This window comes from Canis lupus, chromosome 4, assembly GCF_011100685.1.
Source record: "Canis lupus familiaris isolate Mischka breed German Shepherd chromosome 4, alternate assembly UU_Cfam_GSD_1.0, whole genome shotgun sequence".
NCBI lineage: Eukaryota > Metazoa > Chordata > Mammalia > Carnivora > Canidae > Canis > Canis lupus.
In genome coordinates this window covers 55,701,081-55,823,313 of record NC_049225.1, presented here as the reverse complement: position 1 = coordinate 55,823,313, position 122,233 = coordinate 55,701,081, and the positions used below count along the sequence as shown (strand labels likewise).

General features: G+C 39.8%; 4 protein-coding genes across 11 annotated transcripts; 3 read left to right on the top strand and 1 right to left on the bottom strand.

Annotated features, from left to right (window-relative positions):
• Positions 1-1,065: 1,065 nt before the first annotated feature.
• CNOT8 (CCR4-NOT transcription complex subunit 8) lies at positions 1,066-21,736 on the top strand. 5 transcript variants are annotated; one of them, XM_038534940.1, is made up of 7 exons: positions 1,066-1,185; positions 8,329-8,509; positions 10,313-10,506; positions 14,393-14,554; positions 15,099-15,243; positions 15,978-16,088; positions 17,886-19,400. In XM_038534940.1, the coding sequence occupies exons 2-7, from the start codon at positions 8,393-8,395 to the stop codon at positions 18,033-18,035; spliced, it is 879 nt and encodes a 292-aa protein (XP_038390868.1). In that variant the 5' UTR covers positions 1,066-1,185; positions 8,329-8,392; the 3' UTR covers positions 18,036-19,400. The 5 variants fall into 5 exon arrangements, with proteins under 5 accessions (XP_038390868.1, XP_038390870.1, XP_038390866.1 ...); XM_038534942.1 differs by lacking the exons at positions 1,066-1,185; positions 17,886-19,400 and adding exons at positions 2,460-2,751; positions 20,969-21,736; XM_038534938.1 differs by lacking the exon at positions 1,066-1,185 and adding an exon at positions 2,464-2,751.
• On the bottom strand, positions 21,522-62,256 carry GEMIN5 (gem nuclear organelle associated protein 5). Of its 2 annotated transcripts, none has more exons than XM_038534936.1 (28): positions 62,001-62,256; positions 61,046-61,206; positions 60,161-60,342; positions 57,006-57,157; positions 56,675-56,794; positions 55,168-55,300; positions 54,040-54,205; positions 52,719-52,931; positions 51,540-51,625; positions 48,651-48,733; positions 47,834-47,967; positions 45,779-45,852; positions 44,935-45,116; positions 43,293-43,432; positions 41,915-42,086; positions 40,091-40,318; positions 38,632-38,745; positions 38,068-38,190; positions 36,268-36,366; positions 35,729-35,866; positions 34,377-34,524; positions 31,496-31,615; positions 30,873-31,083; positions 29,058-29,306; positions 27,123-27,285; positions 25,847-26,351; positions 24,003-24,099; positions 21,522-23,356 (listed from the first exon to the last, which is right to left on the bottom strand). In XM_038534936.1, exons 1-28 carry the CDS (start codon positions 62,164-62,166, stop codon positions 23,189-23,191), a joined length of 4,527 nt encoding a protein of 1,508 aa, XP_038390864.1. In that variant the 5' UTR covers positions 62,167-62,256; the 3' UTR covers positions 21,522-23,188. The 2 variants fall into 2 exon arrangements, with proteins under 2 accessions (XP_038390864.1, XP_038390865.1); XM_038534937.1 differs by having other exon boundaries at positions 36,268-36,363.
• Positions 62,257-62,760: 504 nt separating this feature from the next.
• On the top strand, positions 62,761-100,953 carry MRPL22 (mitochondrial ribosomal protein L22). Of its 3 annotated transcripts, none has more exons than XM_038534934.1 (7): positions 62,761-62,834; positions 63,694-63,736; positions 81,412-81,547; positions 87,270-87,335; positions 88,152-88,229; positions 93,160-93,229; positions 100,659-100,953. In XM_038534934.1, exons 2-7 carry the CDS (start codon positions 63,705-63,707, stop codon positions 100,868-100,870), a joined length of 594 nt encoding a protein of 197 aa, XP_038390862.1. In that variant the 5' UTR covers positions 62,761-62,834; positions 63,694-63,704; the 3' UTR covers positions 100,871-100,953. The 3 variants fall into 3 exon arrangements, with proteins under 3 accessions (XP_038390862.1, XP_038390861.1, XP_038390863.1); XM_038534933.1 differs by lacking the exon at positions 62,761-62,834 and adding an exon at positions 63,502-63,611; XM_038534935.1 differs by lacking the exons at positions 62,761-62,834; positions 81,412-81,547 and adding an exon at positions 63,542-63,611.
• Positions 75,697-81,405, top strand: LOC119871417 (splicing factor, proline- and glutamine-rich-like). Its single transcript, XM_038533760.1, is given in 6 exon segments — positions 75,697-75,761; positions 76,862-77,240; positions 77,243-77,417; positions 77,420-77,560; positions 77,563-77,634; positions 77,637-81,405. Coding segments are annotated over 6 exon segments (2,166 nt in total). The 3' UTR covers positions 78,971-81,405.
• Positions 100,954-122,233: the final 21,280 nt, after the last annotated feature.

The following is a 122,233-nucleotide window of genomic DNA, read 5'->3' as shown; positions in this document are numbered from 1 at the left end:
CCCAAAAACAGTTGACCTTGAAACAACATGAGTTTGAATTGTGTGGGTCCACTTATATGTGATTTTTTTTTTCATATGGTACAGTACTACAAATGTATTTTCCTTATGATTTTCTTAACATTTTTTTCTAGCTTACTTTATTGTAAGAATACAGTATATAATACATATAATATATAAGATTATGTGTTAGTTGGTTGTTTATCTTATCATCAAGGCTCCTGGTTAACAGTGGACTATTAATTTTTTGTGGAATAAAAAGTTATACATGAATTTTCAACTGTGCAGGGAGTGGAGGCCCCTAACCCCTGCATTGTTCAAATATATATATTTTTTATATATATATATATATAATATATATATATATATATATATATCCCTGTATATATTTAAAATGTTATCTTCCTACATACTTTAAGAAATGCATCCCATTAGATTTAGTATTTAGACTTAAGAACAACAAAGGCTTGGCTGGCCAAGGATTTCACTCTGTCTGCTTCTTAAGGAGACCCATTTTACAGCCAGTGTTTCAATCTATTCAACCTGTACTCTTCTAGCTGAGATTTGTTCAAGCCTTACTTTCTATAGTTTGTAGTCCAAAAATAGGGTTTTTTTTCCCTTCAAATGGTAAATTATATTACTGAATATATTTTTATCCAACTACCCTCTCATTGGTTTGGGTTCTCCTCATTGAGAATTAGTGATTTAACATCATTGTTCTAATTTTGCAATAGCAAAATTACAAAAAAGTACAGCATAAACTCCATTATTTCCAACAAACACTCCAATGCCTCCCGAAGGACAAGCCATCTGCATGTTTTTCATTTCTCTTCAATAACCTGAGAAATGAACACTGAGTTCTGGGTGAGGGCTGGGGGTTGGGGAGATGGAGTCGGTGTGTTTCCTGTTTGATTGTTTCAGGGCTCACCAAGCCCAGCGCTGCAGGAAAAAACAAAAGTCCAAGAAAGGATTGTGGAGGCTGCTCCTCATGTGACTAGCTCCTCATTGGGCTGTCCTCTCCTGACTGTAATTACAAACGGGCCAAAGGACACTAGAAACCCACGAGATGGTGGGGTGTGGGAATGTCGTGCCTGCTTTCTCCTTGCCAGTACTGCTCAACGGACTGATTGTTAAGCCTGCACGGGAGCTGACAAACAATGAAGAGCTCAGAGATAACAACAGAGACAGGCCAGAAACAGTTGTTTATTGAATAGATCTGTTTTTTTCCTCCCTCACTGCGGGGTGGTTTTTCCATTTATTAATACAGCAGCAGCCTTATGAGACAGTTACATCCCTATGTGACAGAAACGGAGATAGACACTCATGGGGGGGCGGGGGGAGAAGGGCGGGGTTCAGAAAGTGCATTTGATGCTCTCCCCTGGGGACTAGGGGTGGGAGTTCACCTCCCCGGGAGAAGGACTTCTGGGAATCCAGTTTGAAACTGCCGCTGACGGCTGATCGGCCTGGAGCCTCGGAAATGGAAGCAGGATTTTGAAGAATCCTCTTAGGAGGAAACGGTGAAACGCAAGAAGGCCCAGTGACTTGGGAGTAAATCTGCTGCCTTCTGTGGCTAGAGCCCAGCTGTGGGCCGTCCGCACCCGCCTCAGGGGCAGACAGGGTGGAGTTGCTGCGGGAGAGGCGAGGGCGGCTCGCGGTGACGGGGGGGGGGGGGGGCGCCGGAGCCAGCGCTTTGTCTCCCCCGAGGCCGGAGGCCGCGACGACAGGCGTTTGCAGGCGGCCCTCCCCGAGCAGCATCCAGAAGATCAGGAGGCAGGTGGAGGCTCGAGCAGCTCCCGCCGGGAGAACTGCGGAGCCGGCCTCGCGTCCGCCGTCGCGGGGCTCCTCGGAGGGCGGGGGACGCCGGCCGCTCCCCCTCGCGGAGCCCAGCCTTAGTGTGACCCGAGCGGGCCCGGCTGGCCGGTTGCTATAGCGACGCGGCTCGCCGACTCGGGGCTGGGAGGGGCGAGGCGGGCCGGGCCCGACGTCACCTGGCCTCGGTCTGGGTGCCGCCCGGGAGGGAAGCCGAGAGATGGGGCTGTGAGGGGTCCAGGGGGCAGCATCGGCCCCCGCCAGCCTCCCCTCAAAGCTCGCTCGGGCCAACGATTTTAAGCGTCTATCAAAGCAGAGCGGAGGCGGCGTTGCCATTTGGAGATTTGATCCGGAGGCCACGCCCCCCGGGCGGGCGCCCGTCCTAGGCCACGCCCCTCCCCGGGCGCGCGGAAGGAGAGCCGAGACGCTGTGGTGCTCGCTAATCGAACTGAGCCGGCGCTACCGACGTTTCAGGCCCGGCACGGTCGTGTTCCGCATGCGTCCCGCGAGGCCATCCCGCCCCGCTGTCTTCGGGGCGCCCTCTTCGTCTCGCGCCTGCGCATTGCCCCCGGGCTGGGCGGACACGCACGGAGGCGCCGGGGCGCGCAGAAGGGGAGGGGCAGGCACGACCAGGCGCGCGCCCGCGCGCGTCTGCAGTGACGCTAAGGGAGCAGGCGAGTCGGGAGGATCCAGTGGGTAGAGTGGTCCGGCCTGGCGTTTTAGGTGGGCCGTGCGTAAGGCCGCTCTGGGCCCGAAGGAGCCCCTCTCATTGGCCCGCTCGGTTCCCGGAGCAGATCCGGGGCAGGAGGAGAGCGCCGGGTCAGGGGCCGCCGCCGCCGCCGCCGCCGCTCCCGGGGGACTCTGCCCGCCAGCCCGCCAGCCCGCGCTTCGCGGGCCCAGCTGCTCAGGGTAAGCGGGCTCGCGCTTACCAGAGAGGAGCGTGAGGTGAGGGAGGCCATCGAGGACCTGGGGGAGGAAGAGGGCTGGGGGCGTGAGTGAGGGGCAGGGGGTGTGAAAAGGGAACGAGGCCCATCGGATAATGGTAACAGTCCCAGCCACTGCCACGCAGTGATAATATTCTAGTGATATGTGCCAGGACGTTACAGAGCACCTCCTTTGCTTCATTCTGTTAACCTCTGCTACAGTCCTTCGAGGCGTATATTATTAAGCCCATTTTACAAGATAGGAAAACTGAGGCACCAGAGAGGTTTAGTGCCTTATGCAAAGCCACACAGCTAGCTGGTGGCCCGAGTTCGAACGTAGGTCTTTCTGGCCTGAAAGCCTGTAATTTTAATCCCTTTGCTTTGGGGCGGGGGGCGGGGGGTGGGGGGGAGGTGGGTACCAGGGAAGGGGCGGGATGAGTGTTGTTTGGGGATGGAGAGGGATCCAGACGGGGAGAGAATGCTGATGGGAGCCTGTGTAAGGAAGAGGACCTGAGTTTGGAGCCTTGCGGGCCTCCCACTTCTTGGCTCCACAACTTTTCTTTGCCGTTCTGGGTATGAACCATAGCTCGTGCTCTGGAGGCCTGGACCGCATGGCTGGTTTTAAGAACTGGTTGAACTGCGGTCCAGTCCGGGGTAGTTGTGCTCGGACACTGTTTTGGGGGCAGGGGTGATGGAGGACGGTGAGGGCCCCCGCGGCCGTGTGGAGGAGAGAGGACCCTCTTCCAGGCAGCTGCCATTTCTTCTAACTTGCTCCCACTTCCTTTTCCATCTTATCCCTGCGCGGGCAAAGCCTTTGTTCAGTTCTCTAGAACGGGGAAGTGGTGTTTATTGTCTCCTTGCACACTTGGGCTTAAACAAAACAAAACCGGTAACACCAAACGTTCTTTTCCTCAGCAAGACCTAACCCTCTGGATTGGTGGCAGGGAAAGTCTTCGGGTGGCTTTATTCGCCGTTGCTCTTTAGAGCTTTCCTGGGTAAATAGGAGCTTTGTTTTGGAGAAGTTTACACTGTAGGTCAGCAAGAATGATCTGTGCAGACTTTACTGCAGATGAGCACAAGGCAAGGACCTCAGTAATTCCTGTGTGTGACCTTTCCTTCTGGGACAATCCAGTACTGGGACACAGCAGGTATCCGTGCTGGTATTTTGCTTTCATAGAGAGTGGAGTAGCTTAGGTGGTAGTCAGATTCCCATAGAGGGTAGTAGCTCAAGTGGGAGTCAAGTTTTAAAGTCAGCCTGTGAGGGAAACTTCGCATGTGATCATAGTTATCCCTAAAAATTTCTTAGGAAGGTGCAAAGCTGTAGATGGCCATTCTGTGTCTCAGTAAATCTAGCACAGTTTTTCCTTCAGCTTTCAAAACTTGTTGCTGTCTGTCTGATTGCAACCCAGACAAAGTAATTAGCTTACCTTTGGGGCCTGTGTTGCACAAATAAACATATTTGAATGGGATAGAGTCCATCCACACTGTGAGGTGTCCTGTGCCCTGCTGGCAATGAGAGGCTTAAAAGGAGGAAGACTAACCAAACAGAACAGTGTGTGTGTGATTGCCATCTGGAGCATGTGCTCACTGAGTGGAAAGCTACAGGCAACACTGCTGGCATCATTTATTGTTATTTCCCTTCTCTTTGAGTAGCATATTCGGTAATTTATGCTAGGCTAACTGTGCATGATGCAGTTCTGTTTGGATTTTTGAGTGGCACTACATTTTGGGATTTGGAAGCTATTTCCCCAGCGTTCCTAGATAAGGGTTTGGTGTGAGGACATCTTATATATTTTTGCAAGTGGTCTGCACTTGTGTTCTGCATTTATCAGATATGTGTAACAATGGCTAGCTTTTTGAAAGTGGCTTAGCTTTAAAAAATTTTTTTTTTTGAAATCGAATTCATGATAGTGTCTTTTACAACTAATGTCTGGGGCACCTGAGTGGCTTAGTGGTTGAGTGTGTCTGCCTTTGTATCAGGTTGTGATCCCAGGGTGCTGGGATTGATTCTCCCACTGCCTACGTCTCTGTTTCTCTCTCTGTGTCTTTTATGAATAAATAAAATCTTTAAAAAAAATAAAATTAACGTCTCTGAATTTCAGTGTTGTTCTCTGTAAAATGTAGCGGATACCTGTACAAAGTTGTTAAGAGGTTTCTCCACTGTTAACTTTGAAGCAGAACCCCACATTTTTTATCATGTTACCTATATCTATTTCAAATTATCTCTAAAAGATAAGGACTCTTTTTTAAAAAACCATGACAATATAACGCCTAAAAAAAGCAAAAACAAAACAAAACAAAACAACCAAACCAAAACAAAAAAAACCCCAAACCAGCCATGTTTAGGCTTTGTCTAGTTTAAAAAAATTTTTTCTAACCATTTGTTTAAAGATCTAATTAAGGTCTATAAATTTTGATTGGTTGATATGTCTCTTGAGAGTCTTTTACTTTTATTTATTGCAATTTATTGAAGAAGCTGGGTTGTTCTGTAGTTTCCCACAGTAGTTTGTGGATTTTGCGGATTGTTTTTCTGTGGTGTCATTTAACATGTTCCTCTGTCCTCTTTATTTCCTGTAAATTGGTCTAGAGGTTTGGCCAGATTCAAGTTAGATTTTTTTTTTAATACATTTATTTTAGAGAGAGCAAGCAGGCACACACAGTGTGAAGGGGCGGGAGAGTGGACAGAGGGAGAGGCTGAGACTCCCAAGCCGACTCCCACTGAGCATGGATCCTGCTGCTGGGTTGGATCCCAGGATCCTGAGATCATGACCTAAACGGAAAGCAAGAGTGGGACGCTTAGCTGACTGAGCCATCCACTTGTCCCTCAAGTTAATTTTTTTTTTTTTTTTTTTTTGGCAAAAGTAATTATTCATAGTGGTAATGTATTCTGTCAGGAGGCACATAATACCTGATTGTCTCTTTTTGTGGTTATTACAGCCATTGTGATATTTTAACAACTTTATTTTATTTATTTTTTTTAAATTTTTTTTTCTTTTTTTAAAATTTATTTATTCATGATAGTCACACGGAGAGAGAGAGAGAGAGGCAGAGACACAGGCAGAGGGAGAAGCAGGCTCCATGCACCGGGAGCCCAACGTGGGATTCGATCCCAGGTCTCCAGGATCATGCCCTGGGCCAAAGGCAGGCGCCAAACCGCTGCGCCACCCAGGGATCCCCCATTCCAGATTTGTTAGCTTTGTAACTTCTATTAAAAGTAACTTTCCCTCAACTCTTTAGTACATTTTATATAGGAAAGACAAGATACATATTTTAAAAAATAAATTAACTAGGATTCTTTATTGGTAACCAAGAAAGTTTATTTTCTTAGGTTTAAATCAATGAGTTCATTGTGAACTGTCTTAGGAAATTTGAAGACATTGTAGTGAATATTCATAATGGTGTTTATGTTATCTTTTCTTTGACCGGAGGGAGCCTCTTCAGATTGTTTCCTGAGTTCTTTTGACACAACCTTAAAAGCTTAGCTGGGGAGCCTGGTTCTAGGGTTTAGTGTAAATACCTAATTTGTCTTCTTTATAAACCTGTTCTTTTCTGCATGCAGACCAAAGGCATGTTTTTTGCTTGGGTCCCTTTTGCTGCTGCTTTTATGGAAATGTCTTCACAGTCATAACCACTTCCCCTAAAGTAGTTTATGGTTGTGTTTGAAATGACACCAAAAAGGAAGTGTATTGTTTAAGTTAGGAAAATAAGGAAGTGAAGTGGTACTGATTTAACATTAATGGACATAGAAATGGCTTTGTGCTGTTTTTTCAGGGGAAAACCTTAAACACAGTTTAGAATCTAATCAGAGTCCTAACATTTGCTTAATTATGGTCGTATTGTGGAATTCACTCCACACTCATTTTGAACTTCTCCTTTTGGATGTTCTTTATTTGTTCATTGAATTCATGCTCGTCATGTACAAGACTGAAACAAGAAGAAATGGTTTCTGCCTTGAAGAACTGTCCACCCATAATTTGTTAGGAAGTTACCACAGTCTACTTAAATTTTAGAGTAATTATAGTCAGTCTATTATAATTTCAGAGAAATGTCTGTTGAAGTGTAGGGTACCTTGAATAAATGGAATCTTTCAGGTTTGCCGACAAACCAACAAATCAGTTTCTGAGAAGTTTCTCAGAGAAATGACATTTGAGAGCGACAATTTTGTTTTGATCTAGATTCTTATTTTTGTATCTGCCTATCTTGAAAGTAGGAAGCGAAGATTCATTTTACTGTTTCTAGGAATTTTCCTCTAAATATATATCTATATAATAGAGCCACTCTTATACTGTGTTGATCCATGTGGTAGGGTCCCCTTTTTAAATAAAGGCTATTATGATAAGCTCCTTTTGGTCTTTTTATAACTAAGCATCTCATTATTATAATAAAAACATTACTCTGCAGCTGAATCATGATGAGTTTTATCTTGAAGAATACTGTTCCCCTCCACAATTCTTCCCAGAATATGTACTATATCTCATGCTGTCTGGTTGAATTATTTATACTTGCCATTTTCTCTATTCCTATTGTTGAATTGCTTAGTTTCTTTGTATTATTATGTGTTTAAAAGTAGACATTAATAATCCCAATTCTTATTTTCATTGTGGTGGTTAAAGGTCCAAATTAGCATCACTTCATGATGTATTTGTACAAATCTAACGAGGCACTATATTAAGTTAGTTAGTTGCTTCTAGTTATATATGACTTTTGGACTATAGAGAAAAAGAATTTCCCCTTTTATAGGGGCAGAGGGAGGAGTCCCATGACTGTATTCACTCTATAGTTGTTAAAACTTAATGTGTGAAAGTTCAGATCTGCATTCTTTCAGGCTTTCAGAGATCCAGGTACATTTAAACTGGCTAAAGTGATTCCTTTAAAAATGTTTCCATGATTTAGTCTGGGGAAGGTGATGTGAAAGTCACAGATAAGGGAATATTTGTGGTTACTGGGACATATTTTAGTCTTTAGGTAGTCTGAAAAGGGCTCAAATACTGGTTTAGGGTAGTACTTTCACTTTTGTGCTAATGGGCAGCTTGGGCAAAGGTTTCTTTCTTTTTTTTTTTTTCTTTAAAGATATTATTTATTTGAGAGGGAGAGAGAACACAAATAGGAGGAGCGCAGAGGGAAAAGGAGACCCCTGCTGAGCAGGGAGCAATTGTGGGTTGTTCCTAGGACCCTGGGATCCTGACCTGAGCTGAAGGCAGACTTTTAATTGATTGAGCCACCCAGGCACTCCATTAAAGATTTTGTTTTTAAGTACTCTCTACACCCAACATGGATCTCAAACTTATAACCCTGAGATCAGGAGTCATATGTGTACCAACTGAGCCAGCCAGGAACCCCAGTTTCTTCAGATTTCTGAAGTAAAATTTTAGTTTCTTAGGGTTAACGAATTGTGTGTGTGTGTGTGTGTGTGTGTGTGTGTATCTCTGTCTTGACAAAGGCAGGTTTCCCCACTGTATAAAATGGAGAATGAATGTAAGTGTAATAGTCTTAATGTTTTAGCTTAAACTGATAAAGTAATTTTTTTGATATCTTTGTTTTGTTGACATTATGCAAGTGTGTACATTTATGTGATTTCAAAATATGTTTCTGAATCTAGATCAGATCAAGCATTGACTTGCCCTCTAACAGAGTCAGCTGAAAGAGGCTGAAGTTTCTTCAAGATGCCTGCAGCACTTGTGGAGAATAGCCAAGTTATCTGTGAAGTCTGGGCCAGCAATCTAGAAGAAGAGATGAGGAAGATCCGAGAAATTGTGCTCAGTTACAGTTATATTGCCATGGTAAAGAGCTCAACTCTGTTTGACTCAACCTTCTGCTATGGACTTAGGGAATGTTCAATGTGAGATTTTGAAAGAAAGGATAACACTAAAGCCATGGTAAATTCAACTTGGTGGAAGGTTGTAATGCTTTTATGAAACATCAAGGTAGCCAGTGTGTCTGAGAAGGATGTAACCTCTAGTGTCTTAGATTTTTTTGTAATGTTATTTTGTGTTTAATAGTGTTTAAGGCAGGAGTTATATCAGCCCATCAGGCACATCTATTCCACAGATATGGTGAATTTGACAGTGTTTATAAATGGTTTTTAAAAATTATTTATCAGCGTGTAGAAATTAAGAGGTTTATTTTTTTAATTTTTAAATTTTTAAAAAAGATTTTATTTATTCATGAGAGATACAGATAGAGAGAGAGAGAGAGGTAGAGACATAGGCAGAAGGAGAAGCAGGCTCCCCGCAGGGAGCCCGATGTGGGATGTGGGACTGGATCCTGGGACTCCAGGATCATGCCCTGGGCCTGGTCCGAAGGCAGGTGCTCAACCGCTGAGCCACCCGGGTGTCCCAAGAGATCTCTTTTAAAGATCCAGATTTCTGGCATCTCTGGAAAAAAAAAGGGAAGATCTGGCATTAAAGGATCCACATTCCTGCCTGACATTGAGTGGCCAGAGAGGCAGATATGTGTCATGGTATTAAGAGCCTCTTCTAGAGGAGGCATACACCATCTAGTTTGCTCTAGTCTCCATTATTCATAAGCATTAAGTCTTTAGCTTTGTATTTAAAACTGTCTGTGATCTTGTTCCAGGCTTTTTACCCAAGGTAAATGTAACTATTGTTTTTTTCTGAATGGCTGTTTAATTTCACTCTATTTGTATTTTAATTATGCATTGTTCTCAACCAAGACTTTTTAAATTCACTGTAGGTGCACCTAGAGCATTCTTTTTTTTTTTTTTTTAAAAGATTTTCTTTATTTATTCATGAGAGAGACAGAGAGAGAGAGAGAGAGAGGCAGAGACACAGGCAGAGGGAAAAGCAGGCTCCACGCAGGGAGCCTGATGTGGGACTCAATCCTGGGTCTCTAGGATCACACCCTGGGCCGAAGGCAGGGGCCAAACCACTGAGCCACCTGGGCTGCCCTAGAGCATTCTTTTTTTTTTTTTTTTTTTTTAAATTTTTATTTATTTATGATAGTCACAGAGAGAGAGAGAGGCGCAGAGACACAGGCAGAGGGAGAAGCAGGCTCCATGCACCGGGAGCCCGATGTGTGATTCGATCCTGGGTCTCCAGGATCGCACCCTGGGCCAAAGGCAGGCACCAAACCGCTGCGCTACCCAGGGATCCCGCCCTAGAGCATTCTTAATTGATCTGTAGTTAGCTACTCTTACTCTTAGATCCTGCCTGTGATCTCCAAGTTGCTATGCAAAACTTCATTATTGTAGTACTCCTTGTATAGACATCAATGAGATCAGTATTTGTTTTTAGAAGATTTTATTTATCAGAGAGAAAGTGCACAAGTAGGCAGAATGGCAGGTAGAGGGAGGAGGAGAGGCAAACTCTTTGTTGAGTGGGGAGCCTGATGTGGGGCTAGGTGATCCTGGGACCCTGGGATCATGACCTGAGCTGAAGGCAGACACTTAACCGACTGAACCACCCAGGTGCCCTGAGATCAGTATTTTAATAAAGATTTTTGCGCCTAAGCTTGGGTCTTGTCATGTAACTTACATAAATTAAGAAAATTTTTATTAATGAATGATCATTTCAGCATCCTCTGTTTTGTGAAACCTTATGATGAGAGACCTTTTCCTTTTCTAGGACACAGAATTTCCAGGTGTTGTGGTACGACCAATTGGTGAATTTCGTAGTTCCATAGATTACCAGTATCAGCTTTTACGGTGCAATGTTGACCTTTTAAAAATTATCCAGCTGGGCCTTACATTCACAAACGAAAAGGGAGAATATCCTTCTGGAATCAATACTTGGCAGTTCAACTTCAAATTTAACCTTACGTAAGTATCTGAGACATTTCTCAGTATTATTCTTAGATCTGCTACCTTTGTGCAGACTGATTTCTAACTGATTTTATTAATATAAAGTTTTGAAAACCAGGTAAGGGTTGGACACAGTAATAAAATAGAGAATGAAATAAGGATCTCAGATAGTAAAGTCCCTCTTAAAGAACTCTTACAGGTCAATAGTAAAAAAAAAAAAACCCAGTTGAAAATGGGCATCAGAGCTAAAGACATTTCTCCGAAGAAGATACAGATATGGCTAATAAACTTAGGGAAAGATGGTCACCATTATTAGTCATGAGGGAAATGCAAATCAAAACTACAGTGAGATGCTACTTTATACCAACTAGGTGGCTATAATAAAAAAGATACAAGAACAAATGTTGGCAAGGGTGGAGAAATTAGAACCCTCATACATTGCTATTGGAAAAGTAAAATGGTATAGCCTCTTTGGAAAACAGGCAGTTTCTCAAAAGGTTAAACGTAGAGTTACCATATGACCCAGCAATTCCACTTCTAGGCATATGCCCTAGAGAAATGAAAACATAATATCCATATAAAAACTTGTATGTGAATGTTTGTAACAGCATTATTTGTAAAGGCCCCAAAGGGGAAACAATCCAAATGTCTGTGAACTGGTGATTGGATAAAATAAATATGGTATATCCATGCAATATTATTGGAATGTTATTGGACAGTAAAAAGGAAAGGAGCACTAATATATGTTGTACATTGATGTGCTTTGAAAACATGCTAAGGGAAAGAAGCCAGACACAGAAGACCATGTACTGTAGGATTCTGTTTATATGAAATGTTCAAAATAGGCAAGTTTATAGAGTCAGAATAGCTTAGTTGTTGTTCAGGGCGCTGTTGAGATTATGGGGTATAGTGGGGAGTGATTGCATTATGGATATAGGTTTTCTTTTTGAAGTGATAAAATGGTTTGTAATTGGCTGTGGTGGTGGTTGCACAACTCTGAAAATACTAAAAGTGATTGAATTGTATATTTTTAAGAATTCAAAAAATTATTTGAGAGAGTGTGTGTGTGGTGGTGGGGGGGGGTGGAAGGTGGAGGGGCAGAGGAAGAGGGAAGGGAGAGACGCAGATTCCATGCGGAAGGTAGACAGCCAGATGCATCTCATGACCCTGAGATCATGAACCAAGTGGAAATCAAGAGTTGGTCACTTAACTGACAGCCCCCAAGGTGCTCCTGAAGTGTATACTTTAAATGAGTAAATGTTTAGTGTGTGAATTATAGTTTAGAAAGGCTGTTTAAAATGAAAAAGTAAAGTTTTTGTCCACTTAGGAGATGAATTGCAGTTCTGCCCTTTTTCATCTAGGTGATTTGGAGTAGGTAATTTTACCTTCTGTAATTCAGTTTCCTTATCTAAAAAACAGTATTTCATCATAGAAGAAATAAGGAAATAAGGAGTAGATGTTAATTAAAAGTAGTTGAAACTGAAGCCTATTTGATAGTGGGCGAATTTTGATGTTTAAAATGGTGTAGAAAACATGTAAAATTTACCATCTCAACCATTTTTAAGTCTGCAGTTCAGTTGTGCGTTTTTTTTTTTTTTTTTTTTTTTTTAAGATTTCATTTATTTATTCATGAGAGAGACACAGAGAGAGGTAGAGACACAGGCAGATGGAGAAGCAGGCTTCGTGCAGGGAGCCCGATGTGGGACTGAATCCCGGGTCTCCAGGATCACACCCTGGGCCCAAGGCAGGCGCTAAACCGCTGAGCCACCCAGGGATCCCCATGCAGTTCAGTTGTGTTAAATATAGAGTGCTGAGGTGGCTCAGTATTTAAAACTGAGCCTTTGGCTGGGGTTGTGATCCTGGGGTCCTGGGATTGAGTGCCACGTCGGGCTCCCTGATTCACGGGAAACCTGTTCTCTCTGCCTCCCCTCCAACCCCCCCCCCCATCTTTCATGAATAAATAAATAAAGTCTTAAAAGAAAAATGTTTGCATTGTTGTAAAGCAGACCTCCAGAACTTTCTCATCTTGCAAATCTGACACTCTGTACCCATTAAACAACTCTTCTTTTGCTTCTTCCCCAGATCTTAGTGAACCACCATAATACTACTTTCTATTTCTGTGAATTTGACTGTTTTAGATACCTCTTATAAATGGAATCATACAGTATTTGTTGCTTTGTGGCTGGCGTATTTCACTTAACATGATATCCTTAAAGTTCATCCATGTTGTAGCATGTTGCAGGATTCCCTTCCTTTTTAGGACTGAATAATAAATATTTCATTGTATATTTAGAGCACATTTTGTTTATCTCTTCATCCATTGATGGACATGTAAGTTGTTTCCATCTCTTGACTGTTGGGAGTAGTGTTGCTACTAACATGGATGTGCAAACATCTTCACAACCATGCTTTTAATTCTTCTGGATATATATCCAGAAGTGAGATTGCTGGATCATTTGGTAGTTCTGTTTTTAATTTTTTTGAGGATGATGTAATTGTTTTTTTATTTAAGAGAGAGAGCATGCATGCACACATACATGTGCACACAGGGGAGGGTTAGGGAGGGGCAGAGGGAGAGGGAAAGAGGGAATCTTAAGCAGTCTATTTGTCCAGTGCAGAGCCTGATGTGGGGCTCACTCACATCATGACCTGAGCCAAAATGAAGAGTTGGAGGCTTACCTGACAGCCTCCCAGGCATCCCAGAATGATGTAATTTTTTAAGGGGAAAATTTAGGGTAGACTGTCATTTTGAATTTTGTATGAGGTAGTTTTAGTGTATTTCTTATTGGGCCACAATTTGATTGTTCATGTACATTGGAAATTTCTTTGAGGTTCAGAAATAATTTGGGGAGATGATCTGGATCTTTCCTTTAACAGCATTTTTTTTTTTACTCCATTGCCAAAACCTGTTATTTATACCTTGATGGTAATTAATACACAAAAGAAAATAAAGATTGTTTTTATTGTAGAGTTATGTATGTGCTTAAGATAGTGCTTGTTTTAGGTGAAACAAAACAATGTGATTCAACACTGGTTTTAATTTAGTAAGAAAACACTTAAGATTGTGTTTGTTTTCTTTTTTTCCTACTTATCTTTCCTAAGTTTATGTGAAAAACAAATGAAGGGGAAAAAAAAAACAGTGAAATCTAGTGGAAAAGGAGTTACATAATTTATTTCTCTCCTTTTGTGATATATAGTATTATAAATATTCTTCTGTTTAAATTGATGGATGTATCTTTGCAGTAGAATATTATGCCAGAGTTGCAAAGGATGTTGTCTGTCTATGAGCATTGGTCTGGAAAGATGGGCTGTGCTGTGCTGTGTAGATGTAGGGATGAAGGTGTGTATGTATAGGTAGAGAAAACAGTCTTCAAGGATCTATAAACTGAGTTAACAGTTATTTCTATGATGTAACTATATTACTAAGAACATTTAAAAAATTTTTCTAGTATTTTACATATATTTTTTAAAGATTTTCTATATTTATTTACTCATGAGAGACAGAGAGGGGGGAGGGTGCAGACATAGGCAGAGGGAGAAGCAGGCTCCATGCAGGAAGCCTGATGTGGGACTTGATCCAGGATCACGCCCTGGTCCGAACCACTGAGCCACCCAGGAGTCACTATTTTACATATTTTTGTATTGGTTGATTCTGTTTTTTTGTAAGCAGTGGAGGAAATGTTCATCTTTTATGATTAAGAAACTTATTTTGTGAGGGCAAGTCTCACTTTTCCATCTGCCACAGAGATAAGATTATTTATTTTGAGTGCTTGCTGAATACTGGAAAAAATGAATTGGTCCCTTCATTTCAATAATACTTGTTCATTAATAAGGTGATGTTAATATTGCTACCCACTACTCTTAGATTATCCATCAGCTAAGAAGTGAATACCTTCTTTTTTAGAGAGGACATGTACTCCCAGGATTCCATAGATCTCCTTGCTAACTCAGGACTGCAATTTCAGAAGCATGAAGAGGAAGGAATTGACACATTGCACTTTGCAGAGCTGCTTATGACATCAGGGGTGGTTCTCTGTGACAACGTCAAATGGCTTTCATTTCATAGGTTAGTCCCAGAAAATGTGTATTTCTCTTGCTTTGGGAGCAGGGAATTACATTCTTCTGTTATTTCTGCAGTCCTTTTGGCTCTCTTCTTTTGGTCAATTATGAAACAGTTATGAAGTTCAAATGGTAACTTGCCCATGTTTGTTTTTCAAAAAATACTTTGGAGCTCATTCTTGTTTGTTTCACACAGTGGTAGGCTCTGTCATTTGGTTATCAGTGGGTACATTCCAAGTGGAAAGATGGAGGATGGGGTGGGGGATCAAAGCACTTGATCATCTTTTTCTTGTCCTTTAAATGTCTGGCCTGAAGTTTATGATGAATAAAACCCACATTTGTAACCCCTTGGGTTCTCTTATTTGTCTCTCTTATTAGTCTGGTTTTGTTTAAGGGAAACTTCAGATTACAGTAGGATAAACTAGTTTGGAAGACAAAGTTACTCACATGGTGTGGCATCATTAAGTTTTGAGAAGTGAAGCAGTTGAACTCTCTGGGGCCTGGTAACTGCTGCTTTTTTTTTTACCATGTTGCCTCATTCTCTCCTGTAGTGGCTATGATTTTGGCTACATGGTAAAGTTACTTACGGATTCTCGTTTGCCAGAAGAAGAACATGAATTCTTTCATATTCTGAACCTTTTTTTCCCATCCATTTATGATGTGAAATACCTGATGAAGAGTTGCAAAAATCTTAAGGTACACAATATTTTTCTTAATATTGATAACAACAACAAAAAGATCAACTTGTATTTTGCTTTATCACTATTTTTGGAAATAAAATTATTTTTTATTTGTTGCTACTTAGGCATTCTTCAATGCCTGCTAGGTGCCAACATTGTGCTGGAGAAGATGTATATAGAACTGATTGGCACAGGGATTTGTGTGGTGAATGGCTTTAATCTGGGCCTTCTGCCTTTCTTATCCTGAGGGAGGCGTTCTTCATTTTTAGGGCCCACAAAATGAGTGAAACAGTTGGCAACGTGAGGCATGTATACAGTTTGTTAGGGATGGGGTCTGTAGTGTACCAGCCTCTCAGAGGGGTTCTTTTTTTTTTTTTTTTTTTTCTTAGAGGGGTTCTTAACCCAGATCGTTTGAGAATTTAGCACCCTCATAGATTGTTGACATGAAATTTTCTGTCTAGAATTGCATTAGTAGTTTACTATTTCCTCAGTTTTGTTTTAAAACAGACTTTAAAATAGGGCAGAGGTCTGACACAATTAATGGTATATAAAAGAAAAGAGTGAAAAGTGATATATATCAGTATATTGTTTGGAGGGCTAATAAGGGGATATTGCTAGGATAAGACCTTAGTAAATGACTGGTTCCCACGTGTCTTCACTGAAAGAATTAAACTAAAAAGTGGACTTAGTTTACTCTAGTAGAGGAGTGGTGGGTCTGAAATATTATCTTTGTTTTCTTTATATCTGCAGGGTGGTCTTCAGGAAGTTGCTGATCAATTGGATTTGCAGAGAATTGGAAGGCAGCACCAGGCAGGCTCAGACTCGCTGCTGACAGGAATGGCATTCTTCAGAATGAAAGAGGTAAGGAGGGAGGTGGGTTATCTATGTGGGCTGAGATATGTTGAAAATTTATAGTTCTGATGGAAATTGGTGATCACTTTGAAAGCAGTTGTTTTGTTTGTTTTGATGTTCAGTACTTTAAATGTAGTTTGAGAGGCAAAGACACATCCTGAAATGAAGGCTCCTCAGCACACACAAGTCTAGACATGTACTTGGTGTTCTTAGCAGTTCTCATTCTTGCTTTCCTTCTGGTTTCTCTAATATGAACACATTTGTTTGAACACTCACTTATTTTATGCTTAAGATCTGTGAATTGTCAAATGTCTGGCAGCTAACATACTCAACGGTGATAAGCTGAAAAGTTTTCCTGTAAGATCAGCAACAACACAAGCATGCCCACTCTTGCCACTTTTATTCAACATAGTGTTGGAGGTCCTAGCCAGAGTAATTAGGCAAGAAAAAGGAATACAAGGGATCCAAATTGGAATGGAGGAAGTAAAACTGTCACTATTTTCAGATGACATGATAATATACATAGAAAGCTCTAAAAAGCCCACCAAAAAGCTCTTAGAACTAAGAAATGAATTCAGTAAAATTTCAGGATACAAAATCAATATATAAATACCTTGTGTTTTTGTATATTAATAATGAACTATCAGAAAGAAATTAAGAAACAATCCCATTTACAACTGCATCAAAAAAAATAAACTGCCTAGGAATAAATTTAACCAAGGAGGTAAAAGACCTATATCCTGAAAACTATAAGGTATTGATGAAAGAATTTGAAGAAAGCACAAATAAATGGAAAGATATATGGTGCTCATGGATTAGAAGAATTCATATTCTTTTTTTTTTTTAAAGATTTTATTTATTTATTCATGGAAGACACAGAGAGAGAGGCAGAGACACAGGCAGAGGGAGAAGCAGGCTCCATGCAGGGAACCTGATGTGGGCCTTGATCCCGGGTCTCCAGGATCACATCCTGGGCTGAAGGCGGCGCTAACCCGCTGAGCCACCAGGGCTGCCCAAGAATTCATATTCTTAAAACGCTCATGCTGTTCAAAGCAGTCTGCAGATTCATTGCAATCTCTGTCAAAACTTCAGTGGCATTTTTCAGAAATAGAACAAATAATCTTAAAATTTGTGTGGAACCACAAAAGACATCAAATAGCGAAAACAGTCTTGAGAAAGAACAAAGCTGGTGGCATCATGCTTCCCCGAGGTTCCTTTGGCGATGTCTGGAGACGTTTTTTGGTTGTCACAATCTGGAGCAGCAGAGGGGAGGCCCACTACTGGCCAGGGACACCGTTAAACATTCTACAGTACTACATAGTACACTGGACAGCTCCCCTACATGCCCCCCAACAAGGAATTATCCTGCCCAGTAGGGCCAGGGTTGTGATACCCTGCTGAAGTGTGTAATATCCAGTATCTCACTTGTAACAGCCTACTATTATAGCATCCGTATTATAGATAGGGAACTATGGCTGGAAGAGCAGTGAAGGTCACACAATGAGACCCAGGCTCTTAACCACTGCAGTGCTTGTTAAAGAGAAGAGAGGAGGGTGGAGGTGGCTGTTATAAACAGCTGCAGCACCACCCAGATCCTGGCAGTAAAAGAACTCATGGAGAGTAGAAGTCTGTTCAGAAAGGAGAGCTTATGTATAGGAGAGATTTGGAGCCTTTATGAAGTTAACTTTCTAGTTGGGTAGATTTTCAGGGCTTGAAGACAGCTGGGAGGTGCTGATGGACTAGTGTTGAGCCTTGGCATGACTCTTGGCATAATTCTCACCATGGGTTCTCTGTCCTATCCTGCAGTTGTTTTTTGAGGACAGTATTGATGATGCCAAGTACTGTGGGCGGCTCTATGGCCTAGGCACAGGAGTGGCCCAGAAGCAGAATGAGGATGTGGACTCTGCCCAGGAGAAGATGAGCATCCTGGCTATCATCAACAACATGCAGCAGTGATGGCGGCGAGGCTCTGCCGGGCGGGCCTGATCCCAGAGTGGTGCTTATATGCTGTCTGTGTACTTACCTTCCTCCCCAGGAGAAAATGCTTCTTTTGAGCAGACTGTACCTACCATCTCCGTTGACAGAAAGACTTTTGTTGTATTGAAGACAAAAGATGTCTTTATTTTAGATCCAGAAGAGGGGAGTTTACTCTGAATTTGTAAACAAAGTCTTCCCTATTCCTCATCCCCAAGCCTCTCTCCAGTTGCTTCCTGCCACCAGCATCCATGGCTCATTTGACACTTTTTTAAATATCCAGGACAAGTCAGAAACAAACTAGTAAAAAAAACATAACTCTTACCTGTTGTCATCTTCTTTTGAATCAGTTACTAATCTCTGAGGAGGAAGACTTTTTGATGTGATTCTCAGCTGAGCTGAGGGCTTCCAGGGAAAGTGGAACAAAATGGTGTTTTTGTGAAGTGAGTTATAGATGTCTTTTCCTTCTTTTCTGTGTTTTTTTTTTTTTTTGACTCTTTTCTAGAACATTTGTTTTTCTCACACTTTGTTACTTTTTCATTATGTGCTATCATGTGGAAATGAATTACTCTGCTGAAATTTTGAAGACCAGATAATGAAAACTTTTATTAAAGATAAAATTCGCCTGAATCTGTCTACCCTTTATTCGTGAGGAACTCCAGAATGGATATTAAGTTAACCACTTTACGCTTCTTTAAGTCTGTGTTCCATTGTGCCACTGAAATTTGGTAAATGTCTATCATTTGAAATCATTTTAAGTTTTAATATAATAAAATATCCTGGATTTGTTCCTGGATGAAAATAAGATCAGAATTTTGGACCATAAGTCTTATATTTTCAGTAATGTGATTTCAGATGGTCATCTGTGTTTTCCCACATCTCTTTGTTCTCCCTGCTTTTCCTTTCAGCAAACCTGAGGAGAAGTTAGGGAGACTTGATTATATGAGTACCAGGAATGTGAGTCTTTAAAAAGTTAATAGTGGTACATGTAAACAGGGCAGTAAGGAAATTGGTTAGTTCTCTTGGAGTAATATCCCACAACTGGGGTAGGAAGCTCAGGACTGATTTTTTTTTTAAACTAGTCATTTAAAAAGTACATTGTATTGTTTTTTGAATGACTACAATATGGACAATTTAGAAAAACCAAAAACTCCTTTGAAATGGTGGAAATGAAAACTGGTAACTCACTGAAGTGAATGATTACTCTTACATTTTAAAAGCTTATGGAAAACTCAATTTCAAATGATTCAAAAATGTCAAGTATTATAAGCTGGTATTTAAGATGCTTGTAAATATTATTTATGTTTTTAATTTTGTAAAATAAAGATTTCTTTTTAACCACTGGCATGAAGGCTTGGTCTTTCATAGCTGTTAGTTGCTGGCTGTAGAAGATGGTCATTGTGGTCAGTGACTAAAAACATCTTGTCCGGTCCCAGACTCTTGTCTCTATTTCCCACAAGTTGGCTTGCATATAAAATGTCTCACTTTGTAGGAAGTTTTTAATGACCAACTGTGTAAATGGAATTGTCTCTTCATAACCCTGATTATCCAGCCTTACTAGGAAAACTAGTTTTAATTCTGTCCTGGGGGGATGCCTGGGTGGCTCAGAGGTTGAGTGTCTGCCTTTGGCTCAGGGTGTGATCCTGGGGTTCCGGGATCGAGTCCCACATTCGGCTTCCTGCATGGAGCCTGCCTCTGCCTATGTCTCTGCCTCTCTGTGTCTCTCATGAATAAATAAAACCTTAAGAAAAGCAATTCTGTCCTGGGACCACTCCATTACATTTGGTGGATTAGCTTTTTAATTAGTGAACTTTTAAGACAAATTGATCTGGTATTGTGGTATTGGCTCCAGACCATTTCACCCTTCCTGTTGGCACAAAACAAGGAGTTTTAAGTCTGGTATAGGAGCAGATCTAGGCTTTTCACCGGGATGTTCACATATAGGAAGAGAGGTTATTTATCACTGATTTGTGGTAAAAGCAGCATAGGTCAAGGTCAGTGGTTCTCAACCAAGTTCTTTAACATACCAGTGACTGTGGGGCCTGCACAGATGTTCTAAATTTATCTATTTAAGATTTTATTTATTTCACAGAGTACAAGCACCGAGGTAGGCAGGAGAGGGCTCTGTTCATCCAGGACCCTGGGATCATGACCTGGCTGAAGGCACACACTTAACCAACTGAGCCACCCAGTCACCCCCAGATGTCCTAAATTTAGATTCAAATAGAGAATTTATCTTTGCCACAGTTGAGGACGGACTTCTGTGTCCAGGAGAAATGCTGAGATGAAGGGTTGAGGAACTCAAGTGTTGGGAGCAGGGGAGGGTCTGATCATTGCATGGGAGACAAAAAGTTTATTAAAGTGTTGCTAAAGAAAGGTTACAAGCCTAGTAGAGTTGGCAAGAACTTTGCCTTGAATATGTATATATGAGTGCATGTAGGGTGGTTTTGTTCAGTGGTTATGCTCAGAAAGGGATGGTCCCATAGAGAGTAACCAGAGAATGCTAATTATGGGTGAATTCAAGCCCCTCCACATAAACTTCCAATGTTCTTAAATTTGTGTTCTGCTAACCCGTAGGGTTAACTACCAACTACAAGCCTAATTATCAGCTAGTGCTGGTATGAATGAACTCAGAGTCTTTTAAGACTAAGCTGCTAATGAATGTTCTTTCAATTTCCTAATTTATTCAGCCCATAAGTTTCCATTGTGCACCTACTGGATACTAGACACTGTAAATAGGTGCTAGCAATGAAATAGCACATGGAAGACATCATCTCTACCCTCATTGGAATTTACAATCTGTGTTACAAGAATACATAATTCACAAAAATACAGTTTGTGAGCTGTAAAGTACGATACTGATGTCCTTTAGGTGGAGGTTCAGGGACAGTCTTTCTTTTTTTTTTTTTTTCCAGGGACAGTCTTTCAAGAAGGGACATTTCAGCTGAGATCTAAGAGATGGGTACAGATGGACCAGGCAAAAGAACAACATGGGCAAAACCACTGAAAACTTGGTAGTTCCGACAGCCGAAGAGACCAGTGTGGGTGGAATCTAGAAGCAAGGATGAGAGTCTAAAAACAGGAGGCCAAGGGGTAAAAGGTAGGATCAGGCAGGGCCTCCTGTGCCCTGCAAGATGATCTTTTTTCCACTAACAATGGGACAGTACTGAAATAATTTTTAACAGGAAATTGACAAGATTTGGTTTGTAATTTAGACTTGCATTGGTAAATGAAGAATGGAGAATCAGTAATAAGAGCAGATAGAGACAGTGGGAGGTGAGAGCAGTCATCTGGATAACAAGATGGTGGTTTGGATTGGGTAAAGGACCAACACTACTTCTTCAGTTGCTTAGTGAGAACTACTAAGCATGAGTCAACTCCTCAGTGCTTTGGCTCTCTGTGGTTCTGATAATTAGGGAGATAGAAATTATCTAGTATGGGAAAGAGAAGAGGTTGTTTGAAGTGGAATTGTGTCACCTGTTACCTTCTGGGTAGTTTTATTGATTAGCTGTCGCTGTCAAGTAGTAACGCTTGTTCTTACCAAAGCAGTAATCGAGGACTGCAGGATTCCTCTAAGCACAGATGATGGTTCTGGTAAATCACAAAGGAGTTTAGAATGTCTAGTTTAATAATACTGTTCTTTAATTAAATGATAGGGAATAAATATTTTTTTGTCTCTGCAAGTGAAGTGTGTGTTCATTTCAGCAAGGACTGTAGAACTGGTATCTAGTCCTCCACATAGTCATGTCTATGTATAATTTTTTGCAACCAAGATTCTCCATCTCTGGTAACCTGCATCTTCTTCCTCAAGCTCAAGTAACTAAAGAATTAGGAGGATCTAAATTCTACAGTATTTCCTTTTTTGGGTTTAGCATTTTTAAATCTTAAAGCTAGGTCTAATTAAACAAACAAAACTCCTGGTCAGTCAGATCTTTACATAACGGTCTCTTAAAACTTTCTCCTTCCTAGAGTTCCTGCTAGTGAATTTTATTCTTGTTGTCCACAACCATCTCAACTTAGGAAATAACTGAAAAGTAAACTGGACACTCAAGCAGAAAAGCTTTCACAATGAATTCCAAAAGAAAATAGTTACATTATTGGTAAAGAGTGCTCCCTCCGAACCCTACCCCAGACTATTTCTGATTTTTACATTCCAGCAACTGGGATATTACAGAAACATCTGTTCCTGACACTGTTCAACTATTTAACCAGAGAAAAGAAAAGACCTCAAGAGAATGCTCAATAATGGGAGGAGAGGGGGAACGAACAGGTTTTATAATTAAATAGTATGTAGGATCCCATTATGCTGAAGTTGGAGTCAAATGATCCAAAAGTTATATATGCAAAATTACCCATTTTTCTTCAAAGAACATCTGTGGTTTTAATTCTCAAAGGGTCCTGTGATCCAAAAAAGATTAAGAACCACTGAAACAGTAATTTCTTTCTGAGCTGTTCAATCACCATTACATTTTACAAAACTGAAGGGATAAGACACATCTGAATTTCAGTTATTTGTTCTTCTAACACTTTAGTAAATGATTTGTTCAAATAAGCAATTACATGAAACAATAAAACCAAGTTTTTGACCTAAAGTTCAGATGGATGGTAGAGTCAACATGATGGGTAAAGGCCTATTTCACATTCTAAGTGAAGTCTTTGAAAGAATAGAAGGGGGAGAACCCAAATTAACAAATATAAGAAAAATAATACCAAGTCATAAAATGGAGCAATTCTGTCTCCAACAAGAATGACATGTTTACCATTAGGCTAAGTATTTTTAAAGGTAGTTTGTGTTTGAGAACATAATACTTTGGGTAATTAAAAAGTTTCTCCTCTTTGGGTGAAACCTGCATAAGGCTTTAGAGATGACCAACAATCACACTGCAGGTGTTCTGAATACCTACTGCTGGCTTTTCATGATCCTTCCTCCAGTAGGAAACCACAACTGAGTCCAAAGTCCAATTTCACTATGTCTAAGGGTAGAGTCAATTCAAACTTGACCCCCATTTGTGTTATTTGGATCACTGCAAAAACACCCAGGGATCAAAGTGAATGTCTGGCATGGTGTAACTGCAGAGGTGAAAGGTGTCATATGTTCTGAATTTGGCACAGTTTTCTTAAAGTTCCTTGAAAATTCATGTGCAGAAGGTCTGGCAGTATCTTTTGTAAACTTTAGTGTTGCCATATTTCTGAAGGAGCTCTTGGGCCTGTTGCTGCATGTCCTGGGTCACGCTGCCAGGACACTGGGACCCAATGTGAAGCAGGATAAGACAGCACTCCAGCACATCTGGGAAGGGCCAGGTCTGAAAGATGACACAGGGATGAATAAGGAAGCATTTGCAAATGAGCCACATAGACCTGCATAGAGAGAGGCACCAGCGCCTTCAAGTCTCATTTAGTGATACTTCTCAGCACAACTTAGCAATTTCTCCTTCAGGGCTTTTCATCAGTTACTCTAAGGATAGGGAATACTCAGAACAGATGGATACTGGGATATCCTCTTCAAATGAAAGAATCTTTTTCTAGAGCCCCACTCAATTCAAAACATGATTCTCCTTTTACTAGCAGTGCCACATTCAAATACACTCATCCATCTGTAACTATCAAATACATGGTACCAACTTTTTTTTATTGAAGTTCGATTTGCCAACATACAGTAGGACACTCAGTGCTCATCCTGTCAAGTACCAATTTTAATTTTATTTTACCTCCCAATTCCAAAATTTGTTTCATTTCTCTGAAGAATGAGGTATAAAATTGTGTTGTCAATAATCCAGTTCTCCCATTTTAGTTAACCAAAGACCACGGGATCCTAAATTTTTAAGCATATCCAGATGTGTAGAGATTTCCGAAACAGTACAGAGAATCAGATAACCTTAAAGAATTTGGTTTAGTAAATTGATAATATAAAAAACCATGTTTTACCAAATGAACTGCTATAAATCTTACCTTAATACTCTCAGGAAATTTAGCTATTCTCTCATTTGCCTCTGTAAGCCTTTTGGTTAATTCAGGCAGAGAAAGTGGCTGATTTTTTTCTTCTTTACTAGTAATAATAAAAAAAAAAGCATAAGTCATATGCCTTGCATCACATAACTTTTAACTGTTATCCTATAAATAAAATTCTTTTGTCATCTGGGTCTTACCTCTCATCTTTAATACCAAGGTCAAGAGGAGGGGATTTAATGTGATGTGGTAAAAAGTTTTCAAAATGAAATACCATTCCTCACTATTTTCCAAATCCCCACTTCTTAGACACATAGCTCTAATGAAAAAAAAAAAAAAAAAAAGTTCTCTAACCCAGAAGCTCTTAACCTTTGGATCACAGGACTTTAGGATCTTTAGGGGATTTAATTCTGCAGCCAAGTGCAAAAAGCCTGGATTTCTTTGGGGAATAGTTAGCACAGCTGTGGCTCCTAACCATAGGTTAGGATGCACATTTTTTTGTGTCTAAAGCTTTTCAAAGGAATCCTGTGATCCAAAAGTTAAGAGCTGCTGGGTTAGAGAATTTTTACTGTTTTTCTTGTTACTAGAACAAGACCTAAAGCTGCCTAGAGTGTGGCGGCTTACTGGAGAAGTGACTCAAAACTCATTCAAGATTGCAATGGGAGGGCAGCCCTGGTGGCTAAGTGGTTTAGCGCCACCTTCACAGGGCATGATCCTGGAGACCCGGATCGAGTCCCATGTCGGGCTCCCTGTATGGAGCCTGCTTCTCCCTCTGCCTGTGTCTCTGCCTCTGTCTGTCTGTGTGTCTCTCATGAATAAATAAAATAAATCTTAAAAAAAAAAAAAGGATTGCAATGGGAGTATTTTTATAGCAATAAATATATAAAGGCTTCAAAACTTAATTTTTTTTCAGTTACTAATAATTATCAGTTTATTTTTTTTTTAATTTTTTTTAAAAGACTTTATTTATTCATAGAGACACAGAGAGAGAGAGAGAGAGAGAGAGAGAGAGGCAGAGAGAGAAGCAGGTACCATGCAAAGAGCTTGACATGGGACTCAATCCCAGGTCCCCAGGATCACGCCCTGGGCTGCAGGCGGCGCTAAACCACTGTGCCACCCGGGCTGCCCTAATTATCAGTTTATTGGCGGTACTAGTTACTATGTTTTAGGCCCTATGCTGGGAGACAATCTAGGTAAAAAGCACTCAGCATAATAGCCAAGCAGTAATTGTTAATCACTACAAGTGCCCAAAGCAGAGGGCCCTGTAATAGTGCAAATTAACTTTACAGTGATTGGTGATTGGCTCCTATCATCCACCTGGACCCTGTGGTCAACAGAAGTGATTAGCTATAGCATTCTGATCACTTGGGATTTTCTCAACTCAGCATGCAGTTTTGTACACTACCGTTTTTGTGTATTTTCTGGAAGAGCACAGAATAATTGAAAAACTGGTATTCATTAATGATGCAATAATGCAACTCCTCATTTTACAGGATTAATTTTTTTTGGGGGGGATCTACTTATTGCTCAAAAGTAGTATTTTACTGTTCTATTGTTATTAACATTATTTGTGATTTCATTTAATTCCCCAAACAAGTGAGGTAGGGGTAGATCCTCCCAATTATAGATAAGGTAACAAAAGCTCATAAACATTAAGAATCTTGCCTGAGGTCACTCAGCAAAGCCAGGATTAGAACCCCATGTTGGACTCCAAAGCCTGTGCATACAACAGTATGGTGGTGGCAGGTGATCTGATCAAGCTTATCATGTGCTGATTTTTATCTGATGATGATGTGAGAACTCAGCAGGGTATTTCCAATTCCACCTTAAACAGACTCATTACTTACCACTCCCTCTGAGGACTAGAAAGGGACTGTTCTGCTACTTGTTCAGATTCATTCTCATCAGGACCATTTGTTGTAGATTTACAGACTTGACTCTTCTGGTGTTGGCGGATCATTTCTGCCAAGGTCTCTTGGACTTCAGCAACGGTTCTCTGTGAGTTTTGGAGACTGGCGTGCTTTTCTGAAAAGAGCTCTTTACAAGTGATCAGGATTTGCTTGCTTGCTTCTGTGAGTCTCACATCTAATTCTGGAGGCCTGCTTGGCTCTGGTTCAGACACTTTAGGGTCAGTTTCTTCAGGGCTGGCACTGTTTATCTGCTCACTTTGCTCAATAGAGGTTGTCCTTCTCTGAGCAGCTCTTACCCAGACACTAGATTTAGGGCTAGGCCTGGATAAAGACCACCAGAATTCATACAGATGTCCATAAATAAAAAAGGCCTCCAAACTTTTGAAAGCTGGTATGGTGGGGGACTGATGTTCACCCAGTTTGTCTCTTAGGTGGCCACAGCCTAGAAGAAGAAGACAAGGATTTAGGGTTGTGTGTTCTTTATCTATTAGAAACCTAGCTCCTCCCCTTGTATTTCCTATCTCCCAAGGAGTGGATCTCAAGGATAGCAATAATCCATGGGACAACATGCCCTTCACCAAAAGCCAACCAGAACAAAACATTTCCTGACCTAGGATAGCATTCTTGTTGCTGTAGTCTATGTGTCAATCAAAGCATTACAGAAAAAAATATTCCATCTTCCTATGAAAACTCTCAGGTAAGATCCCACCATATCTCTGAAAAATCACAGTGATTTAGTTTAGTGACTATGCAGCTCAAAGAATGTCTTTTTGCTGTGCTTCTCTATTCCTTTTTTTTTTTTTCTTAAAGTTCACTTATTTATTTTAAATGTTTCTCTACACCCAACATGGGGCTTGAACGCACAATCCTGAGATCAGAGTTGCATGCTCTTCTAACTGAGCCAGCCAGGGGCCCCATGTGCTTCTCCATTCTTAACTAACTTGTGAGCACACTGCTATTTTTCTCAAACTATAAGAAAATTTATAGAAGGCAGTAAGGTAGATAAAGTTGGTAGGGCTAGGTAAAGGAAAACAGCTCAGCCATTCTGGCTACCTCTTAGGAGCCTGGGTAAGAGGATTCAAACTTGGTGCTAAATGACACAACTGGCCAGTCTCTATCTTTCGATATTATATATACTCCTGGTACTACACCATTGGTGGTGGTTACATCATCCATTAGTCAGCATGCTCCAACAGAGCTGGGGGGCATTTACCCTCAGGAAGAAAGGCTGAGTGCACTTCCTGCATGATGGTGAAGTTTCCTGAGTCATAGCTCCGGATCACAGCCCGAAGTAGGGCTTCCACAGCCGCGTCCCAGGAGGCCACTTGCTGGCTCAGCACTGCCAAGGTCAGGTCATGGCAAATGTGAAGCAGAAGCTAGAGGGGGAAGCCACAGTTTCAGTTAAACATTCTCCCACAGCAAGCACTGGGATGATACAGAAATATTCCTAATTCCTACTGACTGCACTAGGAAGTAGAGACAGTATACGTTCAAGAAAGGTCCTTCTGTTTCCACCACCCATTTCGGCTCCCTTATCTGAGAAACTTTCCTATTTAGCTGCACAGTAACATGCCTTGTCTGGTGTTAAAGTCTGTTCATGAGAAAGAAAAAAAAAAAAAAAAAAAAAAAAAAAGCCTTGACATTTGTATTTAATTAAAACAAAAAGGGAGGGCAGCTGGGGTGGGTCAGTGGTTTAGCGCCACCTTCAGCCCAGGGTGTGATCCTGGAGACCCGGAATCGAGTCCCACATTGGGCTCCCTGCATGGAGCCTGCTTCTCCCTCTGCCTGTGTCTCTGCCTCTCTCTCTCTCTCTGTGTCTCTCATGAATAAATAAATAAAATCTTAAAAAAAAAAAAGAAAACCCAAAAAGGGAGTTTTAGAACTAAAAGCTGTAATTCAACCAACCAACCTGCAGTATAATTAAGAAAATTTATCAATTTTAAGTGAATAATTTGATGAGTTTTGATAAAGACATATATCTGTATAGGTATATATGCTATGATCACCACCAAAATCAAGACATGGAACATTTTCATAATTGTAAAATATCTCCATGTGCTCCTTTGCATGCCCTCCCCTCTCTCCACCTGCTGACAACCATTGGCCTGGTTTTTGTAACTATAAATTTGGTCTTTTCTAGAATTTATATAAATAGAACCACAGAGTATACAGTCTTTTGTGTCTTCACTCTTTTATTTATCATAATGCTTTTAGGATTCACTGATATTATCTGGACATCACTAGTTTGTTCCTTTTTAATGTTGCATAGCATTCCACTGTATAGCTAAAACATAGTTTGCATATCCATTCACCGGCTGATGGACATTTGGGTTGTTCCTCATTTTTGGTTGTTGTGAATTAAGCTGCAATGAACATTTGTGTGCAAGTCTGTGTGGACATCTGATTTCATTTTTTAAATGAAATATCCAGGCAGTGGTACTGCTGGGTCAGTGGGTGTATCTATGTTTAACTTTATAAGAAACTGCCAAATTGTTTCCGAAAGTGCTGTATATCATTTAAGGAAGTCTTGTTCCTCAAAAATTATGTGCCCTCATTTTCAAAAGTAGATAAATTGATATATATATATAGGATGGGTGTAGTAGCTGTTACAATGAATCAACTTTTTCTCTGTGCATCAATATGGACAGATTTTACACACTGGTCATAAGCAAGGTCCTTGAAATAAGCAAGGTCCAAAATAATATATATAACCTAACCTAGGGGCTGCCTTTGATGAGCTAGGAAAGGGGAATGGAACCAAGGGAAAGGGGTACCAGGGACTTCAACCTTATTGTATTTCTTTTACTAAAATCTAGAAGAATATACAAAACAAAACCAAAAAATTATATGAAACAAAAATGACAAAATGCGAACATTTATTATTTCTGGTTTTTCTATTTTTTTCTGGTTTTTCTATTTTCTATTTTTCTCTTTGCTTTTCTGTATTTTTAGGCTTTTCTTCTTTTAAGAGAAGACTGATCTAAGACTAACTTCAAAGCCAAAGGGCTTTAATTAGTCTGAAGGGATCTTTCCAGGTTGCCTGGGCCTGCCTTTGTCTTTGCTGAAATGCAAACTGGCATTCAGCTTGTTTCCTTATCATACCAGACATAGATTAAGGAAGTCTGACTACAGAGAGCAGACAGGGTACCTGTTTGGAGGGAGTGTTATTTGTAGCGGATGGATACTTGATACTTTGCAGCTGCTGTAGTGCTGCCTGATACTGCTCTGGAGTATCCAGGCTGAAGGCGCTCTTCCATACAGCAGTCACCCTCTCCACAAAGGGGCCTTCGATGCCTGCAGCCCAAGCATTGTAGGAAGAGCTTTTGGCCTCTGAAAGCTGTCTTTCCTCCAGGTGCTTGGACAGTAGCTCAAGAAGGCAAAACACCAGTCTCTGCCCCTGGAACCAACAACAAAGCATAGAAACCGTTATGTGGCGGAAGTCCCTGATTATTGAGAGCTCTCTTCAGTTTCTGAGTGTGTTCCCTAATCCATCTACAGCAACCAAACCCCTTAGTGGGCTGCCTCTGGCCAGTGTGAGTCATGAGTGAGGTGGGAAAAGACATGATCTAACAGACATTTTTCCAGATGCTTTTGCAGAGATCCTGGAGGTAGCCTGGAACCCAAGCAGTTTCATAACAAGGAACCTCAACTGTAGTCCTGTCCACTACAGGACTACAAGACTTGTGGCCCACTTTGAGAAAAGATGGGCGGGCTTATCCAGTTCCTTCCTCTGCCCAAATTTTAGATTAAAGGATACAAAAGTAGGGGATCCCTGGGTGGCTCAGCGGTTTGGTGCCTGCCTTTGGCCCAAGGCGTGATCCTGGAGTCCCAGGATCAAGTCCCACATTGGGCTCCTTGCACGGAGCCTGCTTCTCCCTCTGCCTGTGTCTCTGCCTCTCTCTCTCTCTCTCTGTGTGACTATCATAAATAAATAAATAAATAAATAAAAAATTAAAAAAAAAAACTCTCTCTAGGTTTGGTCACTTTATAAATAATACACCAAATGACACTATCTTTGAGGGTGTACTACTTTTATCTCTGTTTTTATTTTGTAGTTCCCAGAAAGCTACAATTTTTCTTGGGCTATGAATATTTAGCTAGGAATGTTTTTAGGCCTAGTTACCCTATTAGGGAAAAAGGATTCACAAAATTCATGTTAGAAGTTAGTATGTGACTAGCAGAGTTGTCTAAAATGGACCAAATGTTTATGTGTTTTGGAAACTGAGTGTTCATGCTTTTAAAGTAATCTCAGTCTTGGTGTGTCAAATAAGGCAGTGGTACATCACTCATTTTTAATCAGAAAGGGATAAATAGGGCAGCCCCGGTGGCGCAGCGGTTTAGCGCCGCCTGCAGCCCAGGGCGTGATCCTGGAGACCCTGGATCGAGTCCCACATCAGGCTCTCTGCATGGAGCCTGCTTCTCCCTCTGCCTGTGTCTCTGCTACTCTCTCTCTCTCTGCATCTCTATGAATGAATAAATAAATAAAAAAAATCTTTAAAAAAAAAAAAGAAAAAAAGAAAGGGATAAATAAACATTTAACTAAATATTGATTTTCCCATACTTTTTTATGGCTTAAAGCTAAAGAGGGGTGCAGTGGCAGAGGACCATGATTTCTGTCAGAGGCTAATCCCTCTTCCCCTCCCTCTTCAAAGAAGACCTGATGACACCAATAAAGAAACATGAAATTGTTAGCCCCGGGGGCTGAGCTGTTATTCATATATGTTGTACACAAACTAATAAGGAAGGAGAATTATTGTGAATGACCACATTAGCTCTTACTCTGAATATGGCAATGGCAAGCCACAGTACTTCCACAGGATAGTGTGGCCAAGGCTTGCTGGACACTTCTAAGGATACCTGCTGAATACACCTTGTTCAACTGGGTTATTCATTTGGAATTCAACTAGAAAAGGACTTGGGGCCCTTCCCTCTTAAATACCAGGAGATAAAACAACAGACTGACCTTTAGACTTCCATGTAGCTTCAGGGCTTCCTGGGCTCCCACCCAGTTCCTGGCCAAAAGCAGTTCCTGGGCACACCGGAGAGCTAGGGAAGAGGACAACTCATCCTCTCCTACAATTGAAGCCAACTCTGCAGCCGTCTTAAGTGATGCTGCATCTCCCTTCTTGGCCAAAACTTTGGCTGCATCATAAGCAGAAGCAGCCCCTAAATAGCTGTAATACAAAAGAAAACCCCAAAGTCTCATAAACAGATCTCCTATTTCCTCTTCCACTGTAGCACAGAGAATGAGTGACCGCATCATACAGGGTAAGGACAGAAAGGAATCTCAACATTTGCTGAACTGAACCCAAACAGAGTTTTCATTCCCTTCCTGTTTCCTTTTCCTTATAGTGATGTTAAAGACATCACTAGAAAAAGGGGGACCTCCTGAATCTGCTAGAGGTTTCTTGAATAGTTATGGTGATTCATATAAATACCAAGGAAGTAGGTACTAATGAATCTTAGGAAGTTGGTTTAATACACATATGCCTTTTCATTTTCTAGTCACTTTACCTCCCCCTCTACACTTACAACTCTTATCCTGCTTTTCGATATTCAGATACCTACCTGTTCCCTCAGGCTTACCATTTGGCGGCTACAGCATAATGCCCATCTTTTTCCAGGATGGCTCCCCAGGTGAGGTACAGGTCCTTCAGGATTGGGTCCTCTGGGCGCAGTCGGGCCTTGGCAACTGCAATAGCTTCCCTAGAGGCAAGAACAGATAATCAGCCAATTTGAAAAGGCTAGATGATAGGACAAATTGTCCCTCTTGTATTGTTTATACTGTTCCAATTTCCTATAAGAGATCATCTTCCTGCATTACGTAGGAAGTTAAAACCACACACTGAGCTCATTTCTTCATCTAGGTCGTCAGGTTTTAACGTGTGGTCTGTGGATTCCCAGGGATCCCCAAGTCCTGTCACTTCACAGAAAACAACCAGCAGTACTGTTGCCAATAAAATTTGAGCTTTCAAATGAAAACCAGAATTTTAAAAATCTGTGCCTGCAACTTTGTGTCTGACAGCTTCCCAAAAGTTAAAGATTCTTCTGAAAAGATTGACAGTGATATTAAAGAATGTGATCTTTTTTTGAATATTTTGTAATGAAATGTGTTAACACTTGGGGGTATCTGTGTAATTCAGTGAACTAATATTTTTCAAGTGACATACAACTTCTGAGTTGTAGCCAACATAAAGTAGTAGCTGGAATAAAAGTATTTTAGATCAAGTTGATCTGTGTAGAGCAATGTTTAAGAAGATTTTGAGACATCAGTTTCTAGCCATGATGGAGTAACAGGAACCACCTGTCACAAAACTAGGTAAAACATTTATTTTTTAAAGACATTGGACACCAGGCAGCTCAGGACTGTCATCCTGAAAAGAAGAGAACTAATGACGTGAGCCCTGTTAAGGGCCCTCCTGCAGTCATCTTCCTACAGGGAACCCCCAGCAAAGCCTCAGCACTGTTACTGAGTGGAGGAGAGACAGAGCAATTGGAATTTGAGGGCCAGGATGATAGGAAGGAATAATCTATCCAGAGAAGGGTCTATAGAACTCTGGGGAATCTCATGGAATCTTTGGCTAAACACAAAGGCCATACATGTGTAGGCAACTCCTCAAGGCTGATCAAGCTGATACATAGCAACTTTAATATACACTAAAACAGAGCTTAACACTCTCTAAAGGAAGACAGACCAAAATAGAATCAAGAAGGTCTCCCCAAAGCTATCACATCAAATGGCTGAAAATCAGTGATGGAGTAAATACTAAAAACAGAGAAAAATGACATAGTTCCTATAGACCATAGACCAAAGATGAGATTAAATGCAACAGTCAAGTCAAAAACAACGTAAGAGGAAACAATGTGGGATCCCTGGGTGGCGCAGCGGTTTGGCGCCTGCCTTTGGCCCAGGGCGCGATCCTGGAGACCCGGGATCGAATCCCACTTTGGGCTCCCGGTGCATGGAGCCTGCTTCTCCCTCTGCCTATGTCTCTGCCTCTCTCTCTCTCTATGACTATCATAAATAAATAAATAAATAAATAAAAAAAAAAAAAAAAAAAGAGGAAACAATGTCATCTTTGATGCCCCGAAAGACAAAAACTGCCAGAGAAAGATCCTTTAAAATGAAGGCAAAATTAAAGGCTTTTATTAGACAAATAGAAGGTGATAGAATTGGTCACCAGAAGAATCACAGTACAAAAAAGTGAAGATCCTGTTCAGGTGTAGGAAGAGTTGATAGCAATTAGAACTTTGGACCTATATAAGAGAATGAAAAATGCTGGAAATACATATGTGGGCAAATATTAAAAAAACATTTAAAAATTAATTAATAACAAAAAAATTTAAAAAGATGACAGGTTAAGGCAAAAATTCTAATAATGTAATGTGGGGCTATAACATGTCAAATATATGACAGTAGCAGAAAGGACACACAGGGAGGGAAAAAAAAACGTTCTATATAAGAATAGGGCAGCCTGGGTGGCTCAGCGGTTTAGCGCCACCTTCAGCCCAGAGTGTGATCCTGGAGACCAGGGATCGAGTCCTACATCAGACTCCTTGCATGGAGCCTGCTTCTCCCTCTGCCTATGTCTCTGCCTCTCTCCCTCTCTGTGTCTCTCATGAATAAATTAAAAAAAAAAAAAAAAAGAAAAAGAAGTAATACAATATTATTTAAAAATAAACTGTGATAAGTTAAAAATGCTAATCCTCACAAGCCCTAAAGCAACTGTAAAATAAATGAACAGGAGTATAGCTAATAAGCCAGTTTTGGTAATAAAATATTCAACTGATTAAAAAGAATGCAGAAAAAGAAAATGAACAAATAACAGGACAAATAGCAAGATGGTAAATTTCATTCACACCAATCTTCTTAATTGTAAATGGCCTAAGCACTACAATTAAAAGACAGAAACCATCAGACTGGATAAAAAAACAAGACCCAATTGTATGCTGTTTTACAAGAAATATTTTGTTCCTTTTGTCTGTCATTACTTAGCAATGTATTAAGTGAAAGTGTATTAACTTGGCTAGGAAAGATTCATACCCATCTCAGGAGAGTGGTTACTTCTAGAGAAGGGATGAGGATAGAAATGGAGAAAAGCAATTCAACCAAATCTGGAATGTTACACTTAAAAAAAAAACACAAAACTAGGGGTACAGGGAGCTTCTGGCATGGCTGGCAAGATCCTGTCTCTTTTGTCTTATATATACTGTTTTCCCTATTTGTGTTACTTTGGATAAAGAAGTTCTGAAAAAGATCAATGGTAAACACTGATAAAAATTAACATTTGTTAAGCACAAGTAGTGGGTACATTGATGTTTGTTAGGCTGGTGTCCATATATTTCTGTATGTTTGAGATATTTAATTACAACAAAGGTTTATGCTGGTTATCAGTAAGCAGAGCTGTTTAGCAGATTAATTTCATATTATGTCCAACTGTTGGTTCAATTGTAAGGTCATACAAACCTGTAAAAATGGTTTGACTTGAGCAGCTCTACAGCTTCATATACTTTGTGGATAGAAAGTAGATGAGAGGCAGCCTTGACATACTGATCTTGAAAACACAGCTGTTTGGCAAAAGCTTCCACAGCCCACAGCCACACTTGGTAGCCAGCTTTAAAAAAAAAAAGGCGGTGGTTAAATAAGAAGCAAGTTTAAGAAAAAACAAAATAAGCAAATACATTCAGGTTGAAAATGCTTTGGTTTTAGTCAGTATATTAAGTACAACATTTAGATACTAATTCAGTTGCCATTACCGATCATTTGCTTCATCTACTCTCCTTATACCCACATTTTAAAACTTTAGTTTTTTCTTTGATTACACAACACATACAAAATAGTCTAAAATTAAAAATGTACAAACAGTATAGAAGTCAGGACAGTGATTACCCTTGTTGGGGTGTTGTGGAGACTTACGGAAAAGCAGCATGGGAAGCTGGTAGTGTTGGTAGTGTTATACTTCTGATATATGGGTGTGGGTTATAAGGGTGTATTGTGAAATTCACTGTCAGTCAGGACAATGATCTGTGTATACTTCTCTCTATATATAGTATTCTTAAGTACAGTTAAAAAACTGGGCATAGCATAAAAGCTTTCCTTGTTATCCTGGCATCCCTCTACCCAAAACATCCAAATTCCTTTCCCTGGAAAAAACCATTATTACTAGTTTCTTTTGAAACCTTTTTGAAATAGTCTACAAAGACACATTTAAATAAAATGAAAGAGTAGTAAACACTGTTGTACACCTACACCTTGATTCTTTTCACTTACTATACTTTGGAGCTCCATTCCATATTAGAATGCACAGAGCTGCCTCATTCTTTTATGGGAGCTTCTACTGTATAGAGGTACGAGATTTAACCAGTCTCTTATTGATGGACAGAGAGCTTCTTGTGATCCTTTGCTATTACAAATGCTGCTGTAATGACAGTCCATGTATACCTGTCATTTTGTTGAGTACTGTTTAGTCCCAACACTTAGAATTGCTGAGTTAAAGTAATTAGACATGGCCAAACTGTCCTGCAAGAGTCCATCTTTTTTTATTTATTTTTTATATTTTATTTATTTATTTGAAAGTGCATGAGAGAGACCATGAGCCAGCAGGGGGTGGGGGTGGGGTGGGGGGAAGAGGGGGCAGAAGGGGTGGAGGGAGAGGGAAAAGCAGACAACCCCACGCAGGGCTCCATCCCAGGCCCCCAGGATCATGACCTGAGCCAAAGGTAGATGCTTAATCAACTGAGCCACCCAGGGCCCTGAGAGTGTCCATCTGTAGTAGACTCATCCTCAAGGTGATAGCACTTCTGTTGAAAAGAACATACCAACTGGTGCCATAGCTACAAGAGTGTCTGTCAGCTCTCCTCTTTCTGCTGCAGTCTGAAGAACACCTTTGAGATCTCCTTTCCAAAGCATGAGCTGGTGAAATAACTCAGGGTGGCCATTTTCCAAGTGACCCTTTCCTGTTTGGAGGAGATAGAATGTTGGGAAGATGTTCAGAGACCTTTGCACGGACTTCTAGAGAAAGAAAGGCTGGAGGAAAGAGGAACAAACTCCCAGAATATGTTGTTGCCGGGTGATGGGAGAGTCATCTCCCAGTGTTCATAATGTGGTGCGAAGCCCACTCAGTCCCTTAGTCACCCATGCACTCTTACACTCAGAGTGAATACTGTATGTTCAGGGTCCTATGACAGATGCAAGGGGTGTATGCGAATGTACGGTTTGGGGAGCTCAAAACCCAGTTAATCAGCATGCAAAGTGAATCATTATTGATGCCACAGGATGGCAGCCATAAAAGAGTTAAGTACAAAGTGTCAGGGAAGCATAAAGATAGACTGGGTTATGTTGACTGGACTTGCCTCACCTTCAACCTCAATCATTCTGTACAGGGCCGCCCGGTCTGTAAAAAGCCCCAGGTGAAATCTTTCGTCAAGATCAGCAGACATATCCTCATTTAGTTCTGCTAATTAAAAAAGACAAAGTGAAGTTACTGTTCTCTAATCTTCCAAAAATACGTCCAGAACACCCATTTCAGACAGTGAAAAGAAGAGTCTTATGTCCTTGTTTACCCTAACAGAGACCCCTGCTGGTTATAAGGGTAGCAAAATATGTGAGTTTGTTTAGCTCAGCCTTGGCAAAATCCAATGAGACTATTTATTTATTTATTTAAGATTTATTTATTTATTCAGAGAGAGCGAGAGAGAGGCAGAGACACAGGCAGAGAGAGAGGCAGAGACACAGGCAGAGGGAGAAGCAGGCTCCATGCAGGAAGCCCGACGTGGGACTCGATCCCGGATCTCCAGGATCACACCCTGGGCTTCAGGCGGTGCTAAACCGCTGCGCCACTGGGGCTGCCCCAATGAGACAATTTAGTTTGCAGTTTGCTCAAAGATTTTGGAGGGGGAAAAAAGGGAATATAAAAAGTCAACCCCAGGGATCCCTGGGTGGCGCAGCGGTTTGGCGCCTGCCTTTGGCCCAGGGCACGATCCTGGAGACCCGGGATCGAATCCCACGTCGGGCTCCCGGTGCATGGAGCCTGCTTCTCCCTCTGCCTATGTCTCTGCCTCTCTCTCTCTCTGTGACTATCATAAAAAAAAAAAAAAAAAAAAAAAGGTCAACCCCAGATTCAACATGTATTTTAAATGCAGTAAAAACTAAAAAGACAAAACGAAACTAACAAGAAATGTCCTTGATGTTCACTAGAATCCTCTACAAAAGGATTCAATATTCATCTGCTTTTTAAAAAGTCAAATGAGGGCGCCTGGGTGGCTCAGTTGGTTAAGCATCTGCCTTTGGCTCAGGTCATAACCCCAGGGTCCTGGGATCGAGCCCTGCATCTCCCTCTCCTGCTCCCCCTGCTTGTGTGCACGTGCATGCTCTGTCAAATAAATAAAATCTTTAAAAAGTCAAATGAGTGATTTTCCAGTAAGGTTAATAAAATATATAACTATCCAACTAGGTGTATAAGTTATAGGAAGTCATCAAAATGTCCCCCCAAAAGGGCTATGTATACAAAAGCATAAAATATTTCTGGAGGACAAGAAATTGGTAATAGTGTGGCACTGAGAGGAAATATAGGTATTAGGGTGAGAATGTAAAAAAGATTTATATTCTTTTGGACTCTTTGAATATCATTTTATCATACGTACCTGGTTTCAACATGTCAAATTCAAAAATAAAAAATATATAGTTGCTCAAATATCAAAATAATAGGCATTGAATGAGGGCCTTGCAAAAGTAAAATAAAAAAACCTTCTATAATAAAAACTTCTACCAAAATTTTGCCATATTAGGGGTATACTTCCAATAAGCGAATACTTTTTTTCTACATGAAGATACTTTTTTCTAGGGAAAAGAGAGTTGAAGGAGTTGATTCATGGTAAGATTCATTAAGCCATCATACCAATTCTGGCACATAGATGGTTGGTAACAGCTCAATTTATAACAGTAAATCAGAGCACTGCATCTCGAAGTCATTGGGGAGTGCTAACAGTGGATCAGAAAGGGGAGCTTGGCAATGGGGTCTGATGGAAGGGAAGGCTGGAAGATAATGTAGAAATACAAACAATTTTACACATTTGTTTGCTCGTTCAAATATACAAGCACCTCTTAGGTGCTAGTTCCCAGAAGACTATGTATGGACCAAGGAAGCCTATTTTTGTACCTTTGGAGTGTTTTGCAGTTGCTAATACCAAACAGTCCTGATGGAGCTCCTCTTTAGATCTGTGGTCCAGGCTGGTAGTCAATGGAAGCATGGAACGAGCTTTTCGCTTCTTGGTTAAGGATTCTGAAATGTAATAAAAATACAGACTTTCTGAAGAAGATCTGATCAGAATCATAAAAATGGATGGCCATTGTGTGACTGTAACCTACTGGAGAGATACTGCTGGGCAGAAGAAAAGTTCCTGTTCTTAGAGCTTTAAGTTAAATGAGCTGGCAGCAGTGTTTACCACACAAAATGTTGCTGTGAACACTTTGAACAATTAGTGACAGCTGCAAAAATGATCCTTCATCATTAAAATATTTAAAAATGTTTAAAATTGTATATTAAAACTGTTTAAAAACATGACCCCAAACCGAAACAATCAAAACACAAACACTTAAAACCTAGAAAACAAAGAAAAGCCCCCCCCCCAAAACCAACAATAAAAAACCAAACACTTCAGAGTTTTTGGCACGTAATATTTGAGGATGCTTTCACAATATATTTTACTCATTAGACACTAACCTGGCTTCTCTTTAGGTGGTTCTTTCTTCAGTAAAGTGACTTTGTTATTAATGGTGACTTTTGACTTGTCAAAGCCTGATGAAACTGGAGTGCAGGTAACTGGTTCTCTAGAAGCTGTATCATGGGGGGTGAAGAAAAAAGTTTGGAGAAGAACAATGCAGAATCTAGTTCTTTTTTAAGTAATTAAGAACTCCATCAGGGTTAATAGTGTGATCTTATGTATTCCATAATATGAGATAAAATACTCTGGAGAGGAAATATAGGTAGTCTCTCTTTTCCCACCTCACAAACTGTCTGTATTCCAGGAATCTGTAAGTTTATTACTTAGACCTTTGACTAATTGGTCTATGGAGGCACTGAAGTTTCTAGTCCTCATAGTGTCATATCATAGGCCCAGGAGTTCTGAAACTGCTCAGATGACCAAAGACTTCTTACATATTTAGATGACAGACTACTAATTCCATGTTTAACTGTAATACAGAATATTAAGAGTTCGTGATGTGGACTCACGATCCCGAGCATACACAACCATGAGCTTAAAAAAAAATCCATTAAACTTTTAGCTCTTTATTTTCCTAAACTATGGCTCCAACAGCCACCTCTTGAGGTGGACAGGGCCTGGATGTGTCTGTACCATATATTTTGGCCATTTTAATTCTGTCACATCAAAATATTCCATTTTAGGACTAAACATGGGTCATTCCTAATATCTATTTATATTTTTTGCTCTTCAATCATTTTAACAGGTAATAGGCACCACAGCTTAAAGATAAACATTTAAAGGTAAAAAAAGATTAAAGTACTACAATTTTATCCAGTAACACTTTTTTCTCTTCAAAGTAAAAACAGCCTACCTCATTAGAAAGCAGTGACAAAACCCTGAAAAACCGTATTCTGAGAAATCGGAGAATGGCCACTATAGCTTACCAGACTAGAAGAACCAAATTCATACATTTTTATTCCAGAAACAACAACAGCACAAACACACTAGGTACAAACCCAGTTGTGAGGGTGAGAACTCACAAGTTCCCAGAACAATGGTAGCTTCTAGGCCAGACATTTGTATGGGACAGTGGTTTTTTTCAGTAACTGGCTGGATGTCACACTGTGAAAACTTTCCTGGTTAAGTTTCTATGGATCTACTTCCCTGGTTTCACTTTGCCCTGTAGTCTTGTCCTGCCCAAGTTCGTAAAAAGTGTTCTCTGAACACCTTCACTATTTCCAGCCCAGTCTTCCGTCAGATCCCCTTTCACACTTCAATGGAGTTTAGAGGCTTAAAACAACCTTTTAAGAAACTAGCAATATTTAAGGGCACCAAAGGTACCACCTAAGTTAAACAGATGGGACCATAAGTAGGTCAGAGGCAGAGAAGTTTCAAACTGAGTTAGGACCTGGCTTAGTTTACAGGTTATGCCTACAAAGTCCTAGCATCTGGGAAACACAGGATTTGGTCACATACCCACTGAGGCAACACCACCAGGAAACTCTGGCTCCCGGGCTTCCTCCTCGCCCTCCTGGTCCGACACGCCATTCTCAACAGGTCCCGAGCTCTCCCTGATGCTCTCATCTTCATTCCCATCACATACTTCCTGCTTTATAGGAGCTCTTGAGGTGGGCTTTTTCTTCTTTTTGGGCTTTGGCTTAGGTTGAGAGAGCCTTTTTTTCTCTAATTCAATGCTTTTCTTACCTAGAGGAAACACAGTTAAGAGGAGGACAGATTAAAATGTATATTCTCCCATCCAAGTACTAACCAGGCACAATGCTGCTTATTAGCTTTCCAGATCAGATGAGATCAGGTGCATTCAGGGTGGCATGGCCATAGACTAAAATATATACTTTTAGTTAAAAGCACTCTAGGAGGGATCCCTGGGTGGCGCAGCAGTTTAGCGCCTGCCTTTGGCCCAGGGAGCGATCCTGGAGACCCGGGATCGAATCCCACGTCAGGCTCCCGGTGCATGGAGCCTGCTTCTCCCTCTGCCTATGTCTCTGCCTCTCTCTCTCTCTCTCTCTGTGACTATCATAAATAAATAAAAATTAAAAAAAAAAAAAAAAAAGCACTCTAGGAGATTATCTCCAAAACTTCATCACTCTTCTTTTTTTTTTTTATTTTTTTTCATCACTCTTCTTTTTGATAGCATTATCACCATTTCCCTTTCCTTCCCAATGAATTTTTAGAGTTGTATTTTCAACATGTTAACCAAACCCTTTTTAGGATTACATTAAAACATGAATATGACACACAATTATCACTGAATACTTATATATTCTATACACAGGACATTCTCCTACATTACTACAGCACAGCCATTAAAATCAGGAAGTTAACATCAATACATTAGTACTGTCTACATACTTCACTCAAGTTCTGCCAGTTGTACCAAGAATATCTTTTATAGCAAAAGGAAACAATCTAGGATTACATGATGTACTTGTTATGTCTCTCTAGTTTCCTTCAGCCTGGAACAGGCTTGTTTTGTTCTTTTAACTTTCATGACTTGAAACTTTTAAAGATCACAGGACAATTATTTTGTTGATTTCCCCCATGACCTGATGTCTGTCATGATTAAATTTAGGTTCTGCATTTTGGGCTGGCATACATAGGAGTGATGTGGTCAATACAACATTCAAAGTAGCACAACATTTCTATCTGTCCCATTATTTGGTTGTTTACTTGTCTTGTGAGTTTCTCCTTGAAAAATCATTTTTTTCTTTGTAATTACTAAGTATTTGCATCCACTAGTTTTATTATCCATTGATGTTTCTTGACCACAAACTGTTAATGTGATGATTGCTGAATGGTAATCTTCTGATTGCATCATTCATTCTACATTGGAATTCTCCTGTTCATTATTTTCAAGTTCAGGCTGTGCCAGATTTGGTTAGTGGAAGTCCCTGTGAGCTAGCTTCTTTGTTCTCTTGACAGATCTCAGTTCTTGAGCACTTCCTTCCTTTGTGGCACCAGATGATGTTCCAGGCCCGTTCTGTATTTTTCCTATACCAACCTGGAATTAGCCATTTCTCCAAGAAGCTCTGGTTGGTCTCTTTTAACAGAAAATGATATTTAGAAACCAAGATCTGAGTGCTAGGTATACTTGTTACTATTTGAATGTTGTCCTCAGGCCTCTCATGGTTGTCTTCATTGATTAGGAAGGCAACCCATGCCAGTATATCACTGCCACTCTACATGAATGTCCCCTTTTCTTGACCTTGATCAATTCAGTTACTCTGAGAAACGGAGAAAGGGAATTAGGCTAGCATTTATAGGCTCCTGGTTCTGACTGACCTTGAGGAGGCCGGGAATGTTCTTGCATGGAAGTGAGCCATTTGTACACACAGAAGTCATCTGCCCCTGAGTAGATGCAGTCTGGATCCAGTGGGGACCATGCCACACAAAGCAGTCGACCTCGATGTCCTCGGAAATTGCACAGAGGCTCTTCTCGGAGAGTATCCCACACCTAAAACCACAAGGCACAGGATAGCACAGATAATTTCTGGTTATTCTATTGCTTTGGGGGGAGAGAAGTTAAAAAAGACTTAAAAAGAAACTGTGTACTTTTATTTCCCCTTATGACTTATTATTTCCTCTTACAAGTTTATTTTTTTTATTTTTATTTTTTTATTTATTTATGATAGTCACAGAGAGAGAGAGAGAGAGAGAGAGGCAGAGACACAGGCAGAGGGAGAAGCAGGCTCCATGCACCGGGAGCCTGATGTGGGATTCGATCCCGGGTCTCCAGGATCGCGCCCTGGGCCAAAGGCAGGCGCCAAACCGCTACGCCACCCAGGGATCCCACAAGTTTAAATTTTAGAAATGTTACTTCCTACAAGAGGCTTATGTACTCTGGGATGTAGAGACATTCTTATGGGGATGATTCTGAGTGAGCTTCTAATGGTGCTCTAAGTATTTCACTGTAATGAACCAGTTATTCTATGTTTTTTGGGCTGGGGGTTTGACATCACGAAGAGAATTTTAATTTACAGCCTATATCTGCATGTGTATGGTTCTTATTTCTCACAGGTGATTCTTTTGTCCCCATCTCTGGGAAATGATCAATTTCCTTACTTTCTTGAAATACTCCTGTCTCCATTTCAGAGGGCAGCCCTTCCTGGCTCCTAGCTTAGTTACAACTCTACACTGAGATGGACATCCATCAGAAGTTAGCTCTCCAGTTCTTAATGTCTGTTCTGGTTCTGGTATCTGAAAGTCCTACCTCACAGCTCTGGCTTGGCATCTCCTCTTTATTCTTTCTAACTTGAAGATTTTTGACTTACTAATTTATTATTAAAAACTGTTCATGTTTATAGCCACCGTTTCTGTATTTAAAATAGGAGCTAGTAGTTCTCACATCAGTTTAGTCCATCATATGACAGTAAGAATGAAATGTTAAAAAAATTAGAATTTAACTAGTTTCTATCAATACTTTCCCTTTCATCTAAGTAAAACAGAAACAAGAAAACAAAAACAAAACCCAAAAACCCAATCTTAGCCTGCCAAGGGCCCAGATATGTGGAATGAACTAAAATGCCTTCTAGAGCTCAGAATATTCCTTTCTGTAGAAGATAACAGTGAGGGAAAGAATGTACACAACTGGGGAAAGGAGGGAAGAGTCCAAGTTAGAGTACATAGTGAAGAACCTACAGAATTAAGGACACAATAGTACCTGAGCTGTACCATCATAGGAAGCAGATACCAGCCTTCCATCATGATGCGGGCTCCAAGCCACACTGGTAATCTTGGCTGTGTGCCCTGACAGGGTCCGGTAGGGCTCTGTAATGGTCACTGGAGATTCAGGATTGCTCTCTAAGAGACAAAGGGAAGATGTCATTTTTACTAATAGCAACAACAAAAAGACACAGCAGAGTTACATCTTGACATGGACAGTCAAGATTTTGCCATATGCTTTCTAGATGACTTTCAGCAGGCAATATTATTTATTGGTTAAGACTATGGGCACATATGCAGTGAGGTATGCAGATAGGTTTACTGCAATAAGTTTTAGTTGTCATTCTGTCTTTCTAAAAGCCACCAAAATGAAAATAGTATCTTTTGCATGTGATATCAAGAAGGCTGTGTCATCAGTTTTATGGTAGCTGAAGACATATAATTCTGAATTTAATCAGGAGAAAATACCACATCAACCCAGACTGAGGGGACATCTACAAAATAATAGAGCAGTAGCCTTCAAAGATTAAAAAAAATAAAAAAGGCTTAGAGACTATTCCAGATATAAAGGACATTACTGGATCAACTGACAAAATGAATATGAATGATCGATTAAACCACTGTATTTATATTATTAACTGAAGTTCATAATGGAATTGTAGATTGACTGTAAGGGAATATCCTCATTCTTACAAAATACACGAATATTAAGGGTTTGGGTGGGCATGATGTATGCAACACAAACGGTTTGGAAAAAAATATGTATGCACACGCACCCACACACCTACAACCAAATGAATATGACAAAAGGTTAACAGTTGTTGAATATGTGAAAGATTGTATGAGAGTTCTCTGTATTACTCTTGCATCTTTCCTCTAAGTCTGAAATAAAGTAATATTGATTCTGGCCATTTTTTAAAAATCTTTTTCTGTTATTTGGTAGATATGAAATAAAAACCAAACTGAGATGTTAGTATTAAAGTAACACAGATCTGCACTGCTCTGAAGAATTGTTAATGCCTTCTATCAAACTGGATGCTTAATTCGGAATCCCAATAAGACCAGGATAAGCCTTCTAACATATCATGCTCATAAGTTACACACTGTCTGCTATTTATTGCTAGAAAAAACCTGTCTATACTTTGTTTTTCCACATTGCTTTCAACTTGAGGGAGCCACTCCTAGAATAAATTTTTTTTTTGTTCTTATAGATAAGGATTCTCAAAAAACTATGGGGAATTCTAGAGAAAATAAAACCATCAACTATTTTCAGTATGGCTGATAGCACATACTTGCAATACTCTGGAAACAGCATTGTGACAGATTATAATATAATTTCTTCATATCAGAAAAAAAGAAATCTCACTGCTTCCATATTTTTAAAAAGCGCTCTTTTAACAACCACTTACATGGGGCTCCATCTCATGACCTTGAGATCATGACCTGAGCTGAAACCAAGAGTCGGATATGTAACCGACTGAGCCACCCACGTGCCCATTTTTTTTAAATAAGAAAAATATATTACTTTTGAAAGCAGAAAAAACAAGAATAACAATATCAAAAAGTAAATAAAGGTATAAAACTTGGAATGCAAAGCAGCTGAACAGTTATCACCCTAGTATGTAAGAAACCAAAGTTACCTATCACACTTTTTAGGTTATGCACATAAATGACCGCATTGTTGGACCCAGAGGCCATCAGATAGCTCAGCTCCGGCTGACTGCCATGCTCATGATGCCAGCTAATGGTATTCACAAGTTTGTGATGCTGCTGGATGGTACATATCAGTTTCAGGTTGGGAACCTGAAATATTTCTATTGATCTGGAATAACAAACACATGTGACAAGAAAGATGGATGATCAAATTACAATCTAATATGCAAACACGTATCTTCCTTATCCCATTACTGAAATAAAGGTGAAATGGAATAGGATAATCCTATCTATCACTGTAAAGGTTATTCTTACAGAGAGCCAGATACAAAAGGCTGTTCTTTCAACAAATATATTCAGCTTTAAAAAAAAAAATCCCACATAATCTCTGGAAAGTTGTGTTTATCAGGCTCTTGTGATAAATGGTGCTATGGAAAAGCTAAAAGAAATAATGAACCAATGACTAAATTAGGATTATGTTGCTATGATCAACATCAGAAAGAACACAGTGAGGTCTAAAAAGCACTGGTGCCCAGGCTTATTTTAAAAAAATGAAGGAAGATTTAGATAGTACAGTGCAATAGATGAACATTTTGTGAAACATAAAACAGCCTAAACACTGAATAGGCGAACATTCCTTTGGACTTAAAATATCCAGCTTATTTTACATTCTTGAAGATGCAGAGAGCTCCTGGGTCTCTGCAGAGAATATCAAGGGCAGATCAGAATATCATCCCAACTAACATTATAGATGGCATAAATCAGCTTTTAATCAAATGTATGTGCAATTACAAAGTCTTTTTTTTTTTTTTTAAAGAAACAAACACATACCCATCTTCATTGCCAAGAGCCATGATTTTTCCATCTGCTTTCCAGCTGATCTCTGTGTGTACAGGCAATTTGTACTAGAAAGCAAAACAAACCAATTGACTAAAAGCACTATTCTCTCTGCATATCTTACAAATCAATGATGACAGCATGAGAAAAAAAAATCCCTAGAGCTTAAAATGTTCTAATTACATAGAGTTACTACAAGAGTTACTAAAAGCAAGCATTCTGACTGTAATTTTCTTAATTGGGACAAAAAAGAGACCAGTAAACTAAATGTTTATAATATCTAACTCTGTGAAATGAACTTCATTAAAATGATTTTTATCCCACATCAGAGTGTGTAACATGTCCACTGGCTTGATAATATGGGGGTCATGTCTCCTTAACAAAAGCTATATACATGCTTTCCCAGTTTTCTTCCTATTTTTTTTCTTTCTCCCAACTGCTGGTGTTTCCCCAAGGCTGCCTGGACCCTCTTGTCTTCTTAATTGTGTCTTTAGATCACCTCATATATTCCCACAGCTTCTACAGCTACCATTCACCTGAAGGAATTCTAAATTTCTTGAGAGAGAGAGAAGAAAGTAATTTGAGTGAGCACTCAAGTGGGTAGTGTGGGGAGCAGAGGGAGAGGGAGAGAGAATCTTAAGCAGGCTCCACACCCAGCAGAGCCTGGTGCAGGATCCTGAGATCATGACCTGAGCCAAAATCAAGAGTCCAGTCCTTAACCGACTGAGCCACCCAGGCACCCTAGGAATTCTAAATTTCTAATTCCAGCCCAAACACCTTGTATGAAGTTTTTTGTTGTTGCTTTTTAAATTTTTAAAATTTTGATTTTTAATTTTTTTATGCCATAGGGAATATTTTCTTTTAAGATTTTATTTATTCATGAGAGACACACACACACACACACAGAGGCAGAGACACAGGCAAAGGGAGAAGCAGGCTCCATGCAGGGAGCCTGATGTGGGACTTGATCTTGGGACTCCAGGATCATGCCCTGGGCTGAAGGCGGTGCTAAACCGCTGAGCCACAGGAGCGGGGCTTGAGACCACAACTCCAAGATCAAGAGTCACATGCCTTACTGCCTTAGCCAGCCAGGTGCTCCTCCTTGTATGAAGTTCTAATCCATATATTCAACTACCACAAAACTGAAAGCTCTTTAGGAATAGGAATTCTTTTTCATTCACTGCTGAATGTTAATGTGGAGATAACATTTAATGAAAGAATATAGTTAATAAAAATAATTCCAGGGCAGCCCCGGTGGCACAGCGGTTTAGCGCTGCCTGCAGCCAAGGGCGTGATCCTGGAGACCCGGGATCGAGTCCCACATCGGGCTCCCTGCATGGTGCCTGCTTCTCCCTCTGCCTGTGTCTCTGCCTCTCTAGCTGTGTCTCTATGAATAAATAAATTAAAAAAAAAAACCTTTAAAAAAATAATTCCATTAATGATTATTATTTTTATGCTAGTCATTCAAAAATAATGAGCAATAAAAATGTCCATTTGAAAGAATAAGAACTCTCAACATTTATGGTTTCACTTCAAAAGACAGTTCTGGCATAGACTGATAAAATGGTAAGACAAAAGTGATTAAATGTGGGTATCTAGGTCAAGAATATAAGGGAACTATATGCATTATTTTTGTGCAAATCTGTAGTTATTTCACTAAAAAATTAAAAATAAGATGGTTATTTTGTCTTCAGCAAAATACTTTGCAACCAACCTTGGCTACCACATTATAGTAATTTTTACCAAGGTTTCACTCTGGAGAAAGTGGCTGGCCTGAAAGGGATGCTTTATATCCAAGATCTGAAAGTTTATCATAAATCAGCATGGCAACTGAGACAAAACTGTGTGTGTGTGTGTGTGTGTGTGTGTGTGTTTAAGTTCCTTGCTTTATTCAGGGATAAAGACTTCTAGTTATCTGTAATAAATCACAAATTCACTGAGGCTTTTAGGAACATCTAAGAAATCTGATGAGCATAATGGATATCTCTAATAATGGCATTTATCATGTAAGATGGGAAATCAAGATGACTTTAGACCACAAGGACTCACTTTGATTGAGTTGGCGTCCCTGATGAGTTTGTTGATATCATAGGCTTCTCCACCAAGCTTCCAGGGGTTATGCTGTAAGACAATCCCTTCCCCTCCACAGCTATATAAAGTGAGGGAAGGTCTGTCTCCTTCTCCTATATGAGATAAGAAAAGAAAGCTTATCAGTTTTGCATTTCACCAGCTTAACTATTTGTTGCCATAGTACAACTATAGCATACCATGAGTTGTTTTAAAAATATTTCATTAGTACATTGGAATAAAGTCACTGTTCTTTGCATATGAACACAGCTGTTGGGAGAAGTAAAAAGATACACTAACTTTACAGTAATATTTATAAGGCAGAGTATTTGCTTTAAACATTCTCCTGCCATCCAAACAGTATGGGTGCCAAAGCTGGGATCAAAAAACATCTTCTTGGGGATCCCTAGGTGGTTCAGCAGTTTAGCGCCTGCCTTCGGCCCAGGGCGTGATCCTGGAGTCCTGGGATTGAGTTCTGCATCGGGCTCCCTGTGTGGAGCCTGCTTCTCCCTCTGCCTGTGTCTCTGCCTCTCTCATCTGCCTCTCAGATGCACAGTGAAAAAATTCAGCTCAAAGAAACCAAATGATGCTTTAGAGTTTGGGGATTCTTATTATAGGTGAATGGTTTCTAACTTATCATTTGCTATGACTGCCCTCATGATCTTTGGGGGGACATAGCAGTCTGCAGAAGCAGTCATTATACTAGAGTATGTATGACTTTCCAGCTTAAATATCTTACAATTAAACTGAAAGAAAGAGAATGCTCTCATGTTTGCTAGAGAATGGCTCAGGTACTTACCGAGTGCAATGGGGGGTAGTGGCGGCCCCCAGGCTAAAGTGTACACAGTCTTCTTATGATATGTGCTAGAAATCTGTGGAGGTCTGGGGGAAAGGGGTATTAAACAAAGATTTAAACAGAAGGCACAGTGGAAATCAGATCCAGCTTTAAGTTGCATGTGTGGCTCATATATATGGCTCACATTATGAATCTATTGAACACACCTACCTATTAGTTGCTAATATTAGAGAAAAGCAATTTAACGGTATCCTCTAAATAGCTGACTGTGGAGAAGCCAACATTTAAATAACATACCATGTAATGATATCTGCCAGCAAAATGATTAAGTCCCAAATGTACTTTATCCAGGAAAAAATGTTATCTGCTATCCCCGCCCCCGCCCTGACCCCCAACTACCACCAATCTGGCCAGTGTGGGATTTTACCTCTCTCCCCCTGCCAGTTGCCCACTTCACGTAAATGTCATATATTCTAATGTCACTGTAGTTACAAGCAGTGTAAATGCTATAATAACTAGAGAAAAATAGAACAGGATAGAAAACGTAAACCGTTCAGCCCAGAACTAAGGTTACTGCTAAGCATCTATTATCATCATACAGATGGATCCACCTCACTTTCAAAAGACAAAAAGTAAAAAAAAACAAAAACCAAAAAAAAAAAAAAACAAAAACCAAAAACCAAAAGACAAAGAGTCATTTTAGGCTTACTCGGTCATTAACATCACATTCTTAAACTAAGACCAGATTTTAGAGAAGTTTGATTTTAAAATTTTTGACTGTGAAGAAAACTTGCTCTTGAGGGTAATTTGGTGGTTAGTGACATGTGAGGTGTCAGTAAAGGCAGGATGGCTGTTACCTTCACTGTAAATCATGTTCTTTGTAGGATTTGAGAATTCCTGGAGTCTAGAACCTACGACTAAACTAGCTGCTGACTTACTTACTTTCATGTTTCTGGCACAGGCATCATTATCATCCTGGGCAATAAACTCCAGTTTCTTTGGACTAAAAGAAATATAAATAGTTCTAGCTGAATACTGCCTAACAGTATCTACAGCAGCACTCTTCCTCCTCCTACATACCATTCTTAGTGTTAGTTTGGATAGTCAGCTTAGAATATCCAGAAGATAGTAATGTAATAGAATTAGTCAACAATTTTGTGACGACATAGAGCTATTTAAACTGCAATACGGTTTTATTTTCTTCAGTGATTCTTTGAAATAGTGCATTATGTTTTGAGAATTAAAAGTGGAGTTAACTAAGTGCAGAACAAAATATGTAGGTAACTAACTGCAGAACAAAATATGTAGGTAACTAACTGCGTGTAGGTTTTACATATGTATAAAAAATTGCATATAAAAAGATTAACTGTGGGCAGCCCCAGTGGCTCAGCGGTTTAGCGCTGCCTTCAGCCCAGGGCGTGATCCTGGAGACCCGGGATCAAGTCCCATGTAGGGCTCCCTGCGTGGAGCCTGCTCCTCCCTCTGCCTGTGTCTGTGCCTCTCTCTCTCTCTCTGTGTCTCTCATGAATAAATAAATAAAATCTTAAAAAAAAAAAAAAAAAAAAAGCGTTAACTCTGGGATGCCTGGGTGGTTCAGGGGTTGGGCGCCTGCCTTTGGCCCAGGGTGTGATCCCATGATCCTGGAATCCAGGGATGGAGGCCCAAGTCCTGCATTGGGCTTCCTGCATGGAGCCTGCTTTGCCCTCTGCCTAGGTCTCTGCCTCTCTCTGTGTCTCCCATGAATAAATAAAATCTTAAAAAAAAAAAAAAAAAAAAGGTTAACTCTGCAGTGTAGCAAATAGTTCTTACTTAAAAATGAATGATTTAGAATAGGGGTAGGTAACCATCCTATAAAGGGCCAGACAGTAAATATTTCAGGCTTCTGAGCCATGTGTTCTCTGTCACAACTCCTCTCACTGTGTTCTGGTAGTATGAAAACAGGCTCTGATAAGGTGTAAATAAATGAGTGTGACTGGGTTCCTAATAAAGCTTTATCTATCAATGTTGAAATCTGAACTTTAATTTTCATGTCATGAAATAGTCTGATTTTTTTCCCAATAATTTCAAAAGGTGGAACCGTTAAGTCATGAGCCACAGCTCTCCAATCTTTGGTCTATAATAGTGCTATTCTAAATTCTGGGCCTTGTGCTCATGAGAAACAAGGAACTAAACTTCTAACTTTATTTTAACAATAAATACCTATATGTGGCCACCAAACTGAACAGCACAGTCTGGGATCCAATCAAGCATCTGGGATAGCTGTGTTCAATAGATTCATAATGTGAGCCATATATATGAGCCACACATGCAACTTAAAGCTTTCTTGTAGCCACATTAAAAGAAGCAAAAGAAATAAGTAAAATTCAATTTTAATAGTATATTTTATTAAACTCAGTATACAAAAGTATTATCTTTTAAAATACCAAAATAAAATAATTTTTGAGATATTTTACATTTTTTTGGGGGGCCGCAGACTCTGAACTCTGGAGTGTATTTACACTTACAGCACATCCCAGTAGTCACCTGTGGCTAAAAACTACTGGAATGGACAATGAAGCTCTAGATATAACTTCCAGCTTGTTGAGAATATAGGGAATACTGAAATGAGTTAGAAATCACCAGAAAGAAATAACTAGGTAAGTCCAAAATGTAGAATATTCTCACCAAAAAACTTACCTGGATTCTTCAAACTGAAAAGGCAATGTTATAGAAAGAAATGGGGGTACTGTTCTAGAATAAGAGAGACTAAAAAAACATGATAAGATGCCATGTGTTGAACCCTAATTGAAAGGAATTTGAAAAAAAATAGCTAGGAAAAACATTGGTTTACAAATCAAAATTAATTCCATCACAGACATTTTGGTCAGTGGGCTAAACAATCTTGCTTCTTACTTGTTGGAGTAGGTGTCATACAATCCCACTTTCCCGTCATCAGTTCCAAAAGCTAAGCAGCCTTCCTTGGTTGGGTGCCAGCAGAGCTACAAAACAGAGAAGACAAGGGGCATACTGTTAAGGGAAGTGAGGTTATCTGTCAAGCATTCAAATGAAACTTTCTTGCTCTTGGTATCTTCTAATTTTAAAAGTAATAAATTCTCATTATTTAAAAGAAACAAAGTATTAAAGTAAAAGTCACTGGTATGTTCACCATCCAAAAAACCCCACTGCCAATTTTCTATCTTTGCCGATATTTTTGTGACTAAAGTTAAATATATACAGTTGAAAAAAACAAAAATAGGTTCAAACATTTAAATAATGTGCATTGAGACACTGTTGAGTGGGGATAAAAGATTCCATAACAGTTTAGAAAGTAGAATTCTATTAATAAAACTTGGAAAGATACATTACAAATTGTCATTAGTGGTTCTCTGGATTATGGAAGTGGGAGAATAGAGTGGAGGGTAGGAAAACTTTTTGCTTTCTATACTTCCATACAGTTTGGTTTTCTTTTTTTCTCTTTTTATTATTATTTTTTTAATTTTTAAGATTTATTTATTTGAGAGAGAGAGAAACAGAGCACACGTGCACATGAGCATAAGGAGGGAAGAGGGAGAGGAATCTCAAACAGACTGCTGAGAGTGGATGGAGCTCCATGTGGGCATGGTCGATCTCACAACTCTAAGATCACAACTTGAGCTGAAACCAAGAGTGGGACACTTAACTGACTGTGTCAGCCGGGTGTCCCTGTTATTATTATTATTATTTTTCTTTTGAAATATAGTTCACATAGTGTTGTATTATTTTCAGGTATATCACATAGTGATTTGACAATCCTGTATGGTATTCCTTTTAACCACAGCATTTATTGCTTTTAGACTAAATAGAGAAAAGAAAATATAAACCTATTGTTGTCTAATCTGCAGTCCCATGTTTTGTAATTTTCATTTTTCATCAATTGTGAACATCTTTCCACATCAAAGAAAAAGCCATATTATAATTTTTAATAGTCTGATACCCTTCAATATATGTTTATCTTATAACTTATATGAATGCACATCCAGGTCATTCCTAATTTCTTACTATAAGAATTATTTGAAAAAAAGTTCAGAGCAAGCTCAAAGAAATCATCCTTACCGCTGTAACCTTGGACTTGACACCCTGCCAAAAATTTTTCACATCATAGTTGTTCTTGATGGAGAGTGTATTCCATATGCGGATCATGCCATCCCCAACACCTATGGCCAAACAGCCCATGTCCACAGGAGAGAAAGCCAGGCTGTAGGCAAACCCACCTAGGGAAGGGAGGGTCCAGCAGCACTCGAGGGTGGCCATATTCCAACATTTTACCTGAAAAGATCAAGGGTGAGGGTCTAAATATTAAAAAAAAAGAGAAACTGGAAAAAGAATGAACATCTCAAATAGGATGAACTTAATGAGTAAGAATAATATAATTTAATTATTCCAGTAGGTATTGGAAGAAGTATCTTTTAGAAAAAAAATTAATAAATTGTAGAGCTCAAAGGGAACTGAAAATACATTTATTCTCAGAGATGTCAAGTGAATTCAGGGTCACACAAGGAATAAACCAGACCAGGGCTTCCCATTTCCTAGAGTCCAGGGGCATTTCCACTCTACTGTATTACAGCACTGGTGATCTCTTCATTTGGCAAGTCCTAAGAATGAAGATGGCCTCAGGACACTAGAAAATGAAAGGAGCTATCTCAAAAAGCGAAATATCTTATACCAGGGAAAGAGGAGTGCTACATATTTAATCTTCACTTGTTTAACAGAGGGGCTTTGGAGAAAACAGTCTATCAAGTAAACCTTAGTTTAATTGCAAAACAATAGCCACAGACTCTTAAAGCCAATACTCCCCTGGAGACTTCACCAAGAGCAGATGTTTCTCTACCTAAACTATAGACAAGGCTATTTTAAAGCCAAAGCATGATGATCTCACACATCCTTCCCTGGACACATCTATAATTCTTTTTTCTTAAATTTAATTTTATTTATTTGTCAAAGAGGAGCACAAGCAAGGGGAGCAGCAGGCAGAGGGAGAAGTAGGCATTTTGCTGAGCAAGGAGGCCGATGCAAGGCTGGATCCCAGGACCTGGGATCATGACCTGAGCTGAAGGTAGATGTTTATTTATTTATTATTATTATTATTATTATTTTTTCTTAAGGCAGATGTTTAACTGACTGAGCCACCCAGGTACCCTTACAATTCTTTATCATTTATCTCTCTTTAACAAAAAGGTAGTTCCTCATCTTTCCCCTAACTCTCTGCTGTTGGTGTACTTGCTGCTGATGAGTAATTGTAACTCTGAGATTGGTCTGGGCACAAGGGAATAAGGTGAGGCATGGAAACTGGTGGATGGTTTGAAAAGTCCTCTAATTCCATTTAAGTCATAAATCATCAATCTACAATGCTGACTGCAAAATAAGCAGTTCTTACATCTCTATCCATCGACGTGGAAAGCAGCAGCTGTTTGTCATCCTCAGTTTGTAAAGGGCATAAGTTAAACACAATTCTTGAATGATTCTGCCCTTCTGATGAAGCACTAAAGAGGGTAAATTTCCGTCTCCAAGACTGAGTGAGATCCCACAGCAACAGCTCACCTCTGTGAAGGAAAACAAGTACTAGTTCTTTTTCAGAAGCAATCTGAAAACAAGTGATTTGGGGACACAGAGTATGGGCCCTCAGCTGCAAAATGATTTGCTAATTGTTCTTTTAAGGAGAGAAAACTGCATATTCTGAAATATGCACAAAATAGTTCAGAAAGAACACACACAAAAACAAGGAGTCACTGCCTGTGGGGAAGGGAACCTAGTCGCTTGAGAAGACAGGTAGGAAGAGTGCTTCTCTATGTTCTTATGTTCTTTTTGAATGACATGAATATACTGCACTACCTTTGGAACAGTTTCCTAACCGCTTTAACTGTAAAATGCCACCATAATTTGCATAGCCCCAAATCTTGAAGACCTACTGTCTTTTATTGGGATAGTGTGGGGGAGTAGGGCCATGATCAACACTTTTTTGTTGGGGGGGGGAGGATTTTTATATGCTTTAACTGTATCAATTCATTTAAAAGCAGGGCCCTTGAAAAAAAAAAAAAAAAAAAAAAAAGCAGGGCCCTTGTCTGCTAAATTCACTAATTATCTCAAGCAACTAGAAGCCTAGTGGCTTCTACACAATAAACTTTGTTCGGTGAATGGCTATAATCATCCTAAGAGAAAATTCTATAAAATCTCTCTTGACATATGAACTAACGGAAACTCAACGTAAAGGGTCATGCTCATGAACACATAGAAGTAAGAGACTGATTCTGAAATTCAGTTCTGCCTGACTTCAGAGTCCATGCTCTTAACCACCAGGCTATACTTATTTGATCTTTTCTCAGCACTGTTATTAGACAGCTTAAGAACACATCCCACGATTTTTCTATTACAAATGGCCCAGCATAATATAAGCCTGAAATGCTGCTTTTTCCATCTTCTGTGTCTGGAAAGAGAAGCCTCGGAATTCCTCAAGCTAGAGTGCAAAACAAAACATGTCAGAGAGCATGACCAAAAAAAGACCTACCCAAAACAGCTGGATACCAGCTGTGTTGGTTGATCCTTGGGCCAATGGAGTGTCAACCAAAGGCGTTCTTTAATAGTTGGGTCTATACCCCCTCCTCTTCTCTTCAGAAAGGGCAATTTCAAAATCATCACCCCTGCAGATTAAAAGAAGGTCAATGGGTACTCAAGACAGTGAAACTACACATGTGAAGTCCCTAGCAGTTCATAACACAGTTTGCGGTTTAAGTTTGTTAGTTTGGTTACTTAGAATTCAGAACTCATTTGCTCATGGAAATGTTATTATACATAGTTTTAATACCACTCTAACTAAAGAATAGGCTGTTCTGGTAACCTAAGCATATTAAGCATACTGTCTGAGAAAATGAGGTTTCAACTGAACTGTGAACCCAGGTGGTAACACAACTTCAGATTCTCCAAAGCTGGAAGGATAGAGAGTGGGATTCCTTCTTCTAGTTGGCAAGAAATCCAACAAAAGGGACAAATTTGGCAGTCAACATATTGTGGCAGACAAGTCCCTCCACCTCTGACATGCTACTCACCAATGGTTCTTAATTCCTATTTTGTACCAGAATGACTACAATGAGGGATTGGGGGAGCCTCTAAAAATAAATATATGCCAGGGCCCAACTCCTAGAGATACTGATTCAGTAGATTTAAGGTGGGGTCCAGGTACCCACATTTTCCAAAAACTCTCCAGGTGATTTTGTTGCATGACTAGAATTGAAAATCATTGTACTAGACATCCATAAGCTTAGAGGTTACCCTTCTGGAGGGATTCTTGGCCTAATGTTGTTCCCACTTGGGAGGATTGGCCATGGTATGTCCAAAAGCAGTCTACAATTCTTTTAAAAAATTTGTTTTCCAGAGTTATACTGTTAGTTACCATTGACTAAGCTATAACTATGATTTGCTTTATATGCACTAATGCATTTAGATAAAGATGACCAAACTTTCATGGTTTTAAATAAAGTGGAGAAAGAAGACTGCTATAAAGAAAAAGGCTAGATTTTTACTATAAAGTAAAATCCACGCCCACTCTGCCTGGAGTGCCTCTCAATTTATAAATTGAAGGTAAAAGTTCTATTCACAGAGAGAGGCTTGGGAAAGCTGAATGACTGAGGATCCTTATAGTTTGGATAAACTGAGATATAACATTTAAACATGTACTTCTACATTGTATATATATTATTTATCTAGCATTTGTGCATTAAAACCTCTAGGTCTTTTCTAATCCTCTGATCCACACTTTCCTAAGTTCTAATATTCCTATCCTTATAACAAACATCTTGCCTTCCATGACAGTGCCCCTTTTATGAAGGCACCAGAAACTCTCATCTCCAAAACCAAAGTCAGACTGGGGGGAGCAACTTTCTGGATAGAAAAGTAAAGAACTGCCTTCTGGCAGATACCATAATCTTAGGATAAGAAGACACAATTAAAAAAAGTTTCTACTTCTACCAATCACTATAGGTTACATCACAAAAGAAACATCACATATCAAATCTTACCTCGGCCTCTAGAGCAGCTCCAGATTCGAATGGTCTGATCTTTGCTTCCAGTGGCTAAGTAGCAGCCGTTTGTTACTGGAGTTTGTGCTATAACTTTACCATTGGGGATTTCAGGTTCTTCTAGGGTAGAGAAAGTCATTTTGTTTTTAATTTATTTTAAACATGAACTTGTCAAAGAAAAACTAGTCTGCAAGGTTCCTGAAATTTAGCCATTATGTTTATAGATATGATCTGTAAAACTTAATGTTTTAAATGTAATTCAAATGATTTAGTTTTATCCACATTGTTCTTTAGGTCTGAGAAGTACTCAACCCTCTTAAATCATCTCTACCTGAATTTTCTTCTTGATTAATGGATAAACAGTCTTCACCAGGCAGGGGACACCAGGCTATGGAGTGGATCTCATCATCATGGCCTCGAAGCCTGTGAATAACTTCTCCTTTCTTACTGATGTCAATTATAACCACTATGCCATCCTTGTAGCTAAAGAACAAGAGTTAGGAATATTGAAAAATGAAGACTGAACAGTAAACATTTTGGATTAGGAATTATCATCGTGCACATCTAAAAGTTAAGTGTACTAGGGATGAAGGAGAAGGAAGAAAGCAAGAAATAATCTTGTTTTGTCCTTTTCTCACCACCACTGCTGTTCCAATCAAAGTCTTGGCACTAAGTAATAATGTATTATGTTGCCTGGCATAAAGTTCATAGGGTGAAGCATACTTGTGTTTGAAGGGGAAACTTATAGAAGAACAGTAATTTTTGGGCTCCAGCAATCCTTCTGACTAGAGACAGAATTTGTCCTAACACACTTACACCTCTCCCACTTTTTACAAGTAATCCTTGTAAAATCCTTGTAATTTTTCTAACTGTGAACTCAACAAAAAACTGAGTACTGCAGCTTCTAGACCTGGATATTCCAAGCCTATCATTTTTTTAAAATTCAGAGGACACCGAGAAATTCTAATAGCTTTAAAAAAAAAATAGATGAGTATTTCATACACATAAAGAAGTATCTATCAACCAGCTTAAAGGAAAAAAAAAAAAAACAAACCCAATTATCAAGATGGTTAAAGTCCTTTATACAACCCACCCCAATCAAACTTCTCTCTCTCTCTTCCCCAGAGGTAAACTGCTATTCGTGAATTTCTGTTCCATCATTCCTAGCCTTTCTTTGTCTATGTTCCTAAAGACAATTGAAAATGATTCTGTGTATTTTAAAACTTCATATAAATGGTATCATGCAGTCTGTTTTTCTGTAACTTGTTTTTTTCCCACTTATTGTTAGCGAGTCATTGATGTGGATGCATGTAACTCTGGTTCCTAGTCAGTCACTTACACTATTGGATGGCACTCCACTGTGTGACTATAACACAAATTTACTCATTTTTCCATTTAGAGGGCTTCCGTTTATTACTATTACAAACAAAACAAAACAAAAATGCCATTAATAATCTTATGCACACTTAAGACAATTTCAGATTTAATGCATAGTAGTGGAACTGCCAGGATGTAAGATGTATACATCTTTGCTTTGCTAGAAGTACAAACTGCACTCCAAAGTTGGGTGTACCTCCTTACATTTCCTACACACTAGATAGTCCTATAGGGAAAAACACCATTACACTCCTTTAATAAAAGGAGAAACTTTTATTAAAAACATTTTCCCATTACAGCCTTACTTAAAAAAAAAAAAAAATGAAATCATACATCAATCTTTGCAGACATGGACTTCGAAAACCCAACAAGTTTTGCAACCTAACAGTCAAGTGACCAAGCTGTTCTTCATTTTTAATCAGCCTTTCAGGAAATGATTGCCATTTGGAAGAGCCTCTAAAAACAAATCATTCTGATTCAATCCTCTGTGCAGTTCCCTCTACCTGAAAGATTTCTTCTTTTCTTGTGGATTCTTGCTCATCTTTCAAGGTCAGTTTGATCCTACCTTCTTTGATCCCTGCCTACCACCCATTCTGCTCTTCCTCTAGCTCTCCCACTGTAACGCTGCTCACTTCACCCAGCAGACCACCGATCCACAGACTCCTCCCATTTTCACTATTACGCACACATACCTGTTTTCCTATCCTTCCCCTCATGCTTCATTATCACTCCTTTAAAAACACCCTTAGCAGCTTTGTCCTGTCTCTTTCAGAAGTATTTACTCCACAAAACTTCAAATCTTGTCAAATCCAACCATACCCTTTCTCAGTTTGAATAGTTTACTTTGAATTCATGATTTTGATTCAGAGCTTGGCCTCAATACGGACCACTGGACCTACAATTTCTCTCAGTAAGCTCATTTTTTTATTCTCTGAGATGACTATTTTTACATCTTCCTGCGTGCTCCCAGCCCCACTTTGAATTTGACTCTACCTTTCTGACTTATGATTCACAGAGAAAATCAGAAGACATCAGAATGAAATACCTTCCTCGGGACAACTGGGTGGCTCAGGGCCTGATCCCAGATTCCCAAGATGGAATCCCACATCAGGCTCCTTGCATGGAGCCTGCTTCTCCTCTCTCTGCCTCTCTTTCTGTGTCTCCCACGAATAATAAATATAATCTTTAAAAAAACCCAAAAACATCTTAAAAAAAAAACCCCGACAACAAACACCTTCCTCTTCCAGCCAGATCTACAAACCCACCTGCAACTATTTCCATTTCCATATTCTCACTTGTCCTTTCTACTTGTGATCTGGATACAATCCCTCTTGACTTCTCATATCACTCCTGTATTTATTACCATTTCTCCATGCAACCAGCTTTTCCTCTTCCATCAGCATAAAAATATGCCCTATTATCTTCCATTTAATATTCCCTTTACTACCATGTACCTCCTCTGGCTTCATGTCTATGCACATTTGTACAAAAAACAAAAGTCTCCATGTGTATCTTGACTACTGTACCCCAGTCTCTTGAATTCACTCCAACTAGACTTCTCCTCTGGCATTCTAGTGCTTATGTCAAATATCCAAACTAGAGTGATAAGACATCTTTGGGAGAGTAGTAGATGGAGCGGTGAGGAAAAGGGTGGTGCCCATTCAGGCAGTTTATGTGAAATAATCCTGGTGATCGAGGCGGAGGCAGCGCCCAATGCCAGACTACTGTCCCAATCCAGAGGGAGAGCTGCGAACAGGGACAGAGTTAAGTCCTCTGACATTCTGAGAGTAAATGTTATCTCCAAGAGCAAATATTGAGAGAGGAAAGGGGAGAAAGAGGGTATTTCCTACATTTGGAGGCTAGCTGAAGAAATCAGATGTGAAGAATGAGGAAAGTACACTATTGTAGAAATTAAAGAAATAAAAACAGAGAGAGTGAGAAGGACAGTAAGGACCTGGAAGTCACAGGAATAAATGATACCATGGGCTCAGGGAATGGTTAATACCTATACATGGCTTCCTCTGAGGAATAAGGAAGAGAAGATAAAGCAAATGCAAAATATGCTCATTAACAAAAACAAATTACCAGTACAGATGACACAGTACTTACCCAATGGCTACTAAATCTTCATGATGAGGTGAGCAAGTAAGACAGAAAATTGTCCTGGGTTCTATAAAGAGGTGCTGGCTGTCATTTCGGTTAAGCCAGTAACAGAAAACTACTCCTTTTTCATCTCCAGATACTATTAAATCCTTTACTTGAGGAGACCAATGCAGTGCTGATATTGTATGCTTTAAAACAAAACAAAAATACATTGCTTTTCATTTGTCAGTGCTGAATTTTTACTTCATTTTTAACTTGTATAATACTAGGCACATTGATATGTACTTAATAAATACCGTTAGTACCACTTGTATACCAAGACTACATTAACCAAATGGTAGAAGAATTTAAGCTCCTAAGGATTAAAGAACTATTTAAAAACATTTCTTCCTTTAGCTTAATTGAAAGTTCTTACTAAGATTGAGTCTTTTTCTTTTCTACATTCTCTCAAAAGGTAGGCTTAGTAAGTAATCATCTGGTTTAGAAACAAATTTCATTCATTTACAGTTTATGTCAGGAGTCTTTTCCATGTTAAAAAACCAGATTGTAGACATTTTAGACTTTGTGTGCCATACTGTCTCTGGTACAACTACTCTGCTGTTGTAGTATGCAAGCAGCCAATACTTAAATGAATGACTGAGGGTGTGTTCCAATAAAACCAATTTGCAAAAACAGGCAGCACAGTAGTTTGCTGACCTCTGGTTTATATGTATCTCCTTCCAAAAAAGTTTTGAGGCATCTTACAATTTATATATAGAATATAGAGCTTCTCATCCAAATAATGGACATTATTATAAAAGTTAACTTGCACAGATGAGTTAGCGTACTTGAAACAAAAGAACCCTCAGCAAATATATAATAATGGTCTGAGAAACCGGTAAGCCACAGTACCTGATGGAGTGCATGTTCTGTCACAACTGTTTTTGTTTCCGCATCCCAGATTTTCACAGTTCCATCATCAGAGCTGGTGGCGCAGAGGTTGTATTGACCCGGATGATGAGAAAATGTGAAGCCAGAGACCCTTTCGGTGTGTCCCACCAACTCCCCTACGACTTCAAGCAAAACCGGACTTCAGGTTAGAGTGCTACCTAAGATTCCTGGGAGGATCATACTGATGTTAGACGAGTGGGACTTCACTTATCCCATGGCATAACAAAAATATCCAGGCACTCACAATCAGAAATCCCAAGTGCTGGTTCTGGCTCTGCCACGGGACTTCAGCCCAGTCATTTTATCTCCTTGAGCCTCACTCTTTTCAGCCGTAAAATGCTGCTGATATCCCTTGTTGTTCACAGTTCACAGGCTGAGGAGCGGCTCAAATGAAGAATGTAAAAGTGATTCTTATTTAAACGTGGCCCAGAGGTCATTTGGGAAAGAATAAATAACTGGCTTGCCATGTCCCAAGGCAAAATCTAAACCTAGCTTGGAGCCTGAAAGCATCTGGCTCAACTCATTCATCTTCAAGAAACAGGTATCATCTATTTCCAGGACGTTGTTCAGGGCCTGGAGCTGTAGACAGCCCCGGAACGCAGGGAGGCTCCCAGGGGACAGTGTGCGCTGCGTCGGGGAGGGAGGCCACAGAGGTTATCAACGCCTGGCTCCATAAAGGGGTAACTCGAGGGAGCGAGCGGTTCTACGCGAGAGCGCCAGGAGGCGGGGCCGCGCAGCCACAGCGTGGTATGGTAACTCAATCCTGGAGACGCGGACGCAACTCAGCCCGGTATCCTTCTGCCAACCTGGGCCTCAGTTTCCCCACCTGCAGGGAAGGGTGCCTAGAAACTCTCCCTCGGCGCCTACGACGAACCCAACAAGGGCAGGAGGGCGGGGGCTCAAAGCGGGGAGTTACCTCGAAATGGGGGCGTCCCAGGGATCGCGCCAGCGCTTGGGCCCACGCGCACAAGGAAGACGGAGGTCCGCGCTGCGAAGCCGAAGAGGCCCCCGGGCACCGCATCGCTGCAGCGGGCGCAGTACCAGTTAGGAGAGGGCGGCAGCGTGCGCGGCTCCTGTCCCATGATCACGGCCCAGCAGGGACGAACGAAGGAACCCCAGGAGCAGACCGTTCGCAGCCCCACGCCGCAGCCGGGAAGGGGGCGGGGCTGGCTCGGAGCCCCGCCTCGCCGGGCCCGCCGCTACGGCGCGCGCCGAGGCCCAGGCCGCACCGCGAGCGCCGCTCCCGCCGCCGCCGCCGCCGCCGCCGCCGCCGGGCTGGGAGGGGCGGCCGCGCGCGCGGGGCTCTGCCTGCCGCCGCCGCCGCCCGGGGCCAGGAGTCCCGGTGCTGCCGAGCCCAGCCTGGGGGTCAGGCTTTCTCACCTCCCACAGCAAAGTACTAATTAAAGCGTTAGACTGACTAGTGGAGTCACCTCGACCAGCCGTTTTAAGTTTTTAATTTTTGAATAGTTCAGCCACTATTCCGTCAAGTAGTTGTGAACGCTCTGTGCCAGGGTACTTCGCTAGCTCCGGAGATTCTGCAGAGACCTGCAACAAGCCAGTTAACCAAAAGATAAACGTTCGAATCAAATCAAAAAAGACCGGAAGAGTTAGTTTCTGCAACCGCGAGGAAATTCTGGCCCTAGAGTCTTCGGACTCAAAGAGGAGCAGAATCGCGTGACTTGATGGGGTGCCGGCTCCGTGAAGGGCGATGTGTGTGGAGCTGCGGGCTCCGCGCCCCGGCTCTCCTGGGGTATGTGGCAGCCCTGAACGGGGACGAACGACGCCGGAGATCTCTCCTAACGGGGAGAGGCCACGCATGTTTTTGAATGTGGGTAGGGGCACCAGTTTGGGAGGCATCCAGGCCGAGGCTGAATCAGTGGTTTTGCCGGTTGTTGTTGGAGATACCTTAACCTGTCCCAATCTGCTTTCTCACTTGCAGGAAGGTGATAACCCATGCCTGGTCGGATTGCTGTGAGGAATTCACAGATTTAGTGAAACGCCTGCCCGGCATATGAGTATTGATTTATCTCTTGTAGATCAACCTGGAGATTAGCATAGGGATTAGGACATCATACTCTATATTTGAGCTGTTTGTTCTTTGAAAGAGCTTTCCACACGATCTCTAGTGATCTTCACAACAAGCCTGTGCCGCTTTTCTGTTTTGCTGAGGAAACAGGTCCACCCACGTTAGGTGGCTTGTTCACCGTCTCTTGTCCTACTCTTTCTGGCCACGTGTGAGGGGAGGTTTCTCAATTTTTCTGGATCTCCATGAATGTCCGTACACTCTCAGTCTTCGGCCTGTGTTAAAGTCACTCACTCCCAGGCAAAGGTGTCCGGCTCACACCTCAGGCGCGGGCGGCGCGTTCGCGGTCCCCAGGACGGCACCCGGGGCGGGAGTACTGCCGGGTCTCGCGCGGGGGCAGACAACCTGAGAACTGCGCATGCGCGTGGTCCCGGCAGTGCGTGAACTCGGAGGCTTCCGTAGAGGGAGGGAGGAAGATGGCGGCGGCAACGCTGGAGCGCTTGGGTAGGGATTTCTGAGCGGTTTAGGCGCCGTAGGAGGGAATGGAGGTGGAAATCGGAACTGACTGCTTGTGTTGATGTTTCAGGTGCATCATGGATGCCGAACCTGCGGAGGAAGCTGGCCTTAGGGTAAGTCTTTTCACCCCGGAGTTGCAGAGGACTCAAGGACTCCTTACCGGGTTGTCAGTTAATTCCTGGGCGCCTGTGTGCCACCCTCGGCCCTTAGGTTCTGTGGCTGTGGAAACGAACGGGACAGCCAGTCTACTTGGTCACTCCATCTTTCCGCCGCCGTGCTGCATGGCTCCGACGGAATCAGGATAACCGGTTATTCAAGGGACATTGTGAATCTCTTTTCTGGACAGTCTCTGAGCATGGTTAACGCTTTTCCCAACGGTGTTGGGAGCGTCCGACTTTTCTAGTTCCCTCTCGTTCCTGCTTACCATGAGCAGGGGCTGTATCGGAGACAACCGCGCTTTACAATGTATCTAGCGTCGTGTTAAACGCCTTATATGCTTGATCTCATTCTCATAACATCTTTCATAGTGTAGGTATTGCTACACCCATTTTTCAGACAAGGAAATTGAAGCTCCTCAAAGTAAAATGACTTGCCTAAGGCTGCCCTAGTCATAGGAAATTTTAAAGCTTTATACTATATTCTCCAGAGTATTCTTAGACCCCAGAACAAAAGTTTTTTCGTTAGGGAAATGCAGTTAAGTCAGGAATGGCAAGGAGCCTTTCTCTGTCACCTTCTTCTTGTCTGTCTTCCCCTCTTCTGCAGTACAGCTGTTGATATTTGGAGATTGATGATCTGGCGCATTTGTTGGAACTTATTTTGGCTTAGTTCATAGGCTTTCGGAAACCGATAAGTTGGGTGTGAATCCACTTTTTAAACCGTTTGATTTTGGAAAGATTACTTATCTTTCCTGAGTTTTTGTATTTAAATATGCGAGGAGAGTAATATTAGTACCTATGCCTTGGATTTTTTATGAGGATTAAATGAGGTAATGTATACGAAGTGTTTAGCATAGTGCATAGCATATAACAATCCCACCCTAAATTCTAGCTGCTATTACTGTTTTTTTTTTTTTTTTTTTTATCATTATAAGCTATTACTGAGTTCCCATTATATTTAGCTGTTTCCAGTTCCTGGGTCAGGGGAATGAACAGGTGGGCTAAAGAAGAAAATGGGAGGCACTGCTCCTTAGGATTTGTCTGCAATTTGCTTTTCAAGATTTTCTTTATCTTTTATCATCCCACCCTAGTATGGGATGACTTACTTACTTTTTCTGAATATGCTGTCTATTTATTTGCTTCTTGGCGTTCATCCTGTGCCTTCACTTCCTGTCTATATAGGAGTTCTAATTATTTAAAACCCTGTTCAGATGTTTCTTCTTTAGGAGATTTCTCAGATCTCACTGAGAAGGAAGGAAATTAATCCCTCCTTCCTTTTAGCATGCTTGTCTTCATAGTGGCTTCATGTTATGTCTCTGTGCTCTTTACTAGCTTGTATACTCTGGATAGGTAGGGATACTTCTTGTTTCTCTTTATAGTTCCAGGATGGAGTTTTGCACAAAGAATATTTTTTAATGATTGTTGACCTAAATTGTCCTGCACTGACTTGTACTTAGAAGCTCTGAGCAAGCAACTTCAGCAGTTTAGTTTTGGTCTTTTCATCTATGTAATACAGGAGAGTTCGATTTTGTTGGATAATCCCTAAGGCTCTTTTTAGTTTTGAAGTTATATAATTTTATGAATCTCTATTTTGGGCTTTATTATTATAATTTTAAAAGATAGATTTATTTTAGAGAGGAGTGGAAGAGGGAGAGGGAGAGTGAATCCCAAGCAGATCCCCACTGAGCAGGGACTGTGAGGCCAGGTTCTATCCCAGGACACTGACATCAAGATCTGAGCCAAAATCAAGAGTCAGACACTTAATTGACTGAGCCACACAGGCTCCCTAAAAATCTGGCTTGCTAACTATCCACATGTTTATGACATGGTAACAGGAACCTTTTGGAACCGGGAAGTCATGTTCTTTAGTCTGCAAAAACCTCTCCCCTCCGCCCCTGCCCCATCACTTTAGCTAATAGTGACTTTCAGCTGGGGCCAGTTTTGCCCCCACTCCCTACCTCAAATCCCCTGAGACATTTGCCAATTTCTGGGGACATTTTTGGTTGTCACAACTCAGGCAGGGGGTGCTGCTGCCATTTAGTGGCTAGAGGTGAGGAATTCTGCTAAACATCCTATAAGATACAGGATAATCCTCACAACAAAGAATGATCTGGCTTAACATGTCAATATTGCAGAGATTGAGGAACTTCTGAGTTTATTAGGGTCGAAAGTTGCTGAAAATTTTTTTTTATTTGTTTGCTAAACTCTTGTTTCCTTGTTTGATTGTCCTTGACTTTCACAAAATGGAATTATATTGAGTTATGACAATATGCACATCACTTCAGCCCTTTTAGATTCTTATTGAGGCAAGGATGTTCTTTTATTCAGTCTCAAGTGTGGGATTAACTTAATGTTAGCAAAAGTAAATTGGGAACAAAGAATTTTTTACCTTGATGTGTATAGTAGCATGATATTCTCATGGTAAGCCAGATGCCGGTATTATCTTCACTTGGGATTTGGGTATATCTTGTACTAAAGTTCAAAATGAACTTTGAATAATAAATGGGAAGTATTATTTCTCAAATTGTGACTTTAGAAACTTTGAAATACTGTTTAATCTGAATTCTTAATCCTAAAATTTGCTTTGTATCTGCTACTCTTTAATGTATCTAATGGCTATGGGAAGAATTTGAAAGGTAATACTTAAACTGAATCCTTAAATGTTGGTAGATGGAAGACATAAGAGTAACAGGAGTAAGAAAATTCATATGCTAGTTTCAGTATACCACCCACTCTCTATTTGAACTCTGGCAGTCTCACCATAATGGGGTACCTGTGTATCTGCTGTGTGTACAGACACTTTGGAGATTTGGTTCAGGCCTACCTTAGTTCATCCACTTTACAGAGATCTAGTGAAGCTAAAGGGATTTGAACTTCCCAATAAAGGAGGATATAGTAAATATTAGTAAGAAAAGTTGATCCTTTGATGCCTTTTAGTTTTTTTTTAAAGGTTTTAACTAGTTCTAATTCTTTAGAATGCTAGCAATGATCTAAAGTGCTAGACAGACTTAAAATTTAATATTTGTTGGAAAAAAATTTACAGACGGAAATGGATTCTAGCAATAATTCAGGTTCTCATTTGTTAATTTCACAAATTTCCTTTTCTTGAGTTCATTTTCTCTGGTGAGTGTTCACAGTGTTTCTTACATAAAAAGGTCTTAAAAGTTGTAAGTTTCAAATTACATAGTTAAGTTTTGAATTAAAGATTTTCAGTTTACCTTATGATTGCTTCATTTTCTGCTTTATCTCTGTTGTTCCAACAGCTGACCAGGAGAGGGTGAATAAGAACTTTTGATTTAATATACTTTTGAATTAAGTGCTCTGTTTGGAATATTTTAATTTAATTTTATTAAATATAATAATTTTATTATAGTTGTTTAGTATGTGCTTCATAATTCATCTTATGAGCCATTTGAGCCCTGAAAGTATTGTAGGTATTCAGACATCTTTGTCATTATCAATTCAAAATGTGTTTAATTTATTAAGCACCATATTTAATTTATCAAATGTGTATTGCCTTGAGTATAAGACACTGTGCTAGATATCATGGGCCTCACCCTGAAGCATTTTCAGACTGGTTGATAAAACAGTGGTTTCAATCTTTCTTTCTTTTTTTTAAATTGAAGTTTGATTTGCCAACATATAGTATACTACCCAGTGCTCATCTCATCAAGTGCTGCCCTCAGTGCTTGTCATCCAGTCACCCCATCCCCCCGCCCGCCTGCCTTCCACTACCCCTTGTTCGTTTCCCAGAGTTAGGAGTCTCTCATATTTTGTCACCCTCTCTAATTTTTCTCATTTTCCCTCCTTTCCCCTATAATCTCTTTCATTATTTCTTATATTCTCTGTATGACTGAAACCATATAATGACTGTCTTTCTCCGATTGACTTACTTCACTCAGCATAATACCCTCTAGTTCTATCCACTTTGAAACAAATGGTGAATATTCGCCCTTTCTAATGGCTGAGTAATATTCCTTTGTATACATATACCACATCTTCTTTATCCATTCATCTTTCAGTGGACACCGAGGCTCCTTCCACAGTTTGGCTATTGTGGACATCGTTGCTATAAACATTGGGGTACAGGTGTCCTGGCGTTTCACTGCATCTGTATCTTTGGGGTAAATCCCCAGCAGTGTCATTGCTGGGTCGTAGGGCAGGTCTATTTTTAACTCTTTGAGGAACCTCCACACAGTTTTCCAGAGTGGGCTGCACCAGTTCACATTCTCACCAAGAGTGCAAGAGGGTTCCCCTTTCTCCACATCCTCTCCAACATTTGTTGTTTCCTGTTTTGTTAAGTTTCACCATTCTCACTGGTGAGGGGTGGTATCTCATTGTGTTTTTTTTTTTTTTTTTTTTTCTTTTTTCTCATTGTGGTTTTGATTTGTATTTCCCTGATGGCAAGTGATGTGGAGCATTTTCTCATGTGCTTATTGGCCGTGTCTATGTCTTCCTCTGAAATTTCTGTTCATGTCTTTTGCCCGTTTCATGATTGGATTGTTTGTTTCTTGGATGTTGAGTTTAGTAAGTTCTTTATAGATACTAGCCCTTTATCTGATAGGTCATTTGCAAGTATCTTCTCCCATTCTGTAGGTTGTCTTTTAGTTTTGTTGACTGTTTCTTTGCTGTGCAGAAGCTTTTTACCTTGATGAAGTCCCAATAGTTCATTTTTGCTTTTGTTTCCCTTGCCTTCATAGATGTATCTTGCAAGAAGTTGCTGTGGCCAAGTTCAAAAAGGGTGTTACCTGTGTTCTCTAGGATTTTGATAGATCCTTGTCTCACATTTAGATCTTTCATCCATTTTGAGTTTATCTTTGTGTATGGTGTAAGAGAATGGTCTAGTTTCATTCTTCTGCACGTGGCCGTTCAATTTTCCCAGCACCATTTATTGAAGAGACTGTCCTTTTGCCAGTGGATAGTCTTTCCTGCTTTGTCAAATATTAGTTGACCATAGAGTTGAGGGTCCATTTCTGGGTTCTCTATTCTGTTCCATTGATCTATGTGTCTGTTTTTGTGCCAGTACCACACTGTCTTGATGATCACAGCTTTGTAGTACAGCTTGAAATCTGGCATTGTGATGCCCCCGACTCTGGTTTTCTTTCTCTCTCTTTTTTTTTTTTTTAATAATAAATGTATTTTTTATTGGTGTTCAATTTGCCAACATACAGAATAACACCCAGTGCTCATCCCGTCAAGTGCCCCCGCAGTGTCCGTCACCCATTCACCCCCACCCCCCGCCCTCCTCCCCTTCCACCACCCCTAGTTCGTTTCCCAGAGTTAGGAGTCTTCATGTTCTGTCTCCCTTTCTGATATTTCCTACCCATTTCTTCTCCCTTCCTTTCTATTCCCTTTCACTATTATTTATATTCCCCAAATGAATGAGAACATATAATGTTTGTCCTTCTCTGATTGACTGTTTTCACTCTGTGTAATACCCTCCAGTTCCATCCATGTTGAAGCAAATGGTGGGTATTTGTCATTTCTAATGGCTGAGTAATATTCCATTGTATACATAAACCACATCTTTATCCATTCATTTTTCGATGGACATAGAGGCTCCTTCCACAGTTTGGCTATTGTGGACATTGCTACTATAAACATCAGGGTGCAGGTGTCCCGGCGTTTCATTGCATCTGTGTCTTTGGGGTAAATCCCCAACAGTGCAATTGCTGGGTCGTAGGGCAGGTCTATTTTTAACTCTTTGAGGAACCTCCACACAGTTTTCCAGAGTGGCTGCACCAGTTCACATTCCCACCAACAGGGTAAGAGGGTTCCCTTTTCTCCACATCCTCTCTAACATTTGTTGTTTCCTGCCTTGTTAATTTTCCCCATTCTCACTGGTGTGAGGTGGTATCTCATTGTGGTTTTGATTTGTATTTCCCTGATGGCAAGTGATGCAGAGCATTTTCTCATGTGCGTGTTGGCCATGTCTATGTCTTCCTCTGTGAGATTTCTCTTCATGTCTTTTGCCCATTTTATGATTGGATTGTTTTGTTTCTTTGGTGTTGAGTTTAATAAGTTCTTTATAGATCTTGGAAACTAGCCCTTTATCTGATAGGTCATTTGCAAATATCTTCTCCCATTCTGTAGGTTGTCTTTTAGTTGTGTTGACTGTATCCTTTGCTGTGCAAAAGCTTCTTCTCTTGATGAAGTCCCAATAGTTCATTTTTGCTTTTGTTTCCCTTGCCTTCATAGATGTATCTTGCAAGAATTTACTGTGGCCGAGTTCAAAAAGGGTGTTGCCTGTGTTCTCCTCTAGGATTTTGATGGACTCTTGTCTCCCATTTAGATCTTTCATCCATTTTGAGTTTATCTTTGTGTATGGTGCAAGAGAGTGGTCTAGTTTCATTCTCCTGCATGTGGATGTCCAATTTTCCCAGCACCATTTATTGAAGAGACTGTCTTTCTTCCAGTGGATAGTCTTTCCTCCTTTATCAAATATTAGTTGACCATAAAGTTGAGGGTCCACTTCTGGATTCTCTATTCTGTTCCATTGATCTATGTGTCTGTTTTTGTACCAGTACCAGACTGTCTTGATGACCACAGCTTTGTAGTACAACCTGAAATCTGGCATTGTGATGCCCCCAGATATGGTTTTCTTTTTTAAAATTCCCCTGGCTATTTGGGGTCTTTTCTGATTCTACACAAATCTTAAAATAATTTGTTCTAACTCTCTGAAGAAAGTCCATGGTACTCTGATAAGGATTGCATTGAATGTGTAAATTGCCCTGGGTAGCATAGGCATTTTCACAATGTTAATTCTTCCATGAGCATGGAATATTTTTCCATTTCTTTGTGTCTTCCTCAATTTCTTCCTGAAGTGTTCTGTAGTTTTTAGGGTATAGATCCTTTACCTCTTTGGTTAGGTTTATTCCTAGGTATCTTATACTTTTGGGTGCAATTATAAATGGGATTGACTCCTTAATTTCTCTTTCTTCAGTCTCATTGTTAGTGTATAGAAATGCCTCTGATTTCTGGGCATTGAGTTTGTATCCTTCCTTCCATATTGTTGAATTGCTGTATGAGTTCTAGCAATCTTAGGGTGGAGTCTTTTGGGTTTTCTAGGTACAGTGTCATGTATCTTTGAAGAGGGAGGGTTTGACTTCTTTGCCAATTTGAGTGGTTTCTATTTCTTTTTGTTGTCTGATTGCTGAGGCTAGGACTTCTAGTACTATGTTGAATTGCAGTGGTGAGAGTGGACATCCCTGTCTTGTTCCTGATCTTAGGGGAAAGGCTCTCAGGTTTTCCCCATTGAGAATATTTGCTGTGGGCTTTTCATAGATGGCTTTTATGATGCTGAGGAATGTTCCCTCTATCCCTACACTCTGAAGAGTTTTGATCAGGAATGGATGCTGTATTTTGTCAAATGGTTTCTCTGCATCTATTGAGAGGATCATATGGTTCTTGTTTTTTCTTTTGTTGATGTGATCTATCACGTTGATTGTTTTTTGAGTGTTGAACCAACCTTGCATCCTGGGGATAAATCCCACTTGGTCATGGTGAATGATCTTCTTTATGTATTGTTGGATCCTTTTGGCTAGTATCTTGTTGATAATTTTTGCATCTGTGTTCATCAGGGATATTGGTCTATAATTCTCCTTTTTGGTGGGGTGTTTGTCTGGTTTTGGAATCAGGGTGATGCGGGCCTCATAAAACAGTTTGGAAGTATTCCATCCCCTTCTATCCTCTGGAACAGCTTTAGTAGAATAGGTATTGTTTCTTCTTTAAACATTTGATAGAATTCCCCTGGGAAGCCATCTGGCCGTGGACTTTTGTGTCTTGGGAAGTTTTTGATGACTGCTTCAATTTCCTTGCTGGTTATTGCCCTCTTCAGGTTTTGTATTTCTTCTTGTTCCAGTTTTGGTAGTTTGTGGTTTTCCAGAAATGCATCCATTTCTTCTAGATTGCCTAGATTTCTTCTGTGTTGGCATATTGCTGCTCATAATATGTTTTTAAAATCGTTTGTATTTCCTTGGTATTGGTTGTGATCTCTCCTCTTTCATTCATGATTTTATTAATTTGGATCTTTTTTCTTTTTAATAAGGCTGGCTAATGGTTTATCTATCTTATTAATTCTTTCAAGGAACCCAACTCCTGGTTTTGTTGATCTGTTCTACAGTCTTTTGGTCTCTATTTCACTGAGTTCTGCTAGATTGTTTATTATCTCTCTTCTGTTGGGTGTAGGTTTTACTTGCTGTTCTTTCTCCAGTTCCTTTAGGTGCAGGGTTAGCCTGTGTATTTGAGTTTTTTCAATTTTTTGAGGGGGGCTTGTATTGTGATGTATTTTCCTGCTTTTGCTGGGGATCCCTGGGTGGCTCAGTGGTTTGGCACCTGCCTTTAGCCCAGGGTGTGATCTTGGAGTCCCGGGATCGAGTCCCGCGTCGGGTTCCCGGCATGGAGCCTGCTTCTCCTTCCTCCTGTGTCTCTGCCTCTCTCTTTCTCTCTCTGTATCTGTCATGAATAAATAAGAGAATAAATCTTAAAAAAAAAGAAAAAAAAAAAAAGGACCGCTTTTGCTGTATCCCAGACATTTTGAATGCTTGTATCTTCATTTTCATTAGTTTCCTTGAATCTTTTTTACTTCCTCTCTAATTTCCTGGTTGACCCATTCATCTTTTAGTAGGATGCTCTTTAACCTCCATGTGTTTGAGTTTCTTCCATATTTCTTCTTGTGATTGAGTTCTAGTTTCAAAGCATTGTGGTCTGAAAATATGCAGGGAACAATCCCAGTCTTTTGGTATTGGTTGAGATCTGATTCGTGACCCAGTACGTGGTCTATTCTGGAAAAAATTCCATGTACACTTGAGAAGAATGCGTATTCAGTTGCTTTTGGAAAGTTCTGTATGTATCTGCGAAATCCATCTGGTCCAGTATATCATTTAAAGCTCTTGTTTCTTTTGAGATGTTGTGCTTAGAATATCTGTTCATTTGCAGAAAGTGCTGTGTTGAAGTCTTCTACTATTAGTGTATAATTATCTAAGTATCTCTTTACTTTGGTTATTAATTGATTGATATACTTGGCAGCTCCCACATTAGGGGCATAAATATTCATGATTCTTAGGTTCTTGTTGGATAGATCCTTTAAGTATGATACAGTGTTCTCTTCATTTTATACTATAGTCTTTGGTATAAACTTTAATTTATCTGATATGAGGATTGCTACCTCAGCTTTCTTTTGAGGACCATTTCAATGGTAAATGGTTCTCCAACCTTTGATTTTCAGGCTGGAGGTGTCCTTTGATCTAAAATGAATCTCTTGTAGACAGCAAATAGATGGGTCTTGGTTTTTTATCCAGTCCGAAATCCTGCGTCTTTTGATGGGATCATTTAGCCCATTCATGTTCAGAGTAACTATTGAAAGATACAAATTTAGTGTCATCGTAATACCGATTCAATTCCTGTTTGTGGATTATTTCTTTGGGCTTCCTCTTTGTTTTACAGGGTCCTCCTTAATATTTCCTGCAGAGTTGGTTTGGTTGTCACATATTCTTTCAGTTTCTGCCTATCCTGGAAGCTTTTTATCTCTCCTATTCTGAATGACAGCCTTGCTGGATAAAATATTCTTGGCTGCATGTTCTTCTCATTTAGTACCCTGAATATATCCTGCCAGCCCTTTCTGGTCTGCCAGGTCTTTGTGGAGATATCTGCTGTTAATCTGATATTTCTCCCCATATAACTTTAGAATCTCTTGTCTTGAGCTGCCTTTAGGATTTTCTCTTTATCTTTGGAATTTGCAAGTTTCACTATTAAATGTGAGGTGTTGAACAGTTTTTATTGATTTTGCAGTAAAGGGGTCCTCTCTATGTCTTTTTTTTTTTAATTTTTATTTATTTATGATAGTCACAGAGAGAGAGAGAGAGAGAGGCAGAGACATAGACAGAGGGAGAAGCAGGCTCCATGCACCGGAAGCCCGACGTGGGATTCGATCCCGGGTCTCTAGGATTGCGCCCTGGGCCAAAGGCAGGCGCTAAAGCACTGCGCCACCCAGGGATCCCCTCTCTATGTCTTGATCTGATTGCCTGTTTTCCTCTCCAAATTAGGGAAGTTCTTTGCTGTGATTTGTTTAAATATACTTTCTGGCCTTCTCTCCGTCTCGGCGTCTTCTGGAACCCCAATTATATGTAGATTCTTCCTTCTCAGACTATCATTTATTTCCCTTAGCCTTTCCTCATGGTCTCTTAATTGTTTTTCTCTTTTGAGCAGGGTGAGGCCCGCATCACCCTGATTCCAAAACCAGACAAACACCCCACCAAAAAGGAGAATTATAGACCAATTTTAGACCTCAGACTATCATTTATTTCCCTTAGCCTTTCCTCATGGTCTCTTGTTTTTCTCTTTTTTCATCAGCTTCCTTCCTTACCATCAACTTGTCTTCTATATCACTCACTCTTTCTTCCATCTCATTAACTCTAGCCATTAGGACATCCAGTTTGGATTGCATCTCATTTAATTTATTTTTAATTGGAATGCATGGCTGGCTTAGCGGTTAAGCGGCTGCCTTCGGCACAGGGCGTTTCAGGATTGAGTCCCACTTTGGGCTCCCTGCATGGAGCCTGCTTTCCCTCTGCCTGTGTCTCTGCCTCTCTCTCTCTGTGTGTCTCTCATGGATAAATAAAATAAAACAAATTTACAGTTTATTTTTAATTTTGGCCTGATTAGATCTCAATTCTGTAGTCATGAAGTCCCTAGAGTCCTTTATGCTTTTTTCCACAGCCACCAGTAGCTTTATAATTGTGCTTCTGAATTGGCTTTCTGACATCGAATTGGAATCCATATTCTGTAACTCTGTGGCAGAGAGTGCTGTTTCTGATTATTTTGTTCAGTGCAGAGTGGCTGTATGAGCGGGGTGAGTCAAGAATAACAACCACGACTTAAGTAAATTCCATCCTAGATGATTCTGACGAGGTCAGAGACCAGAAAATGAAAAAGAAGATCAGAATGAAATGAAACAAAAGGACCACTAAAGTGAAAAAAAATTTTAAAAGAAAGTAGTAAAAAAATAAAAGACCGAAAATCCCTAAGAAGGAGGAAAAAAAAAAAAAAAGAAGAAAAAAAATGAAAAGAAGAAAAAGAAAAAAGAAAAAGAGGGGACTTGGAGATGGTGGTGGTGAAGTGGTAGTGGAGGGAGAATGTAGTTTACCTGAGGTGTCCTAAAGGGTGATTCTCTTTGTTCTGAGTATATTAAGTTCTGTGTGTTAGAAGATGGTCAATCCCAAATTTATATAAACCAGCAATACTTTTGATAGCCCCAACATTGACCACCAAAATATAAACAAGATAAAAGAGGGGGGCAGAATGGGAACAAAGGGAGAATATAATCTCACAGAATGAACCGGCATGGTATTCCACTTGGTTATGGGTGTATGTTGGTCATGTTTTAGAAGGTATTAACTTCCACCATTTTAGAATAAAACGAGGCAGAGAAAACAAAACCCATATCATATATCTCCCAAAATTAAATTGAATATGTTGAAGGGAATCCAGAAATGAAAAGTATGTCTAAGACATGTAATTGTAGAAATATGGAAGTCAAAAAGAAAGAAACTTAAAAATGAAGAGCTGGTAAAATATTGTAGTTAAGGTGGGAAAAGAGAAAAAACTAAGTTTTTAGTCTGATATAAAAGCAAGTATAATGGAAAAAGGAAAAAAAAAATTTAAAGAGGGGAAACCCTCTCGTTCTATATATTATATTCCCTTGATTTTCCCTTGGTCCTGGAGCTTTCCAGCACTGCTTGGCCAAGAACACTCTTCCCTGTTCTTCCAGCTGGTCTTCTGGGGGAGGGGTGCTATGCTGATTCTCAGGTGTGTGTACCTGGTGGAGATGCAGCGTCCCCTGCCGGGTGCCAGGCTCAGTGGGAGTTGTTTACTCCGTGAGGCCTCTGCTCCCTGGTGGCCCCGTGTCTCCCAGACACAAGATGAAGCAAGAAGGAAAAACAATGGTGGCGGCCGGATTTCCAGCTCTGGAGTCAGTTCCCTGCGAGTAACTAACGCAGTCTCCCAGTCCACACTGGCCTAGATGCTCCCAGGGCCGACGCAGGTGTGCTGTTCTGCACGGCTTGGGGGGGCACCCAGCAGCAGGAGAGTCCTTGCTTCTGTCTGTTCCGGGGGAACGTGGGATCACCAGCTTTGTCCTCTTGGGCGCCCTGGGATCCGGGGCCCTGTGCTGCTGGAATTGGACTCCTGGGGGCTGCAACTCTATTAGCAGTGGTTTCATTGAAGAATTAAATAGAAGCCAAGGGGTTTGTGTTTCTGTAATCCTATGTCAACAATGAGATTCAGGATATAATTAAAGTTCAGAAAGCCCCTAAAGATAATGTACTCCAATTCCTGTTTTCATCAAAAAATGGAGGCCCAAAGAGTTGATGAACTTAGAGTGCCTATGAATTATAGCAGGAGAGAGGCAAATGATCATAATTGCAAATATGAGAAGAAGGTTTGAAATTGTGTAATATAAAGTTTATAGTTCACAGTGTTCAGTTTTTTGGAGAATAGGAGAGATGAACTGTTCAGAGGGCCTGATTTAAAATTAATACTAGCCATCAGTGTTTATCATGTGCTAGACATCATACGGGGCAGTACATTAATTATATATCCACCATTAACAGAATGAAGTGGGTATTATTCTAAAAGTAATAACATCAATTTTATTGAGCCTTTTTAAGTGTCAGGTTAAATATTTTACTTAAAGTATCTTATTTGAGCTCTTCAAAAAGCCTATGAGGTAATTATGGTTATTACTCCATTTACCAATGAGAAAACTGAACTCTGGAAAGTTATGTGATGTCCCCAAGGCCATTTACGTTGTATTAGAATTAAGATTAGACTCTGGGTTACTTGACTCCATAATCTCTGCCCTTATCACTTAGCTTACATTTTTTTTTAATGGAAAGTCTGCCCTCCAGCATCATGTATCCTAGTCTTGTGCTTTTCAGTTAAAATAGTGGAACCTAAGCGTGGATGGCAAAGATTTTGTCAAGTATTTTGGTGGTACTGATCTTAATATCGGGATATAAAGTGGTGAACTTGAGGTAGCCTAAGAGAAATGAGCTAGTAGGAAAAGAGATTTTTAAAATCCTTTAGTCTAGGCCTGTGTCCTCCGCCATCTTGTGCGAAGCAAGGTGGCCTCCGCGTTCCCCGAGCGTCTTCTCCGCTTCTGCCTCGACCGCCCCTTGATCACAGACATGTCTCGGGACGGTTCCGGAGCCGCGGCGGCGGCCGCGGTGGCCTCCACGACTTCCGCTCCCCGCCGCCCGGCATGGGCCTCAATCAGAACCGGGGACCCATGGGGCCCGGCCCGGGCCGGGGCGGCCCCAAACCCCCGATCCCGCCACCACCTCCGCACCAAACAGCAACGGCAGCAGCCGCCGCCATCAGCCGCCGCCATCAGCCGCCGCCGCAGGACTCGTCCAAGCCTGTGGGTCCTCAGGGGCCTGGCCCGGCCCGGCCTGCCTCCGGGAGTGGGCAGCGCCCCCCGCCTCCGGCTCGGCACCGCCCGCGACTCCTCCGACCTCGGGGGCCCTTGCGGGCCCGGGCCCCACCCCGCCCCCGCCGCCCGCGGTCACCGGTCACCTCGGCGCCGCCTGGGGCGCCCCCGCCCGCGCCGAGAGCAGCGGGGTCCCCACTACCCCGCCCCAGGCCGGGGGCCGCCGCCTCCGCCCGCAGGGGGCCCGCGCCCGGGGCCTAAACAGGGCCCAGGCCCCGGAGGCCCGAAAGGCGGCAAAATGCCGGGCGGGCCTGAGTACCCCCCGCGGCCGCCCCAAGCCGCCGGGGCGGGGGGTGGGGGGGGGGTGGGGAGCCGCGCGGAGGGCGGCAGCACCGCCCGCCCTTCCAGCAGCAGCAGCAGCACCGGGGGCCCCGCCCGGCGGCCGCAGCGAGGAGAAGATGTCCGACTCGGAGGGGTTCAAAGCCAACTTGTCTCTCCTGAGGAGGCCCGGAGAGAAAACCTACACGCGGCGCTGCTGGTTGTTTCTGGGGACTCTACCTGCGGACATCATGGAGGATGAATTCAAAAGACTCTCTGCTAAATTCGGAGAACCAGGAGAAGTTTTTATCAACAAAGGCAAAGGATTTGGGTTTATTAAACTTGAATCTAGGGCACTGGCTGAAATTGCCAAACCTGAACTCGATGATACACCCATGAGGGGTAGGCAGCTTCGGGTTCGCTTTGCCACACATGCTGCTACCCTGTCGGCGCGAAATCTTTCACCTTATGTTTCCAACGAAGTGTTGGAAGAAGCCTTTAGCCACTTTGGGCCTATTGAGAGGGCTGTTGTAATTGTGGATGATCGTGGGAGATCTACAGGGAAAGGCATTGTTGAATTTGCTTCTAAACCAGTGGCAAGAAAAGCATTTGAAAGATGCGGCGAAGGTGTTTTCTTACTGACAACAACGCCTCGTCCAGTCATTGTGGAACCACTTGAACAATTAGATGATGAAGATGGCCTTTCTGAAAAACTTGCACAGAAGAATCCAATGTATCAAAAGGAGAGAGAAACGCCTCCTCGTGTTGCCCAGCATGGCACATTTGAGTATGAATATTCTCAGCGATGGAAGTCCCTGGATGAAATGGAAAAACAGCAAAGGGAACAAGTTGAAAAAAACATGAAAGATGCGAAAGACAAATTGGAAAATGAAATGGAAGATGCCTATCATGAGCATCAGGCAAATCTTTTGCGTCAAGATCTGATGAGATGCCAGGAAGAATTAAGACGCATGGAAGAATTTCATAATCAAGAAATGCAGAAATGTAAAGAAATGCAACTAAGGCAAGAAGAAGAACGGCGTAGAAGGGAAGAAGAGATGATTCGGCAGCGTGAGATGAAAGAACAAATGAGACGCCAAAGAGAGGAAAGTTATAGCCGGATGGGCTACGTGGATCCAAGAGAAAGAGACATGAGAATGGGTGGTGGAGGAGCAATGAACATGGGAGATCCCTATGGTTCAGGAGGCCAGAAATTTCCACCTCTAGGTGGTGGCAGTGGCATAGGTTATGAAGCTAATCCTGGAGTCCCGCCAGCAACCATGAGTGGTTCCATGATGGGAAGCGACATGCGTTCTGAGCGCTTTGGGCAGGGAGGTGCGGGACCTGTGGGTGGACAGGGTCCTAGAGGAATGGGGCCTGGAACTCCAGCAGGATATGGTAGAGGGAGAGAAGAGTATGAAGGCCCAAACAAAAAGCCCCGACTTTAGATGTGATATCTAGGTTTTCATTCCAGTTTGTTTTTGTCTTTTCTTGTTTAGATACCAATCTTTTAAATTCTTGCATTTTAGTAAGAAAGCTACCTTTTTATGGATGTTAGCAGTTTATTGACCTAATATTTGTAAATGGTCTGTTTGGGCAGGTAAAATTATGTAATACAGGGTTTCAAACAGGGGAATTTTTTCCCTTTTTATTTCCTTTTTTTTTTTTTAACTGTATAATGTCTGTGTCAAGTTATGACAGTGTACCTTGTGCCACTGAATTTCCAAAGTGTACCAATTTTTTTTTACTGTGCTTCAAATACATAGAAAAAATAGTTATAATATGGATCTTCAACTTTGCCATTCATGCTTCTATGCACATTAGGCTAGGTATTCCACTTTGAAAGCATGAGCGTGTCTAGGCCTTTGAATGGCACATGCCATTTCTGGGAAATGTATCTGTAGGCTAAGTATTGCTTTCTAAAAATAAGTACCCCCTTGTTTTAAAAAGAAGAAATGCATATTGAAGTAGTTTCATGATTTGATTTGTTTGGCATTATAGGAAGCAAGCTGGTGCTAAGTATTTTTAAATGGTTATGTAAGCAAGCTGAACTGTAAATCTTTATTCAGGAATGTGTATTAAGATTATGGAATGGGTGAAAGACTATTGATAGGGGAGAAAGTGGGTATGACTAAATGGATCTTTATGGCCCTATGATCTATCCTTTCCTTGAAAGTTTCTGAAGAAAAGTGGAAAAATCATTCTGTCGCATTCCTCCATTCTTGTTTTTAAAAGAACAAGTCCCAAGCCCTACAAATGGCTTGTACTGAACTTTCACATTTGAATTAAAGATTGTTAAACATGAAAAAAAATAAAACCCTTTAGTCTAAATGGTTTTAAAATTAAAAACAAAGGCCTTGCTAAATGTATTATCCAGTTGCATAAATTGTGTGAACATCTGCCAATTTACAACAACTTTGAATATTTAAGTCTAGGTTAAATATTTACTCTGTATCCATGTGCCAGATATTGTCCTTAGTGCTGGAATACAGAGGATGTTATGCTTGCCCTCAGAAGGCTCAAATCTATACACTTACTACAGGAACTCATTCTACAGCCACCTTACAGTACCATAGTCCCAACTCACTGCTCCATGGCTGGCAAGAACAGAGTACAAAGATAGTGGAGAGAATGGTTGTCTGGGAGAAGGGATCTAGTGATGCCTTGCATTGAGGTGACATTTGAGCTAGAGCTTAAAACAGGATAAGTGTTTCATTCAGGAGACAATGATTAAGGAAGAAACAATATAATCAAAAGTATAAAGATCTGAAAATAGATGGTTTGTTCAGGGAACAATGAATGTCTCTGTGGCCTGGCCATAAGGTTACATGAGCCAAGATGGCCAGTTTCAAGTTAGATTATAAAAGGCCTTTTGTGTCTTCCTAGGAGTTTAGACTCTATATTCTCTATAGTAGGGAAACACCAAGTTTGTGTGTTATTTGGATATACCTAGATATAAAAAAAGTAGATAATGTGATGAACCCTCATGAACCCAACTTCAACAATAACTCATGGCCAGTCTTGTTTTATCATTGGCCCCTATTCTATCATATTTTGAAACAAATCCCATATAGCATACTATTTAATCAGTAAATATTTAACTATATAACTCATTAAGAAGTAACCAATATCCAGTTAATGTTCAGATTTCCAATGGTTAAATAACTGTTGTACTTTTAAAATTATAATAATCTACATATTGAAATTAATCGATATTTCTCTTAAGTCTTAATCAGTAGGTTCTTTATTCAGCTCTTTCTTTTTCCTGTTGTAGTTTATTGAAGGCTGTTTGTCTTGTAGAATTTGTACGGCTTGAATTTTGCTGAGCACATCCATCTCCTATTGCTGAACATGTTCCCCTGTCTCTGTATTTCCTGTATTGAATCTAGAAACTTAATTAATTCAGGTTTGTTTTTTGTAGAGAGACTACTTCATGGACGGTGGGTAGTGAGTTCTTTCCTCAGGAGGCAAATAATGCCACCTTTATCCATTAATTTCTTAGGGATTACAAAATATTGTGATTTGTCTTGCCTGCTTACCAAAATTGAGGAATTCTACAGGTCAGGTCAGGGATCCATTGTGTCTTCTTTAAGTCTATTTTAGGACTAAGCTGACTTCTATTAGAGAGTTAGTATTTTTTGGCCAGTCAGGGCAAGAGATCTTGAGTTAATTACTGTTTATTATTTGATTATGCTAGTTATCAACTTTTTATTCTTATTTTGCAGTGAACTAGATTTTTGTGGTATTTTATGTAAAATTGTTCTCTATTAATGAATACATCTAGACTCTACACTTGCAATCCTTAAATAATTTTGATCAAAATAGAGCTGATGTGGTTCAGGAGATACATAAGCTCTGGAAAAAATTCTAAGTGTTTTTTGTTTTATAGGCTTCTCTCATCTCACAATGTTTTACCCCAGTCATATATCCACACGAGTGGGTCTCTGGACATTTCTCGAAAATGGGAAAAGAAGAATAAAATTGTTTATCCTCCACAGTTGCCTGGAGAACCTCGGAGACCAGCAGTAAGTTTGTGGGTAGAAATAATCTCTTGGGGCACCTGGGTGGCTCAGTTGGTTGAGCATCTGACTTTGGTTTTGGCTCAAGTCATGATTTCGTGGTCATGGGAATGAGCCCTGCATTGGACTCTGCACTCCGTGCAGAGTCTGCTTCATATTCCTTCTCCCTCTGCTCCTCCCCACTCATGCACGAGTGCTCTCTCTCAAATATTTTTTTTTTAAAGAAAGAATCTCCTAATTTTGATAAAGAGCTTTTACTCTTACATGACTAGCATTGATTTACTGTTCCATGTGAAGGAAGGGAAAAAGTATACCTCAATTTGTGTGATCATTTGATCGATACAGAAGTTGTTCTACATTTATCTTCTTGGTAGTTTTATTTTTATTTATTTATTTTTGTTGTGGATAGGGTTTTTTTTTGTTTTTTTTTTGTTTTACATTTTTAAAATTTAAGTTCAGTTTGCCAACATACAGTATAACATCCAGTGCTCATCCCATCAAGTGCCCTCCTCATTGCCTGTCACCCTTCTTGGTAGTTTTAAAAGATTGTCTGTTTTACTTATGTGTTTGCCTTGACCTAGCCTTCTGTTGGGAGCTTTAACTCTAAAACTAAGCTAATAACTTGAGGTATCCTGACAGATTTTTGACTCTTAAGAGGCTTGCTAATGCATTCTTGGTAGTGAAGCATGAGGGGTTGGCAAGAATGACTTAAACTGTAAACCATATTTAAATCATATGTGTGGTTTGCCAACATTTTAAATTTGAACATAGACACACTTAGTTGTGATTTTTTTTGTGTTTGTAATTCACAAAGCTTTGAACCAAGGTTTGAATTTAATCATTGGATTGCTTTCAGAGATACTGAATTTTATCTCATCTTTAGCTGCTTGGAATTCTTTTATCCTCCAAACTGCTTGTGAGAGTTCTAGCCTGAGATACAAGACTAATTTCCAGCTTAATGGGAATTTGCTGTGGAATATATAGGTATCTGTCACAAAGCTTAGACAAGTAATGACGGCATAAACAAGATGGTAACATTTAAATCCTTAAGAAAATAAACTGTAAGTGCTTAGAAATAGAATTATTAATTAATAAATATTAATAGAATCAGTAGTGTTAATTATAAGTCATTCAGTTTAGAAAACATCTTTTAAAGGCCTTTGGGATTTAAGGCTACTGTATAATCAGTATCATCTAAGTAATGTTATTTGCTTAGTTTTTATAGGAATTTGACAGCTTGCCTTTCATTAGGATTCAGTTGCCAAGTATTGGTCTGAGTTAGGACAGTTTTATGTTTTCTTTTTTTTCTTAGAGGAGTTAATTTGTTGATTTAGAGAGCTCCCACTTCTTTGGGGAATAAAAGAGAAAAAGATGCTAATAGTTCAAGTGTATAACTTTCTAACTTCCATATTTTATCTTACCATCAGAGCTTAAAAGTTAGATTTGTGGCAGAATCTGTGCTAATTTTATAATTAACAATGTTTAGGAGGAGTGACATATTTTTATGAATATCATAAATAAAAAATTTCCTATTATTAATGAGCTTTGTTGAGCTCTTTGAATTTAGATTTTTTTTTAAAGATTTTATTTATTCATGAGAGACAGAGAGGGAGAGGCAGAGACACAGGCAGAGGGAAAAGCAGGATCCATGCAGGGAGCCCGATGTGGGACTTGATCCCAGGTCTCCAGGATCACACCCTGGGCTGAAGGCGGCGCTAAACTGCTGAGCCACTTGGGCTGCCCCGAACCTAGATGTTAATTGAGAAAGACATCATGACATTTGTCAGGTCCAGAATCTAAAAGAAAAATTTTGTATTTCATGGTACTAGTCTTTTTGGCATTAAACTAAATGCATTTTAAGATATATCCCAAATGGCAAAATTCAAGTAGTTAACAAGTAGATCACAGATTTTGTTTGAGTAATCCTCTTGGGAACAAATTATGACTTTTAGAAAATAACATTTTCCGACTCTAAATAGTGTTTAGTAAATTGACAGTGGTGCGTTTGTACCTGTTATGAGTGAAATATTAATGTCCTTCATTAAATACCTAGCTTAATAATGGAGTAGTTTGCATACCTAGCCACATAGTTCTTATACTGTCATTATGTGCAGCAGTGTGACCTTGTACTTGCCAATCTGCTAACTGCAAACATTTTAAAAACTAGTTTTATCCCTAATTTAAAAGGAGGTCAGATAGGGACACCTGGGTGGCTCAGTCAGGCGTCCAACTCTTGGTTTTGGCTCAGGTCATGATCTCAGGGACGTGAGATCAAGCCTTGTGTCAGCTAACAGTCTCTCTTCCTCTGTTCCTCCTACCTCCCCAGCCTCATACTCGCTCTCTCTCTTGTGCACTCTGTCCCTCTCTCAAATAAACGGATAAATAAAATCTTAGAAAAAAAATAAAAGGGAGTCAAATAATATTTACTGTTCTCATTCTGATATTCAGCATTGAAATATGAAGTTTTTTTTTTTTTAAGATTTTATTTATTTATTCATGAAAGACACAGAGAAAGGCAGAGATGTAGGCAGAAAGAGAAGCAGGCTCCATGCAGGGAGCCCTATGTGGAACTCGATCCTGAGACCATGGATCATGCCCTGAGCCAGGGGCAGGTGCTCAACCGCTGAGCCACCCAGGCGTCCCTGAAATATGAAGTTAAATAATAGTGGATCAGTAGTGAATAAATCCTATAGCAATAAATTAAAATGCATGTCACCAATTTAGGCACATTTAGGCCATTCCTATTATTTTTAAGACTTTTTCTAATTTAGCTAACATCAATTTCCAAATAGCGTATACTCCTGTAGACTTTATCTTACTTGTGGCTACATCAGGGTAAAGAAAATGAGCCAGAAAAAAATTAAATGGTTTTCTACATAATAGGCCTTGTTAATTTGGTCTTGAGTTTACTTTTGCACTATCTGTGAAGAAAGCTATATTAAATAAACTAAAAATATAGTGAGACTATATTAAAACTATTTTTTTTTAAATTTTTTTTTAATTTATTTATGATAGTCACAGAGAGAGAAAGAGAGAGAGGCAGAGACATAGGCAGAGGGAGAAGCAGGCTCCATGCACTGGAAGCCCGATGTGGGATTCGATCCCGGGTCTCCAGGATCGCGCCCTGGGCCAAAGGCAGGCGCCAAACCGCTGCGCCACCCAGGGATCCCATATTAAAACTATTTGAACACCCATTTCTATAAGAGGATGTTTTTAATTTATGGATTAATTGACATACTGATAAGTCATACTTAGAAATCATTGTGTGCATCCTGGAAAGCTCTAGTTTGGACTTTTATTAGGCAACACTTCTTTTTTTTTTTTTTTTTTTTTTGAGTGAGAGTGTGCATGGATGGGGAGGAAAATTAGGGGAGAGGGGCAGAGAGAAAAGGAGAGAGAGAATCTCAAGCAGGCTCTATGCCCAGCACAGAGCCCAATGCAGGACTCAATTTCGATGACCCTGAGATAATGACTTGAGTCAAAATCAAGAGTTGGATGCTTGAGAGCCACCCATGTGCCCCATTTGGTCATAATTTTTTTTTTTTTTTAACGATTTTATTTATTTATTCATGAAAGACACAGAGAGAGTGGCAGGGACACAGGCAGAGGGAGAAGCAGGCTCAAGGCAGGGAGCCTGATGCTGGAATCGATCCTGGGACCCCAGGATCACGCCCTGGGCCAAAGGCAAGTGCTAAACCACTGAGCCATCCAGGGATCCCAGACAATTTTTTTTTATCGTTTAGTTATATGCAAAATAAGTTAGTTTCTTTGGAAGTTAGTGGTTTAGACATTTTGCAACTTAGGCTTTCATTTCATTTGAATAACTATCTTGCACATTAGATCCTAACTTTATCTAATTTACTGTATAGGTTGGTTAATAGTGACATTTAACTGAGCCTTCTGATCTCTCTTTGCCACTTTATCTATTTGCAATGATAGGTTTGTCTGGCTTGTGTTTAGAAAATGCCTTTAGACATTGCACCTGCCTAAAGGAAATGTTGAGCTTTTTGTTTTAAAAGAAAATGATTGAATAACTTTTCTTTTTTGTTAAATACTTGATTCCTTTTTTCCCCATGCTCTTGCCAGGAGTACAATATCTTTGTTACAAAATTTGAAGATAATCATATACAATTCAGGTTTGGAGATAGCCCACTATGAGAAACCAAGAATTGAAGGGTTTCTTACACAAAAGATTTTATTGAGTGTATTAATTTTCACAGATGAATATTATCAGTCATGACAGTTCTTCTTTCCTCTCCAGTGCTCCCCTGGACACTTTATTGCTGAAAATGTAATTAGGCTATTGCTACAGTTTTCAGTCTGTCAGCTTCTATTGGAACTGAAATGAAATCTGCTACATATTAAAAGATGGCCCCTTGGGAAAACTCTGCTGTTTCTCAGGCATTTGAAAATTTCCAGCAGAAGTCAGAATGTTAGCAAGTTCTGAAGTCTCCCTTGCTATTGTTTGCCTTGACAAATGTTTTCTAATTATTTTAAAGGAGCAATATGGTGTAGTAGTGGAAAGAAGTTGGGTTTTACAGTCATAGGGGAACTTTAAAGATACACTTACCAGACATTGTGTTAGGCACTTCATATACTTCTCTGTATGGCACTTTGACTTCCAGCTTTGTCTCTCACAAGCTTTGCAATCTTGGCTAAGTCACTTGATTTGTCTGATTTTTTTTTTTCCTGGTTTTTACCAGGGAAAGGATTATTCTTTTAAAAAATTTTATTTATTTGAGAGAAAGAGAGTGAGTGAGTCGGAGGGGAGAGCAGGGAGAGAGAGAGAATCTCAAGCAGACTCCACACTGAGAAGGGAGCTCAATTCAGGGCTCAATCCCATGATCCTGAGATCATGATCAGAGCCAAAACCAAGAGTATGATGCTTTACCACCTGAGCCATCCAGGCACCCCTGTAAAAGGATTGTAAAGTGTTTTTTCTCCCAACTCATAGAGTTAGGTCAAATGAAATAATGGGTTTAGAAAGTACTTTGTGAACTGTAAATTATGTAATGGATGATTGATTAAACATTTAAATGGGATATATTTACTACTCTAAAGAGAAGATAATAAAAACTGATATTTACTAAGATCTTACCAGGTACTAGGCACTGCAAAATGCTTTCTTTGCATAGATTATTTTCTTTAATTCTTACTATATTTTTATGAGGCTGGTACTATTATCTTCATTTAAAAAAAGAGGAAGCTTGGGCAGAGAGGTAAAAGAGCTTGGGTTCTGTAGCTTGTAGAGAGTAGAACTAGAATTCAGACCCAGGCAGTCTGAGTCTAGGACCTTTGCTCTTGCTCTTGACCAGACACTTAGAATATCCTGTGAAATCTGTTATTTTGTCCATTTCACCCTATTCTCTTATTCTCTCCAATAACAGGAAACTTTTTTTTCTTATTGTACCTTTTCTTTTGTTTCTTTAGCCAGCTAAATGTTTTCATTTAGATCTTTTACTATTCCTTTGGATAGAAATGTTACAAATATTGGCACGATGTGGCCATTCGTAGTTTCTGTTACTGTCTTAATGATCTTTTTAACATAGTGAGACTGGAAAAATACAACTTAGTGTATGTAGAGAAAAAAATCTCCAAATTCTTAATAATGTCATTATTTCTTGTGGCAACATTTTCATTAGGCATAAAAAGTTAAAGCTTTATTAACAGTGTATGTTATTATTTTGATCAATTTGCTAACTTGTTTTTCCTTTTCCCTATTTGTAAGGAAATCTACCATTGTCGAAGGCAAATAAAATACAGCAAAGACAAGATGTGGTATTTGGCAAAATTGGTAAGCTAAAATGACATTACCATATAATACTTAGGAAAAGAAGTATTTGAAATTTCCCCCACAATTTGAATTTTCCTCTGCAATTTGAAAAATTGAAAAAAATCACCCTGATTTTTCCAGAAAGTGAGGAATATAATTACAGTTTCAGACAGTTGTTAGGTAATACACGAATGATTTGCTCAGAAATGAGTGATTCTGCTTAATTTTTACCTTTTTTCTGAGGAACTAAATCACATTGGATACATGGATATTAAGAACAAAAGCATCAGGAATCTGTACTCTGAGAGAATGTAGGAAACAAGCTTATTTATCTTAAAAGTTGATTCAAAAAAATAAAGTTGATTCAAATTTCAAAACCATTGCTTTTTAAGATTTTCCCCAGGAGAATGAAATTTATCTATGAGAGAAGACAAAGCCCCAGATATAAACATATAATACACTTATCCTGCAAAAAAGATGGTCTTTCATACCTAGTGTGATGCTCGCCACCCTGTGTTCTCTCATGTCTGCTCTCAATATTACTAAAACATTTATAATCTCGGTTCTCAGTTTTATGGTTAAAACATTTAAGTTTGATTTTGACTTAAAAAGGGTTGCATCTGTTCTCAAACTTTTCTTCTCTGCCTACGTTAGCTATTTTTATTTTTTTAAGTCAGAGCCCCTCCCCCAGTTTTATTGAGATGTAATTGACATATAACTAGTTAGCTATTTTTAGAAGTTATTTGTATTATGTAAGGCTTTTGCTTTTCACTGAAAAGGGAACATTGACTTTGTAAACTAATTTATCTTCTCTTATCTGTTACCCTTTAATTCTAGATACGAGGAATGTCCATTGACCAGGCTTTGGCTCAGTTGGAATTCAGTGACAAAAAGGGGGCCCAAATAATTAAAGAGGTAAACTAAGATTTGTAGGGAGGGAGTGCATAGCTGTTTTGCTGGTGTTAGTAAGCTCAGCCTAAATCCTGAGTTCCCTGCTGTAAGTACATAGTTCATATAGTACAGATTTAAGGCATTCAGTTTTATTAATGTCCTCCTTATACCTTAGGAATGTTATAGTCTTAAGTATATTTTTTCTCTGGAGATGCTTTTATTGGCACCAGACATTTATTCATTTTTTTTACTATTTGTCTATGAAGTGATAAATCTTTGTTTTAATGATTTGGGACTTGATATGATTTTTTTAGAAGATTGATTTGTTTTTTTTTTTTTGTTTGTTTTTGGTGACTGCTGTTTTTTTGGTTAATTCCACAATTGAGAGCTTATGATTTTATAACTAATTGAGTTGGAAAGAGCACTTACCCGGGATTCAGGAGACTTAGAATCTAATCTTTTCTGTGACAGTTTCTATTGTGATGATGGGTAAAACACTTAACCTGTCTGGTACCATTTTTCTTATTTGTAAACTGGATGGAATTGGATTAAATGATTTCTAAAGACCCTTCTAGCTCTGAATGTAGCTAAGTCACTACATACAAATGTGCTAATTGGTACTCAAGCTGACTTAATTCTAGGCACATGGTATGTTTTTTTTTTGTTTTGTTTTGTGTTTTTTTAGGTATATCAATTTTATTAATTTTTTCAGAGAGCCAGCTCCTGGTTTCTTTGATCGGTTCTATTGTTTTTAAAGTTTGTATATCATTTATTTCTGCTCTAATCTTATTTACTTCCTTCTGTTGGCTCTAGGCTTTGTTTGTTCTTTTTCTAGCTCCTTTAGGTATAAGATTAAATTGTTTATTGAGTTTTTTCTTCCTTGAGGTAGGCCTATATTGCTATGTACTTCCCTCTTAGGACTGCTTTTGCTGCATCCCAAAGGTTTTGGACTGTTGTGTTTTCATTTCTTTTCCTGTTTTTAAAAATTTCTTCTTTGATTTCCTGGTTGACCTATTCACTGTTTAGGAGCCATGTTGTTTAGCCTCCCTGTATTTGTGGTGTTTCCAAATTTTTTCTTGTGGTTATAGTCTTTAGAAAAGGTGCATGGTGGGATTTCAGTTTTATTGTGTTTGTTGAGATATGTTTTGTGACATAATATATGATCTATTCTGGAGAATATTCCATGTGTGTTTGAAAACAATATATATTCTGTGCTTTAAGATGTAGTGTTCTGAATATGTCTGTTAAATCCATCTGTTCTAGTGTGTCATTCAAGGCCATTGTTCCCTTGTTGATTTTCAGTTTAAATGATCTGTCTATTGTTAAGAGGGATTTAAAGTCCCCTATTGTTACTGTAATATTATCCTTTAGTTCCTTTATGTTAGTTATTAATTGTTTTGTATATATGGGTACTCCCATGTTGGGTGCATAAATAATTACAATTGTTATAGCTTCTTATTGTTATAGCTTCTTATCCCCTTAATGATTATATAATACCCTCGTCTTTTTTTTTTAACAGTCTTTGTTTTAAAGTCCAGTTTGCCTGATAAAAGTATTGTTACTATGGCTTTCTTTTGAGATTCATTTGTGTGATGAATGTTTTTCCACCTCTCACTTTCAACTGCAGATATCTTTAGGACTAAAATGGGTCTCATATAGGCAGCATGTAGATGGGTGTTGTTTTTTTTGTTGTTCATTCTGACACCCTCTGTCTGTGATTGGAGTGTTTAGTCCATTCATGTTCAAAGTAATTATTTTTTAAAGTAATTATTGATAGATATATATTTATTGTAATTTTACTACTTGTTTTGTTGTTTCTGGAGATTTTCTCTGATCCTTTCTTGTCTTTGTCACTTCTGATCTCTCCTTTGTGCTCAAAGAGTTCCCTTTAATATTTCCTGCAGGGCTGGTTTAGTGGTCATGAATTCCTTTAGTTTTTGTTTGTCTGCAAAACTCTACCTCTCCTATTTTGAATTATAGCCTTGCTGGATAGGTATTCTTGGCTACAGATTTTTCTTATGCAGCACAATAAACATACCATGTCATTCCCTTCTGACTTGCCAAGTTTCTGTTGAGAAATCTCAGCTAGCCTTATGGGTTTTTCCTTGTAAGTAAAGGACTTTTTTGTCTTGCTGCTTTTGAAATTTTTTACTTTTCACTATATTTTCCAAATTTAAATATAATATGTGTTGGTGTTGACCTGCTTTTGTTGATTTTGATGGGAGTTCTCAGTGCTTCCTGGGTCTAGATGTCTGTTTCCTTCCCCAGATTAGGGAAGTTTTCTGCTATTGTTTCTGGAAATAAATTTTCTTCCCCCTCTTCTCTCTCTTCTTGGACTCCTATAACACGAATGTTGTTATGTTTGATGGAGTCACTGAGTTCCCTAACTCAATTCTTGTGTTCCATAATTACTCTTTCTCTCTTTTGTTCAGGTTCATTATTTTTCATTATTTTGTCTTCTAGGTCACTAATTTGTTCCTTTTCTTCTTCCAGCATGCTGTTGATTGGATCAGGCCTATTTCCAATCTCTTTTATTGTATCTTCATCTCTGATTTTTTTTTTTTAATTCTTCTATCTCTGTGCTAAGGCTGTCACTCATGTGTTCCATTCTTTTCTGAGGTGCAGTGAGTGTCTTATAATCATTGCTTTAAATTCTTCATCAGGCATGTTACTTATATCTGCTTTGTTTAGATCTCTATCCATGGCCTTATCTTGGTCTTTTATTTGGAATAAATTCCTCCATCTTGGCATTCTATGTAAGTCTCTGCCTTCTTCTGTGTTAGAAAAGCCAGTTATGTCTCCTGTTCCTGAAAGTATTGGCCTTATAAAGAAGAGACCATGTAGTGCCCAGGGCCTAGTACTTCAGGAAGTGTCTGTGTGGTTTGTGTACTCTGCTGTTGCGTTCTGGCTGTTCTGTCCTTTGAGTCACCTGCAGAGCCTCTCCTTTTCTTTTGTGGGCCATATTTCATCCCTTGCTTGAATGTGGCAAGTTCTAATTAGATATGCTCTGGTCTGCTTGTGAAATGAGACCTGTTACCACCTCTGCTGGAACTAAGGCCCTGCAAAACTCTCTGGTCAGGAGACATGGTATGGGCAGGGGTTTGTGCTGGTCTTCTGGGGGAAGGGCCTGCCAGGCTGGGTCTGAGGCAAGCTTGACTGAGAGGGGCAGTCCCACCAGAGCACAGCAGATTGGGGCTTGATGGAAGCAAATTAGGCAGCCAGTGCTAGTGCTGAGCTGTTTCAAACCCTCAGGTGTCTCTGAGTTCATGCTGAGGGGTAGGGAAGGAAATGGTGCCAGCCATCTCCTTTGTTTCCAGAGGTCTCTATGAACACTGCTTCTCAAGGAAGTGCTCGGAGAAGAGCGAATGATCTTCCCACTGGAGGTCCTAGGTGCTCTTCCAATCACTATTTCCATGATGCCTGCCCCTGGGATGTTTGCCTGCCTTCTCTCCAAGAGTAGTGCAGTTCCCCCGTGGGGTCTATCCCTATCATGCCATGCCTGCTGACCATTAAAACTCCAGGCTTTAAGCCCCCCACGGCTTGTAAGAAGTCACGAAATTCAGCCCCTCTTGTTTTCCAAGCCAGTGGTTATGGGGAAACATTCTTGTTCATTCCTCCATGTGCTCCTCTCTCACTCTTATTTACAACCATGGTTCCCTTTCCTGTGCAGTACCTGAAATCCATTTCTCCCCTAAACCATGTCCCTACACTTCCTATCTTCCTTGATGTGGATACATGATGTCCTTTTCAAAAAGCTGGGTTGAGGACATCTGGGGATATCAGTAGTATTTTCTACATTTCAGTTAATTCTCCCTTAAAGCCAGATATTTTTAGTTTAGTAGTTCACTAGTTGAGATTGATGGGTTCAGGCTTGAAGAGGTTCCATTGTAATGCCTATATTTAATTTAGTTCAGAATGCAGTTACTAAGTATCTTTTGTGTACTCAACTTTGTATTGTATTCTTTATCTTTAAATGAATGAAAGATCTGTTTTTTTTTTTCTTTTTCTTAAAAGATTTTATTTATTTGAGAGAGAGTGTGTGCATGAGCAAGCAAGGGAAGGGGCAGAGATAGAAAGAGGGAGAGAGAATCCCAAGCAGACTCTGCTGAGCACGGAGCCTGATGTGGGGCTTGATCTCATGACTCTGGGATCAATACCTGAGCTGAAATTGAGAGTTTATGCCTACCCAGCTGAGACACCCAGGCTCTCCATGGTTTCTGTTATTTTGACAATTGTGCTGTTTTTAAAAATGTGTTCTGGAGCAGGTTACCTTAATTCAAAATATCTACAGAGAATAGATTTAATAATTATTCAAATTTTCAAGTATGATTTTCTCTACTTGTTTGATGTTTAATGGTTATTTTGGATCCAGAGTTTAAGAATTTTTCAGTAAGATTTAGCTCTTAAGCCTCTTGAACTTTTTAATGAGTCTCTGACTCAAAGACATAATGTTCATCATCAAGGGTACTGTTACTATTAGTGTTGTTTCCTCTTTTTTTTTTTTTTTTTTAGATTTTATTTATTTATTCATGAGCATACACAGAGAGGAGAGAGAGAGGCAGAGACGCAGGCAGAGGGAGAAGCAGGCTCCATTCAGGGAACCCGACGTGGGACTCAGTCCCGGGTCTCCAGGATCACGCCCTGGGCTGAAGGCGGCACTAAACCGCTGAGCCACCCAGGCTGCCCTGTTGTTTCCTCTTTTACAGCTCATATATCCCATTGTACAGTTAGCAGGATGAGCCATGTTGCCTGCATTTGCAGTTCTTGTCTGAGGGAAGAAAGCTCAGTGCATCCCTTCCCCTCAGTACTGTTATCATTTAATGTTCTCTTTTAAAAATTAACTATAAAACAGAGGCATGTGATTAGCTGTCGTAGTGATAACAAGAAATGAGATATTTAATTCTGTTTTAGCTCAGGGTCAGCCATATCAATGCCTGTCTTTTCTTTGTTTAAGATTCTCTTAGAAGCACAAGATATGGCAGTGAGAGACCACAATGTGGAATTCAGATCCAATTTATATATAGGTAAGATATTTAATATTCTTAGCATTGGAAAATGTCTTCCAATAGTGATGCCAAGTTCATTATCTAACAATAGTCTTTGATATCTAACTACTTAAGACTGGGTTTGCCAGTGAAAATTGCTGATAATAGCTTATTCTTCTGCCTTCAGCATGCTAATGTTAATCTGTTATAAATGGTAATAACCTCACTGCTTTATTGTTACCTGTTCTGTAATGCAAGTGAGATCATGGAACCTATTGCTAATAATTATTTAATAATGGATACCAAAATGATGGTACTTGGAGTAGTCCTTTAATCACAATAAAACTAAGAGGGAACAGAACTGATTTTTTTAAAATGAAGGAGGTAAATGAAGAATCACATGTGGACTTTAAAAAAAATCTATTTATAATGTGCCAAGCCAGGTGCCTAATCCATAAAGGTGTCCCGAATTTAACCTTCCAATTACCAGAATGGAAAATCTGTTGAGTGGTAAAAGCCAAGACGCAGATGACCCAGATGTGTTTGTTTCCCTTTGTTATTACATTCTGAAGCATTATCTCAGGTTTTCTATGCTTGTTCTATATCAAATTAAATTAATGTAAGTGAAAATGCTTTGGGAAGCATGATGCTCCGTATAAATGTAAAGGATTTTTTTTTTCTAGAAAGAGATCAACGCTTATTACAAACCTCCCTTACCCCCTCCCAACACCACAGTCAAGTGGAACGGTAGGTGGAGTTACTGTTTTCCTTTCACTTCAGCAGCAATTACTCCTAACCTCAGCAGTTTTGTAATCAAACAAAGATGTTGAAGTCGAAGCAAAATTTTCTCAATCTGCCAAACCTATGTATGAGAAGAACTGAAGATCTTTTAAACTCATGATACAGGGGACTGCTGCTTTCCAAATAGAGAAGAGGCCAAATCATTATGGGAGAAATCAGTTGTGCATTATGATTTTTCAACAATTAGAGTAAAAACAAATCATCCAAATTCTACTTTATCATGTCACTTCAGTCCTAACTGGAGATACTTATTTTGGTTAAGTTAAAATCCTACCTCAGCTCACCTGGAATTGATGCTGGCAGCCACACCTACTCCTGAAATTCAAATGAGTTATGATTTTCAATTGAAATATCTTATTTTAAAGCTGAATCTTGTATAACTGATTATATTCTGATACATGCATAGATGCAGAGAGAAATCAAAATGGTATCTCAGAAGATGCAGGGCCATAGTAGTTACTCATAAGCTTTTTCTTCTGAGAGAAGTATGAATAAATAATGCTGGGAGGGCCCAGAATCATTGGAAGAGATGAAGTAGATGAAGAACAAGACCATTTGCTTTAAACCTCTTGGTGACCTTTCCTTTTTTTAAGACTGAATATCAAATCCAATTTAATTAATTTTATTCATTTTCATAAGAATAGGATTTTCTTAGCTGACAGACAAAACTTAGTAATGGAATTCAGATACAAATGAAATAGAATTTGTCTTTAAATCCTTTTCAGTAATTTTAGTAAAGTGAGAATGGGTGAGGAGCTTTATCCTGTCTTCCCAAATGAAGGAGCAAAGTCCAATGTTGCCATTGAGCAAAAATAAAATTAACCAATCCTTATGCACATTTCTGCTGAAAAATCTCTACTGCACCTGCACCCTTTTTTCATCCAGTTCTGTGTAAAAATCTCTTTTCTTGAGTAGGGCTAATAAGTTTGGATTTGTCTTATGATTATAAAAGCTCATTTGCTAAATATTTTGCTGCCAAATTCTTTTATGAAGAGTAAAAAAAAGATGAATACCCTCAGGAAGATGAAGTATCTTACCATCACATGTCAGACATTTATCCCTGTATTTGCCAAAGTTCCCTGATATGGGGTGCCTGGATGGCTCAGTGGTTGAGCGTCTATTTTCTGCCCAGGGCCTGATCCTGGGGTCCCGGGATCGAGTCCCACATCAGGCTCCCTGCATGGAGCCTGCTTCTCTCTCTGCCTGTGTGTCTGCCTCTCTCTGTGTTTCTCATGAATAAATAAATAAAATCTTAAAAAAAAACAAAAAACAAAACCAAAGTTTCCTGATAATCATTTGAGATTATTAAAAATACAGATTCCCAGAACCCACCACAGACCCACTGGATCTGAAACCTCAAGGGAGAGGCCTGGGGAGCTGTTTAATAAATATCCCAGTGATTCTTACCTATAAAATATGAGAAACTCCTTTTCCTCCTTGTATTCATGGAAAAGACCTAGACTAGACATTTCATTCCATAGATTAATGTCTTTTAGAGTTTTGAAAGACCAGTCACATGTTGGCTACAATTTTGGCCCAGCAGTGGCTCCTCAGTCTCTTACATAAGTATGGGCATTTCAAGGGAAGTACTTTTTTTGGTAGCATATGTTCTCATTATAAGGTAATTCCTTCAAATGCCTGTCATCAGTCTAAAGCTAATACCTGGTGTTGCATGACCACAGATTTTGAAAATTCATTTCCTTTTCAAACTTATAATGATGACTAATGGCACTGTGAATAGACCTTAACAAGTGGACATGGACTAATAAAATGTCACTGCTTAGTGATTCATGGCATCTAAAGTGATTCACTTTAGAGAATGTGATTGACTGACTTTGTAAATCAGTCTTCTGGGCTAAGAGTGATGAAGAGAGAAGAGGGTTTCCAATTTTAAAATATCAGGATTCACATTTCCCTAAATACCAGTAATAGGAAATATTGACAATATTTTTAATATTCTTCATACCTGTTGGGTATCATCATTAGATGAGCACCATCTTGGGCATACTTTACACTGTTCTCATTTTTGAGATATCTTAATGTTTTTTCTTTGATTCAGAAAGTATTTGAGTACCTTCCATGTGCATACTGCCCACGTAGTTAGGGATGGTATATCTTTTTTTTTTTTTTTTTAATTTTTATTTATTTGTAATAGTCACAGAGAGAGAGAGAGAATGAGGCAGAGACACAGGCAGAGGGAGAAGCAGGCTCCATGCACCGGGAGCCTGACGTGGGATTCGATCCCGGGTCTCCAGGATCGCGCCCTGGGCCAAAGGCAGGCGCCAAACTGCTGCGCCACCCAGAGATCCCGGGATGGTATATCTTATTAAAGCAATGTAAAACATTTAGCACACATAGTTTTGTTCTTTGACAGCAGTAGTCCTTTAGAAATATACATAAATTGTTTTTTTCTGAGTGGGAACAAACCATATACATTATTAATACTGTATGTACTTGGAAAACTTTGAAACTTATTTTAGAATTTGAGCAAATTTACCAGGTAGCTATATTGGAAGAAAATGATATTAATTAGTAGAGGTTGTATTTCAAAATCATTTCTGTTCCTTGTTGAACGTAAACTTTGGGGGCAATACAAAAGACCTAATTGGTTGAGGAAATGACTTTTACAGATTAAACGTGAACACTTATACAAGATAGTATATAGTTTGGGACCAAAAAGAGTAATATGTGTAAATAGGAATAGAGAAGAGGATGTTAGTATTGGTTAGAAAAGTCATGTAATTTTTCTAGAACAATTTGGCTTTTGAAGATAGGTGTCTGGGTATCCAAAAGAGTGTCCAGGAAGAAAGGTTTTCAGAGTGGAGTAACCACATGAGCTAGGGCACATAGGTTGGAATGAGCAGTGATTGTGTGGTCCAGTGAGTGAAATAGTTGAAGGAAGCAGAGAGTTGACCTTGAGCAGATAAAACTGAAAGGGTGGATTGGGCCTAGATCCAGAGGGCTGAACAGGACGGGCTGTGTGGAATTTGGTTTTCATATTGAAGAGGAACCACAGGAAGTTTTGGGGTAAGAGATTTATGTTATTAAGGCAGTGTTTTAAGACTATTAACTATAAAGCAATGGTTTTGAGATTGTGCTGTGGGGTCTCCAAGGGTGAGGCATAGGGCAAACAGAAGAGCTCCTTGATATCTGGGTCACTGCTGCAGCCTTGGAGCCCAGGATGGAGCCTGGCACCTCACAGGAACTCAGATATAGTTTGTGAGTGAATGAATGGGACAGTTTTGGATCTCTCCCTACTCGTATTTCAATTAGAACAGATGATTCTATACAAAAGCAGTTAAAATCCCTAACATACAGAATTAGTGTGAGAGACTGAGGAGGAGAGACCAGAAACCAGTTTGGAATCTATAATCCTCTAAGTCCTGATTTCATTCAAACCTCATAGTGGCTATGTTGCATATTCCCATTACAGTGTATTAAAGAATTCTGGTGTTTCAGAATAATTAATGTTTTTGTTTTGACATAAAAAATGTGGTATTATGTGCCACAAGATAGGCAGATGGTATTTTATGGCTTTAGGATGAAATCATGACTAGCATTTGGCAGATATTGACATTTGCTCTTACGTGTTTGGGGGAGATGGAAAATGGTAGTTAACATTGACCCTGAGAGGCAGATCATTGTGCTTGGATAGGTTATGTAGTACGGCATAGTTAGCTAATTCAGATACTGTTTTCACTGGAGTAGTGTTCCTTTTCCTCAAAGTATTTGGAAATGGGTGCTCAAGTGGAATAGAGTTGCAGTTTTGGATAGAAGCAGCCACTGTGTTTGTAAAATGCCTTTTAGAAGATTTCTCCACTTTTCCTAGTGTCATTGTGTTTATTTGTAGGTTTCCTCCTGACAGATGGATCTAGAGGAATTAGTGGTACTTCATTCTAAAGTGATTTGTGTAATTTGGCTTTCTCTTTGGAAATCTTAAACACATTTCTTTAGTGCCCAATGATGAAGTTGGTATAAGGACAGTAGTTCTTTCCTTATCTCCCGGAGGCCCTAGGCAGTTTTCTTAATCACTTTCATCCTTCACTTTCTCTCTGGCCAAGCTAGGATGTTTATGCTGAAACTCATTTCATGAGAGGACTGTAGTTAGAGGGTTGTCCGCGGTATACTTTGATGCAGTCCTTATATTTATAAAGTTACGTCACAGTAAGAATGCAGTAAGAAGGGTGAGTATTGAAGTGGATTAATTTGATATGTCTTCTGTAGGTTTTGGCTTTTAAAAAAAAATGTATTTATTTTTTTACATTTTTTTAAAATTTAAATTCAATTTGCCAACATATAGTATAACAAACACCCAGTGCTCATCCCATTAATTGCCCTCCTCATTTCCCATCAACCAGTTACCCCATCCCCCACCCATAGGTTTTGGCTTTTTATTTATTTATTTAAATTAAATTAAATTAAATTTTAAAAAGATTTTATTCATTCATGAAAGAGAGAGGCAGAGACATAGGCAGAGAGAGAAGCAGGCTCTGTGTAGGGAGCCCAATGTGGGACTCAATCCCAGGACTCCAGGATCACGTGCTGGGCTGAATGGAGGCGCTCAACCACTGAGCTACCCAGGTGTCCCAAGGTTTTGGCTTTTTAAAGGGCTTATTAAATTAACTCAAGGAGTAACTGACTAAAATTCAGAAAATAGTAGAAAGTGGTTACTCCTCTGATTTACTGTGGGTAAAAACTGGTGAAAAGATTTCTTCTTAACTAGTATTTGAAAAATTTCTTTAAATTTACAAAGTCAGACATTGACGTGCAAAAAATTAGGGAGGGGAGATGAGGGAGCTCTTGTGATGTGGGAGTTCCTAAAATTGACCACAAAACAGAATTACTGGGGGAGGGGGATTGGTGTTGGTTCAGAATGTAATTTCCAAGACCCACCCCAATATAGTAAATTAGAATCTCCAGAGATGGAGTCTTGGCATCTGCATTTAAAATATATTCCGTGAAAAAAAAAAAAAAAAAAAAAATCTGTTCCGTGGGTTAGTCTGATGTACCAGAGGACCAGCATTTAGGAATCTTTGGTTCCAGGGGCTTCTCACCACAGTTAGAATGAAATGAAAATTCTTTACTTCGGCCTTCAGGACTCTCAGTAACGGTGCCTTCACCACTGGTCTCCTTCCCTGTTTGTACTACTTTTTGCCTTGTTTACTGTGCTTCAGCAGGCTGATCTTTTTTCTGTTTCTAAAACAAGCCAGCACACTGATCAGAACGGCTAAAATTAACAAGTCAGGAAACAACAGATGGTGAGGATGCAGAGAAAGGGGAACCCTCTTACACTCTTCATGGGAATGTAAGGTGGTGCAGCCACTCTGGAAAGCAGTATGGAGGTTGAAAAGTTGAAAATAGAACTGCCCTATGACCTAAGAATTGCACTACTAGGTGTTTACCCCAAAGTTACGAATGTAATGGTCCGAAGGGGCACATGTACCCCATTGTTTATAGAAGCAATGTCCACAATAGCCAAAATATAGAAAAAGCCCAGATGTCCATTGATAGATAAATGGATAAAGAAGATGTGGTGTACACACACACACATACACACATTACACATATTAATCAGCCATCAAAAAATTGAAATCTTACTATTTGCAATGACATAATGGAACTAGAGTGTATCATGCTAAACAAAACAAATCAGAGAAAGACTAATCCCGTATGATTTCACTCATGTGTAATTTAAGAAACAAAACAGATGAACATAGGGGAAGAGAAGGAAAAATAAGATGAAAACAGGGAGGGTAACAGTCCATAAGAGACTCTTAACTCTAGAGAGCAAGCTGAGGGTCATTGGAGGGGAGGTTAGTAGGAGATGGGGTAACTAGGGGATGGGCATTAAGGAGGGCATGTGATGTAATGAGCACTGGGTGTTATATGCAACTGATGAATCACTAAATTCTACCTCTGAAACCAGTGATAACAGTATATGTTAAGTTGAATTTAAATAAAAAATAAAACAAGCCAAGCACATTCCCACCATTGGGTCTTTGCACTTGCTTTTACCTCTCCTTGGAGTACCGTGCCCCTAGATATTTGCATAGATGATTCATTCTGGTCTTGGATCAAATATCTCTTCCTCAATGATGCCTCTTGACACCGTCCAGTCTGAAGTTGCCCCCAGCACCCCATCAGTCTCTATCACATCACTGTTTTTTTTTTTTTTAAATTTTTTTTTTTTAAATTTATTTATGATAGTCACAGAGAGAGAGAGAGAGAGGCAGAGACACAGGCAGAGGGAGAAGCAGGCTCCATGCACCGGGAGCCCGACGTGGGATTCGATCCCGGGTCTCCAGGATCGCGCCCTGGGCCAAAGACAGGCGCTAAACCGCTGCGCCACCCAGGGATCCCTATCACATCACTGTTTTTATTCATTGTACTTGTCACTAACTGGAATGATCATGTTTATTTTCTTTAGAATGCTGCATGAAGGCAGGGCCCTTGCTAGTCTTGTTCACTCTTATCCAGCACCTAGGATAGAGGTCCTTAATAAGTACTCAAGAGATACCTGTTTTGAGACAAATCTCCTCACACCACCAAATGAACTCATGTGGCCTTAGAATCCAGTTAAGGAAAGGACAAAAATTGCCCAGGTGATTGAGCTATAGTCTTGTGGATGTAATCATTTCCTGTAACTCTCTTTGTCTTCCCTGTCTAGCTGAATCGACTTCAGGGCGAGGCCAGTACCTGAAACGCATCCGATACCATGGCAGAGGACGCTTTGGGATCATGGAGAAGGTTTATTGCCATTACTTTGTGAAGTTGGTGGAAGGCCCCCCGCCTCCACCTGAGGCACGGAAGACAGCAGTCACCCATGCCAAAGAGTATATTCAGGAGCTCCGCAACCGGACCATTATTCACACTCTGTGATGGGGGATTCAGACTCTACAGTGTATATATTTTGCCATTTATTTCTTAAAAACAAACAGATTAAAGATAAATGCTTTTTATGACTTGTCATTGAGTTATTGCAATATGAAGTATAATTGCTTGTTTTATATGAATATGTATAAGGCTTTGCCCATCTTTTTTGAGCCTCTGGGTATATTTGTGCATTTGCAACTTGGAAGGGGAAATCAGCTTTAAACAGTAACACTACAATTCAGAAGGCTTTTTTGAATACCTTTGGAAGGGAATGTTAACTTTCCAAAAGCAGGTGGTAGTTTTGATACTGGACTTGAGTAGAATGTTACAGAATAAGAAATACAGAATAAGTTATACAGAATAACACTTATTCTTATGCAGAATAAGTTCTTGTTTTACTTGATCTTCTCGGGACTGGGGAGGAGGTGGTGGAGGAGAGCATAGCTACATGTATTTTAGGGCATTCTGTAGTTCTGTTTCTACTTTCACTGTTGGCATAGGCCGGTGGGCAAGACATTATTATATTTTCCTTTACTGCTTTAGCAGTGACTTGAAATTACAGAAGTTTATTAGATACATTAATCTAGAACTCCAAGAACCCTCTGAGAAAGTTTTCTTCTAGTTAAATAAAGACTGTTTTCATGTCTCCTTCCAACAATGCTTTCTATTGCTTGGTTATCTTGTTGAGGATTGATTCATTTTTCAGAGTAAATTCAATTACCTAGAGAAGAATTGAACCAGTCTGAGCATTGCATTCTAAAATAAGGCAGTAGGTGGCACTCATTTACCTCTTATTAACAGAAAATTGTTAGTATTAAGTTGAAGTGTTCAGCACTACCTGGCTGTCATTGATACAAGTGTTTTCACTTACAAGAAGCCCTTGGTCCACACCCCTAGTCCAATGCTACTCAAACTTTGGTATACAGAGGAGGACCGTGGGGTACTTGCTTATTATTCCAGTCTTCTGGGTCTCTCCCACATGACTCTGATTCACGGGGTCTTGTGAGGGGTGAGTTTCAGAAGTCTATATTTAAAAAAAACAACAACAAGGACTTCTGGATGATTTTGTTTGTATGGAACCGCACTTGAGAATACTCCTCTAGTCTGAAGAATGTGGTTATAGTGCCATGTTTTAAGATGGCATTAATGATTGCTACTATTTACTGGAACCTCATTATTTGCCGAGCTCTGTGCTAGTATTTTTCATAACTCTTCATAGTATCCTGCAAACCAAAGGTATTATTTTGTCACTTTATAAAGGAAGAAACTAAAGCACACAGAATTCAAATAACTATTTCAGTGTTACACAGAGTATAAAAATATTGGAGTGATGATTTTTTTTTTTAAAGATTTTATTTATTCATGAGAATACACAGGAGAGAGAGAGAGAGGCAGAGACACAAGCAGGCTCCATGCAGGGGCCCGCCATGGGACTCAATTCTGGGTCTCCAGGATCACACCCTGGGCTGAAGGCAGCAGTAAACTGCTGAGCCACTTGGGCTGCCCTGGAGCAATGATTTAAAGTAGGTTTCTAAAGTACCTGGTTCTGTCTACCTAATGAATATACAGGTGGGTTTTTCTGCTTCTCCAGTTAACCTGTGGCGTGGTTGAGAAGACAAAGGGCTCAGTGGAATAAACCACTAAGGCTTAGGACAGATTCATTCTGGGTCCTAAGGTACTGTGGCATGGATTCATGGAAATAGTATTATTTGGAGTGGTAAAATCTTCATTCTAGTCCTTGAATACTCACTAACCAGTAAGAAGACTATGAGCAGGTCCCTTCCTTCCCTGGCCTCTATTTTGTTCATCTATAAAACAAGAGGTTCATTGTTTCTTTTAGACCACCTTCCGAATCACTTGAAGAGTTGGTTAAAAAATGCAAATTCCTGGGTGGTACTCTCACACTAAGTGAATCTGAATCTGAGGTGAACACTTGAACAAATGCACCAGTGATGTGCATACTGGAGAATCACTGGACTAGAGGGTCTTTGTGCTCTCTCAGTGCAGATGTTCCGTGATTCTTAGCCCAGGAGTTCTGAATTCCTCAGGCATGATGCAAGCCAAGTGGTGACGTGGACTCCATAACTATTTTCAAAGAGTTAAGGGCTAAACAGACCTTGGATTCTAATGAAGGAAATTTGCTGTGATCTAAGGTGAAGCTTTCATCTGGAAATGCTTCTGATGTGTTAAAATGTGTAATAGTGAATGTACAGCTCTGTGTATCTAGCACTGTCTTAAGCACTCTATGTACATCATCTCAGTGAATCTTCCCCATTGTGCTGGTGCAGTATATACATCTGATTAGTTTCCATGGTTGAGTGCATTTTCTGACATAAATGAACATTTTGGTTCTTAAAGTTTCACTTTACATGTTCAGAAACAATTATCTGTTAATTATTATTTTTGAAGTAGGCTCTGTGTCCAATGTGTGGCTTGAACTCATGACTCCGAGATCCAAGAGTTGCATGCTCTACAACTGAGACAGCCAGGCACCCCTGTTAACTATTTTTAATGGCAGTTTCTGAATGCTTGTCATTTCCTTCTTCATCAGATAATGATAGACTTAAACTTTTTTTTTTTTTTTTTTTTTTTTTTTGCTGAAGTGTAGCATATTCAGAAAGTGCACTAATTACTAGTGTATAGCCCAATAAATGATCCGCTGGTGAACATGCTCAAGTAACCCAGTGGATAGCACATGATAGCAGTCCTGAAGTCCCCTTCCTGCCCCCTCCCAGTCACTACCCTCCTTCCTTCCCCCAAGGTAACCATCATCCTGACTTACAGCATGATAGATTTTTAAAAAGTGATTAGCTTTTGGATTTTTTTTTAATAATTTGTTGAGCAGCCATTATCTGCCTGGTGCTGAGGAATTAAGCAGTGGAAGAGGAAACAGCCCTGCCCTATGGAGCTCACACTGATGGGAAAAGACTGACTGTTAAGTCAGTGATTGCAAGGGTTTACCATGCTGACTGTTAGGGAGGTGGAGGGATGAGGCTATGTAGGCAGACATCAAGGTGCCCTGAAAAACGGGAAGTTTATGTCCTTAAAGAGATACAGTGAGGGGAAAGGGTAAAAACAACAAACATTATACAGAAAGAATTGTGTTAGAATGCCAACTTGGGTTCTATTTTTAACAGTATGAACATGAGGACCATTTCATCCTTCCACAAGTTCAGATGGATGTGGGATGTGGATGGAGAATATGCTGTCTTTGGAGCTGACTCAAATCTACCAAACCTTATAAGGCTCCAGCTAAACTCAAGGGGAAAGGCATGTGAATTGTACTGCAAACATTATAAAACAAAATGGGTGAGTTTTTCCTGTAAGCAATTAAAAATCGTAAACTTTATTCTTTCAATTTTAATACAGAGGTTGTAATAATGATTTTAATTGATTAAGACTAGCTCAGTAACATATATAGGTTTAAAATAGGAAATTTTTTTTTGGAGTAGATGAGCTTCCAGACACATTCCAAAGCAGGAGAAAGTTGCATAGGTGACATTATTAACACTTCTGGATTGGGCTTCTTTTTGTATGTCTCTGTCTCTGATATAACTGTCTGGAGTTAGGTCTCTATAAGAGGTTTCTTATTTTTTTTTTTTAATTTATTTATGATAGTCACAGAGAGAGAGAGAGAGAGGCAGAGACACAGGCAGAGGGAGAAGCAGGCTCCATGCACCGGGAGCCTGATGTGGGATTCGATCCCGGGTCTTCAGGATCGCGCCCTGGGCCAAAGGCAGGCGCCAAACCGCTGCGCCACCCAGGGATCCCAGGTTTCTTATTTTTAAGTCAAACCAGCCTATTGTGAATTCTGTTATATATGTAACATCAGAAATATCTGTTAATGGAATTGCAAATACATTGGATGGAAGAGAAGAAATATCTGTAGGTGAATCACTTGTGCACATCAAGTAAAATTTGTTTTTTTTTTTTAGATTTTATTTAAAATCAAGTTAGTTAACGTATAGTATATTATTAGCTTCAGTGGGAATATTTAGTGATTCATCATTGGAATGTAACAGTGTTCATTACATCACATGCCCTCTTTTATGCCAATCACCTAGTTACTCTATTCACCCCATTCTCTCCCTTCCAGCAACCCTCAGTTTGTTCCCTATAGTTCAGAGTCTCTTATAGGTTATCTCCGTCTCTGTTTTTGTCTTATTTTATTTTTCCTTCCCTTCCCCTATGTTCATCTATTTTGTTTCTTAAATTTCACATATGAGTGAAATCATATACTTGTCTTTCTTTGACCGACTTCTTTTACTTAGTGTAATACACTCTAGTTCCATCCACGTGTTTGCAAATGGCAAGATATCATTCCTTTTGATTGTTGAGTAATATTTGTTGTATGTATATATCTCATCTTCTTTATCCATTCATCTGTCAGTGGACATCTGGGTTCTGTCCATAGTTTGGCTATTGTGGACATTACTCCTCTAAACATTGGGGTGCATGTACCCCTTGGAATCACTATTTTTCTGTCTTTTGGGTAAATATGTAGTAGTGCAATTGCTGGGTCATAGGGTAGTTCTATTTTTAAATTTTTGAGGAACCTCCACACTGTTTTCCAGAGTGACTGTACCAGTTTCCTTGCATTCCTACAAACTGTGCAAGGTTCCCCTTTTCTTTGCATCTATGCCAACATCTGTTATTTTCTGAGTTAATTTTAGCCATTTTGAGCAATCTGGTATCTCATTGTGGTTTTGATTTGTATTTACCTGATGCTGAGTAAAGTGGAGCATTTTTCCATGCGACTTTTGGCCATTTGTATATCTTCTTTGGAGAAATGTCTGTTCATGTCTTTTGCCCATTTCTTGACTGGATTATTTGTTTTTTTGGGTGTTGAGTTTGATAAGTTCTTTATAGGTTTTGGACTAGCTCTTTATCTGATAAGTCATCAAATATCTTATCCCGTTCTGTAGGTTGCCTTTTAGTTTTGTGGACTGTTTCCTTTGCCACGGAGAAGCTTTTTATCTTGATGAAGTCCCAATAGTTCATTTTTGCTTTTGTTTCCCTTGCCTCTGGAGATGCGTCTAGTAAGTTGCAGAGGCCAGGGTCAAAGAGGTTGCTGCCTGTGTTCTCTAGGATTTTGATAGATCTTTTCCTTCTTTGGTTAGATTTATTCCTAGAGATCTTATGGATTTGGAGGCAATTATAAATGGGATCAATTCCTTGATTTATCTTTCTGCTTCTTTATTATTGGTGTATAGAAATGCAACAGACTTCTGTGCATTGATTTTATATCCTGCAACTTTGCTGAATTCATGTATCAATTCTGGCAATTTTTTGGTGGAGTCTTTTGGGTTTTCTACATAGAATATCATGCCATCTAGGAAGAGTATAAGTTTGACTTCTTTCTTGCTGGTCTGGATTCCTTTTATTTCTTCTTCTTGTCTGATTGGTGAGGCTAGGACTTTTAGCATTATGCTGAACAACAGTGGTAAGTGTGTACCTCCCTGTCATATTCCTGACCTTGGGGGAAAAGCTGTCAGTTTTTCCCTATTGAGGATGATATTAGCTGTGGGTCTTTTGTATAGGCCTTTATGATGTTGAGGTATGTTCCTTCTATCCCTACTTTTTTGAGAGTTTTTTTTTTCAATCAAGAAAGGATGCTATATTTTATCAAATGCTTTTTCTGCAACTTTCAAGAGGATCATGTGGTTCTTATCATTTCTTCTTTAATGTGGTGTATCACACTGATTGATATGTGGATGTTCAACCACCCCTGAAGCCTAGGAATAAATCCCACTGGATCATGGTGAGTAATCCTTTTAATGTACTGTTGGATGCCATTAGCTAGTATGTTGCTGAGAATTTTTGCATCCATGTTCATTGGGCATATTCATCTGTAATTCTCCTTTTTGATGGGGTCTTTTTTTTTTTCCATGATACTTAAAAGAAATTTTATTTTATTTTACCTTTTTAAATAATAAATTTATTTTTTATTGGTGTTCAATTTGCCAACATACAGAATAACACCCAGTGCTCATCCGTCATGTGCCCCCCTCATTGCCCATCACCCATTCACCCCCCACCGACCTCCCTCCTCCCCTTCCACCACCTCTAGTTCATTTCCCAGAGTTAGGAGTCTTTAAGTTCTGTCTCCCTTTCTGATATTTCCTACCCATTTCTTCTCCCTTCCCTTCTATTATCTTTCACTATTATTTATATTCCCCAAATGAATGAGAACATATAATGTTTGTCCTTCTCCAATTGACTCATTTCACTCAGCATAATACCTTCCAGTTCCATCCATGTTGAAGCAAATGGTGGGTATTTGGCATTTCTAATGGCTGAGTAATATTCCATTGTATTTGATGGGGTCTTTGTCTGATTTTGGGATCAGGGTATTGCTGGCCTCATAGAATGAGTTTGGAAGTTTTCCATCCATTTCTATTTTTTGGAACAGTTTCAGAGGAATAGGTATAACTTCTTCTTTAAATATTTGATAGAATTCCCCTGGGAAGCTATCTGGCCCTGGACTCTTGTTTGTTGGGAGATTTTTGATTAATGATTCAATTTCTTTGCTGGTTATGGATCTCTTCAGATTTTCTATTTTTTCCTGTTTCAGTTTAAGTGTATATGTTTCTAGAAATTTATCTATATCTTCCAGATTGCTTAATTTATTGGCATACAGTTGCTCATACTGTTCTCTTATAATTGTTTGTATTTCTGCAGTCTTGGTTGTGATCGCTCTTCTTTCATCTATAATTTTGTTTATCTGGGTCCTTTCTCTTTTCTTTTTGATAAGTCTGGCTAGGGGTTTATCAGTCTTATTAATTCTTTCAAAGAACCAGTTCCTAGTTTTGTTGATCTGTTCTATTTTTTTAAAATTTCTATATCATTGATTTTTCCTCTAATCTTTACTATTTCCGTTCTACTGGATTGAGGTTTTATTTGCTGTTATTTTTCCAGCTCCTTTAGGTGTAAGTTTAGGTTGTATATTTGAGACTTTTCTTTTTTCTTGATGAAGGCCTGTATTACTATATACTTCCCTCTTAGAACCACTTTTGCGGCATCCCAAAGGTTTTGGACTGTTGTATTTTCATTTTCATTTTCATTTGCTTCCACGTAAATTTGGAAGGACCACAAACACCTAGAGGTTAAAAAACATCCTACCAAAGAATGAGTGTGGTCCTTCCAAATTTTTTCTTGTGATTGACTTCAGGTTTCATAGCATTGTGGTCTAAAAATATGCATGGTATGATCTCAGTCTTTTTGCACTGTCTGAGGCCTGATTTATGACCCAGTATGTGATCTATTCTAGAGAATGTTGGTGATGTGAACTTGAAAAGAATATGTATTCTGTTGCTTTAGGATGAAATGCTCTAAGTATATCTGCTAAGTCCATCTGTCCAGTGAGCCATTTAAAGCTGTTGTTTCCTTATTGATCTTCTGCTTAGATGATCTCTCCATTGCTATGAGTGGGTTGTTAAAGTCCCTTGCTTTTATTGTATTTTTATCAGTTAGTTTCTTTAAGTTTGTTTTTAATGGATTTATATATTTGGCTGCTTCTAAGTCAGGGGCATAAATATTTACACTTTTTAGATCTTTTCAGTTAGACCCTTTATTTTTTTAAAAAAAAGATTTTATTTATTATTCATGAGAGATACAGAGAAAGAAAGAGAGGCAGAGACACAGGCAGAGGGAGAAGCAGGCTCCATGCAGGAAAGCCCGATGTGGGACTTGATCCTTGGTCTTCAGGATCAGGCCCTGGGCTGAAGGTGGCGCTAAACCACTGAGCCACCCGGGCTGCCCCTAGACCCTTTTTTATGATATAATATCCTTCTTTGTCTCTTATTACAGTCTTTTGTTTAAAATCTAGTTTGTCTGACATAAGGATGGTTACTCCAGCTTTCTTTAGATGTCCATTAGCATGATAAATTGTTCTCCACCCCCTCATTTTCAATCTGGAGGTGTCTCTGTGTCTAAGATGAGTCTCTTGTAAGCAGTCTATCATTGAGTCTTGTTTTTTTAATCCATTCTGATACCTATGTTTTTTGATTGGAGCATTTAGTCCATTTACATTCAGAGTAATTGTTGATAGATATGAATTTAGTGCCATTATATTACATGTAAAGTCACTGTTCCTGTAGATTGTCTCTGTTCTTTTCTAGTCTTTGTTGCTTTGGTCTCTTTTTTCCTGCTCAAAGGGTCCCCTATAGTATTTCTTGCAGAGCTGATTTAGTGTTCACAAAGTCCTTTAGTTTTTGCTTGTCTTAGAAACTCTTTATCTTGCCTTCTTTTCTGAGTGACAGCCTTGCCAAATAGAATGTCCTTGGCTGCATATTTTCACCATTTAGCACATTGAATATATCATGCCACTTCTTTCTGGCCTGCTAGGTCTCTGTGGACAGGTCTGCTGCCAGCATTGTGTATCTACCCTTGTAGGTTAAGGACTTTCTTTCTCTAGTTGCTTTCAGAATTCTTTCTTTACCTTTGTATTTTGCAAGTTTCACTGTGATATGTTTTGGTATTGATCTGTTTTTGATGATTTTAAGGGAAGTTCTCTGTGCCTTTTGGACTTGAATGCTTATTTCCTTCCTCAGATTAGGAACGTTCTCAGTTATAATTTGTGCAAATAACCCTTGTGCTCTTTTTCCTGTTCCTCTTCTGGGGCTCCTATGATATGGATATATTTTGTTTTATGGATTTGCTGAGTTCCCTACGTCTCTATTCATGATCTAATAGTTTTCTTTCCCTCTTCTCTTCAGCTTCATTATTTTCCATAGTTTAATCTTGTATATTGTGTATTTGATCCTCTGATTCTTCTATACTCATTATGATTACATCCAGTTGGTTTTGCTTCTCAGTTATACATTTTTAAAATTTCAGCCTGACTAGTTTTTAGGTCTTTTATTTCTGTAGCCAGGATTTATCTGCTGTCTTCTATGCTTTATCAAATCCAGCTAGTAGTCTTATGACTGCTGATCTAAATTCTTGTTCAGATATATTGCTTATATCTATTTTCAGGGAGTTCCTGGCTGTGATATCTTCCTGACCTTTCTTTTAGGGAGAATTCCTCCATCTTGTCATTTTGGCTAAGTTTCTATCTTTTGCATGTTATGAAAGCTTGTTATGTTTCCTGCACCTCAGAGTAATGCTATATTAAGAAGAGGTCATACACTGTCCAGGGTATTACACTTCAGGAAGTGTTTCTGGCGTATGTTATGTGGTCTCTGCTGTTGTGTTTTGGCTGCTCTTTCCCATTGGTCTGTCCTCTGCAGAATTCCTCCTTGCCTTGGGTGAGGAGTGCCTGGGCCTTCATCTAGGAGTGGTTTGATTTGTTTGTTGAAGAAGGCTTGGGGAAAAAAAGGCTTGGAAAAAAGGAAAGAAAGAAAGAGAAAAAAGACAGAAAGGGAAGAAAAAGCCTCCAGAAATAAAAAGAAATGAGAGAGAATGAAAAAAACTAAACAATCAAAAACAAAACTATAAGCCTGATTCCAAAGAAAAAGAAAGGAAAAAAAAATAAAAGAAAAAAGCCTGATTTATTTTTTATTTATTTCTTTTTAAAAGCCTGATTTAAAGAGAAAGAAAAAAGGAAATGAAGAAACAAACTAATAAATACACACAAAACTATAACCTTGATTCCAAAGGAAGAAAAAAAAATTACAGCCTGGTCCTATTTCTCCCGGAACCGAAGGGGCTACTGTGGGGGCCACTGTATGATCAGCAGACTTGGCGCATGCAGGGTGCTGCCTTTGCTGCTTTCCTGGGAGAGAGGCTGCTGGCTGAGCAGACTCAGAGTTAGTCCTGCCCCAGTAAAAATGCACTTGCCACGCACAGTGGGGCAGGGTTTGAGGGGCTCCTCCCTCTATTAGGGGCCTCTGTGTTGTACTCTGATATCCCACCCTATTGGTAGCAGGGTAAAATGGTGCCATCCCACACTCTCCTCTCTGGACAGGGTATCTCATACTCCTCGCTGTTCTGGAAGCCCTCATGGAAAAGCAAGGGCTGTTAGGGTGACTGGTGCCCAGCTCTCCTGTGTTTATCTCCAGCAAGGCTGGGATGCAAACCTTTAAATCTTAAAAGAGCTGGCACTACTTGGATCTGCTCCCTCTTCTGGGTTAGAGGCTTGTTGCACTCTGACTAGTGCCCTTTGTCCCAGAAAAAACAGTCCCTCACCTGCAGAATGTGTGGATTCTATGCTGCAGCACCAGGAAAAGCTGCTACCAGGTTATGCCACTTCTGTGTGAGCTTTTGTTCCCTGCCAATGAAAGGCCCTAGGCTGGCTCCTGCATTTGCAGTCTTTCTTCCTACCCTTTTCCAAATGTACTCCAAGGAGAATGATCTCTAGCAGTGCGATCCTGGTGATCCCTACACTACTTTGTGGCAGCTCCCAGGCCAGAGAGCCCTCCTTACAAGTAAAATAAATAAATAAAATTTAAAGATTTTACTTATTTATTTGACAGAGAGAGAGAGAGAGAGAGCAAGAGAGCAGAAGCAGGGAAAGCAGCAGAGGGAGAGGGAGAAGTGGGTTCCCCGCTCAGCAGGACTTGATCTCAGAACCCCAGGATCATGACTGAGTGGAAGGTAGAGGCTTAACTGACTGAGCCACCCAAGTGCCCCCAAGTAAAAAAAATATATATATATTAATGTTTTTCCAGTAGGGACTTGAATGAATCATTATTTTCACTTATGTCCCATGGAGACTCATAAAAATTTCACTCTGGAAAATAAGGGATGGCAATTTTTTTTGTATATTTTTTATTGGAGTTCAGTTTGCCAACATATAGTATAACACCCAGGGCTCATCCCGTTAAGTGCCCCCCTCAGTGCCCATCACCCAGTCACCCCAACCCCCCCCGCCCACCTCCCTTTCCACTACCCCTTGTCCATTTCCTAAAGTTAGGAGTCTCTCATGTTCTGTACCCTTCTCTGATAATTCCCACTCATTTTTTCTCTTTGCCCCTTTATTCCCTTTCACTATTTTTTATATTCCCCGAATGAGTGAAACCATGTGATGATTGTCCTTCTCCGATTGACTTACTTCACTCAGCAAAATACCCTCCAGTTAGGGATGGCAAAATTTATGTCAAAGAAGGTAAGGAAAAGGCATTAAATAAAAGGGTTGTTGAATACACATATAGATGAACATATTCTGAAGTCAATTTGACCATTAGAAATGACAAATACCCACAATTTGAGAAAATTTCTAAACCTCCTGAAGGTCATCTATAAATTCCAAGTATTTATAGTAGACCCCCAGGATAAGGAATTCTGATTAAACAATTTAAGTTCATTTATCTATCTGGCCACAATTTGCTCTCTGCCCCCTTTTTATTAAATGTTAGCTTATGTATTCATGGATTAGAATTTTGTCACATCTACTTCTTCAAATACATATTGTGTTATCTTAAAATATTTTCTAAGTAGTTGGGGTTTTAGACACACAGGCAAAAAAAGAGAGCAAAGACTTCCATTTTTGTCCATAATGGAGTAACAGGGACTAGATTTATCCTCCTGTCTTAAATAAAAAAAAAAAAAACCCACAGACAGAATATATGAAATAATGGTTTTTAGACTTTGGACAACAGTCACATAGGAAAAGGACTTCTAAAAGAAGGGAAACAAAGCAATCTCTGAATTGAGGACCAGAGTTCAGAGTTTTGGAAGTCCACGTTGGCCAGGCTCTGTGGGGCAGAGTGCTGCAGAGGAGAGAGCTGCATCAACAGACTGCTTCTGAGCCCTCACCTCGTCTTTACCAGACTGATCAGCGAAGGTGTGTGAGGAAACAAGCAGGCACAGGAACAGGCAGGCTGATCCCTGGCGCTCACACAGCTCAAGGAAGTAGTTCCTGCTCTCACCAGCCTGAAGTGAAAGATCTCCTTTGCCCCTCCAAAGGGGTGTCACCTCAGTAGTAGGGCCAAATTAGCCTTAGACTAAAGGATGTTCTGGATTGGCTTGGAGCTTGAAAGCAAGTCAAAGAATCAAGCTACTTCTATGCAACTTAACTGTATCTTAGAACAAAGCTTAAAATTATTTAAGTACAATTTTCTTTTTAAATCCAACAACCAACAGTTCGCAATGTCTGGCAGCCAAACAAACCTTACCAGGCATGCAAAGAGGCAGGAAAATATGACCCCTAATGAAAAGAAAAATAATTGAAACGGACTCAGAAATGACAGAGTTGATAGAATCAAGTGGACAAGAACCAGCCTACCACAGGGCTACTACAAATAAAGCTGCCCTGAATGTTCATGTTTGAACAAAATGAACTCTTTTTTTTAAGAGTGAACAAAAAAACTCTTTTATTAGAATATTTTATTATTTATTTATTCATGAGAGACACACACAGAGAGAGAGAGAGGCAGAGACACAGGCAGAGGGGGAAGCAGGTTCCATGCAGGGAACCTGAGGTGGGACTCCATCCCAGCTCTCCAGGATCAGGCCCTGGGCTGAAGGCAGCACTAAACTGCTGAGCCATCTGGGCCGCCCCCCCAAAAAAATCTTAAACAAACAAACAAACAAACAAACAAATCACCACAACTGACCTATGGACTCATGAAGAGTAATAAGCTCTTATTGTATAAGCCAATGAGATTTAAGGTGGTTTGTTTTATAATAATAGTTGTGATAAATATTTCAAACTTTGTACCCTACAGAGAATACCTATTATCAGATGCTTTTGATTTAAAAATCAATTTATAAAATTGATTCCAGACTTATCACAAAGAAGGCCTCACTAGATTCTCCCAAATAACAGTTATATAGACGACTTAAAAATCCTACTGCCTTAAAGCTGGAAATTTGTTCTTTTTAAGAAAATTCAAACATAGTCTACTTGATAATGGAACACTCCTAACTCTTTTTTCTTTGATAAGAAAAAAAATTCCTGAAGTGGACAGACGCTGTGAGTCCAATCAAGAATTACAAATCAAAAAATAGGTATGAGAAAAAGACATAAAGCATGCAGAGAAAATGAAGAATCCTATGTAGGAATGTGCTAGATCATCCTATTGCCCACTTGTCTGACCTGAAACTATATTTCACAGAATCTGCCTTTCTGTATGATTCTGGGTTAGAATTGGCCAAAAGATGAACTTGAGTAATATTTGAGAATGGAAATGATGCCCTTATAATCATTTTGGCATCCTGACAGCTGTAACAGTAAGACACTACACTAAGGCAGCAAACTTCTAATTCCAACATCTTATAAGACTAATTTAAGCAAAAGGGAATTATTAGGGAATATTAGATAGTTCAAGGGATTTCTTTTTTTAAACCAAGTTTTTTTTATTTCTTATTTTAAAATATTTTATTTATTTATTCATGGGAGACACACACACACAAAGAGGCAGAGACAGGCAGAGGGAGAAGCAGGCTCCCTGTTCATCAGGGAGCCCAATGCAGGACTTGATCCCAGACTCCGGGATCATGACCTGAGCTTAAGGCAGAAGCTCAAACACTGAGCCACCCAGGCATTCCTCAAAGGATTTCTAAGAAGGCCCAAGAACTAAGATTTTAAAGCTACATGCAACCAGATGATATAGCCACAAAAAAAATTCCCTCTACTGCAACAGGATTGTTCTAGTGGGGATACCTGGGTGGCTCAGTGGTTGAGCATCTGCCTTCGGCCCAGGGCGTGATCCTGGAGTCCCAGGATTGAGTCCCACGTCAGGCCCCCTGCATGGAGCCTGCTTCTCCCTCTGCCTGTGTCTCTGCCTGTGTCTCTGTCTCTCATGAATAAATAAATAAAATCTTAAAAAAAAAAAAAGGCTGTTCTAGTGGAAAGACTACTTATGATGCTATAGGCTTGATACCAGGATCTATTGTAGCTGCTCGAAAAGGGCCAGATGTCTATGCACTGTGCTTTCTAGAATATGTACTCTCTCTGTCTTTGACCCCCTCCTCACATTGTTCTCTTTCTTATCTGAATCTCTGAAAGGTTTAAATGACTGGCAGGAGTATCATATGACTTGAACCTTAGCTATAAGTGTGTCTAGAAATACACTTTTTAATTCTCTGTACTCTTAAAGTGTATCTGTGTCCTCCAGCCAGAGACTGCCGTGAAAATAACCATAATCTTACTTGTTGCAGTGAGCAAGAACACACATCATAGGGAACCATGGGGAACCCTCAACAAGAGGATGTTAGATAGAACATATTACAGGATTTGGCCTTTGGTTGTGTGATTTGTGGAGGGCCTAAGGAAGAAAGGATTCACTCTACGTAGGGTGCCATCTGCAAGTGTGTGTGTGATTTTATGATTGAATATCTCGATAAATTTTATATATAGGCAAATAGAGTGAGAAAACAGGTGTAATTGGTAAAGAATTAACAGTCACTTATTTTAGCCAAGAGAGAAAGATGTTTGGTATTTTGTGGGTGGCACAATGACCTTAATTTTGTTTGTGTTTAGACAAAATTATGGTGTGCACTTGCTTTATCTCATTTAATCATGGTATCAGAGTGACCTTGTCTGGGCTGGTATTCTGTGAGATGGTTTATGACCAATAGGAGAACAATATAGCTTAGTGTTGAATGCTTGGCCAGCTTCCGAATGTCAAAGGCTGCTCTTTTCTTTCTCAAGTGCAATCTAGAAGGAGATTGGAGTGGCTGTTGAGTAAGCACATTCATTGTTTTTGCCCCGGGTATCATCATACTTAATGGTGAAACTCGGTGTTCCCCACCAAAGTCAAGTACAAGTCTCATTTACCCACTATCCATAGTCATTTAGTATTTCCCAGAAGTTTAGTGAAAGCAGTAAGACAAAATGAAATAAGAGAAAAATCATCAGAAAGGAGGAGATAGATTATTACTTGCATATAATTGCCTTCCTGGGAATCCAAGAAAATCAACCAAAAAATAATTAGAAGTAAGGAGTTTAATAAGGCAGTTCTGGTTACAAAATCAGTATACACAATCAATGCTTATCTTTTAAATCAACAATCATCAGTTAGAAAATACAATTTAAAAAAGGCATTAAGATAGAGGCTAGCATAAAATATCTAGGAATAAGCTTGGCATAAGAAAAGTATGCAGAACCCATATAAATAAAACTAAAACTTCACTGGGAGACATGAAGACTTAAATAAATGGTAGGGCATACCACATTCTTGGATAGCATAACTCAATAATGCTGCCATTTCAATTCTAATAAAAATGTCAAAAGTATTTTTTTAACTAGACAATATAATTCTAAGGTCACCTGGGAAGATTAATAAAAGGCTGAAGAATTTTTGGAAGATTGAAGGGTGACTTACAGTGCTAGAAAGAAAGAAAGATTTATTATCAAAGTAGCATGGTTCTTTTGTAAGAATAAAAATAGCCCCCAAACAGGCTCAAGTATATACGTTTGATATAGGATAAAGGTGGGATTTAAATGTTCTTTTGCTTCTGCTTAAGGTATAGAAAGCTGTGAGGCACATCACTCCTGCCCTAATAATGAGGAAATGACAGATAAACTGCAAAATCATGACTTTTGTTAAGCCCAGGAGAAAAATGAGGATGTGAGGCCACTGAATCATCTGATTCAGAAGAGACACAAGTCCCTTTGAGGTGAGGTGGGCCTCACAGCTTCCATGGTGGTCCGGGTGGTTAAGAAACCAGTGAAACTGTAACACTCTCAAAATCCACCTGTGTGTTAGTGTGTCAATCTGGAATAGCTGTACCCAAGGAATTCACACTCAGCTGTCAACTCTTTCCCACAGACTTCCACCAGATGCTCACAAGAAATACAGGGGGCTGGAGACTGCCTCTCCCCAGCCTGGCCTCAGAGGTGCAGGCAGGAGAGAGGCAAGTAATGGCTGTTGGGGATACAAAATGCCATGTACTTCTCTGGATTCCTCTTTTAGGAATCAGAACCCTTAAGCTCCCAGGGGTAGGGCAGCAAACTCACTTGTTCACAGGGCTCAAAAGTGAGATGGGGCCCGAGGCTCTGCCCACTTCACTGGGCAATTTTCCCTGGAATTCAGACTGAAGCTTCAAGTCTCTAGGGTGGTCAAGTCTGTTATTCCCAGGGCAGACAGAGATGCATAGCTCAGTAGATGCATGAAAGGCATTTGATAAAATTGAACATCCATTTGTGATTAAAAATTCTCTGCAAACTAGAACTTCCTCAGCCTGATAAAGGATATCTACAAAAGCCCTATAGCTCCAATCATCCTTCATGGGGAAAGATTGGACCTATAAATCATGATGCGTCCATATAGTGGAATACTACTCATCAATAAAAAGGATGAATTACTGATGCAAGCAACAACGTGGATAAATCTCAAAAGCATCATGCTAAGTGAAGAAGCCAGACTCAAAAGGCTATATGCTGTATGCTCATATTAGGTTGATAAGCAGGAAAAGGCAAAAGTATAGGGACAGCAAACAGATGTGTGGATGCCAGGGGCTGGGGTGTTGGAATGTGGGGCTGACTACAAAAGGGCTCAAGTGAGCTTGGTGGGATGATGGAAATACTCCATCTCTGTGTCTTGCTTGTGGTGGTGGCTATACAACTGTCTATGTTGGTCAAAACTCACAGAACTATACTCTTACAAAGTACAGATTACATCCCAAGAAACCGGACTTTTAAAAGCACAGTTCAGGAAGAAAGCATTGTGCTATATGCAGTGCCTAAATAATTGTTAAACCACCTGAAGAAAAATAACTTTTGATTTCTCACACCATGAAATAAGATAAATTCTAAATGGATTATAGATATGAATGGAAAAAATCAAACCATTAAAAACTTAGAAATATGTGGGAATTATAGGTGATGAATGCATAGGGGATAAAAGCGTTAAGCACAGTAAGGAAGTGAAGACCTTAACATAGTGATTATACATAGGATGATGATTACCAAGAGCTAAGGAGAGTGTGTCCTTGAGAAAGGACTTGGAACAGGAATCTCTCTTCTCTCTCCCTCCCCCTCTTTCCTCTTCCCCCTCCCTCCTCCCCTCCCCCACCATCTCTATTTCCATCTCAATAATATAGATAACAGTTATATGGATGGTTGTCTTATGATTACTTATCACTCTGCAGCCTTCTGTATATGTGCCATATTTTACAATAGAAAAAAAAAGGTAAAATTGGGGCCCAAATGCAAATTTCTACGTTTTACACACAGAGGATTTAGGCACAGAGAGACAAAGTCTATTGAAGATTAATTTCTCCCATTTCTTGGTCCAGCTCTCCACTCCCAATCCAATGCTCTGTTAGCCAAAGCAGCCACATGGTTTAACACAAGTTAACAGATTCTGAATCTTATAAACCAAGGCCAACTTAAAAGGACCTAGGTTACAGATAGGAGATGTTTAATCAAAAATGAACAAATGGTGATCTGAGTCGGGCTGGAGAAAGCGTTTTAAACATCAAAGTAAAGGCAGAAGCCATAAATGAAAACATCAGTTAGTTCTAACTCTCTGAAGAAAGTCCATGGTATTTTGATAGGGATTGCATTAAACGTGTATATTGCCCTGGGTAACATTGACATTTTCACAATATTAATTCTGCCAATCCATGAGCATGGAATATTTTTCATCTCTTTGTGTCTTCCTCAATTTCTTTCAGAAGTGTTGTGTAGTTTTTAGGGTATAGATCCTTTACCTCTCTGGTTAGGTTTATTCCTAGGTATCTTATGCTTTTGGGTGCAATTGTAAATGGGATTGACTCCTTAATTTCTCTTTCTTCAGTCTCATTGTTAGTGTATAGAAATGCCACTGATTTCTGGGCATTGATTTTGTATCCTGCCAAGCTACCGAATTGCTGTATGAGTTCTAGCAATCTTGGGGTGGAGACTTTTGGGTTTTCTATGTAGAGTATCATGTCATCGGCGAAGAGGGAGAGTTTGACTTCTTCTTTGCCAATTTGAATGCCTTTAATGTCTTTTTGTTGTCTGATTGCTGAGGCTAGGACTTCCAGTACTATGTTGAACAGCAGTGGTGAGAGTGGACATCCCTGTCTTGTTCCTGATCTTAGGGGAAAGGCTCCCAGTGCTTCCCCATTGAGAATGATATGTGCTATGGGCTTTTCATAGATGGCTTTTAAGATGTTGAGGAATGTTCCCTCTATCCCTACACTCTGAAGAGTTTTGATCAGAAATGGATGCTGTGTTTTGTCAAATGCTTTCTCTGCATCTAATGAGAGGATCATATGGTTCTTGGTTTTTCTCTTGCTGATATGATGAATCACATTGATTGTTTTACGGGTGTTGAACCAGCCTTGTGTCCCAGGGATAAATCCTACTTGGTCATGGTGAATAATTTTCTTAATGTATTGTTGGATCCTATTGGCCAGTATCTTGTTGAGAATTTTTTCATCCATGTTCATCAGGGATATTGGTCTGTAATTCTCCTTTTTGGTGGGGTCTTTGTCTGGTTTTGGAATTAAGGTGATGCTGGCCTCGCCTCATAGAACGAATTTGGAAGTACTCCATCTCTTTCTATCTTTCCAAACAGCTTTAGGAGAATAGGTATGGTTTCTTCTTTAAACGTTTGATAAAATTCCCCTGGGAAGCCATCTGGCCCTGGACTCTTGTGTCTTGGGAGGTTTTTGATGACTGCTTCAATTTCCTCCCTGGTTATTGGCCTGTTCAGGTTTTCTATTTCTTCCTGTTCCAGTTTTGGTAGTTTGTGGATTTCCAGGAATGCATCCATTTCTTCTAGATTGCCTAATTTATTGGCGTATAGCTGTTCATAATATGTTTTTAAAATCGTTTGTATTTCCTTGGTGTTGGTAGTGATCTCTCCTTTCTCATTCATGATTTTATTAATTTGAGTCTTCTCTCTCTTCTTTTTAATAAGGCTGGCTAATGGTTTATCTATCTTATTAATTCTTTCAAAGAACCAACTCCTGGTTCTGTTGATCTGTTCCACAGTTCTTCTGGTCTCGATTTCGTTGAGTTCTGCTTGAATCTTTATTAACTCCCTTCTTCTCTTGGGTGTAGGATCTATTTGCTGTTTTTTCTCTAGCTCCTTTATGTGTAAGGTTATTTTAAGATTTGTGTGGAATCAGAAAAGACCCCGAATAGCCAGGGGAATTTTAAAAAAGAAAACCATATCTGGGGGCATCACAATGCCAGATTTCAGGTTGTACTACAAAGCTGTGGTCATCAAGACAGTGTGGTACTGTCACAAAAACAGACACATAGATCAGTGGAACAGAATAGAGAACCCAGAAGTGGACCCTGAACTTTATGGTCAACTAATATTCGATAAAGGAGGAAAGACTATCCATTGGAAGAAAGACAGTCTCTTCAATAAATGGTGCTGGGAAAATTGGACATCCACATGCAGAAAAATGAAACTAGACCACTCTCTTTCACCATACACAAAGATAAACTCAAAATGGATGAAAGATCTAAATGGGAGACAAGATTCCATCAAAATCCTAGAGAAGAACACAGGCAACACCCTTTTTGAACTCGGCCACAGTAACTTCTTGCAAGATACATGCACGAAGGCAAAAGAAACAAAAGCAAAAATGAACTATTGGGACTTCATCAAGATAAGAAGCTTTTGCACAGCAAAGGATACAGTCAACAAAACTAAAAGACAACCTACAGAATGGGAGAAGATATTTGCAAATGACCTATCAGATAAAGGGCTAGTTTCCAAGATCTATAAAGAACTTATTAAACTCAACACCAAAGAAACAAACAATCCAATCATGAAATGGGCAAAAGACATGAAGAGAAATCTCACAGAGGAAGACATAGACATGGCCAACATGCACATGAGAAAATGCTCCGCATCACTTGCCATCAGGGAAATACAAATCAAAACCACAATCAGATACCACCTCACACCAATGAGAATGGGGCAAATTAACAAGGCAGGAAACAACAAATGTTGGAGAGGATGCGGAGAAAAGGGAACCCTCTTAGACTGTTGGTGGGAATGTGAACTGGTGCACCCACTCTGGAAAACTGTGTGGAGGTTCCTCAAACAGTTAAAAATAGACCTGCCCTACGACCCAGCAATTGCACTGTTGGGGATTTACCCCAAAGATACAAATGCAATGAAACGCCGGGACACCTGCACCCCGATGTTTATAGCAGCAATGGCCACGATAGCCAAACTGTGGAAGGAGCCTCGGTGTCCAACGAAAGATGAATGGATAAAGAAGATGTGGATTATGTATACAATGGAATATTACTCAGCCATTAGAAATGACAAATACCCACCATTTGCTTCAACGTGGATGGAACTGGAGGGTATTATGCTGAGTGAAGTCAGTCAGTCGGAGAAGGACAAACATTATATGTTCTCATTCATTTGGGGAATATAAATAATAGTGAAAGGGAATATAAGGGAAGGGAGAAGAAATGTGTGGGAAATATCAGAAAGGGAGACAGAACGTAAAGACTGCTAACTCTGGGAAATGAACGAGGGGCGGTAGAAGGGTGGAGGGCGGGGGGTGGGAGTGAATGGGTGACGGGCACAGGGGGTTATTCTGTATGTTAGTAAATTGAACACCAATAAAAAATAAATCTAAAAAAAATAAAATAAAAAAATAAAAATTCCATCTTAAAAAAAAAAAGAAAGAAAACATCAATTGATTTGACTGCTCTCACATTAAAGATAACATACAAATTTTAAAGTATCAAAGCAAAATCAAAAGGCAATATTCAATTGGGGAAACATTTTTTAAATATATGGCAGGTAATGGGTTAACATTCTTGAACTACAAAGAGCCCTGAAAATCAACAAGACCAGGGCTCAGTGGTTGAACATGGACCTTTGGCTTAGGTAGTGATCCTGGGGCTCTGGGATAGAGTCCTACATCAGGCTCTCCACAGGGAGCCTGCTTCTCCCTCTGGCTATGTCTCTGCCTCTCATTCTGTGTCTCTCACAAATAAATAAATAAAATCTTTTAAAAAATCAATAAGAGGGATCCCTGGGTGGCACAGCGGTTTGGCGCCTGCCTTTGGCCCAGGGCGCGATCCTGGAGACCCGGGATCCAATCCCACATCGGGCTCCCGGTGCATGGAGCCTGCTTCTCCCTCTGCCTGTGTCTCTGCCTCTCTCTCTCTGTAACTATCATAAATAAATAAAAAAATTAAAAAAAAATAAAAAAAATAAAAAAAAATCAATAAGACTAATATCCCAATAGAAAAGGTAGGAAATATAGGTAGGCAATGATTAAGGGAAGAAATACATATTTTAAATAAGCATTTAAAAATATTCATTCTCTCTAATAATCAAATATTGCACTTTAAAACTGTGCACTTGTCACACAATTGTCTAGGATTAGAGAGACTGGAAACACCTAGCATTGAGAAGCTGTAGAGAAAAGAGCACTCTGAAGCATTTGGTAGGAGAGCAGTTCAGCAACAAGAGCCTCAAAAAAATTGGTATTCTTTAACTAGTTATGCTTAAAGATATTTATAATAGTAAGAATCGAAAATGACCTGAGGCATTCCAGTAATGGGGA

Excerpts from the sequence above, each read along its gene's own strand:
- CNOT8 (XM_038534940.1), top strand. The coding sequence starts at position 8,393 with ATGCCTGCAGCACTTGTGGAGAATAGCCAAGTTATCTGTGAAGTCTGG. Across the intron at positions 14,555-15,098 it reads AAATGGCTTTCATTTCATAG|TGGCTATGATTTTGGCTACA; the intron begins GTTAGTCCCAGA and ends TCTCTCCTGTAG. Across the intron at positions 16,089-17,885 it reads CATTCTTCAGAATGAAAGAG|TTGTTTTTTGAGGACAGTAT; the intron begins GTAAGGAGGGAG and ends CCTATCCTGCAG.
- GEMIN5 (XM_038534936.1), bottom strand. The coding sequence starts at position 62,166 with ATGGGACAGGAGCCGCGCACGCTGCCGCCCTCTCCTAACTGGTACTGC. Across the intron at positions 47,968-48,650 it reads ACTACCCCCCATTGCACTCG|GAGAAGGAGACAGACCTTCC; the intron begins GTAAGTACCTGA and ends TATCTCATATAG. Across the intron at positions 40,319-41,914 it reads ACATTCCCGGCCTCCTCAAG|GTAAGAAAAGCATTGAATTA; the intron begins GTCAGTCAGAAC and ends TGTTTCCTCTAG.
- MRPL22 (XM_038534933.1), top strand. The coding sequence starts at position 63,584 with ATGGCGGCGGCAACGCTGGAGCGCTTGG. Across the intron at positions 63,737-81,411 it reads CGGAGGAAGCTGGCCTTAGG|GCTTCTCTCATCTCACAATG; the intron begins GTAAGTCTTTTC and ends TTTGTTTTATAG. Across the intron at positions 87,336-88,151 it reads TGTGGTATTTGGCAAAATTG|ATACGAGGAATGTCCATTGA; the intron begins GTAAGCTAAAAT and ends CTTTAATTCTAG.